The following is a 144,179-nucleotide window of genomic DNA, read 5'->3' as shown; positions in this document are numbered from 1 at the left end:
AATAGTATAGGAATTGGTGTAGAGTATGGGGAGATAATATCAACATTATTTTTCTGTGAATCTCTAACTAATTAGAAAGTAAATAGTTTATTCCAAATAAGCAAGTATAACCTTGCATGTACTGCTTTTTGGCCTGTTCTTACTTTTTACTTAATAGTTCATCACAGTATTTTTCCATGACAGTAAATATTCTCCTTCAATAATGCCTCTGTGAGGTGTATATTTTCATACACAACACACCACACATAGGCATTGTTGAAAGAGAGTACTGCGTATAGAGATGTATATGTAATACGTATGTTCATGCTACTCAAAGCTATTTACAGATTTGTAGAATCTCAAAATTCCAATGAAATGTTCTGCAGAAATAGAAAATCCATTCTAAAATTCATGGAAATTCATTGTGCTCCTTTGTTGAAAATCAGATGGTATAGTTGCATGGGTTGGTGTCAGTGTCTTCTATTGTATTCTGTTGGTCTTCATGTCTGTTTTTGTGCCAGTACCATGCTGCTTTTGTCACTATGGCATAGTTTTATCACCATGGTATAGTTTGAAGTCAGGTTTTGTGATGCCTCCAGCGTTGCTCTTTTGGCTCACCATTGCTTTGGCTCGTCAAGGTCTTTTGTGCTTCCATATGAACTTTAGGATTGACTTTTCTCTCTTAATGAAGAATGTTATTGTAATTTTGGTAGGAATTGCATTAAAAATATACATTACTTTCCATGTTATAGGCATTTTCAAAATATTGTTTCTACCAATCCATGAAATCTATGAGCATGGATGTCCTTCCATTTTCAAATGTCTTCATTGGTTTCTTTCTTCAGTGGTTTTTAATTTTAATTGTACAAGTCTTTCACCTCTTTCATTAAATTTTTTCAAGGTACTTTAGTTTTTTTGAAGCTATTGCAAATGATACTGTTTTCCTGATTTCCTTCTTGGACTGTTCATTGTTTGTTTATAGAAAGGTTATGATTTTTGTGTATTGATTTTCTGTGCTGCTACGTTGTTGAATGAGTTTATGAGATCTAAGGGTTTTTGGTGGAGTTTTTAGGGTCATTCAGGTATAAGATCAAATCATCTGCAAATAGGGACAATTTGACTTCTGCCTTTCCTATCTGAATTCCTATATTTGTTTCTTCTGTCTTATTGCTCTGGCTTGAAGTTCCAGTACATTACATAAATGTTAATTTAAAAAATTTTAAGGACTATCATTGAAGGTTTTACTTCTAAATCATTCACATGAAAGCCACAAATATACCAAAACTCAGGGAATATTAAGGCTGTGAGTGAAGCCCACTGTATTATGAATACCCAGGAAAAATCTCAAAACTATTAATTTTCTTTTTTGTTATAAATATCTTTTGTGTCCTGGAGCATACACCCTCAATGGTTAACTTATTTTATGTCAATTTATTTGTGTCTAAAACCATATTAATTGCATCTGCACATCATGTGTTTATGTTATGTATGTCTGATTGTGTGTCTGTGTGTATGAGTGTTTCATCTAGCCTCCTTCATCCTTTCTTCATCTTCCTTTCTCCTTCCCTAGTCAGTTGAATGTCAGGCACAGGCACATCACACACACAAATGGAATCTCTTCAGGGAGATAAACATTTTCCTATTAAAGCCTACTCATTGATTTAGTGGATCATATTCAAAGTAAAAACATTTTATCAAAAGTTTAAACACTGGAAATCCTTAATAAAGTAACCTAAAATAAAAGTTAAGCCCAATAGTCTGTAATTGATCTCTTTGTTTATATGTCTTGGATATATTATGTTTCTTCATTCTCTGTACCTCAAAAATACATGGGAAATTTAATTTTCTTTCTATATTATGAATGGTTAGTACTTAGTATTTTTTAACAAAGGAGAGTCTTGAATGAAATATGATGCTATAGTAAAGCATTTTATAGTAACGGGAACATTCCAAATGGAACTTCTAAAAATTTTAGTCTTCTATATTACCTCAGACTTTAAAATAGACTAGTGAAACTTAAGAAACTGTTAAGCAATAACTTGAAAATTCACAGGAGATAGATAAAATTAGATGATGAAAAAATATATATAAGTTGGTCTCAAATTCTGTACTGAACTGGAACTCTACTACCAGTAAAAGAACTTGAGCTCATCCAGTGTGTCAGTAACTTCTCTGTAAGTGTAGTTGAAGCAAGAAGGGGAAATATAGCATCAAGGAAGAACAAAATAACTTTTTATCAAGTATCTCTTCTAGTCTTTACTTTGCTAATCCAAAAATAATAATATTCTCTCCAATTTTATTAACTGTGTATATTAATTATTCTCTATTAAAGCTAGAGAAGAAAAAGAATTATATCATAGACCCCCCCCAGAAAAAGAATCTTGAAACACTTGATGTTTACAATTTTCATTTTGCAAGGGAACAAAGTCTACTAATATCAGGTCCCAGTCAGTGCAGGAATTCTTTCGAGTGTGTGTGTGGATCAAATAATCGCTAAATCTGAGGTTTCATAGCTCTAGTAACAGAAATATCTAATGTGGTTTTATTCATATATTAAAGTATATAACATGATGTTTCTGTATTCTTAGTGAAATGATTATTGTGACTGAACAAATTAACATAACCATCTCACATCATTACTATCTTTTTCTTTTTTGTTAAAGGTACCTAAAATTAACTCTTTTGTCAAGTATAGAGTATATTGTATACCAATAATTATTAGTAGCTATAGTCCTATTTTGTATTATGACTGTCCAATTCTTGTTCAGAAACTCAAAACTTGGCCAAGATCAGAAATATGTGAGAATGAGCTTATTCCAAATAGATTCCAGCCTCCATTCCTAGACCCATGGCTAGAAGAAGAAATGACCGTTCTCTGAAACATGGGGGGAATTATTTGTCTACAAAGGTGTTCTGAGCAGGACAAGCAAAAGACTAAACACTCATGGCAGAAATAAAACACATTTGGGCATGTGGAAAGCAATGATGAGGGATGTCCTGGGAGGCTCAAATGACTGCACTTAGTTCCAATGGTCAAGTTCAAGTTAACTGGGCAATGGATTGGGAGGATTAATAAACTGTACTGCAAATATGAGGGAAAACATAATGGGATTTGAGTGATGTGTTCTGAGCAGTGGGTGGAGCTCAGACATGCCCAATGTAAGGTGCACGTAATTTACGCTGAGGCTGGAATTGAAAATAGGCTATCCTGTACTCACTACTAGTAATACCTGATGTTGTTCTTTAAGTAATTAGCCTCAGATGTTTTGATTATTCACCTCTCTATTTAAAAATTTCATGGAAAAATCATTTATTATTTGCAAATGAAATATTTTCTTTTACTTGTATAGTATAGACTTTATAAAAATACACAAGTAGAAAATATGAGATAAATTAATAATGTTTTATGTCTAGGTAATCTTGATAGCTTTGTGTTATCAGCCTATATTTTGAGGCACAATTCATACTTAGATAAAAGTCACCATTAATACTAGAGGATATAAATCCGTATTTTATATAACCTTCTTGTTAATTTCCAATTTTTCTGCCCAAAGTGTTGCTGACTAGATTAGACTGCTAATCTAGTGGCTAATTTAGTGGCTTAAAAAGAGATGTCACATACATGCAATTTCTTATTATTTGGTGGTTGTCACATGGTATTATTTTCCTAAGTATGGTTGTTTTGCAGGAATTTATATCAACTGCTTATTTATTTAGTGATGCTATTTTAGTCAAAAGTTGATGATAGTATCAGTAAATTAATATTTCTCTATTTCATCTGCAATACAGTGAAATGAGGTGAAAGAAATCAAATATCTGCTAAAACATAATTTCCCATGTTTTGGTGTTCATTCTTGTCCTAGTGCATCTCATCTAGTCTATGTGATAGTTGACTGTCAGATAAATGGGCAAAGAAATCATGTTTCTGTCAATCTATATATCAAATATTAGTAATGATAAATAATGATGTTCTCTTATATATCAATAAATAAATATTAACATAATATTTTCACAACCAAATAGAATATGTTGGATGTGCATTCAAATATTACATACAGGAAAGGCATAATTAAACTTTTGTCTCAGGAAGATGTTTCCAGTTAGAGTATGGAGAATTTTGATTGACTATTCTATATGGAAAATAGTGAGAACTAGAGCTAAGTCAATAGCTGATAAGATTGAGAAGTTGAGTGGCATTCTCAAGATACTAAGGAGGTGATCCAACTGGATTTGGAGACATAAGATGGTGTGTGAAGAAACCAGAGACATCCAGATGGTTTCTAGTTGTGTTACTTGGACAATTGCATGGGGGTGCTGATGCTCACTGGGGTAAAACTTTAAAAGGGGGTGGTGGTGTGGCTTAAGTGCAGAGTGCTTGCATAGCAAGTGCAAGGGCCTGAGTTGAAATACCAATACTAAAAAAAGAGGAAAAAGTGAAAGAAAGTATACTGAATCTTAATAAAATTGTTAAATTACTTAATAAAATTAGGGCTTGGTCAATTTAAGGTAACAGTGAGGGGAAGAGATAAAGATGTTTATTTGTCTGTTGGTTACATGGTTATAACTAGGGTCAAAAGTCTATATTTGCCAAGTAAGTGTAGAAGTTATCTACACCCAGGTAGTGATAAGAACAGAAGGTCAAGATTAAAATACACAAGTGTTTTAGAATGATAAATCTCAGCCATTATGGAGTCACATTCTAGTATTAAAACTCTAGATCCCATTCTCATAAATAGCCACACATATATTTAATATGTCATTGCATGTTTCTTCTTAAGCACCTTTGATTTAGAATGAAACAGAATTGAAGACTTCATGCCAATGCCTAAGGAAGGCATAAAGCTTAAATAGAACCCTGATGGGCTGAAAGCTATGATGCTCTTTATTTTTTTCCTAGTACAATTATAATTTTATTATCACATCTTAATTGTACAAAATATATGGTTCCATTATATTTTCACACATGTGTAGGAAGTACTTCGATCATATTCACCTCCTGTTGGCCTTTCTTATCAAAAAAACATGAAAATTCACTGAAAAAGAAAATCAATATAAGAAAGGGGTGATTTGGAAATAAATGGAGAGGTGGCTGATTTAAGTGTGTCAAAAGTCAAATGCATATAGACATACACATATACAGACACACATTCTTTCACATGCATTTCTGCATGCATCTGTATATGTGTATACATGTGCACATTCAACTTTTGAAGTATGCACATTTATGTGAATGTGGGTGTGTTTGTGAAAGTTTTAGAGAAATCTAATAGTACAGCTTAGGAAAGGAATAATTGATGGCGTAAGATGGTCTCTATCGGGTCTAGGGATTTAAAGAAAATGAAGACAGTCTGGAGTAATTGCTGAGTGGAATGGGAAATAGGTCAGATAAGAAAAATGTAATAGGATTGCCAAGCAGTTGTGGTTACCTCTGAGTTTAGATGCCATAAATTTGCTCAGGTAGTAATCCTCAAGATCATCTGTCTTTTTTTTGTGATGCACAGTAACATGGATGCAGGTCTGAGGCAGAGGAGGCAAATAGTTGAATTAATCTGAAGCTTCTAAAGGTAAACAAAAGTATGCTAGAATTTCTGGGAAATATTTTTACCTGTGTAAGCCTGTAATGTCATGACTAGGAAAGTATGTTTTGCAAGAACACCCTTGTGAGTGTTGACTGGATTGAGAAGGCAGAAAAGCTTCGAGAAGGCTTGTAATAAATAATGAACAAATGGCACAGAGTTGGTAAGTAAAACAAGAAGAAAACGATTTATTACTGTGCTTGCAATAATAAAATTACTAAATTAGATTCAAATGTATCTTCAACATTTCAAAAAGTGATGGAAATCCAGATGTTTTTAGATGATATAAACGGACTTAGAAAGTAAATGTGTTGTCTTAACCAATCAGATTAATCAAATAGTTGATTCATAGTCAACATCAATTTGCACACTCTGGAGCCAACCTAACTCTGATTCTCAGCACTGGATCTCCCTGTATGATACTTGCTTTGATCTCCCTGTTTCCTTATCCTAAAATGTATATGCTATTGATGTGAGAATTAAATGCATTTACGTACGGAAAAGACTTAGAACCATAACTAGTACATGGTAAGTACTTTATAGACATTAGCTATTATTATTGTTAAATCTCAATTTTACCTTTATTACACAAATATGACTTAAATTGATGAATAAGAAAGAAATGGAAAATGTATTTTTAAAACAGCTAAAACACTATACATAGTTTTTCTGACATCAGTTTTCCTAAAACTTCAAAAAGTTGTAATTAACATATAAAATAAATAATAGACATATCTCTCAGCTCCTATATCTCAGAAACCATTAACTGTGCTTATAAATAAGTATTAAATAAATCAGGTCCTTCAAACATTATTCTGCATAGCACTCCCATCCTGCTACATTGTAACAATAAGTAAGCCACAAAACAAGCCATATCACTCCTTCACTGATCTGGGTTGTCCTCAGCATAAATCTCCTGACAAGTGGGCTCAAGTAATTGTCTTCTCAATGAAATGGAATTTCTTTTTTGATGAAATTAGAAACTAAATTCCATTCTTGGAATTCAAGCATATCAACCTAAACAATGATTATCCCTCTCGTTCTCAGATACTCGTTTTTTACTGAATTGACCCTTGGGTCATGTTAGTAACACTGAACTGGTGCAGTTGAAACATGAGTTCAAATTCTTTAGTCCTTTTCTTGATATTTTCTTTGTAATCTTGAACCATGTGCTAAGTATGGTCCTGAATGTTAGGCAAAAATGGGATGCTTGTGTGACTACTTGTATGCATACAAGTAATCTCTTGCTTTAAGATCATGGGAAATAGCACAGCTGGGAGGCTCACCAGCATGGAAGGGATACACATGGCCACGACATGAAAAGTCTTATGATTCAAATAAGGATTCAAATGGAGAATGCTCAGTTCAACTCAGACTGCATTATTTTGTCTCCCCAATCTACTAGTGTTCATCTTTACATTAATCTTTTTTCTTATGCTTTAGAGAATTGTAGCTCTATGGCATTTAAAAAATGTTTTTTAGTTGTAGAATAGGAGGAGAAATCAGATCCTGTATGGGGTGGGGGTTGATACCAGTGGGAGAGGGGAGGATGAGGCAAAGGGTGTGGGAGGGTAAATATGGTGCACATACTATGTACACATGTATGTAAATGGTGAAAAGATAACTGTTGAAACTATTCCAGGAATGAAGGGAGGCGGAATAAAGAAGAGACGTGGAGGGGGTGAATTCAAGTATGATATATTTGATACATTGTCAAAATTTTAATAAATGCCACAATGTATCCCCACCTAGCACAACAATAAAAAAAAAGAAGAAGAAAAAAATGGCACAATACCAATACATGTGATAGTCATTTAGGTGAACAAAAGGTTTCAATCAGACTGAAACACAGAGAATGTGGGAATGAGGATTGGAACATAAGTAGAAAAGAAACACAAAACTAATATTGAGCATTTTTGAATACCATAATTAACACTTTGATGATAATCATTTATATGATAATAAGTGTTGTCATCTATAATCAAAAAAATATTTTTGGGGCCTCAAGTGACAAAGGAAAACTTGACTGTCTAGCATTCTGTCCTTGTTTGTTTCATGACTAAAAGTTTAAAATAATATTTCTTCTCTATTTACAGGCTACACTCTTATTTGATCTTTGTTTTGCTATAAATTTGCTTTGCTTTATAAAAGAAGTTTGAAGACCCTCTGCCCTTTAGAATTCTAAACGCAACTGGTACGAGTGCACCACAACAGTTGTTTGTTTGCCCATTCACCTACATAACTTATCCCCAGGACACACGTGTGTGCTGGCACAGGGACAAAGCAGTAAGTTTTTAAGAGACCCCAGCCTCTGACCTGAGGTCACACTGCAATTAGCCAACGACCTGATTTCATTGCACACAACTCATAAAAATAAGGATAAAAGCAATGTGAGTTATCTTTTGAGAAATTACTTGGATAGATTGTTTTTGTAATGATGTACATTTTTAATGGAGCGCTGATTTATATATAATGAAAAACAAAAACGCTACATAAGTTAAAAGAATACAAACGTTATTTTTTCTACACAGAAATACTATCACCCTAGTGATTTTCCCATGAAGAACCTAATGTCAGCAGGAGAGTTCTTGGTTGTTTTTATGAGAAAACAGCATAAAATGTCTTCAGGAAGAAAGAGCAAATATCCTTCCAAGCATTCAGTCGTCAGTGCTTAAGAGAACAAATTGAGTAATGTATACAGTTCCTTATGTACATTTATATTTAATTATCACAAGACTCGTCAAGACTGACTTATTTTCTTCATTTTACAGATTAGAAAACTGGTATATTGAAATTGAAAAGATTTGCTATGATCCCATGACTAAGGAGAGATGCAAATAGAATTGAATGCTAGTTTTGCTTTTATTAAATCTTTGCTAAATTACAAAGGTGATAAGTGGAAATTAAGTATTGAGCCAGTGGAAAGGTATATAAAGTAAATAATAAATCCTTACAACAATTTTCATTTCTCATGTATATGCATATATGTGTACATATGTGTATGTGTATAAATTTATATATGCAAATATGCGTACAAATACTTTGATTGAATTAGATTAATGTCATTAATTTTTCTAAAAATTGATTATATTATTTCTCAGCATATACCATACACTGTTTCACATTTTACTTGTGAATTGTCACCAAAATAATAATATTACAAGTTACTTTCTTGTATATATGCTTAGGAATACTTTTTAAGAAGAGCTACCAAGAAATGGAAAATTTTTGTCAAAAGAATTTTGTTATTTTTGGTATGCATGAATTTACTCTAAAAATTTGTGTAAAAATACAATGAAATTGACAAGGCCTAACAATTCTACTTTCTACATATTTTCAACTAAAAATCAAATATTCATTACATTTCATTTTCTCTTATTCCACAGATGAAACAAGTCATTGTAAGATTTCATTGTTAGTTGTTCAGTCACCACCCTGCCAAGAAGAAGATGATGTCTGCAGTACACTGACTTCTGGCTTCATCCATGCTCTTTTTCCTCCTATGCCACTTGCTTATGGAAAAGGAGGGTGTTTTCTTCAGTATGTATTTTAGTTCCATTTATTACGTATTTCTCAAAAATATCTTCTCAATATATTCTTTTTATTTTATTCATTAGCAACTCAGAGTACTAGTATTTTTTAAAGAACCACGTTATTTGTTTTCTATATTGTTTTTCTATTTTGCACCTTGAAGAATTACACACTCTTAGCCTGGTGCTGGTGGCTCATGCCTCTAATTCTAACTACTTAGGAGGCTGAGTCTGGGAGGGTTTCAAGGCCAACTGGGGAAAATATTTTATGAGACCCCCATCTCCAAAATAAACAGAGCAAAATGGACTGAAGGAGTGGAGTGGCTCAAGCAGTAGAGTGCCTGTTTTGCAAGTATGAATCTTTAAGTTCACACCCCAGTCCAACCAAAAAAAAAAAAAAAAGTATTCCGTTAGAAGATAATGGGGCAATTATGTCTTAAGTTATATTCTGCTGTTAATTAACTTGCTTATAAGTTATAATTTATAATTCATATACTTTATGTTTACTGTTCTGTGAGGTACAGCTCAAATTTATCTTAAGACATGCAATCAATTATACTGGAATTTCTTTTTCCTTTCTGTACTTACATATCTCATATACAACTAGAAAAGAAAAGGTTAAAGTCTCCTAACACAAAGCAATAATCAATGTTCAAGGAGCTAGGAGTGCTTGTCACCCTGATTCCACCATTGTGTATTACACATATTGAACAATTATTTTGACATTTAATTGTCACACTGCACTATGTTCCCAGAATAAAGTACAGCTGCATGTCTATAAGAAAGGGAATAAAGTAGAAGATTAAACAGAAACTTCACACATACTCAAGTATGTTTGGGGATATTCTCTTTTGTTCCACTGATCTGTTTGTATAATTCTATGTCTGAAGTTAATGTTTTATTATTACAAGTGTAATTTCCTAATATTTAGTGAAGTGGTACCATGTGGCCATTCCTGAAGTCAGGTGCATCTCCTGCCATTAAAGGTGAAGTCCATTTTCTCTCCTGCTTATTTCCTCAGACTGTGTGAGCAGTTCAATGAGACAAGAGAGATTACACAAGCTTTAAGAAAGTTGGTACTTTCCACCTTTATTCTAGGAGCCACATGTGATCTGTGGTAGAGAATGGCTACATGGAGAGAAAACAAACAAAGACAGAGGCTCAGAGATTTCCATAACCAGTAGGTAAAATACCAGGTGTGTGAATGAAGCCATCTCAGAATTTCCAGCCCTGGAATTTAATGAAGAATTCCACAGGGTCCTTGGAGTCAAACAGTTCCTACAGAAAATCAGTATTTTTATCTTCTAGTATACTTTTATACAAAGGGTTTCTGCTTTTAGTTTAGTTTGTTTCAAGAGCCAAAAGACTAATTAATTTCATCATAAGAAACTATTCTATATTAATTAAATTAGTTAAATGGATATTTACTACTAAGACATGGTCTTTTCTATATTAATATGATTCTTTAATTTGAGAAGGCAATATGTTTGGAAAACTTATGAAAGTGAACTTTCTCTTATTTCTTTTGTTATTTTTAAAATGTGGAATGAAAAAGACAAGTGCTAATAAATGACATTAGTAACTTTGCCCCCATTTTGCATTAGCTTTTTATATTAATTCAAGAAGGGTGAAGAGGCAGACTAGGGGATTTTCCTGCTCTCAAATTTAAAGTCCTTTTTCAGTGGGGTGTTTTCTGTTTAGATTTTGTTATGGTTCTATGTTAATTTACTATTTGGAATTAGTTTCCCTTTGGTGAAACAATTAAAATTAATTTAGTTACAGTAAGTTAATGCACTGACTACTTTTAAAATCCCAGAAATCTCTCAAGCATTATTATTCACTAATACTAAAAAAGTACCCTGTTTTCTGAAAAATAATAATTTGTTATGTTTTCTAATCATGTAAATGCAGACTTAAACACATACTTTCTCCCTTAAACCACATATGGTTCTCCTACTCCATCTCCAGGTTATGTCATTATCTCGTCTGTGGGTATTTTATAAAAAAATGTTAAAGAGGATACTGGCTCTCAGAGGTGCCCCCAGGCCACAATGGCAGGAACTATGACATCCTGGCATCACCAGATAAAGTCTCCAAGTGAACTAAAATCACTCTTTCTTAAACATTAATAGCAATTCGAATAACGACCCACAATACTAGGCTAAATCTGCATGCAAAACCTAAATGAGATGACAGTCTGGTAAGATAAAAATGCAAAAAAATTTGAGTCACCAATCAAATGGGACAAAATGTCCAGAAGACAATAAAACAGTCAACTACCATACCAAGAGCCCAAAATACCCGAACATGCTTGGCAGAAGAAAACCCACCCATGGCAGATACCTGAATTATCTGGACAGATTTTAAAGCAGCTGTTGTCACTCAAGTCAATTCCAAATTCTCTTGAAAGAAGTGGAAAATAGAAAAACTCAGAAAAAACTAAAGTTATTAAAAAAAAAAAAAGAAGCAAAAGAAAGCAAAGGAACCGAAAATGACAATAACATAAATTAAAAACCCAGTGAATATACTTGTGAGTAGAATCGGGAGGTGTAAGGACAGACATGGACTCACCCAGGCCACACAACACAGGGAACACAGACTAAACCATGAACACAGAACAGAATTAACACCAATTTTACATAAACACATCCAGAAAAGTGGCAAGCACAACACAATAATTCTCATGAATTAAATGCAAAAGTGCTCAACAAATGTTAAGAAATGGAATAAGTTTGTATAAGAATTATGCATCATGAGTGAGTGGGATGCTTGAGCATTCAAGTTTTAATGTAACCTGCCATATGCACACACCAAAGAAGGAAAATATTTTTCAGAAGAAAAAAATGTTTGAAAAAAATCAGTCATTCCCGATTTTTTTAAAAAAGAATCTTAGAAAGATAGTCATAGGTGGAATTAATGTTGGTTAATAAACAGCATCTGTTAAAAGTAGCAACAGCAAAATTGACCTACAGTTAACATCATACTTAATGGAGAAAGATAGAGAACTTGAATCCTAAGGTTGGAGACAGGGCAAGGATGTCTGCTCCCCTTATTTACGTGATACAAAGAGTTCTTGTTGCATCTTCACAGTAAGAGAAAGGAAATAAAGATGTACATGTTACACAGGCAAAAATATAACCATATCAATTTGCATAACCAAGATTTCTTCCAAGAAATATACACAAAACAGCTTCCTTTATTTCAAACATTGCTTATTTATTACTACTTTTGTCCTTATTTCATAATTAAATCAAAAACTATATAACTTATATTACTTACTTTAATATGCTTTCCTCTATGACCACTCTTTGCCTTTTATTGAATTTATTATTGTTGAATAATATGCTATATTTAACTATTGAAATATATCTCATTGACAAAATCATTTGTCAACAAAAAATGTTGACATATCAGAGACATTCAGATTTATTCTTTGTTTTTAATTGGAAGAGCGAAAAGATAAGTCTCTCTCTCTCTTTCTCTGTTTCTCTCGCTCTCCTTTCCATGTGTGAGTATGCGCTTTAGTATTTGAAGGCATTTAAAGAAAAGTGTCTTAATTTGAACTTTAACACCCTAAGATGTACTCAGCTCCAGGGAGGCTTCCCAGTGCATCAGAAACACCATATCTGAAATTTTCAAAACTACAGCCAGTTTTCTGCATAGCTTTCTGAAAAATATTCTATAGATAAAACATATATAGATATCTTCTTTTTAGTATTAGAGACTATTTTTGTGAACTCTGTCATCAGTAAGTTTAGTGTCTTTGCCATGCTTATAGCAACTTTACTTACAAACATTAACTCAGTTAATACTTCCAAACATCATAATTGGTAAAAAGAACTAGTTTACGAAGAGTTTTAAACATTTGAATGTAAAAGAGGCCTTATGATTTGAAAGAAAATCAAGTTTCTCTAGAAACTGATATTTTAGCTAAATACCTACCTGTTCTTTTCTTATTATTTACTCCTATTATCATAATAAGCTGTTAGATAAAATGATTGAAATATTAAGCATACTAAAAAATAATCTTTAAAAATCAAAATGATCATTTTCTTCAAATGTAAAAAAATAAGCTTGTCTCTTACTTGAATATTTTGCTGTGGTACTTTTTTTAAATAATAATATAAATGTTGTTTTTAAACCATACACTTACATCACCCAAATTTACATCTTGTCCTTCGGTATTAACTTATTCCACATTTCCCATTTCCATTTCCTTTTATTTCTAAGGTCATTTTCAGAACAAATGCCAGATTTGGCAAGTAAAACAACTAGGCTGCCCAGTTAAATTTTCACAGCCAACCCTTGGTGTCCACAGGCATGTGTTCCCGGGGAAGCCAGACCAAGGACAACCTGCTCACTTTCAGTGCTGTACCTACTGCGGGATCACTTTTCCCGTATCGCCGATTTAAACAGATCTCAAATTTTCACTTTATCATTTCAATTTTTCTTTAACTTGCCTGGTGGGCACTGTTTGGTTTTTGGCAGGCAGATTTTCACAAAGGGCAGGGAAACAGGAGATTATACAGTGATTTAAACACAACTAGCAGTAATATAGAACTGGCTGAGAACTTCCCTGGATCCTGTGCAATGTGTGTGCAGGTTGTTTGTTTATTGACCACACCTGGTCAAAACTGCATACAGTAAATCTGCACATAAGGAGGGCATGCTAACTGAATTTCAGATAAAGAAGTATTTTGTAGTATATATTTATTACAAATACTGCATGGGGTAGTCTTAGAATTGCCAATTATTTATTGTTTGTCTAAAATTCAGATTTGATTGGGCATCTTATATTTTTTCTGGCAACTCTTACTTAGTTTTCTTCTAGAACATGCTCCCTGTGTCCCTTCACCTTGTGACATTTCTCTTTCTCCCCCACTCTGTCACTTGTGTTCTCTCCCAAGCTTTGTAATTCTAATCTCTTCAAAGTCCCATTATAATTTCACTGGCTGTAATATTTCAAGTACTATTGTATTTAGCACGTGAAAATCAAACACAATTAAATACTTTTGAAAAGGCATCCCATAAATTGCATACCTTGACTGTTTGGATATATTTTTTGAAATTTTAGTTATTAACTAGGAAATTATCCTCTTTAAGGAAGTTCACGGTACATAATGGGAGAAAAGATTGACCTTAAATTGAGGCTAACTTTAACCAAGCAAATAAAATTGATTCTTTCACAATCTTGAAGATACCTATGGTTTCTGGACCAATGGCTTGACTATTCAAGTTTATATTAGGACAGAAAGCAGTAAGTGGTTGGACTTAATCTTACATTTTACTGTTAAATCTAGACTTCATTCTGTGGATTATGAAAATTAATTAATCAGCCCATACTTTTTATGTCTAGTGGGCAATGTCAGGGAGCAGAATGCAATTCCCTTATTGCATATTGAGTATTTCAAGCTGAAGGGAAATGAGAAAACCACAGAACCACAGAAATGGAAAGGTCTCATTCTGCCACTCACTTTTCCATCTGAATAACATGCTCTAACCTGCGTCCCTGGGAAGTAGGTCAGAGACCCTTAGTTCAGTAGTGTCATGCTCCACACCTGGAGGAGAGAAGAACCTGAACCAAGGAGGCACATCTTCTGTTCTTCCCATATGCTTCTACATAACTCTCTATAAATGTACTTTTCCCTGGGTCTTTGAGTCTTCATTTCTGAAGGCTTCATGTCAAGTAAGACAGACTAAATGAATTTACTGTGCATCTGTGTTCACAAGGGAAAGCAGTCCCTAACTTGCTTTTTTGGTTATATCTTTACTCAGTTTTGGTATCAGGGTAACACTGGCTTCATAGAATGAGTTTTCCAGAGTTTATTTCCTTTCTACTTTGTGAAATAGTTTGAGGAACATTAGTGACAGTTCTTTGAAGGTCTGGTAGAATTCAGCAGTGAATCCATCTAGTCCTGGGCTTCTCTTTGTTGGAACATTTGTATTGCTGATTTAAATTCATTACTTGTTATAGATCTAGTCAGGTGGCTTATATCTTCTTGGCTTGTGCATTAAGAAATTTATCTTTTTGTTCTAGATTTTCTGGTGTATTAGAATATATGTTTTCAAAATATTCCCTAATGATCCTCTGGATTTCTCTATTTTAAACTACCTTCATTAAACTGACCAAAACTATATCAGTGAAAAATATCCAAAATTGTCTCTCTCATTGGCAAGAACAAAAGTTGGCTACATTTTACATCTCTTTTTTTTTTTTACAATTTACATAAAATTGCCAATCTACTCATAGACTGGATGACCATTAAGGGTGATGTGGATGAAAAACAAGTTTGAGTAACATAATAACAACCATAGCTCTTGCTGTAAGTATCAGTAAAGTAGTAGCTACCATCGATACCATAATTAGTAAACTGAAAATGAATTTATAAAAAATGATTTTGATAGGTCAGGCACAGTAGCTCATGCCTTTAATCCCAACTACTTGGGAATGGAAATTGATAGGATTGCATTTCAACAATCCTATCAATGTTGAAGTAAAACCCACTTCAACATTGCTAGGCATGGTGTTACAGGCCTGTAATTCCAGCTATGTGGTAGGCACAGTAGGAGGATCTGGGTCTGAGGTCTCCCTAGGGAAGAAAATTCAAGTCCCTACCTGAAAAATAACTAAAGAAAAATGGGTTAGGACATGGTTCAAGTGGTAGAGTACCTGTGTCCCAAGTACAAAGCCCTGAGTTCAAACTCTAGTATTGTAAAAAAAAAAAATCAATTTCCTTCTGTTTTAAAATATTTTAGCTCATATCATCAGGCACTTCTATTCTGGAAACAATTTTAATACAGCAAAAGATACCAGGAATCATGCATCTTCTTCTCACAGGAGAGAAAATAATAGTATCTTCTCCTCACTGCCACAAGTTCATGGTTGATAGTATGATCACAGAAGGCAGACCATTGAGAAAAGGATCAATATCCAGAATACATGAAGAGTTATAAAAGTTAAACAACAAAAGAATAAATAATCTGATTAATGAATGGACAAATGAATTAGAGAATAAATGGCCAGTAAATACATGAAGAAACTCTTGACATCCTTAGCCATAAAGGAAATGCAAATTAAAGCATCACTGAGAGTCCATCTCATCTCAGTCAGAATGACACCATCAAAGAAAGAAGCAACAGATGCTGGTGAGGGTTAGTGGGGAGACTCTTATACACTGTTGGCAGGAATGTGAATTAGTGTAACCACTAGAAAGATCATTATGAAGTCTTCCTAAAAAACTAAAAATAGAGCTATAATATGACCCTACCTTACCACTCCTCGGCAAGCAACCAAAGTATGCAAAGTAGGACTGCGTACAATAGAGACGCCTGCACACTCAGGTTTAGAGCAGCACCATTCGCTGTAGCCAAACATGGAATCAGACTAAGTGCCCTACAAATGATGAATGGACTGAGAATGAAACTCCATCATTTATTTGCAGGAAAAATGGATGGAAACAGAGACCATCATGTTAAACAAATAAGACAGACTTGAAAAAGACAAATATCTCACGTGGTCTCATATGTGGAATCCAGTCCTTAAAAGTGAGTGCAAGAAATGTAAAACTGGTTCTGTTTGGGAGGGACACCAGCAGGAAGCCAGGGGTGTGAAAGGAAAGGTCAAAGTGAGGTTCATGTTGCTGAAGTGCTTTATACACATGTGTGAACATAGAGCAATGCATTCTGCTGAAATTGTTTTAAAATGGGGAAGAGGTATGAGGAAGAGTAAGAAGAAGGGTGAATTTGATTGGGGTAATTGTATGCACATATGGAAATATCACAATGAGAACCAATTGTACAACTGATTTAGGCTAATAAAAATGATAATGAAATAAAATAAAAATCTGTAGATAAAAAATTAGGTGAATTTAAACATCTAATCTTTATTATATTTAATATCTCATAGTTTGCATAATATTAAATTAAGGATATTACGAATGATAAAAACTGTAATAGAACTGCCATTCTATGTACCATCACAATGAAAGTTTTAGGTACAACTTGACATACTAATTCTGATAAGTCAAATAATTATCTACATATTAATCTTGCAGTTTTTAGTGGTGTTGTTGAGGGAATCTCAAGCTGAGATATGGGACACTGAGGCAAGTTAGCAAGAAGCAACACTTTATTGTGCTGGGACAGACTCAGAGGACTCATGTCCAAAGGCTGAGCCCCAAGAACAAAGGGATCTCACCTTATATACCCTTGCAAGCAGGTCACAGAAGCAATAAGCAAGGTCTAATTCATATATGGTTACATTCAATTCTATAGGCTACTTTATCCTAGTGTTACATGATTTTTCCCCTCCCAGGGCTACGTGACCCTCTCCACATTCAGATTTCTCAGGTTGTATCTCTCTGCTATGCCATCCCTACCTCCCTGCTACTTTATCAGAACTCAGGCCTAGTCTGTTTTCTTCTGATCCTCCTCCCTTCTATATCACTCCCCCCTTTGATGCTCAGACCCACCTAAGGTCAAAGAGCATCATCTTCATCTAGGGGTTTGTATTTTTATAGCATCGTTCCATGCACGGCCATTTTCCTTTCTATAATAGCCTCCATAATGGTCCTAATAGACCGCAGCACCAGGGGAACCAGGCAGGGCAGTGTTAAGCATGCTCCCAGGATTAGGCCTATTGCCCCATCAGGGTTTTGAATCCGCCTAAGGCAGAAAACCATCTTCCAAACAGGTCATTGGGATCCCATCCTCTCCAAGTCTGGATGAGGATATGGGCAAACTTCCTCATTCTGTGATTTTTTTTATGAACTTTCCTTTATCGTCAATCTGTAAGCAGCAGTTGCTCAGGTTAAATTTTCCACAAACTCTTCTCTCAGAAGCAAGCAAATAGTCTAAAGCCAAATGGTTTTGATAGATGGCATTGCACATTTTAATGCTTTGTTTTGCCAGCAAATTGAGAGCTCTGGCCATTTCATTAGTTATAGAAAACCTGGCCAGTGGTGGCGCTGGGGTTCTGTGTGGTTTGGAGCTCTCCACCATTGAGTCTTTTGGGCAGTGTCATTGTAAAACTTCTGTCCTAAACAAGTTAAATCCCCTACCAAGGTGGAGAATTGGCCTTCTGGGTGGGAGATACAGTAATTCCTGATGATGGAAGTCTTTAGTTGCCAGATGCCTTTCCTGTGTTTGGGGAAGGCAGTCTCATTAAAAGGCTCCTGTGGGTCCAGCTCTCTTGCTTCCCAAGACCAATGGTTCTCATGTTGGTCCCCCCACAAACATAGTATGAAGTGACATTCAATGTCTGGGCTATAGATTCAGCTACTGAGAGAACAAGTTTTTAGCCTTGGTAGAGATAGAAAATTCACTCCTCATCTCCTCATAAAAGGAGTGAAAAACTTGTTATGAGGAACTCTCATGGTTAATGGTTACTACTTTGAGGTGCATCAGAGTCCCAGAGTCAAGGTCTTTTTCATCTATCCTTATACCAATAACATGTCCCCATGGCCAATCAGATGGCTTAAGTACAGTGAAATTTACAGGATTACAGGTATAAGGAGTACAGTTTTGGGTAGCTGTCCCCCTGTGAAGGAGGGCTGTGTGTTGTGCCCTTTTCCATTAAACACAACTCTAATAAGGGCAATAATAAGAACCTACATCATCACATGGCCAAGAGTTGTCTCCCTAGCACATATACTCATCATTTGATGTATAGTCTCTTTCCCAAGCTAGGCCCTCACAGCCACAGCCTATACCTCCACATCCACCTTGGTCTATGGCCACATATGCATCAAAGAGCACTGACACTGGTTTACCAGGGTTAAATACCTGGGTGCAGCTGACGAGATTCCTAGGATTGTAGACACTCCTGATCTCTAACCATTGCTCCCAAGGGCAGTAAGTGAGGTTGGAGCAGATATGCTGATTACCATGGGAGCACACTAGATAGGTGGGATGGTTGTGAGTGCATGACCCAATGACAGAGCCTGCCCAGGAATAGTGAGTATGTAATAGCAAAGTCCTGGTGACAACAGTTCCTGCCCGAGTAATATGCATACATAGGTCATAGGATGAGGGCTCTGGGACCACAAAGGGAGCCCAAATCAGTAACAATAAAGAGTAATTTTTTTATGCATCTTGCCCAAAAGAGATAGAAGAGAGCTAATAAAAGCCTTTTACCATATGTCCAATCAGCAGGGGCTGTTTCTGCCAAAACTGTGGCAAAGACCAGGGTGAAAACTACAGCAACAGATACAGATAAGGAATGATAATACATTACAGTGAAATAACTGGTACAGAAAACAGTCTGTTTGTCCCATTGGATAGTCGACTCTTCAAGTTTCTGCCAACTTCTGGGGAAGACTAGACCAGGGCTGTCATCCCACTGTTCATAGTCTCCTGTTGTTTCCTGAGAAGCAGAATCTGGCCGAGGGTAGGCGCTGATATTTTGGGGGTGATCTTACATGGTGAAGCCGGATCAGGAATGTGTTTCCACTCGAGAGAAGCTGGCGTGACTTAACTGTGGTGGTTCCAAGGAGCAATCTTTGCTACTTTAACTGCAGTGGGGATAGATAAGACAACAACAAAAGGACTCCTCCAATAGGGTTTTAATGGCTGGAAATTTCATTCTTTTACCCAATGTCTTTTTTCTTTTCTTAACTGAGTAGAATTACCATGGCAACAATATATTATCGTTATATATGCCCAAGAAAATGTGTTGTTTAAAAAAAGTTAAAACCACCATCTTTAAGTATGAAATGACATGTTTAGAGCCAGTAAAAATAGTCATTTTGTCTCTATTTAAGTAGAAGACCTTGTCTAAAAAATATGAGTTTGTGTCTGGAAGGGCTTTAATGCCAGATAACCACACATGTATAGGAAACATTTCTTCAATCCTCTCAGCCTTGGTTATTTTTGAGAGGTCTGGCACAAGTGACTCTATTTGAACTTTGACAGCATTACCCCCTTGTCTCCAAACTGTTTGTCTCTGAGCAGTCTCTTTTGAAGATCTGTCTCCCATCCAAGTACTAACCAGATCCAACCCTACTTGGCTTCTGAGACAAGATGGGATTGGGCACATTTAGGGTGTTATGGCCAAAGACTGAAGATCTTTCTTGATGGGTCATTTCCTTTCCTCATCATGAGGATTTGCTCTTTCCTGGATTTTGTTTGTTTGGTTTTGGTCCTACCTGGCAGGAGAGATGGGAATAGCAAGAAGATCAGGTGGGAGTCAGGTGGGAGTCACAACTAGACCCTTGTGGCCAAATTTAAGACTTATAAGGAATGGCCCTTAGGCAGTGGGCTTCTAGACAAGGACAGTACTAAACAAAATCTTACAAAAGCAGACAGCCAAAAAGCTAACCTGGTCTACACATAAGTACTTATTAGAGTCATTTTTTTGGACTTGATTGTAAATGCCCCAGAAGGATCAGAACTGTAATGACAAAAACTGAAAAGAGCCATGGTTAAAATTCTGATGGACAATTTAGCAACCAACCGAACAGTATATCAGTAGCATTAACTTTTTGTTAACATGTTTATCTAAATTTTGTATTTTAGAAGGCTTGATATACTTGAAAAACATAAATATATTTACTATACAGGAACCAACAACAGCATCACAGCTTTATAGAAGTTGTATATACATATTAGTTTAGTTGTTCTTGAAGTAAAACCTTAGATTTTCTCATCAGTTGGTAGTAGGGGGGAACAGTGTCAATGACCTCAAATAGTTCAGTCACAGACATGTATAGAGTACCTACTGCATTAGAATCACCCATGACAACAGTTGTTTAACCATAGGTCATCTAGAAAATTCTACATAAACCAATTCTTAAATGAACTTTTATTTAGTTATGGCTCAGTTACCTTAGTACTCAAAACCCTGACAAAAATCATTAGAAAACACAGGTAAATATTTACGGGGATTAAGTGTGGAATTGGGAAACCTAATGGCAAAAATCATGGCTCAGATGTTGATAAGGGATCACATCCCAGATTGGTGACATTAACAAATGGCTCATCACATAGAGCAGATCCCACCAATCTGTAGTCAATGGAGTCCCCATGAAATAACAGGCCCAATCTGGCCATTCCAGGCCAAAAATTCCCTCCACCCAACATGTGGAAGGAGTAGGACTAACATCTCCACTCTGTTGACTCTAATAAAAGCTAGAGGTCTTGACCTCCAGTGTAGTGCTCCTTTTTGAGTGGATTTTTATTTTCAGTCTTATCTGGAGGATGCACTTTGGCTTTGTTTTTGTTTTTTTTGTTTTTTTTTTTTTTTTACTTTGCTTTATATAAGTAAATCTGTCTCAACCCTCATACCAGGACAGCAGCACTCCCTGTGCTCAGTTGCCTCTTGTCTCTCTGTGTTTTAATAAACTCTTGTTGTCTTGATAAATTTGTGTATTAACCTGTAGCACCAAAAATTCCTGACAGTTATCTTGACAAAAAAAATTTAAGATAATTTTTTTTGTAAATGTTATCAAAAACAATACAATATTTTAAAGATAGCCTTGTTGTTATGAGCTTAGAGAATTAAGTTTTAGTTTAACATCAGTACATTAAATTTTGACCTTACAAAACCTTTAATGTAAATGGATTCTAGTCAACTTAATCATTTACATAGGCATTTATAAGCTCCATCTTTTTATGACAACTTACTCTTTGTGACAACTTATTTGGTATCTTCTGGGAGAGATTGTCTTTACCCTTTTTTTATTTAAAAGTATTTTTTAACCTTTTATTTTTTGAATGGTATATCCTTAAAACCATATATATACTATTTTAACATATATATATATATGTTACTTGTTGGAAATAACTCATAAACTCTTTTAACTTAGAATCTTATATTTGTATGAAAAAAGAAAGCAACTTTAAAATTTTTTATATAGAATCAATTGATGGAAAGCCCATTTGTTAATAGCCCCATGTATTATGAGAGAATTAAATCCCAGATTTTATTTATGACAGAATGAAACAGGCTAAGGTCATTTTTTTTAACTACCCAAATTTTAAGATTCCTGATATAGGCTGTGGCTCCTCTTTTTTTTCCTTTTTTTATTCTGCTCTGGTCTGACCCAGAGTGCTAACCCCTGAATGTCTGCATCCTAGTAAGACCTGATTGAAATAAGTTTGAAAACTTGTTTTCTTAAAAATAGCAATAGAACAGAGTAATAATTTTTTACATTGACTCTATAATAAGAACCATCCTCAAGATGTTTACATATTTATATGTAAGAAGCTTAAGCAGTTTATAACAGAGATCTTTAAAACAAACACCTCAGTTTTTTTGTTACCTTGAGTATCACATTAACCTTGTAACAGCAGTTTAAGAAACATTTTGAAGATGCTTACACACACACATGTACACAAAAGATTTTTAAATTAAGCGTGCCAGAAAAAACATCAACTTAAGCACACATAAGATGAGCTGGAATTCCAGGAGCAAATTAAATTTTGCCCAATGTTATAAACATATTGACATACAAAAAATTAGAGTGCACTCTCAAAAAAAAAAAACTTTTAAGTTATATCCAGAGGGCTATCTGATGGAATGGTGGATGATGCATCTGTTCTCTTGGGAGTCTCCCTCTTTGGAACTGAATTTTTTTTATCCATCCCTTAACCTCAACTGTGGCTATTTCCCAGGGAAAGCTCAACCTTCCTAATTCCCAGAGGCATCTCATACACTTTTGACAGCTCCCTTAACCTGAGAGACCAAGTTTTACCCCAGATAGGGTTACTGGGGGGGGTCCCTGGGAGGTGATCAGTCTCCCCTTCTGCCTCCTGAGGCAGGCCTGAATTTGAACCCTGGTTCTTACCAGTCTGATGAGCAGTCCTTCCCTCTCCTCATTGGTTCCTGTGCCTCACCAGGTTCCATTGTGCATTGAACCGTTCACCTCAGCTTGCCAGAAGGACAAGTCCCTCCTCTGGATCAAGCTGTCCATTGGCACCTTGTGGGATCTTCTCCTGGCAGTCCAGGGGCTGCACCCCGGTGACAAGGGATGTGACAAATCACTGTCTCCACAATCTCAGCAATGAGCCCCCAAGAAATGTTGCAGAATCTCAAGCTGTGATACAGCATACTGAGGCAGTTTAGCAGGATGCAATGTTTTATTGTGCCAACACAGATTCAGCAGACTCGTGTCCAAAGGCTGAGCCCCAAAAACAAAGGGGTCTCACCTTATGTACCCTTGCAAGCAGGTTACAGAAGTAATAAGCAAGGTCTATTTCATATATGGTAACATTCAATTCTATAGGCTACTTTACCTTGGTGTTACGTAACTTTCCCCCTCCCTAGTGCTGTACATTCAGATTCCTCAGGTTTTAACCCTCTGTTATGCCATCTCTACCTTCCTGCTACTTTATCAGGACTCAGGCCTAGTCTGTTTCTCTTCTGATCCACCTCCCTGCTACAATGTTAATTACAGTTAATATTTTTAAACCTGTGTTATGTGTTTTGGATATATTATGTCACTTGATCCTTTCTAAAATCCTTCTAATTGGGTAGTATTTCTATTTCCATGGGGGAAATCTGGAGATTAGAAAGGTCTCATGGTACACTTGGACTTCAAGCAGAGCTCTCAGCCATAATGAAATGCAGGAACATAGCTCTTCTGGAAGCTATCAGAACATGAAAGTGATATGGGAAGTCAATCAACATTCTATTAATTCATTAACTGTTATAGTCTTTTGTGTATTTTTTAATTCATTTTATAGCTATAGCTTTTCCACCATATAGTCTTTGGAAAGGGAATTTCTTAATCTGTGTAAATTTTCATCTTGGCTTGGTTCAGGTTAGGGCAGGTCAGGCTTTATATCTTGTAGATAAAATTCAGCTGAGGATAAGAGAACTCACAGAGCTTCTATGAAGACAAACATTTTCCCATCAATCCTTCTATTCTTATTTATGCTTTCTTTACTTGATCTAATCTCATCTGGCTAAGTCTACAACAAAACTGTAAGTTGATTAGTAATGGTATGTGTTTGCTTTGACTCAGTGGTCACAACAACAGAAGTCTTCAAATTATAAATGAGCAAATCAGTGTTGCTTGGCTTCTTGAATGCTTTGGTTTATTTGTTTTTATTATCTGACAATGTCTCCTCTGTCCACCTGAAGATGATTAAGTTGCTCAATTGCTCTGGGAAGAGCTGATTGGCTGCCTTGTAACACATGATCCGTGAGATGTTTCTGTGTCTCAGGCACTGCTAATCCAACGTTCAATTTGCTAGAAGCCACCAAATTGTATTTTGTGGATACATGAAAAATACAATTTCTGGGCCTTTGAATTTCAACATATTTTGCTATATGTATTTTATCACATCAAGTCTGTGTTCTTATAATACATAGCGTGCAGTAGAAAACTGGTAAGACAGTATTCCCTATATTTGGAAACTTTAACATTTCACTCACAGCACATGCTGCTATTTTTTTTTCAGAACTGAAAATAAGTTATGATCTTTACATTGCCTTAGTCTTTTTACTGATATAATGTAAGACATACAAATCTACTTTCACAGATAAGCTAATTGCTAAAATTTAAATGTTGCAAAGGTCTTTATGCAATTTGCACAGGAAGGAGATTTTTATGCATCCTGTTTAAAATTATTTTGTTGAATTAAGTTTCAAACACATACAGGGCTTTGGGTGGAAGGCCATAAACCTACGTTGACCTCATTATTTTACATTTTGTGCAGATTCAGTAAACTCAAAATGAAGTTATAATGTTTCTGAATATTTTCTAGCAGGCCAGTTGATTTTACACTACATGGAGTAAATTTAGATGAAAGTTCAAAGTGCTCCAGGAAAGCAACATGAAGAATAACAGACAAGACATTATTTCAAACACATCAAGAATTATGAGTTTAAGGGCAAACCACTGACCTCAACGTTAGAAAATAGTTCTGAAAGTCTTTCTAAAGTGACTTTTCTCTCTTTTTTTTTTTTTTCAGTTTTAGTTTCTCTCTACAGGAGGGTCAATTCACCCTGACACACATCACCACCCAGTGTGAAATCAGTGGCTATATGTGTGGCCCAGACAGGAGTAACCAGTGCAAATGCAACCCAGCACCTCTTCACCGCCATGCCCTGCTCTCTCCATGTTTCTGCTAGATTTGCATGGCAATGAGATTATGAACTATAATGCCTGTAAGTTTTGACATCAGATAAATTATTTGCTTTGTTACAAACTGGCCAAAAATCATTGATATCAAATTTGTTTCATTTACTACAAATTCTTCTTCATAGTTGAGTACAATGTCTAGCACTAAGAAAGAATTAAATATTTGTTGAGTAGATGGTGAATAAACTATTCTGATTATTTTTGTATTTGAAAGTGTCTAAAGGAGAAAAGATTTTTCTGTACAATGTACAAGTATATGATTAGCTGTAGTTGATGTATAACTCATGCTCATGCAATGTGCACATTTTGAAAAGCCACTACTTGCTCCATTACCTGTGTGTTTATAGTTGGAATAGGAAGGAGTGAATGGATAATATCATCTTCTCAGAAAGGTTACTGCATGTCTTCTCAACTTTAGGGTGATTGACTTTTAATTATCCATGTTAATGTAAGATATAGGAAAGATATATACTGCTAAATACAAATGACTCTTCAGAAAGCAAAACAGAAACAAAAACAAAACCCACAAAAGCATACAAACAAGCCAATGTTTAGAGAAACAATTATTGTACTTTCTGATTTACTAGCTTGATTCTACAGACTTTCCCTAAAACTCTCCAAAAAGGAAAATACTTTAAGCACTGGACCTAAGCCACTGGCAAGGAATCTGAATGAGATCATATTTCAACTAGCAAATAGACCATATAAGCAGAGATGTCGAGCAGCAGAGACTGCTAGTAATCAATCAAGTCCACCTCTTCTCTTCCTGGCCACCATCATTTTCCTCCACTTCTGTCCAGGTAAGTATCATGAAGGAAGTGGTGAGATACTGCTCTTGGGAAAAAGCTATTTTGTTTTTTTGCCAGTACTAGGGTTTGAATGCAGGGCCTTACACTTACTAGTGCTATACCACTTGAGCCACAACACACACACACACACACACACACACACACACACACACATCCCTTTTTTGCTTTAGTTTATTTTTCATGTAGGGTCACACTTTTACCTGGGATGGCCTAGGACCATGATCCTCCTACCTCTGCCTCCTGTGAAGCTGGGATTTTATATGTGAACAATCATATGCTCTACTGGAAAAAAAATTAAAGATTGTCAGAGTTGGCATGTCCTTTTGATTCTTTTTTCTTTTCAGTAATCTTTCCTGAAATTTGAATACAAAAACTGAGTATCTAGAAGTTACCTTAAAAGCATGAGGATGATAACCAAATCTAAGAATAACAGAGCCAAGAATTAAGTCAAGGTGACTATTATTTGGACCATCCAAGGCAGCCCAGCACTGCCACCTTTGGCTCTATTCATGTCTTTCTCCAGGTCTATGTAACAACTTTCTGAATTCAATATGTAGTTGATACATTTAGCTTAAATTTGTTACATCAAAATATGAGTCCTATGTTTTCCTTTGTATCTCACCTAAATAAACTTCTTCCAAATGCCATTTATCATGATACACTATTGGCTGCATTTTCCTTTCTCACATGCAGAGCACCAAGGTTAACTGTGTCCTGTCTTCTTCCTAGATTCATAGGTATTTGTATAGTTTATAAATACTTTTCCAATTCCTTCTTCAAAAATTTCTCCATTCCATTTCTCACTCTCCCTTCCAATTTCATCTTTGTTATGGATTTACATCTGATTTATTTACATCATTCTTTATTTCTTCCTTTCTTCTCCCCTCATTCTCTTCATTCATTTCATAATATATCTAATTGTATGAAATAATCAATTTTAAAAATGGTAATCAATTAAGAAACACAAGTTTCCTCAATTCCCTGTTCAAAAATCCCCTGTGACTTCTTGCTACCTAGATTATATTAGCAGTTTACAGTTCTTTTACCACTTTTTTATATTTCTGTTGCTAATTGATTTGTTTTAGAAGAAGGGAAAGAAAAAGTAAAAGGGCTGTACTTGGTGAATTTTCTTTCCAAACAGTGTGGAATAGAGTTCCTAGGACTGCTATCGTAAAGTAGTAGAAACTTACTGAAAACTGGAGCTGTCTGACAACAACAAAAACATATTATCTCATTGTTCTAGAAACTAGCAGTGAAATTGAGGTCTGAACAGGGCCCTCCTGTATGGGAGAGTCCTTCCTTACTTCTGGCTTCTGGTAGTTCTCTAAACCCTTGGCATCCCTGTTTTACAGATGCATCAATTCTATCTTTGTCTCTGTCATCACATGGCCATCTTCTCTCTGTCTGTCTTCACAAAGAATTGTCCTCTGGGCATCTTTGTGGGAATGTAATTCTTCTTATAAGAATACCAAGCATGTATATTATAGCTTACCATATAGTCTTCATCTCAAATTGATTACATCTGCAAAATTCTATTTATGATTAAGCTCACTTTCATAAGTACTAGGGTTTAACATTTCAAAATATTTTTGAGCAAACACAATTAAATTCATAATAAATAATACAATGCATCATATTTTTAATATATTTTATTTAGTAGTAATTTATAGCATTGTACTTTATTTATGATTTACAGAGTGAGTTTACATAAAAATTCATTAAAAGATTAGGAATTTCTTTGCATTGACCAAAATGGTCAAGGCATAGGATTATTCTTAAATTTTGACATTTTTCTACTAAATGAGAAAATACATTTGATTTAATGGTTTCAACAGTTTTCCATTCACCTGACAATGTCTTAATGGTAAATTAGTCCATGAAAATCAGGTTTTTTGTCTTTAAAGGACTATTAGAGTTGAAATAGTCACAAGTAGCTTGCTTTTGATGGATAAGAAAGAGTTTGGCCATCTTCTAGGCTGCCGAGTCCTACCTCAGTGATATAGAAAATGCTTTGAAACCCAGGGAAGTAGACCTATTCTCCTGTACACAATATAGCAATTAAGCCACAATTCAAGACACAAATTACTATGGCCTCTAGCATCAGCTACTTCTGGTTCAAGGACAAGAGCTCTTGGAATGTGACTGGTCCTGCAGTGCTTCCTTTTCTTAAGAGATTGCAATCCTTGACAAGCAAGTTTACTTTAACTTCTTAATGCCATGGGAAAAATACAATCAATACCACTGGAAATTTTGTGTAGGCAAGGGTTGATTGATGTGAAGTACTTGGTAATATTTCTGATTAGTTAAGAAAATATATTTAAAAACAAGGCATTTCCTGGCTGGTTACAGCAAGGGCATGTAACCTCAGAACCTATAACATAAAAGTATTTTAGGAGGTGTTGAACAGCCATTCCAAAAATAATATTAAGCCTATCATTTAGGTACCTTGTCTATCAGTTGAAAACCAGCATAATTTGGCATGATGTCCCAAGAAAAGATTAGGACATAGAAATAAGAAGTGAGAGAGAGAGAAAGAATAATTGAATTTGAGAGAGCATATAGGTCATTTTTGGCATCTAATTTGATCAGCAAAGGCTTAGTCATTTGAACTTTGACTTAAAATCAGAGATAAAGGCATTAGGGAAGAGATTGTAGTGTCCTAGTCTGAAAGGAGACCTGAACTAATATTAAGAAAATCAATATTAATAAAGTTCCAGAAAGCTAAAATTAGCATTCACCTTTAAGAAAGAAGACAATAGGGGCAATTAGCCTGATTAGTGGAGTCATAAATAGAAAGCCAATATTTAAAAGTAATCATGAGGTTAGGAGAGGGTTGTAGCTAAAGTAAGAAAAGCTAGTAGCCCTGGTGTGTTAGGAAAAAAGAATTAAGCTATAGATTTATGTAAAACCTTATTAATCTGGTTTTGAAGGAATATAACCATAGTCCAAAGCAGATCAAGCATCCTGCTATGGTCTGGGGATGTAGTTCTGTGGTTGGGTGCCTACCTGACAAGCATGAGGTCATAGACTTGATCCTCATCATTGAAAATAAAGTATCTGCCCACGTAAATGCCCTTGTGTTATCAAAATACATTTTGTTTTTTATTAGTTCTAAACTTGGATTCATGTCTTCAGTTTCTCTACTGGCCTACTCTACCTGCCCATTTCTAATGTACTCTCAAAGGGGATTTCGATCGTATAGTTTTATTGTGGTCATATAGCACCATGCCTATCCATTTAATTATTTCATGGTAGAGATATTATCTTTGCATCTCAGAGGATTTGTTTGTACAGTCTTTGTACACTGCTATCTTTTTGTATTTTCTTAGGTTCCAGGGTTCTATCATTAGGGATAAAAATTAATCATTTTTATAGAAAAGTTAAAAAAGAACAAAAGCACTTTAGAAATTTTATCCTTCACTGGGGTATTAGTTCATCTATTTTAAGGCTAGTCAAATGTTAGAAAAAAATTAAACTCCTGACACATATCATTCTTTTTTTTATTCACTGTGATGTGCATAGAATTAGTGTGTCCATAATGTATTTTTAAGTTCTCATCCTTGGTTACAGTCCCTATGAGTTTGACCTTATTTGGAAATGAGGTCTTTATAGATGCAAGCAAGATGAGGTCATACTGGATTAAGATTAGCTCTAAACTGATAAGAGGAACATTTGGATGCAGAAACTAACAGGACAGAATGCATTGTGAAGACAGAAGCACCAATTGCAATGGTGCATCTACAAACCAGGGAATATTAAAGATTATAAGTGACCACTAGACTCTAGAAAAGGCAAAGAGGATCCTGGTCCTGCCCACACCTTGATTTGGACTTTTATCTTCCAGAACTATAGGTCAATATGTCTGTTTTTTTGAGCTAGCAAATTTGTGGTACTGTGAGATAGCAGTCCTAAGAAATTAACACAGACAACCATCATCCCATTAGAGAAGAGTGTTGGTGAGTATGAGAAACCCTTGTAGGTCTCTCCATCAGAACTGAAAATGGCAAGCATTAGAAAAATTCTTAGACAATAAGTACTTTAAATGCAATCTAATACTTCCACTACAATCCATCTATACACATGTACAGTACATATGTAAGTGTCCATATGTCTATCTGTATCTATAGATATAGAATATTTCTTAAGCATAAGAGGACAAATGAATCACCAATTACAGTTATAAATGCAACTTTCTCAGCCAGACCCTATGATTTAATTCACACCTTACAGATAACAGGACAGAAAATTGCTACCTAACTATCCCAGGAAGTTTCTGCTCCTAGTAAGTGATCTGCAAACCACCAGAAATAACATACTTCTAGAGGGCCACAAACAAGGTCAGTTCATTTACAAATATGAGTAAAATTGATTGCCTGTATCATGAATGTAAAAATGACACGTTCAAACATGGATGACATTTATTATCTAGGGACTTACACATAATGGAAAGTTGGTGGGGAGGAAAATTGGAAACTTAAACTCAATCTCCAGATAAGTAAAGATTCCAAATCTTTTCTGTTGGCTGAGAAAGCTCACATTGTAGAATCACACATTTTTTTCCAGCTGGTTACTGCTGTCTATATCAAAGTAATAAGCCATCTCACAAATGCCTCTGAAAACACTTTAAATTTGCTTTATTTTCAGCCCACTCAAAAAATATATGATTTCCTTCTATGTTATTTTATATTTTTAAAAAAATAAATCTTGTTACATTTTCAAGTGGAGTTCTAGTAAGCCAGCCAATGTATCACCGATATGTAGTGTATATTTTGGAATTTGAAGCATGAAGTCAGCAATGGAGTGCTGTGCAGTTAAGGAAAATAAGTTATTTCAGATTAAGACTCTAATTAGATAAAAATCACTAAGAAAATAAGTAATTTGGTAATGTCAGCTAAACTTAAAAAGCTCATATTCATCTTTAAGTCAAAGGTTGTGTGTACTATGGCAAGCTAAGATAAAAAATTGAGTCAATTATTTGGCAATTCAAGTCTAAAATTGCTGCTATTTAGGAAGAGAATATTTTGTTAATGGGGTCATGTTTTATGTAAATAAACTATCAATGTTGACAATTAGCAAGCTTCTATTCACTGGAAACACAGCACTTTCTTAATGATTTTTGTGGGAATGTGCAAAAAGTCCTCCATGTTAAATAAAACACACACAGTTTTCATAAATAAATCAAAATAAAACTAAGTAGCTCATTACAGGCCTTTCTTTGTCCCCAATTAGATGAAAATGATATTTAAGACCAAATATCAGTGGAATGAGGTCAAATTCTGAATATCTGCCTTTTGCTGTATCTTTCCTTTTCAACCTGGAAATGATGTCTCATAACACTCTACACATTTCTTAAAGTAAGTTAGAAATCCTTTGTCTTTCCCACAGCTGCCTTTTAACAATGAGTCAAAAAATAATAAAACCGAGCTAAAGCAAATATTAGCATATTTTTCATAGTTTGTTCTTTTCACTGTTGGTCTTTTTCTTCCCTGTGCTTACTGCTACCTAACTTTGAGACAGGCTAATAGACATTCACTATGATACACTTGTTGAAATGGTTTGACAATAAAAACACCATAAAAAGATATTTCTATTTAATTTACTAACATAGAGCTACTAAACTGGCTAATACATCCCTAACATTATAAAACTGTTCTGCATTGTCTTTATAGTTTTATAGTATCAAAATCTCCATATTTATTCCATAACAAATTTTTCGGCTCTTCAGATTGATCATTGAGGTTTAGAGAGGTTAGATAATTGTCACTGCCAGCTACAAATGCAGGAGATGGGATTTAAATGCTAATATGTTTAACCAATATGCTTGTGCTTGTTCTTGCTACTTATCATTATTGAATTAAAAATATTTTAAACACTAAGCTGAATACCAACTACCAAAAACTACCTTGGGAGTGTGTGTGTGTATGTGTGCATGTGTGTGTGGTGTTCCCAGGGGAATAGCTAACCAATACTGAAGTTATAGTAGACTTAAGTTGCCAACTTCAGGTTGAGATTCATTTAGTTATGTACACATTTTAAGGCTGTGGTTCATAAACCCACTTACATGAGAATCACCTGGGAAGCTTAAAGAAAATGCCAGTTGTTAAAAGAATTTGTCTCTAAAACTACTGTTTAAAGACTTAAGACTTAATTTTACCTACTTTCTAATATTTAATGGTCAAAGACTTCATGACTTGTTCCCTCCCTACCACCTATTTATCTATTTCCATATTCATTAGGCAACCAAGAATATGGAATTCTTTTTATGGGAGGAGCAGGGAAGGTGGTTACTTAGCATCAGCATTTCTATTTGTTTTTTCTTGGCAGTGCTGGGGATTGAAGCTGCATCCCTCTGCATGCTAGGCAAGTGCTCCACCACGAATAAGGACTTTTCATTTTTTCTTTAACATGCTTAAACATTTCTTAATCATTCTTCTTTAGAGCTTCTACCCCACTACTCTTTTCCTCAAGCATTGTTCCCCCAATCTCTACTTGCATCACTCCTGTTTCTTCCTTTCATCCTCCTCTTCTTGTTTCATTTCTTTCCATTCCTCCCCTTTCCTTCCTCCTCACCCCTCATCATTTTTTCCTCACTTCTCACCCTTGTGTATTACTCCACCTTTCATCTCCCCATCAACTTCTCTTACTCTTTCCTTCCTAACTCTACACCTTTTTGCCTCTCCCCCAGCCTCTGTTCCCTTCCCTTCTGTTCCTGAATCTTCTCCAGCACATTCCAACTTTTTATAAGTGATGTAATGCCCAGCATTAATTTTTTTACTTTTGAATTGTCATATGTTAGTAATATGTGAGTATTTCATTATGATAATTCCACATACATGCATACAGTGTACCTTAAGCAAGTTCACCCTTTCCATTATATTTCCATTCCCTTCCTCCTTCTCCCTCCCCTTTCATAAAGCTTTTGCTGTTTTTCATTATGCTGTCTTCATATGTATATATGTGCCAGACAAAAAGAGTAACTTGTGGGCATTTCCCAAAAAGTTATCTGAAAAGATAAAGAAATTTTTTCATATATATTTTTGTACATACTAGAAGATATATTATTACAAGCAAGTTAATGATTTTGTATCTTATACTTACTTTATTGGATCTCACTGGTAGTAAATTCCAAACTGTCCTTTTTATTATCATGATAATAAAATAATGTTAACGCACTTAGAAAACCTATTAGCCTGAACACTGGAGAATTTACCAAGTATATATTGAATCTTCATATTTTTAGCCACCAGAAAGTAAACTTCAAAGTAGAGTCTGCCTAAGATCTGCAAGGAAAGGAAGGATCTAGATTGTCCTAGGTCATCCTGTGGCCTGCTTTCCCACAGATACTATCGGTACACTGCCAAACATCAGCGGTCCTTCCCACATCATTGCATGCCAGGTCAATTCCCTCTGCATTTCCTTCCCTAAAGGACCTGTGTAAACATCACTGCATTACTTCCCTTGCTCTGGCAATTTGGGAATGGTAGGGAATTTATGTCTACCTTCCCTAGGATGGAGATAGGAATTGTTCCACCAGTGATTGGTATGACTGGGGATATAAATACCCTCTCTCTTACCTCTCTGCCAGGTTGGGTTGCATGTTACACTGTGGTTATTTGAGTTGAAGCTTCAGGTGCCCACTTAGGGAAGTATAGGATTATTTGTAAAGTTATAGTATGCAACCACAAATTTCATTTTCCTGTATCACCCAGGTAGTTTTCTTCCTTCCTTCTTTCCTTCCTTCCTTCCTCCCTTCCTCCTTCCTCCCCCTCCCTCCCTCTCTTTCTCTCTGTCTCTGTTTCTAGACAGAAATGCCTTTTGCAGAAGTATCACAGGCTCCATGTGTGTCTGCATGCATTTAATTTTTAGTTGCAAATCTTCCCAACCCTATTCCTAACTGTTTGAAAGAAAAGATGATCACATCCATGTGATGGTTATTTGTTCCATTGCAGTACTAGACATGGAGACAACACAGAGAAGGCAAAATTACCTTTTAACAAATATCACAGCATTCTTTAAGGGCTTTCTTCATGTTTGTGCTGCCTGAAATCTGGTGTGATCTTAATTACTATAAAAGGGTTTTGATCATTCAAAGAATCAGAACATATGCATTAAATAAGCATAAAGGAAATTTTTAAAAAGCAGATGTGTAATGAGAAGCATTATACTGCTCTGTTAATTGCTTTAATAAGCTCACACACATGCACAGGCACTTTCCCAGAACATTGGCTTGCAGATTTAACAGTTTCCCAACAGAGAACAGATGGAAACAAATCCATTTTTGTGTAAGTTTATATATTTTCAAATTTTATTTGCCTGGTCTTCAAGTCCTTCACTTATTTCTCAGTCTTTGCCTTAATCATTGCACTGTTACTAAAATAGATTAAGCAAATGCCATTATATACCTAGTATGAAATCTGAAATGTGATTCTCTTCAAGAAATTAATTACTGAACTTTCTCTTCAAAGAGAACCAATCAAATCAGAATTCATCATCTACCTCTTTCTAACTCTTCTTTCTGACTTCTTTGTTCTGTTAAAGTTTCATTTGCTTAGTAAATCATTTGAGTTCAACTTCTTAGTCTGAATTAGCTTCAGAATTATCAACTGTTATTCCCTCTCATTTCATTCAGTCTGCACCTATATTTCTGGAATCCTGCTGCTTGCTCATTGTTCTGTTCAATATGGCTCCAGTTCATTGGATTTCATGTGATTTAGTCATTTCCAAAGCATTCAATTCACAGCCTTGCATTGTGTTCCTAAGTATGCTACGTCCTGTACAGCATGGCGAAGAAGAGGGTTTTATGCCCCTAGAGATTGCTCACCAAAACAGGAAAATTATGTGAAAGTGGCCAGCCATCTCGAGAGTGAAGGAGAGGAGGAAGATTGGGAAAATTGCATTTAACCTGAACTCCAAAGGTCACAGGAAGTTTCTCCTAACAGGTAAAGTAAAAATGCACATGGAGAAACACAGCAAAACCCAGCAAGACATACATGTTCCTCACTAATCAAAGCTTTTGGCTGAAGATAATATTATAACCATCTAAATAAATAAATCTAGCAGTCAGCCTTCTAACTATGTTTAATAATTTCAAACACTGAGATCTGCTAAAAGCATAGATTTTAAATATTCTCATCACAAAAATAAAATTGGTAACTATGTGTAGAGAAGGATTTGTCAACTAAATTGATTATGATATTATTTTATAATGTATGCATACCAATCATTGAATTATATGAATTAAATGTATTTAATTTTGTCTGTTGCACCTTAGTAAAACAGGGAGAATAAAAATAAATTTCATTTAAAATGAAATAAGTTGATAAATTGAGTCTTCCTTTTTCCCACTTAATAAATCCAGAAATGCACAGCTACCACTGCTGGTTCAGTATCTCAGTGATAGCATTGTATTCACTGTATTTTCATTTTCATTTTTGTTTTTTCTAATGACAGCAAGAGAACTAGACCACTACAACTTCTCCCATCTTGTGCTTATATTAGATAAGAAATGGTAGTACCAAGATTTCCCTTTATACCTTATTTGTATCATAGTGTTCTTGACACTTCAAGCTAAAATAAATGTTTAAAATGGAAATACTTAGCTTTTGTAAGCTCTGTGGTGAAGCATGAAAGGTGGAAAGAGATGAGAACACAGCCTGGGTAGGTCAAACAACAATATCGTTTGTGGCATATTTTGAAAACTATATCCTTTTCGGATGGCCAAAATCTGTCAAAGGGGACATAAAGGAAGGTGAGTGTGAAGAAGTAGGAAAGTGGAGGCCACACTTGGATTTTCAACTTTGCTTTGTTATGTGCCAAGTCTAAATATCCCTCTCTCCTACTGAACTCATGATGGAAGTAGGACACCCAAAAGTACCCTGTGCATCCTGAAACTTGCTGAGTTACCTGAGGAATTGGCAGGCAAAACAAAATATGGATGTCTATCAGGAGAAATAGAAGAAAAACATTTAAGGTGATGGATATATTTATTAGCTCGATTTAATCATTCTACACTCATCACCAAATAATTCAATTATATTTGATTACAAGTTGTCAAAAATATGAGATTCTAAATACAATACAAAAGCCAAGGAGTCCAGAAGTAGCCGTCAAGATAGGTGTAGGGAACAAGCAATCTCAGATGCAATAGTTCTTGCAAGAGTGACCTTATTTGAGAAAGTGAGCGAAGCCAGGGAATTATTTGCTCTTGCATTGAGCTGTGTTCTACAGCCTAAGCGAAAAGTGAGGGGCTCAGAGGGCTACACAAGGGGTACACTGGGGGAGCCACTGAAGACTTTGAAGCTAAATTATCAGGCTGATATTTTACAACTGTTAGGGTTGTAGGTGTGGCTCAAGTGGTAAATTCAAACCTCAGTACCACCAGAAAAAAATATTCTAATTACAACACAAATTGGTTTGGAAGAGAAGACTATCCAAGAGAAATAAAGCAGTTCAATAGTCATTACCATGGTCCACGCAATTAATTAAAGTCTAACCTTCAAAAATTATAGGTAGAGAATGTAAGGATACGTATTGAAAACTGTTGAAAATGGCGGTGGGGAAGTAAAAGGGTAAAAGAGAGCAATGGAAGGAGTTGGAGGGATCGAAGTAGACTCATAGCAGGGACACATTGAGAAATCCCTTGGGACATCCAATTCAATGTCAATAATGAAAGACAGAACTGTAAAATAGGTACAGTGTATGTGTGGTGGGGTACTGGTGGGAGGGGTGAGGGTGAACGAGGGAGATTAAGGTGAGGGTATATGGTGGATGGACTTCATATATTTATATGAAATATAAGAAACCTCTTGCAATTGCTTTAAGTGGAGCAAGGAAGGGAGAAGTTTGAAGAGGAGGGATTGTGGGGCAGTCTAACCAATGTACAATATAAGCCTATTTGGAATTGTCACAATGAATCCACCCTGTACAATGAATATATCCTAATTAAAATTTTTAAAAAGACCAAAAGAAAAAGATTATTACTTTGCTTGTTCTGTCTCAATACTTGTAGAATCATGGCATGGACAAATGATGGTATCATTAATTTATTTGTTCATTTATTCATATTTCAATACTGACTATGCAGTAATCTCTGTTGAAGTGCTAGGGAGTGAAAAAAATATATAAGGATTCCTCTCTGTTTCTATTAGTATGCTAGCATTCCAGTGACAGTTACTAAATCCTCATAAAGAAGCATACACTGTATTAGATTGAGATATTCTATAAAGAAAATTCAAGTTGAGTTAGGAAAAAAATTATGAGGAAAGCCCTATTTTAAATTAGGATATTTATGGAGAGTCTTACTGCATCAGAAACCTGAAAGAAGTGAGGGAGAGAGTCATTTGGATGTCTGGAGGAAGATGAGTCCCTGCAGAGAAAAGTAGGGCACAGCTCATGACAGAAAGCATGTGTGACATTTTCAGTTAACAATAATTGGCCAAATGTGGTATTTTTACACAATGGAATTTTACATAGCCATGAAGAAGAATAAAATCTTATTGTTCACAAGCAAATGGATGGAACTGAAGAACATCATCCTGAGCGAGGTTAGCCAGGCCCAGAAGACCAAAAATCGTGTGTTCTCCCTCATATGCAGACTTTAGATCAAGGGAAAGCACACAAGGGGATAGGAGTTTGATTACATGATAAGATGAGTGCACACAAGGGAGGTATGAGGGTAGGTAGGTAACCCCCCCAAAAAAAGATAGCATTTGATGTCTTCAATGCAAAGGAACTAATGCAGAAACTTTAAAGCACCAGAGGCTAATAGGAGAAGGGCACCAGGAACTAGAAAAATGGTTAGTTTGAGAAGAATCAATTTAGAAAGTACCACACATGTACATGGAAGCAAAACTAGGAATCTCCCTATATAGCTATCCTTACTTCAACTAGCAAAAACCTCTAGTCTTCCTTATTAATGTTTATACTCTCTTCAACAAAATTAGAGATAAGGGCAAAACAGTGTCTGTTTGGAAGCGAGGGGGTGGAGGGAAAGGGGAGTAATGACTTAATTATTGTATGCACATATGAATAAAGGCAATTTAAAAAAAATAATTGGCCAAAATGAGTGATGGAAAATTAGTGAATTATGATAGCAGAAAAGCGGTAATGGGAAAAATCATGGAGATGTTTACAGACCATAGTAAGGACATTGCCAGTCAGTTTTTTTTGTTGTTGTTGTTCATTTATTCACATGTGCATCCATTGTTTGGGTAATTTCTCCACCCTGCCCCCCTCCCGCACCCTGCTCCCCCACCTCTCAGTTTCAGGCATGTCCCGTTCTGCCCTTGTGACTGATTTTATTGAAGAAAAGACATAAGCATAATAAGAAAGACAAAGCGTTTTTGCTAGTTAAGGATAGCTATACAGAAAGATTCCTACTATTGCTCTCATGTACCCACTTGTTACAACACATGCTGATTCAACTCTAATTGATCTTTACATTGGTTTCTGATCCCCTGCTCCTGATAACCTCTGTCATTTTAAGGTTTCTGTATAAGTTCCTCTGGAATGGGGACATCAAACGCTTTCGTGTTTTGGGTTTTCTACCTATTCCTTTATCTCCCGTATGTGCTCTCCCCTTTTCTTGTGATCCAAGTTCATCAACATTGCTGCATTTGCCCTAGATCTAAAGTCTGCATATGAGGGAGAACATACGATTTTTGGTCTTCTGAGCCTGGCTGACCTCTCTCAGAATGATGTTCTCCAGTTCCATCCATTTACCTGCAAATGATAAGATTTCATTTGCTGAAATGAATGGCTGAGTAAAATTCCATTGTGTATAAATACTACATTTTCTTAATTCATTTGTCAGTAGTGGGGCATCTTGGCTGTTTCCATAACTTGGCTATTGTGAATAGTGCTGCAATAAACATGGGTGTGCAAGTGCCTCTAGAGTAACCTGTATCTCATTCCTTTGGGTATATCCCCAAGAGTGGGATTGCTGGATCATATGGCAGGTCTATGTTTAGATTTTTAAGGAGTCTCCAAGTTTTTTTCCAGAGTGGTTGTACAAGTTTGCATTCCCACCAGCAGTGGATTAGGGTTCCTTTCTTGCCACATCCTTGCCAGCACTTGTTGTTGGTGGTGTTTTGGATGCCAGTCAGTTTGAAAACTGTTTGGTAGGTAGCATTGAGCAGACAAGCTACATGATTAGATTTCAGATCTGTAAGTCCACTCTAGCTACTCTGTGGGAATGTGTCCTGCAGGGAGACAACAAAGTAGACAAGACCAGTGAGGAGACACTGCACCTAGAGGGACACTGGGACTCTGGACAGGGTTGAAATGCAGGTAAGAGCTTGGCTCTGGGCTAAATGTGGCATGAGAACTAAAGAACAGAGTTAAGGATGACTCCAATTTTATGCTGATCAACTAAAAGAGTAAAAATTTTATCAATTTACAGTGGAAGATGGTTAAAAAATGGTAGTAAAATTAAGAGTTCTGTTTGGGTTATATTTATTTTGAAATTACTATTAAATACACCAAATGTTTAACCTGAAACAGTATTTAATTTTTATTCCGTATGTTACCCTTTAGAAGTTTCTACTTATTATCTTCAATCTTATTGGGTAACTGAAACACCATTAAGATTATTTTAATAATCTAATGCTATTAACTATGTAACTTCTGGGTCAGATTTTGCTATGTTTGGCCCTTGAAAATTCATGTTGAAATTTCATTGCCAGTGTAACAGTATTAAGAAGTGGGACCTTTTTTTTTTTTCATTTTTCTTTTATTATTCATATGTGCATACAAGTCTTGGTTCATTTCTCCCCCCTGCCCCCACCCCCTCCCTTACCACCCACTCCGCCCCCTCCCTCTCCCCCCCCTCAATACCCAGCAGAAACTATTTTGCCCTTATTTCTAATTTTGTTGTAGAGAGAGTATAAGCAATAATAGGAAGGAACAAGGGTTTTTGCTGGTTGAGATAAAGATAGCTATACAGGGCATTGACTCACATTGATTTCCTGTGCGTGGGTGTTACCTTCTAGGTTAATTCTTTTTTATCTAACCTTTTCTCTAGTACCTGTTCCCCTTTTCCTATTGGCCTCAGTTGCTTTAAGGTATCTGCTTTAGTTTCTCTGCATTAAGGGCAACAAATGCTAGCTAGTTTTTTAGGTGTCTTACCTATCCTCACCCCTTCCTTGTGTGCTCTTGCTTTTATCATGTGCTCATAGTCCAATCCCCTTGTTGTGTTTGCCCTTGATCTAATGTCCACATATGAGGGAGAACATACGATTTTTGGTCTTTTGGGCCAGGCTAACCTCACTCAGAATGATGTTCTCCAATTCCATCCATTTACCAGTGAATGATAACATTTCGTTCTTCTTCATGGCTGCATAGAATTCCATTGTGTATAGATACCACATTTTCTTAATCCATTTGTCAGTGGTGGGGCATCTTGGCTGTTTCCATAACTTGGCTATTGTGAATAGTGCCACAATAAACATGGGTGTGCAGGTGCCTCTGGAGTAACCTGTGTCACTGTCTTTTGGGTATATCCCCAAGAGTGGTACTGCTGGATCAAATGGTAGATCCATGTCTACCTTTTTAAGTAGCCTCCAAATTTTTTTCCAGAGTGGTAGTACTAGTCTACATTCCCACCAACAGTGTAAGAGGGTTCCTTTTTCCCCCGCATCCTCGCCAACACCTGTTGTTGGTGGTGTTGCTGATGATGGCTATTCTAACAGGGGTGAGGTGGAATCTTAGCGTGGTTTTAATTTGCATTTCCTTTATTATGCATGAATTATTAATGTAAAACAGAGACATCAAGAAAAAGAAGATGGCTGAAAAGAACATAACCAAATGAATCAATTCCTTTAGTTTGTAGGTAGGAAAAGATTTGTCTATTCGAGAACAATAAAGAGTGGGCCTAGTGCAACGAACTGCTGTATCCTATGGGAGTGTCTTGATTTTTATAAGCTTATTGGCTGACAGAATTATGCTATTATGAGATATTCCTGAATTGTTTGGGGTAATATCTAGAGTTAAAATTTTGCCTTCACAGGACTACAGGAGGTGAGCAAGAGAAAGAAAATATTAGAGGATGAAAAATATTGAAACAACTCTTCTATATATGAATATAATACAATGCACTGCACAGTAAGCTTTTGAATATTAGGGGAACATGGTAATAGAGAACGAGTAAGTAATGGAGAGAAGGGGAATAATTTGATAAAAGCATGATGTATACTGATATGAAGTACCAAGACAAAACCCCCTTGGATTATCAATGTACACTTAATTTTTTAAAAATGAAGGGCAGGAGGGAAAAATAAATCTTTTCTGGTGTGGGTATCCGTGAAAGGGGGTAGACACAAGGAAAGGGGGAATGAGAGTAAATATGGTGGATGTGTTTCATATCCATATGTTAGAATGGAACATATCCATATGTTAGAATGGAAAATATGTTGAAATTGAGAGGGGGGAAGAGGGAGAATGATGGAGGGAATAAGCCCCACTAAGATATATTGTAAGCACATATGTAAATATCACAATGTATCTCCCTATACAACTATTATTTAAAAAATTTCCCTCACTAAAGTTATGCTTTTTTGTAGGAATCCAATAGTTATCTCCTCAATAAAGTTATGTTTATACATAAATAATTTTCAAAGTATCTTAGGTAAAACTGTGTGTTTTATTCACTTAATGCATTTTGAATTGAGTTATAAAAATATTTCACTACCTATGCAATACTTTCAGCTGATTTTTCTAGTGAGCTTCTGTGCTTCCTAGGAACTATAATTATTCATGTTTTGACAGTGAAACATTTATAGGCACCTGAATTGAGCAGAGGCCTTGTGGTTCTTGCCTGTAATTCCAGTTACCAGGGAGATGGAGATCAGGAGAATGGTAGTTCAAGGCAGCCCCAGGAAAAAGTTATCAAGACCCCATTTCAACTAATAAGCAGGGCAAGGTGTTCACTGATATAGTCACAGTCACACAGGAAACATAGGTAGAAGGACTGGGGTCTGAGGTTGACCCAAGCAAAATGTGAGATGAGATCCAAAAATAAACCAAAGCAAAAAGGGAGGGGCCATGGCTCAGGGGTAGAGTGCCTCCCTCGAAAGCATGAGGCCCTGAGTTCAAACCCCAGTGCCACCAAAAGAAGTTTAAGTGGTATTTAAAATCAGAGTCCAGATAATTGTCCAAGACACTGAGGTCATGCAAATCAAAGTGTGAACCACACATCCAGTTTTAAATTTCCTGGCAGTCACATCATAAAAAGTAAAACAGGAACAGGTGGAATTAATTTCAATACCTTTAATTTATCGCCTTTCCCAATATCTCCAAACTATTGTCATTTAAACATGAATTATGTAAGTCTACAGGTGTTAGTCCACTTCCTGTGGCTAACAGCACAGGGTCACCACAGACTAAACTGTAAGATGCAGGTGCTTGTTTGGCTCACAGTTCTGGTGCAAGGTCAAGGTCAAGGTCAAGGATCTGTGGTGACAGCCATGCTGGCAGCCCCAGAGCAGCACAGGACATCAGGCAGTGAGAAGCAGGGAGCGCGCGGAAGACCTAGCTAACTGGGTGTGAGATAGCCCACCTGCCCAGCCACCCATGAACTTAGTAATTGTTCATGAGGCACAGTCGCAACACCTTCTTCAAAGTTCCACTTGTCCCACCTTAAATGTCTCGTAACGGCGCTGAATTCAGAGAGGACAAACTGTGTTCAAACCATAACACAGAACTCGAGTTTACAACTGCAATCACATTTAAGACACTTTCATATAACAGGTCAGTTTTTCTAGGTTTTTATACGAAAATACAGAAGATGAAATTGTTACAGAAAAGTCGGAGAGACACCACATTTCCGTGCATCACTGGTTTCGTATCACAGGACTCTTTATGATGGCTTCTCAGTTTGCATCCTCAAACAGTACCATAAACCAATAAGGTCTATATTTGATGTGTGAAAAGATTTCTAACTTACTTTTTTTGAGAAAGTATACACATATAGTATCCAAATTAGATTATTCTTTGGTGGAAATAAAGTAACATTTTACCATCTAATGGAAAATTTTGTTTCAAAACACTATTAGGTTTCGGCTGTGATCAAAGCTAAAATAAATAAATGTATGTCTTCAGGCATTAAACCGTATCTTCAAACTGCAACTGCATACAAAATTAGACCAACCTTAGGGATTTCCTTTAATGAAAAAACTCCAATAGTAGGATAAAAATGGAAATGGATTTTACATATATTTCCCAAGGCCTATATTTGATAAGTCTTTACAAAGAATTTAGTAAGAAGAAATAAAATGGCAACATCAAAGCCCACACAGAAGCTAATTTCCTGCTAAAAGCATGGAAATTGGAATGATGGAACTAGAGTTCTTACGTGCTGCCTGCAGAAAACATTAACTATTCCATCTGATGGACACAATAAAATAATTCAAACCGCTTGCTTAAACTAGGCAAAGTTCTGATTTTAAATTTTCTCTTAAAAACTCCCCTAAAATTCTCTTTTCCACTGAATTTACCGGAACCATATAAGCATGCACTGTGTGCTAGAAATTTCAGGTGACATCTGTTCCTTGACGGCAGTCATGCCCCAGCCCCAGTGCAGGATTCACATGGCGCTGGCATTTACCTTCCACAAATACAACAGACTTTATCTTGGGGTTTTAGTATGTGTTATTCCTACTATCTATAAAATACTTCTTTCATTCAGTAGTTTGTCTGTATTTTATTCTTAGTTCCCAGCTTAAATATAGCTTCTCTAGAAAACCCTTCATTTATCATTCAAACTAAATTTGCTTCTCTATTATTACCATTTCAGTAGTCTATTCCCTGTCTTATACTTTATTTTAGCATGAATTAGTACGGCTTTTTTTGTGCATGTTATGGGATTCCATCCAATATTTCCACACATGCATACATTGTGCAGTGATCATATCTTTATTTTATTACTCACTTGTTTGTTCTTGCTGCTCTCCTTACCCAAACTATGTGCTTCTGTGAGGAAAACCTTTAAAATGCCTGTCTATTCACTAGTCATTTTACATAAGTGAGTAAAATCATGTTTGTCAAAAGTTAATACCTGTTAACCCTTGTCTGATGAGTGAATCACAGTATTATGATAATTTTGTTTGTTATATGTGCTGTTCATCTGCTTAATATTCACTTTCAAAAGATTTATAATCTTGCACTAGAATGTGTGCAGAGTATCTATTTAAAAGTCAAGTGAATCAAATAAGAAATATTTTAATTGCAATGAAGTCTAAGTACTAATATTAGTGTACCTTTACCAAAATAACCCAAGGAAATTTTCAGATATATCAAAATCAAGTTGCATGAGAATCAGAGCACCCATGAAATAAAAGCCTCGTTAAAAGCAAAAATACAATTACAAACTTAAAATATTATATTTTCAACTAGTAGTTTTAGACCAGGTGCAGTGACTCACTTCTGTAATCCCAACTACTTGAGATGTAGAAATTGTGAGGATCAAGATTTGAGGTCAGCCCAGGCAAAATGTCTGTGAGACCCCATCTCAACCAACAAGACAGGCGTAGTGGGACTCACTTGTGATCCCAACAATGGGAGAGGCCATAGATAGGAGGATCCTGGTCTGAGATCAATCCCCAGCAAAAGCACAAGACCCTCTGAATGAGGGTAAATGTGAAGGATGTATTTTGCATTCATATATGAAAACAGAAGAATAAAAGCTGTTGAAATTGTTCTAAGAAGTGGGGGAGAGAAGAGGAAGAATGACAGAGGGAGTAAATCTAAGATATATTGTAAGCACATATGTAAATATTACAATGTAGCCCTCTGTTCAACCATTATATGTTATAAAAAAAAAAAGGAGAGGGGAGAGGGTGTTTACAAAATCCTTTCCAAAAAATAAGTAAGGCCAGAAAGACCAAGAGGGCATGGCTGAAATGGTACAGCACCTGCCTAGCAAGCACAAGGACCTAGTTTAAACTCCAGGACCAACAAAAAAGAGATATAATTAAAAAAAAAACACATTTAGGAGAATGAGACAACTAAAGATACTAACAAGTAATGACAAAAGGTAGTGTATAAGATTTTTCAAAAATCTTCACACCAAAACTAAATTGTAAAAATGTGACATTCTTCTTAAGTAAGTCATGCCTATGGTTACATATGGTCACTAAATTACTTGATTGCATAAATTAATAATGTCATTTATGTGTAGAGGAAAATGATGATACCTCCTGATTGGTTTCCCTGCCTCTACTCTAAGCTCCCTTCAGTGAATTCTTTGCATAACAGTCAGTATCATCTTTTTCTAATTGTTCAGACCATGTCTTCATCTGTGATGCTTAATTTTATGTGTCAACTTGACTGAGAAGTGGGGTGCCTAGACATTTAGTTAAACATTATTCCCACTGTGTCTCTGTGGGCATTCTGTCACACCCATGGAGATTAACATGGGAAAGACTAGATGAGCGAAGCTGTTGCTCTCCCCAGTGTGGGTGCCTCCTCCATCTACTGCAGCAGAAAAAGAACAACAGGGAGAGTGAGGGAGAACTCACTCCCTCTACCTGACTACCTCAAACTGAGATGCTGGTCTTCTGCATTCAGGCTCTCCTGTTCCTCAGAGCTTTGCCGTAAATTGGGATCACCATCAGCTGTCTTGGATCTGTGAGTAGCAGGTGGTAGTTCTGTATACTGAGAGACACAGCTAGGACCCCATGCTGGGTGGAAGGCCCAGCATCTAGAACACATGCTGTATTCTTCTGTGCATAGTATGGGAACATTGCATGAGCTGGAACAGAGAAGATACCCAAGGGAGAACAAGGAGTAGTACATTTTATTATGTGCCTGTTCTCATCTATAATTTAAGCACATTGTTAGTAAAATTCTTCACTTTTAGCCCAACTTGTCTTTACAAACTATTAGTGTTAGTAGGAATTCTCTAGAGTAACAAAACACACTCTCTCTCTCTCTCTCTCTCTTCTGTGAGATGAAGAGAAAGAGGGAAATAAAGAGATAGATGGATAGCCAGATGGGTTTACAGAGAGTATTTTATTACAGGGAGAGAAAAGAAACCTCCAAATACAGTGCTGTTATATGTCATTAAACTTGCTCTCCACCGAGAATTCCTGCGGATTTCTGATTGAGTGTGAGGGAGATCAAATAAAATGAAAACGAAAAAGACCGTGTCTTAAGAATTACTTGTTGCAGAGAACTTAAGGTTATCTAAGCCTGGAAGTGAGGGGGCTGGAGGGGAGAAAGAGGGGGTGGTGGGCAGGGGGTAGAAATGTCCCAAACAACGTATGCACATATGAATAAATGAATAAATAAACCAAAAAATAAATAAATAAAAGGTCATCTGATAATTTAAAATGAAATAAATTAATATCTTTATTGCACAGAAAATAAGCCTAGAGGAATTAATTTTATTTTTATTGACCCAGGAATTGTTGGGAGGGCTAAAGAAACCAACTGTAGGTGCCAAAAATATACCATGGAGAAAAGACAGGCTCTTCAACAAATGCTGCTGGGAAAACTGGATATCTGCCTGCAGAAAACTGAAACTAGATCCATGCCTGTCACCCTGTACAAGTATCATCTCAAAGTGGTTGAGGACCTTAATGACAAACCTGAAACCTTGCAGTTAGTGCAGGAAAGGGCAGGGAATACCCTGGAAGCAACAAGCATAGGAAAGGACTTCCTCGGTAGAATTCAGATGGCTCAGCAACTAAGATAAAGAATGGACAAATGGGACTACATGAAATTACAAAGTTTTTGCACAACAAAAGAAATGGTCTCTAACATGAAGAGACCACCCACAGAGTAGGAGAAATTCTTCCATGGAAGAGCTCTCACCTTCTGCCTCTCTCTCAGTATCATTTTTTTCCAATCAGTGTCTTCCATGGTTTAACACACAAAATCATACCTAGAACACCATCTGTAAGGATTTCTGAAAAGCCACACTTAATTTTGTAGCTCCTAAAACTCGGAAGGCACGCAAAGGAATTTAAAGTGTGTGACAAGCTGTCCCACAGCATTCATTGTGACATGCCTTACACACATTTTCACTCATACCCTAACACACTCACACTCACACATGCTCAAAACACATATAAACACATTTCCACTTATTCTTACACACACATGCTCACAAACACTGTCCCACACTCACCCTGACACATTCACACAAACACTCACACAAACTTAGACACACAAACTCACTCTCACATCCATACACACACTCACATAAAAACTCACATTCATACACACGCTCACAACACACTTACATACAAATACACAGTCATACACCCTCATGCACACACACAGTCACACACACACACACACACACACACATGCTGGGAGATTTGGATACAAAGTAACAGCAGAGACCTCACCAAAGTAAAGTGAAGCTATTCTGCTGTGCTTAGTGCAGAGCTAAGCTTGAGCGGAAGCAGTAGCAGCATCTGTAGCAGCATCAAGACACACAGCAGTAGAACAGTACTCAAGAATCCACAGGAACTCAAGCAACAGCCACTCTGGGATGGGCCCCATCAGGTTTTGAGGCTGTTTGAGGTAATGCAAGTCTTGGCATGGGTTTGCTGACATGGCCATAGAGACAAAAGTGAGGTGTATTTACATGGTGTCCTCTGGCAGATAACTCCCCAATTAATGGGGGATTAAATAACTGGCTTTTCAGTAGATGTAAGATAACAAGTGGTGATTCCCATCATGAAATATATAAAAGGAAAGGACAAAATGAGTTTGTATGTCTGAGTTTGTGTGAGTGTCAGGTCACTCAAAAACACCAGTTTATTATCAGTGATTTGATTTCATAGACTCTCAATGTTTGAGATCATGCACCTCAAGTGTCAATTTCTTTCTTAATAAAGGAAAAGGTTTATGTACATCATGATTTATCAACAAAGATTACTGAGAATTTAGGGTTCTATCAAAATGTAGTAGATATTCCATAAGAAAGGCATAAGGGCAAACAAACATCAAGAACAAACATTTTCATTTCAAAGCAAGAATTATTGTGCATCAAGACTCACCTCCCCTACACTCTTGATTTTGTTTTAAATATTGAAAAATACTTAAATATTTGAATGTATAGTTACACTGTGTAGTTCTGTAAATAAATTACACTGCATAGATGCAGGAATTTGATGGTTTAGCCAGAGAAAAATTCTCAAGAGATTGCTTGTGCTAAAAGGTGAGTGGAAGAAATCATCTTCCAGAAAAATAACGTTTCAGGTTTTGCTAAATGCTTTGAAGATAAGGCATGGCTTAGAGAAACTTGTGTGTTAATTGGATATTTTTCATCCCGTGAACTTACTGTAAGAATCCATAGTGCTCAATAGAATATTTTTTATCTTTGAGTAACAGCAGTCCTGATTGTAAAAGAAATGCTCTGTAGAAAAACCTTTGGAAAAGTCATGTTGCAATAAGAAATGTTGAAGTGTTTCCACAGCTTCTTGAACATGAGGTGGAGGAAAATAGCAAAATATCTTAATTATTATTGAAAGTCGTCTGAAAGAAGTAGAGATCAAAAGTAAAGATTATTTCCTTCTTTTCAGTCCAGTTGAATAACTGAATGAGGGATCCTTCTTCTGGATCTTCTGTTTCCACTTGAGAATGTGACTTCATCAAAGAAAAAGAATTTTGAAGCACTCATTTCTTTGAAAAAGAGTGTTCTTCCACTAATAGGAAAGTAATAAGCACTTTTGCTCCATTTTCCCACCTCTTATATAGGTGTGGGAGCATTGTTTGTTTTGTTTAGCAAGCATCATAAACAAGGACAGAATCACATCCTTTCAGTGGAAAATTAAATCTGTGAGGTAAGCACAAATTTGACCTTAATTTAGAATTATTAGAGAAAAAGGAAGTACGTTTTCCACATCGCAGACAAATGTTTCATTTCATTTTTATTTTAAAAATCAGTTTCTAACTCATGCACAGGTGTATGAAAAACTGCATATGTTTATAAATAATTTTCTCACTAATGCTTTGGTGTTGGAGGTCAAAGCCAGGGCCTGAGCATGTTCTTGCTCACCACTGTGCATATGCTAGATTTGTTGCTGCTTGACCTCCCTCTGACCTCCAAAACATCACTTAGCATCAAAATACTGTTTTAAATGAAGCATGCAAGATTTGCCTTATTCTATGCTTAATCAAGTCGGCTTGGGCTTCATTTTAGTTGTTCTGACATTCAATGTAAAAATATATTGCAAGAAAAATTCATTTTAATTGACTTTAAATTTACTGAACCTTTCTTTTAAAAATTAAATCCCATTTGACTTAAGCCACTTATATAGTCAAAATGTATTATTTGCCTTAAACATTTTAAAATATATGGTAAGGTGGCTTTTCTTCTCTTTTCTTCTCTGCTTAATAAAACTCTGCTCTCTCTTACCCTCTTGTCAGTGATTTTTATTCTTCAAAACTGCAAGGCAATGAACCCAAGTTCAGATAGACAAGTCTATAACAGATTTGGTGCATTGCCTGGGAATTTGAGACATCAGAGTGGTCACCTTGCAATCATCTTGGATTCTAGGAAACTGATAACATTTTCATGACAAAGGACTGAAAGTACTCCCAACAATAGAGCCACCACTATTGTTGACAATAAGTTGTCCTCAATTGATGACAATTCTGGATCCTCTTCCAGAATAAGGACTGAGATAATGGCCAACCAGGCCATTCTAACGACTGTCCCAGTTCTTTTGACTATTTAAACCTGTAGCTCGTATCTGTAGCCTGAAGATGGCTGAAGATGGTTTGGGTGCTTCCTCCGCTTTTTCCACAGCCAGGCCTGGAATCTTTGACCCACTCTTGCACACTGTGGAAATCACTACAGAGGTTCCTCAAAAAACTAAAATTACTTTTCTAGTGCAATCCTACTCTACCTTTCCTGGGCATATATTGCAAAGAATGTAACATGAGCACCCATGTTTGTATCAGCACTATTCACAATAGCCAAGCTATGGAGTCAGCCCATGTGGCCATCGACCAATGTATATAGAAAGACTGTAATATTATTCCTCTATAAAGAAGAATGAATTGATGTCATTCACAGGAAAATAGATGGAACTAGAGATCTTCAGGTTAAGCAAAATAAATGAGACTCAATGAAAAAATAAAATTTATGGAAAGGAAAGAAATCAGCTAAAATTTTTAAAGATATTTTGAGTAGTGTTCTTGCTTTCTTTTCCTAAAAGATTCACTGAAATTTAATTCATTGTTTTAAATAGGACATATACCAGATAAATAGGACATACACAAGATACCAGGTGCCATAGTATCTTTTATAATTGTAACTGGACACTTAGGTCTAACTGGATAAGAAAAAATATATAAAATTTAAAAGTTAAAAGATTAACAGCAAAAACTAAGAATGAGGAAAAAAATTGTGATGTAATTTACTCATCATGATGAATTTCATGGAGTTCTTCCCTCTGGTAGGATAGTCAAATCACACAAATATAGAAGGCCAATAAATTAGCCCAAATAGGTTCATGGAAAAAACATTTTCTGCACAAAAGCACAGTGACAATGAACTGTTAGACTATAAAGTCTATAATTTAATAATTGAGTTAATGTATACAGGGGTTATGCACATATGTAGGGATGATATTTAAAGAGTTCTTCCAGGGTAGAAATGCCTAACATTTATTTGGAGCTCCAGCAATACTTCTAAAAAGTTGAAAATATTATTACAAATCATTTTCTTTCAAATTAACAAACTAGATAAAGTTTGTGAATACATGATCAATAACTGAGAAATATGTTGTAATTGTTACATACTGCATGCTATATATATTTTTTGCTATATAGAAAAGAAATCATTAGCCTATGCCATTTAAATGACAAAGGGAGAGATAACCTGGTGTCACAAAGATGAAACCTGCAGATTCTTCTATTAAAGATACTAAATAAGATAGGATTTCAAAGTGTGAAAACAGCACCAAGTTAAATGAAAGCACATGTGGTATTTTTGATCCATGAAATTCGGGGAAGAAATGCCAGTAGACATAGAAATCATGTTTAAAAGAAAAATATTTCCTAAGATTTCACAAGGATTAAAAACAAGAGCGAAATAGCCTAGACAGGAAAGGGAGTGGGTTGTCTGAAATGACAAAATTGTCTGCAGAGAAGTTGCAAGTTTTTCATTATCACCAAAATATGCAACTCAACATGAAAATCACACAACCCTCTGAATACACGATGAGAAGCAATTTCTCACTCTAAAGCTGTGCCTATGAAAAGATACCTATAAACCTTGAGTTCTAGGAACAGAGATGGAATGTTTCTTGTTGGTTCAGACTGTGCTTTATCTTGCAAAGACAGACTTTTTACAAAAGGCATTCACCATCAGCAATGGGATCTTGAAAGCTGGTAATCTGTAACTTTGTTTTGAGGAAACTGGTACTTGAAAGAGAATCCTCACATATGAACTAATACTAATTATGTACTATATAATTTTAGAAGCATTTCATATAGATTTTATTTCTGTTTCTGGTAACTAACCTCTTGGAGTCCTATAGCCTTAGAGCCTTTCCCTCAACAAGGAAAGATGTACAAATACTGTGTTACTAAGGGTTCTCCAGAGGAACGGAACCAATAGGTGATAACCAGCAGGTGATAGGAGGTATGGCTATGTGTTCGTGTATGTGTAAGACTATAAATATATGATGAGTACTTACTAGATTGACAGACACATTCTGAGTCTAGATAGTCCTATGATGGTCATTTGAATGCTGGAAAGAAACCAGCAGTTCCTAAGTCTGAGAACCTGGAAGCCTTAGAAGAAAAGGGACCAATGATGCAGCTCCAGGCTAAGAATGGAGGCCTAGAAGCCCCATGAAGAGTCACTGGTGGGAGCCTCCATTGAGAGACCGAAGATGCTGGAGTCTGAGCACTCAGCAAGACTCGAATTTTTCAAACTCTGGTTGACTTCCTCCTTCCACTTTATTCTATCTGAATCCCTCTCATCTTGGATGGTGCCACCCACATCCAGGGCAGATCTCCCCCTGCCCTAGTTGTTGTCCTTCATTCCTATTGTCTCAGGAAATACCCTCATAGACACAGCCAGAAGTCACCTTTACTCATCTCCTAAGTCTCTCAATCCAATCACATTGACAATCAACAGATACCATCACAAATCTACCCCTTGTTACTTTGACCCTAAACTCACCTCCTTAAACTGTACCTTATCTCCAATGAAGATGATAGCAAGGTCATAATTCCATATAACATAAGCATCCTGCACACAACTGAAAACACACTAATTCCTTCCTCAGAATAGAAGGCAAATTTTTTTCACTGATGTTTACACTTATCCTGATATCCTGTAACTAAAATACAATAATGTAGAATTAACAACACTTAAATACTGATATTAAATCAGCCCATGTTATTTTATATAATAAAGGAATGAGAGAGGAAAGAAAACAAAGATATCTGCTTAATCTATGTGCACAAATGTATTCTTAACAAAATAGGAAAAGTTATACTTATGACAGTTACAATTCTCAGTTCTCTAACTGGACACAATGGTCATAGTTGCTATTTACAACTACCTTATTCTACTCTCCTTTCTGAATTCCATTTGCTTTCAGCAGGCAAGAACCCAAGTGGATCTTTATTCTTTATCTGGAAGGGTGACTCACATCTTCATTTCTGAAGGGCTGGAGCCATTTTCAACCTGACTGAATTGTGTTGTAGTTTCCTGTTGACTTTAATGACGGAGCATAGTAATAGTAAGAGATTCCCTAAGGTATTTCCTGTATGCCAGTCATCCTCTTCTTTATCTCCATTGTGAAGTCCAGTTTCCCATTGGTAGTAGTTCCCTTATTTTTGTGTTAACTTGGAAGAATGAGGGTCCTAATGTGACCAGGAGGAAGCCTTATCTTCTAGTTCAATTGAATCATTGTTGTGCTTCCTGGTAAAATCACCCCCACACTAGAACTAAGACTTCTAGGCTAGCAGAGCATAGGGTCATGGGAATAGGGGATTGCTAGGGGTAATGGTGAGTTGTATTATTCTAATTCCTGGACCCTCAATACTGGCTGTGGAAGAGATAGTACCATACAACAGACACTAATGCAGAGCATATACAACCTTCTGGACAACCTTGTCCCAGCCCTGCAAGGTACTATAACTATGTCTTCAAAAGGTCATTCTATAGTTTTATCAAGCCAGCTGCTTCAGGATGGCAAGGAACATGGTAATACCAGTTAATTTCATGATTGTAAGCCTATGGCTGCACTGCTTTGGCTGTGAAGTGAGTCTTTTGACAGAAGCAATGATGGGTGAAGTACCATGAAAGTGAATAAATTGTTCATTAAGTCCATGGAAGGCAGTTTGGGCAGAAGGAGTAGGTCAAAGAAAGGCAAATTCATACTCAGAATAAGTGTCTGTCCAGTATGGACAAAGCATTTCCCCATTCCATGATAGCAGTGGTCTAAAGAATTCAACCTGTCACCAGGTCTTCTGCTGATCATTCTGGCAACTGGTGCCATATTGGGGACTCAGTGTTGGACTTTGTTTCTGGCAGATTAGGCACTAAGCAGTGACCATAGTCAGATCAGCCTTGGTTAATGGAAATCCATGTTTCTGAACACATGATGCTCACCTACCATGTTGCTGGACCACCATGGAAAAATTGTTCATAGGCTCATTGGATGGCTAAGGAAAGAGGCTGACTTGCTATCCACAGAATAAGCCGTGCTATTCACCTTGTCATTAAAGTCCTCACCTTTCAGCAAGCACTTATGTGAGACAGAAATATCTTTACATCTGATATTTTTATATCCCTCCCCCACTTGGAGATGCCTTTCCACATACTCCCCAAAATTTCTTTGACACCAATATTCTAATCAGACTCCTTCCAAGCATTGACTATCTAGCCAAACCACTGGCTACAACCCATGACTTAATATATAGTGACATGTGTGGCCATTTTTCCTCCAAAGCAAAATGCCCAGCCAGGTTCACTGCCCAAAGTTATGCCCACTATGAAGATTTTCCTTCACCACCATCCTTCAGGGATGTCCCAGAAAAGGGATGTAATGCTGCACTTGTTTATTTTCCAGTAGTATATGGATAATATGCAGAAATATCTATAAAGTAGGCCCTCTCCTTCTCTTTCTCTTTCAGATGATCATAGAGTGCACTCCATGAAGACACAGGCACCTGCTGGGGGACAGAAGGCGTCATAACAAGAGTAGAAGACAGGGGTATATGGGCCACTTCTTCATGTAATTTGTGACTTCAGTACCTGTTCAGAGCCCAAACACAAATACACCACTTCCATTGGTGATGGATTACAGCTGTGCATGTCCTACTTTATGGCTTGGTGGGTCAGACAAGCATTCAGTTAGCACTAAGGCCCAGCAGCAGGTGAAGAGCTGTCTTCTAAAGGCAGAGTGGTATCTTCAATGACAGCAGGACCTTGCTCCTGCTGCGATTCACCTAAGGGAGCCTTGTCAAGTGTGCCAAATGGCATTCCCTGTCTGCCACTGAGAGCTCAAGTGTCAAGTCAGTCAGCCAAAGCATATGACCCAAATGGCAAAGCAGTCTGTACAGCAGTCAGGACCTGTTGCAGAGCCTTCTCCTTTTCCAGAACCCACTCAAAACCAGTCATTTTTCTAGTCACTTTGTATATAAGCTGGAGTAACACACCCAAATGAGCAATGTGTTGCCTCCAAAATCCAAATAAGCCCAACAGGCATTGTGCTTCTTTTCCTATTGCAGAAGTGGCCAAGTGCAACATCTTATCCTTTACCCTAGAAGGGATATCTCAGCATGCCCCACCACTGGGTTCCTAGAAATTTTGCTGAGGTGGAACGTCCTTGGATTTTAATTGGATTTATTTCCCATTGTCTGACATTTAAATGCTTTACGAAAAAGTCCAAGTGGTTGCTACCACTTGCTCATTAGGTTCAATCAACACAATGTCGTCAATGTAATGGATTTTGTAGAAGGTCTTTTTTTTTTTTTTTCTATTTCACTTTCTATCATTTGGCCATGGTTACTGTTTTATTTTATTTTTTTAATTTTTATTTTATTCATATGTGCATACAATGTTTGGGTCATTTCTCCTCCCTTCCCCCCACCCCCTCCCTTACTTCCCCCTTACCCCCCTTACCCCTCGCTACCCAGCAGAAACTATTTTGCCCTTATCTCTAATTTTGTTGAAGAGAGAGTATAAGCAATACTAGGAAAGACCAAGGGTTTTTACTAGTTGAGATAAGGATAGCTATACAGGGAGTTGACTCGCATTGATTTCCTGTGCATGTGTGTTACTGTGGAAGGTCTTTATCTCATTCTGGGTCACACTCAAAATTGTGTTGTATAGAAAAATGCTATGTCTTTCTCATTATTGCTTATCTACTCTTCAACAAAATTGGAGAAAAGGGCAGAAGCGAAGAGGGTGGAGGGGAGAAATGGCACAAACAATGTATGCACATATGAATATACAAATAAAAAAATGGGAAAGCAAACCAAGATCATGAATTCATGATATTTTAACTTTTCCTTTCTTTCTTTCTTTCTGTTCTTTCTTTCTTTTTCTTTCTTCTTTTCCTTCCTTCATTCCCTCCTTCCTTTCTTTCCTTCCTTCTTTTCTCTTTCTTTCTTTCCCTCTATTTCTTTCTCTCTTTTTATTTTCAAATGCCTCATGCTTACTAGGCAAGTGTTCTACCACTTGAGCTATATATCCTTCGTTCTTTTGATTTTAGTTTGTTTTTAGATAATGTCTTGTGCTCTTGCTTGGGCTTGCTCCAGACTACAATCCTATGTGTCTGCCTCCTGAGTATCAGGGGTTACAGGTATATGTTGTGAAACTGTACCCCTAATAAGATCTAATTTTCAATTCTTTTTGGAAAAATAACTAGAACTGTGATTGCTAGAGATTTTCTATTTTTACTTTTTGAGGAACTTCCATTACTGTTTTCTGTAGTGGAAATGTACTGTGCATCATTTTATCTTCCCACCAATGGTACACATGAACTTTATATCTCCACATTCTTACAAATGCATTTTTAGTAAAATAAAATCCATCCTTGCAAGTGTGAGATGGTATATCATTTTGGTTTCTATTTGCATTTCTTTGATGATTAGTGATCTTTAGTACCTTTAAATATAACTATTGGACATTATCCATCTTGAAAAAGATTTCTGTTCAATTCTTTTGCCTATTTCTTATTGTTTTTGTTTTTTTCTAGCATTCTTCTTACTAACCCTTTAATAAATATATGGTTTTCAAGTACAGAAAAAAATTATGTTGTAAACCAGGGACTGGGAAAATAATCGTAGGATAAATTTACAGACTCACCATACCCACTGTGAGTTGGACCTGGGATAAAACTCTATTGATCTCTTGTCCTCCATAAATCTCTACTTTGACTGAAAGGCCAAAATGATGTTTTGGATCTCCCCAAAGCAAACTCAGTTAGAACCAGTGTCCAGTAAGACCTGAAAGTTCTGATTATATCCTTTTCCACAATGTTGTTACTGTGGCCAAAGATTATAAGTCCCTTTGCGGAAAGATAAGAGAAAGATTAAAACTTTTTGATAGGGTACCCAGGTCCTTAAAGGAGACCTGGGCTCTCCTTCATTCAAGGGGTTCTGAGTCTGTACCTGGCTCACATCTGGAAATTAGTTGAGTGATCCTGATTCTCTGCTGTCATATGCAGTAAGATTTTCCCAACATATACAAATCAAGTAAGAATTCAGAAGGTTTCCTATCTATTTCACTTCTAGGAGAACCACGATTAATTAACCAATACCATATATTTATAGCAGTCATACTATTTTGATCACAGCTTTTCCTCTGTTGTTCATGATGTTAAGTATTAATACTGCCTTTGGTGGTTGAGTGCCACAACTTGGTCCCTGTCACTGCAGGATCCAATTATACCCATTACATTTAAGTTTCCCAATAGAATGACTGTGTCTCCCACTGTAAGGGCTGTCTACAGAGAAGAGAAATAAAAGAGCTCTTCTACAATGCTCCTGCTCCCCTCATAAATCTGTTTTGGAAAGTACTGAAAAGGGGCATATCTTCTGGATCCACAGGTTTTTCATGGGAAATGCACTCCAACATTGCAGTCTCTGAACTTTTGAATCCCTTCATCAGCAGTAAACAAAAGGATATTAAGCATCCCTGTCTTATTCACAAGAGGCTATCATTTGATCCATACATCAGCTAATCTACCAAATAAACTATTAATACCATTATAACTCTGAACCCCAATGGGCACATATCAATAAATTCCACCCCATCCAAGATCCTTACACCATAATCCCATACCCTTAAACTCCTTTCCCATACATGTTCATCAGACCTCTATTATTAATTAGAAAACTTAAGTTTTTTTGGAGTGTAGCACACCTTCCTTTTCATGCATAATACCATGTATGTCACCTTTAGGAGCCTGCTGAGACTTGAGTCTGGACATAGGTGCAGAGACAAAATTCATTGGTGAGGCAAGGTCCCCAGGGTTACTGGCATTGTTTTGTTTGGGAGTTGCCACATGACAAAGAGGTCATTGCTATTTTCATAGGCAATGCAGGACTGTTCCTTCAGGCAGGTAAAGTGACTGACAGCACTGGTTGGGGTGGGGGGATGCTACTGAGGATGATGAGGCCAATTCCTCTGGAAAAATAAACCAATCAGAATTTAGGAGCTTAATAGTCCTAGCCTCATCAGGGTCCTCCCATAGGTATCCATCACAATTTATGAGATCACATTAATTTCCAATCACTCTCTCACTTTAACTGCAGACAATTCCAGCCTGAGTTAAACTTGCATTTTTATTCAGTCCATCACATGGTAAGGGTTTTGGGCACCTTCAGTCTCATAACTGCAAGACAGAAGATTCTCCTTCAGAGCACACTTAGAACCTTTTAAATTTTTTATGCACATCTGCACATGGGAAATGGAATCTCTGAGCTCATTACTTACCTTTACTTTGTCTAGAGATGACAGGTGCAACCAGCTAACATCATTATATTCTTTAGTTTTGTAAAAATGTTCTAAGTATCACATATAGAGTCCCTAAATTCCTTCCCTTTCTTGAGTGGTAAATTAGGAGTGTTAAATGCATTAACTTAGTGTACCTCTTTAAACAGTTCACACCATGGATTACCAGCATTCCTTATAATATATTCAGTAATTTTAGGTCAAATAAAAATAGAGAGTCAACTACAGAAATCACAGAACCAATTAAGGAAATTCACCCTTACAATTCTGTCTCTTGGGGGGAGAAATGGCCAAAACAATGTATGCACATATGAATAAATGAATAGACAAAAAAATAAAACAAAACAAAACAAAAAAACAATTCTGTCTCTTGAACTACTCCTGGTACCAAAATCTGTGTTGGTCATTCTTATCCAGAGGAACAGAAGCAATAGAATACAAAATAAAATATAAAACACAAAAATACTGATATACCATTAGGAGATACACACACATAATATATGTACATGTGTAAATACACATATATATTTATGTGTAGAGGTATATATGTATTTAAATGCAAAGATAATGACTATACAATGGGATTTATTAGAATGATTCTCCCACAATGGCCAATTGAATGTTGAAGAGAGAAGCCAGTAGATGCTCAGTCAGTCTGAGAAGCCAGAAACCAAAAGAAGATGGACCAATGGTGCAGCCCAAACAGAGGTCCTGGAGAGGCACTGATGGGAGGCTGCACTGAGATTGAAGAAGCTGAAGTCTAATACCCATGTATGATGCCAACAGCAGTAGTTGCAACTGCTCAGGAAGAATGGAGGTTTTCATGCTCAGGCTGCCTTCCTCCTTTCATTTTTGTTCCATCTGAGGCTCCAGACTGTTAGATGACACCACCCACATTCAGGGCAGGTCAGCACTCTGTTATCCTCCTTCTTACCATCATCTCTGGATATGCTTTCATAGCTACACCTAGAAATGCTATTTACTTCTTCTATGTGTCTGTCAATGCAAGCAAGTTGACAATCAAGATTAAATGTTATACACAGTTACCCATCATCTTTCCATTCTTAGGGCTCCAGCTTTGTAACTATAAAAATAAAACATTGCTACAATTTTAAGTTTAGATTGTAGACAAATGATAAACAAAGTTTTTCCTCAACCACATATTTAATGAAATCTCTAAAATTGAAATCAAACGCCCTTGTAATCTTGAGTGATTAGTTCATTCAGTTGATTTTAGAGATTATCATTCACTAAATGTTTGTCTCCCAAAAATGCTGATTATACAGACAGATAGGATTCAAGAAAAATAAGAGTGCAAGAGTAAGGTATTTTGAAGAAAAAGGATAAATGAAAAGGAAGAAGACAAGGAAAACATTTGCCTACATATAGTGAACTTTAACAAAGGACTCTTTTCACATGGGATTGCCAATAGTAACTATTTTTATTTTAGATTCAGGCCATCAACATCTGACCAAACTTGGTAATCCTGCAATCTTAAGAAATACTTTTAATAATTTTATGACTTGAATTATAAGAAAAAGCCAAATCATAGCTCATTATCATGTAATTTATGACTCTGATATTATAGATTGACTGTATATACATATATGTATGTATATACATATATGTATGTATATACATATATTTACATAAAACATATATGTATATATCCATGTACTGTAAGAATCTGTTAGGATTGGCCAAATATTGGTCATTTTTGCAGTATCTCATGCTCATGGGTCTATCAAGATTAACATATTATATAAATATATCTCATTCCCTCATTTAGTACCCTAGTTAGAATAATAAGAACATTCTATACATCTGTGGATCTTTATAGGAGAAAAGAGGAGTATATTGAAAACTTTCAAATAATTAATAATAGAGTGTCTTGTAAACATTTTTATTTAGATAGACATTGTTTATATAACATGTGCAACCACTTAGGTGAACAGTTCCATAGATTTTATGGTACTGGAAGAATTTTACCACCATAGTTATAATCCAATATCAGAAGTTTGCTTGATCACATCACCCCCTTCAGCAATTGCCCTTCATTCCTTTCTCCACCCAAATTTGAGGCAAGCATTTGTCTACTTATTGCCTCTAAAAAGTTTGTGGATTACAGCCATTTCACATAAGTGGAATCATGTAATAGTCTTAGTGACTTCTTTAACTTAGCAAAAGATTTTGTGAGGTTTATTTAATATGTTGAAAACATATCAGCACTACATTTGTTCTTATTGCTAATATTCCACATGTATTTTTCTCCATTTATTTGTTTTGATATATATTTGGGCTATCATTAATAATGCTAACTATCAGTATGACTTCAGGAAGAAACTGTATGCTGATAAATTTGCCCTATATTGCTGGCTATAGAGAAAAATGTTATTTTTCTGGATTATCAACCCCCTTTGAAACTGTTAAAAAAGTGTGAATGTTTCTTTGAAATGAAATACATGCCTTTTACTTGATGCAAATCATCTAGTTTCTCATTTGGAATGTTTGTGAGATACAAAGCTACTCTTCAAATACTTGCTCCCTTCTACCATGTGTTTTGTGATAAATTATGAAATCTAAGAGTTTAAATATTTTTAGGTTAGGTCTAATATATTTTGAATCTCAGATTTGGTTAATAGTGTCAAGGTAAGATTTTTAAGTGTTAAAAAGGTTAATCTCACACAAATATAAAACCACCATGAAATCAAATTGCATTTAACTCAAAAATGAGGCAGCAAAAAAAAAGTAACTGTGCTTCCAAGGGCATTTTTAGAAAAGGAGTACAGACATAAAAAAGTGTGTTAGAATTTACATCAGATACTATTTAAGGAAAAAAAGCAATACCCTTTGGGAATGTCCTTTCTATTCAACAAAAGCCTTCAGGTTAGCATATAACTTTATGGTATTTTCACTCTAATCAACGTGTAAATAATGAAGTGGAACCCTCTTTTCCTCAGCCGACACCTCAAATCTTCCTAGAGAATAATTCCAAGGACACTAATGAGCTCAATGCCTCCTGTGTATTAGGAAAGCTTGCTGACACTCCTTCCCCTTCACTTTCCTCTCACTTTTGAGTATCTATCCTTAGTCATGGAATATTGTTCTTTAGGAAGTAGGTAAATGCAACTAATGCTAAAAATCGTAATATTGGAGAGATCCAAGATGGCAACCTGGACACAGCTGCAGATTACGTGAGCTCCATGATCCAGGGACTTTGCTGAGAGGCTGGAGACACACTTGGCTGCGGTAAAGCACCAGAGAGAACTGAAACATCAGCACTCTGAGCCCCTAGCTCGTGGAAGGCATCTCCATGCCATAATACACTAAAAGAATAGCTGGCGCTGCAGGCCAACCCCCTCCCCATAGGCCCGCGGAGCTCCTGCTCCGCCCACAATGGGATCTCCGATCCTTTGGCCCACTCCTCAGCCCCACCAGGGATGTGATCTCCCAAACTCCCACCCCTCAGATCCACAGGATCTCTGCCAGATGAGCCCTTAAGGCCTGCCATACTGGCGATCCACAGACATTCACAATCTCTGCCGGGCAGGCCTGCACAGGTCTGCACAATCTCTGCTGGGCTGTGCATCTCAGGCCTGCCAAGCTGAAGCTCCAAAGGCATTCACAATCTCCACTGTGTCGCAGCCCTCAGGCCTGCACAGGCCTCCATGATCTCCTCTGAACTGTGCCCCTCAAGCCTGCACAGGCCTGCAAGATCTCCACTGGGACTGTGCTCCTAAAGCTTACCAAGCCAGTAATCCACAGACACTCATGATATCTACTCTGCCAGACCTGTGCCCTTCAGGCACACCAGGCCCACGCTCCAAAGGCCCCATGGTTCACCTCAATGAAAGGCCTCTGCAGGTAGGCCCGTGGGTCCCCAACCACCTGCCACCTGCCACAGAAGGGCTCCAAACCTGCCTAAGAGACACACATAGACAGGTCTGGATGCTAAAGGAGTAATATCAGAACAACTAAGACTGAAATTCTACTGTTCCAGAACTGGTAATTTTTTTTCTTTTTTTCCCTTCTTTAAGGGTTTTGCTGCATGCTTTGCTGTTTGATCACCCACCATCTCTCCCATTTTTTGTTTTTCCTTTCTTCTCTCTTCCTCTTATCTTTCCATTTCTTTCTTTTTTTTATCCTTCTCTCTTGGTTTTGTTAGTATTAATATTGTAACCCAGCTAATAGTAAATTACACATAGTCCATGGATAGAAATGGTACCTAGTGGAAATATGGGAAGAAGAAAAAGGGATGGAAACCATTCTACCCCCAAAAAGAAAGCAGTACAGGATTTAGAGCTAAATGAAGAAAATGGATACCCAGATCCAGACTCCAACAGAACAAAGAAAACTACACCAAAGAACCCAACAAAGCCCACAAGAAGATGCTGAAAGAAGAAATCCTACAACTAATTAATGAGAATTTCATAGAGATGTTATTAGAAATGTTACAGGAGGCACTCAAGAAATTCCAAGACAATAAAATTAAAGAATATAGGAAAACACAGAAACAAATAAATAGAATCATAGGAACCCTAAATAAATACCAAACTGAAACAGAGATCACCATAAACAGAGAGATAAATGAATTAAGGTAAAAAATTGCCAGTATTAAAGAGGAAGTAACCCACAATATGAAAACCTCAGAAAAAAGAATGAAACAGAAATACAAAATAAAAGACAATTCCAGCAAAATAGAACAAACAGAAGACAGAATCTCAGAACTTGAAGATGAAATGGCAATTAAAGGAAAAGCTGAAGAACTATTAGTCAAACAACTTAAGGCCTATGAAAGGAATATGCAATAACTCACCAACTCCATCAGAACAACAAACCCGAGAATCGTGGGCATTAAAGAAGGAAAAGAGGTGCAAACAAAAAGAATGTGTAATATATTCAACAAAATAACAATAGAAAATTTCCCAAATCTAGAGAAAACTATGTCCATTCAAGAACATGAAGCCTCCAGAACACCAAACAGACCTGACCAAAATAGAACTACCCCACAACATATCATCATTAAAACAACAAGTACAGAGACTTCAGAAAGAATATTGAAGGCTGTAAGAGAGAAAAAACAAATAACATACAAAGGTAAACCCATCAAAATCACAGCAGACTTCTCAACAGAAACATTAAAAGCAAGAAGAGCATGGAGTGAGGTCTTTCAAGAACTGAATGAAAATAACTTCAATCCTAGTATACTCTACCCCGCAAAACTATCATTCAAAATAATGGAACAATAAAAGTCTTCCATGATTAGCAGAAACTAAAACGATATAGGATCACCAAGCCACCACTACAAAAGATTCTCTGAATTCTGCACACAGAAAAAGAAAGCAAATGAAACCATGAAAGGACAGGGAATACCAAACCACAGGAGAAGAAACGGCAAGAAAGTAAACAGTAACATTGATTCAGTGGCACACAATCAAACTCTTAAACAAAGACAACTACATGACAGGGATCACCACGTACTTATCAATATTAACACTGAATGTTAATGGACAAAATTCCCCCATCAAAAGACACTGATTGTCAAACTGAATTAAAAAGGAAGATCCAACAATCTGCTGCCTAAAGGAGACCCACCTCATTGTCAGAAATAAGCACTGCCTTACAGTGAAAGGCTGGAAGAAGATTTACCAAGCCAGTGGTCCCCGAAAACAGGCAGGTGAAGCAATACATATCTTGGACAAAGTAGACTTCAAACCTACATTGATCAAATGAGATAAAGAAAGACATTCCATACTAATAAAAGGGAAATAAATCAAAAGGAAATAACAATTATCAACCTATATGCACCCAAAGTCAATGCACCCAATTTCATCAATCATACTCTGAAGGACCTAAAAACATATATAAAATCTGACACAGTGGTAGTGGGAGACTTTAATACTCCCCTATCACCAACAGACAGGTCACTCAAACAAAAAATCAATAAAGAAATCCTAGAACTAAAATCACACAATAGATCAAATGGACCTAGCTGATGTCTACAGAATATTTCATCCAACTTCTGCACAATATATGTTCTTCTCAGCAGCCCATGGAACCTTCTACAAAATTGATCATATCTTAGGGCACAAAGCAAGCCTCAGCAAATATAAGAAAACAGAAATAATCCCATGCATTATACCTGACCACAATGCATTAAAACTAGAAATCAACAACAAAAACAGCAGTAAAAACATGCAAAGAATTGGAAGCTGAACAACACATTGCTTAATGATGAATGGGTCATTGATGAAATAAAAGAAGAAATTAAAAGTTTCCTGGAAGTTAATGAAAATGAAAACACTACCTATCAGAACCTATGGGACGCAGCACAGGCAGTCCTAAGAGGAAAGTTCATAGCCATGAGTGCATATATTAAAAGGTCAGAAAGATCTCACTCCTATTCAACATAGTACTGGAATTTCTAGCCAAAGTGATGAGGCAAGAAGAAGAAATAAAAGGAATACAAATAGGTAAAGAAACTGTCAAAATATCCTTATTTGCAAATGATATGATCCTATACCTTAAACACCCAAAAAACTCTACCCAAAAATTCTTAGACACCATAAACAGATACAGTAAGGTGGCAGGATACAAAATCAACCTACAAAAATCATTAGCTTTTCTATACACCACCAACAAACAAACTGAGAAAGAATATATGGAAACAATTCCATTCACAATAGCCTCAAAAAAAAATTAAATACCTAGGAATAAACTTAACAAAGGATGTGAATGACCTCTATAAGGAGAATTACAGACTCCTGAAGAAAGAGATGGAGGCAGACTACAGAAGATGGAAAGATCTCCCATGCTCATGGATCAGTAGAATCAACATAGTAAAAATGGCTATACTACCAAAAGCAATCTACATGCTTAATGCAATTCCCATCAAAATCCCAAAGACTTTCATCACAGAGATTGAAAAATCTACCCTAACGTTCATTTGGAAGCACAAGAGACTGCAAATTGCCAAGGCAATACTCAGCAAAAAGAACAATGCTGGAGGTATCACAATACCTGACTTCAAACTATATTGCAAAGCAATAGCAATAAAAACAGCATGGTACTGGCACAAAAACAGACATGAAGACCAGTGGAACAGAACAGAGGACCCAGATATGAATCCACACAATTATACTCACCTCATTTTTGACAAAGGGGCCAAAGTATATGATGGAGAAAAGACAGCCTCTTCAACAAATGGTGTTGGGAGAAATGGTTACCTGTCTGCAAGAAACTGCATCGAGATCCATGTCTATCACCTTGTACTATTATCAACTGAAAATGGATCAGGGACCTAAATATCAGACCTGAAACTCTAAAGTTAGTAAAGGAAGGAGCAGGAAACACTCTGGAACTAATAGGTATAGGCAAGGACTTCCTCAATAGAACCCCAGCAGCCCAGCAACTAAGAGAAAGGATGGACAAATGGGACTTCATAAAATTAAAAAGCTTCTGTATAACAAAAGAAATGATCTTTACACTGAAGAGTCCATCCACAGAGTGGGAGAAAATATTTGCCAGCTATTCATCAGGCAATGGATTTATAACCAGAATATGCAGGGAAGTTAAGAAGCTAAACACTCCTTAAATCAATGAACCAATTAAAAAATGGGCAACTGAACCAAACAGAACTTTCTCAAAAGAAGAAATTCAAATGGCAAAAAAACACATGAAAAAAATGCTCACCCTCTCTAGTCATAAAGGAAATGCAAATCAAAACCACACTAAGATTCCACCTCACCCCTGTTAGAATAGCTATCATCAAAAACACCACCAACAACAGGTGTTGGTGAGGATGTGGGGAAAAAGGAGCCCTAATCCACTGCTGGAGGGAATGCAAAGTGGTGCAACCACTCTGGAAAGAAATTTGGAGACTTCTTAAAAATCTAAACGTAGACCTGCCCTATGATGCAGCAATCCCACTTCTGGGGATATACCCAAAGAAATAAAACACAGATTACTCCAGAGGCACCTGCACACCCATGTTTATTGTGGTGCTATTCACAATAGCCAAATTATGGCACAACCAAGATGCCCACTACTGATGAATGGATCAAGAAAATGTTGTACTTGTACACGATGGAATTTTACTCAGCCATGAAAAAGAATGAAATCATTTGCAGGTAAATGCATGGAACTGGAGAATATCATCCTAAGCGAGGTTAGCCAGGCTCTGAAGACCAAAAATCGTATGTTCTCCCTCATATGCAGACTTTAGATCTAAGGCAAATGCAGCAATGTGGTTGGACTTGGATCACATGATGAGGGGAGAGCACATATGGGAGATAGAAGAATAGGTAGAAAACCCAAAATGTGAAAGGATTTGATGTCCCCACTCCAGAGGAATATAGAAACCTTAAAGCGACAGAGGTTAGCATGAGAAGGGGATCAGGAACCAGTGTAAAGATCAGTTAGAGTTGAATCAACATGGGTCGTAACACATAGGTACACAAAAGCAATATTAGGAATCTCTCTGTATAGCTATCCTTAACTCAACTAGCAAAAACACTTTGTCTTCCTTATTATGCTTGTGTCTTTTCTTCAACAAAATTAGTGATAAAGGTAGAACAGGACCTGCCTGGAGCTAAGATGGGGGAGGGGGTGGGAAAGGGGGCAGGGATGAGAAATGACCCAAAAACAATGTATGCACATTTGAATAAATGAATGAATAAATAAATAAATAATAAAATAAAAATTGTATTATTATGTTTTTTACTAAAAATTTCTCATTTTTTCATATTACCTGAGCTATGGTCAGTTTAATAATTTTAAATTAAATAAATTTTTATACTAATTCTGATGCTAAAATCTGTAATGTGTTGTGTACTAATATTCATAAATTCAAAATTGAATTTCAATTTTTATGTGCTTTGATGCTCACTGAAAAAACTAGAGCTGGTGGAGTGGCTCAAGTGATAGAGCACCTGCCTAGCAAGTGTGAGGCTCTGAGTTCAAACCCCAATACCACCAAAAAAAAAAAAAAAAAAAAGACCTTAGCCTGCACTGGTGGCTCACACATGTAATCCTAACTACTCAGATCAGGAGAATTGCCTTTCAAAGCCAGACTCTATCACGAGAAAACCATCACAAAAAAGTGCTGGTGAAGTGGCTCAAGGTATAGACTCTGAGTTCAAGTTCCAGCACTGCAAAAAAAGAAAAAATAATAACACCGTATTTTTTCAGGGAAGCATACTACATTAGTCAGCAACTTGGGGAGAAGATTGTTTTGGCTCATGTTTTGGGAGGTTTCAGTCCATAGTTCATGGCTCTGTTGCTTCTTGGCAAGTGGTGGGGCAGAACTTCATGGCAGACAGACAGCAGAGAGAAAGAAGTCCTATGTTCTGGACTTTCTCCTTTTCCCCTTTCAGTTTCTTCTGAGTCCCCAACCTAGGGATGATGCTCTGCACTTTCAGACGGGATCTTATCCCTCCGGAGGTACCCTCCCAGATACATTCTGCTTCAGTACTCTTTAGGAGCTTCTTAACACAGTCAAGTTGACAGTTGACAGCCAAGATTAGCCTTCACATACACCTATTTTATTTGCTAAACTTCAGAACTTTTTCTATTTTATAATTCTATGTGTGGAAAGTTTTGCTTTTAGCATTCACATTCATTTAATTTAAACAAATCTTTGTTTAATTTATAGCTTATACATATACAGAGAGAGGGAGGGACAGAGAGAATTATTATGACTAAATTGTACTATGGCATAAGGCTACCTTATGCCATTATCTATCTATTTATCCATCTATCTATATTATCTATCACCTATCTATCTATTATCATCTATCTATATATCGCTGTGAACACACCCGATCTCGTCTATTATCTATCCATCTATCTATCTATCTATCAGCTATTTGTAATATTTTTTTAGCCCTCTCTATTGTCTAGGACCTTTTTAAAGGTCCACATCCTAATGTATAATTAGTTCAATTATAATTCAGAATAAGAACCATAAAGCCAGGCATGGTGCCACAAAACTGTAATAGCAGCTACTCAGCAGGCAGATACAGGAGTATTTTGGCTCAAGCCAACCTAGGCAAAAAGTTAGCAAGACCCTATCTAAGAAAAGCAAACTAAAAAAAGTACAAAGACTGGAGATGTGGCTCAAATGGTAGAGGGCTTGCCTAGCAAGCATGAAGCCCTGAGTTCAATACCCACTATAGTAAAAGAAAAGTAAGAACCTGTCAAAAGAAAATATCTGAATTTTTATTAATTCAATTGGCTGAGTAGATACATCTGTGCTTTTCTGGTTTATTCTGAAGGATGATATGAAAAATTGGGCAGAATTGAGGTGTACTCCTAAAGAAATATAATTGCAGAAAACACATTGACTTAATTAGAAGTTTATGAGTCACATGAAAATCACATGGGAGTGAGCAACAGGCACCACCAATACAGAAGCACAATTCTCCTCTTAGGCTAGCAGAATACCTACCCTGATTCATTCCCCACCAATTCCCAAATTAACAAAATTGGGATCGGTAGCAGTATTATCCATTGATTTAGATAGCTTTCTTTTTATAAATGGACAAAAAAAATCCCAACAAATTTAGAAGAGGAAACAAAATCACTTAATCTCTTTAAACCTCTCAGCTATTCTGACAGTTATGGGTCTTCAATGATTTGTCCACATCTTCTCTAAATAAACCTCAGTGAAAAAGAACTGGAAAGGAATGGCTGGCTAAGAGCAAAACATGTAGCCGATTCTTGAAGCAGCCAGACAAGCAGACACAGCCCAATTTGTCCCCAAGGAAATAGGACATTATTTTTATAGGGGCTGCTGAAGGAAGATTAAGATAGACAGGAGGAGCTTATGCTTAAACTTATATTATTTCCTGCAAAGTCACATGTTTAACATGAGGCACACTGTGTCAGAGAATTAAATAGAAGTAATAATTTTATTATTTAATTTTTTCAGCTTTTACAGTGTTTTTAGGGGCTTATAATTTTCTCAAATTATTTTTTCCCAAAAGTAACACATTCATATTAAAAACTTTAAGGAAAGTATAAAAGGTTATATTTCTTTCCCTTTGGTGCTTCCATTTTGTTGCTTCTGAAGGATTTATAGCAGAGGTGCCTGCTACTGTTGGATTAAACCAGGATAGCTGTGATGTTCAGTCACAGAGAATGGGTTCTGGTTTCCATTCACTGACACTCCTTTGCCAGTCCAAATCCATGAAAGTTTATCTGTCTCTGTTGGAATTATCTGAATTCTACCTTTGAGGCAAGGGATATAGCATGAAAATGATAAGGCCACAGCTTAGTACTAAAAGATGCCAATTTTCTCATGGCTGAGTGAGATTCAACAATGATAGTGATTGTGGAAAGAGCAGAGCAGATGAAAACAACCAGCCGATGGCTGCGTTGAGACCACTCTGACAGGCTAGCTCCAGTTGAAGGTGCCAAATGGTCTTCAACAATTTTTAATGGCCTCAAAATTAGAAGTGGCATGTTTTAGCTGTCAATCTAATCAGTGATTGAAGTCCGATGGAAATAACTGGAATTCTTTGTTCCTTCCTTAGATAACTGTGATAAGTTCCCATAATGAATGGGAAGTAAGTAACGATCACCTCTAATCAGAAATCACCTGCAATTTAGAACAAATATTTATCATCGCATCTGGAGAATTGGAAATCAATGCTGGAAACAGAGGAGGCAATGAGTGAATACCTGAGCTACCTCATGGTAGGGTTGCACAGGTGGAGTAAAACTGAATAATTTTTCAATAATGTAAATCATGTTTAGTCAGCAGTGGGCAGCATGAGTGTAGGGTTGTGTCAGGAAGGAAATGATAAAGGCAAGGATTGATGTTAGAGCACAGCCAATTTGGTGCCCTGCTGAAATCTTTGGAATTCTTTCTGGGAAGTTAGTGGAATTTTGCAGAGAGGAAACGGCATTCTCTGATTGTCTGTCTTTGAAGGAGGAGTAAAACACAAGAGTAATCCAACAAAATGGAGCACTGATATTTATCAGCAGCACTACAAACTGCTAAAGTGGTCCAGCTTACTGATCTCAGTGACACTGACAGTAAGGAAAAAAAAAACAAAGTTATGTTTCAATGTCATCTGAAGAAAGTAGATGAAGAAAAATAAAAGGTTCTAGAAGGTTGAATCTGAAGAATGATTCTAGACTGTACCACTTCACAATGTCCCAGAGACCAAGCATTTCCCTGAGAGCACTTAGTTTGGGCCTGGGTATCTCTAAGGGTCTATGGATTTTCACCTTTTGGATACAGTACATCCTATGAAGACCAGTCTGATTAGACTTCATACCCATACACAAATACCAGGCGTGATTGTAGATTTTACCAACCAACAAACTTAACAACTAGTAAAAGTATAGAATTTAAAGACAGTGCTTCTTGACCGTCACACTCGATTGCTAAACATTTATGCAAGCTGGGAATTAAGGAGGCCACCTGGCAATTTTACAAGGTGAAAAAATCCTTTACTCAGTGATGACAGTTTTGCTTCTACTTCTCTATTGCAAAATTTCACTAATTATTAGCTGCTGTGAGTTTACAACATTGAGAAAATGTCTGAATTTGGCTTATTAAATGCTCATGCTAGGGCTTTCAAAACCACCCCTGAGGCATTCATAATTCCAAACACATTATCATACTAGAGTGAACAATTAATTAATTCATGCATTATCTAGGAAACTTAAAATTGTAAATAATTACAGCTAGAACACTATACAAAAAGAAACACATTCATAAGCGAAGTGGACAACAACCTGGAAAGAAAGTAACTTAAGGATTTAAATTATATTAACATTTAGGAAAACCTGAAAAAGATGCTGAGTACGATACATAGTAATTCTTCAAAATTTGTTAAAATTTTCATTGCGAGCAAATAAAGTAAAACTTATGCAATGTTTCACATATAATTGAGCATTGAACTATTGCAACTGTCTTCATAATTTTGTTTTTAGTAGATAGTTTTCAATGTTTAATATTGTGTGAGCCCAGTTCCCAAGAGTAAGAGAAAAAGGCATTTTCACATTACAGTAAGCCCAGTGTGTATAGGCAACAGACCTCACTCCAGTATGCTTGAAGACATGATCTTATGGGAAAAAAGCAACTAGAGGAGAAACATAGAATATGAGTAACAATTGTGGTCAAAGATGTGACTCACACCTATAATCCTAGTTACTTGAGTGGCAGAGATTAGGAGGATTGTGATTTAAAGCCTATCTGGGCAAATAGTTCATGAGACCCTATTTTGAAATTACTCAACACAAAAAGGACTGGTAGAATGGTTCAGGTGGTAGAGAGTCTGCCTCACAAGTGTGTAGGCCTGGAATTCAAACCCCAGTTCTGCAAAAAACAAACAAAAAAGAAAGATGATGTTGATTAACTATGAGTAATTCAATAATTATTCAAAATTAAATATATGTTTGAAAATTATTTTTGAAGTTAATTCACCACTTTCTGAAATATGTGTATTTAGTGCATTGATCTCTTTCCTACCTCTGCTCACGTATTTGCCAAAGTTCTCTTTTCTATTCTTTTTTATGCATGTGTACATATATATATATAATCGTATGTAGATATATTCATATTTGTATTCTTTGGATCTATGTTACTTCTATATACAAACAAGGTCATTATTCTTACATTTTCTTAATAATTGTGTTTGTTTCAGTTGTTATACACAGTGGCACATTTTAGGTCAAATATACCTTATCAGGATATTCTAGTTTTATTCCAGTTTCCTTTGAGGTAAGATTTGTATCTCCTATGGATCGTCACCTCTATCTCTTTGTTCAACACTTTTGTTTGTTATGTTTTTTGTTAAAAAAACAGAACACTCATAGCATTCAGCTCAATTTGTTCTAACTATTGTAACAATCTCCATCTTTCTACACGTTTTATCCATCTGTAATGGCTGTACTTATTACACTTACTTTCTGTGTTACTTAATTTCTAACTCCCACACATTCTCTTTACACTTCTCCACTGTGGTGCCTCTGCTGTGTTGTGGAAGATTCCAGCAACATCACTTCACCTTCCTTCGGGTAGTCTTGAAACACAGATTTTATTTTCATTACTTTCTGAAGACTTTAAAAATATAATTAGATATTGAAAGTAACCTAAAAATGTACATGACTTTAGCATGCTTACTCCCCAAATCTCCTATCCTGACATTCATTTTATTTAAGTACCATAGTCTTAATCTTTGCTCTTGTTATACAAATTCAAAAATACTGATCTTTGTATTAACAATTTGTCCTTATTATCATATTTAACCAATTACCTTTCTCAACTTTGGTTCTTATCTTCCATACCTTTCTCTGAATTTACTTTCTTCTTTTAAAAGATTCTGTTTTAAAATATTGTCTTAGCTTTAAGCTCTTTAATTTTTTTAGTCTAAAACTAGTTGTGTTAAGTTACTTAACATCAGACTTTAAGTTGGTGATGATTCACCCTCACTCCTTCATAGACGCCATGCTTAGTGTTTCAAAGTCTGTTTCTATTCTATTATGAAATGCATCACTTATTCTCTGCTGTTCATCAGTTTCACTCTGCTGTGACAAATGTAAAATCAAAGTTCTATTTTACTCGTAGAAATTACATTGAATCATATATCTCAGTAATTTTCATAAATACCAGAACTGTCTTGGCTATTCCTCTTCAAATATTGATTTTTGTCTTTGTCTTCATCTGAATCTTCTATATATCTTAGAAGAATTCTGAGTCAGTTGGCTACCCAGCAAAGTATTTGGTGAAGAGGTTGGGTTTATTGTGCTTGTTTCCTTACTTCAACACCTTCCTACAATGCTTTATCCCAAGTAATAAGTGAACATCCATGCTTCTCAGCCTCTTTTCATAATTGTAAGGGAGGAGGAAGTCCAGTTTTTCCAGTCCCAGGATATAAACATTGAGACTAGCTGAGGAAACAGTGTTACTCAGAGCAATCTGAGGGTTCTTCCTTTGCCAGCCAATCTTTCTGTCACTTGTCACTTCCATCTTCCAATGCTCAGAGTCCATCAAGCCCGGGACCATTGTCTCCAAAATAACTCGGCATGTCTGTGAACTCATTTCTGACCTACAAAAATGTTTACAGGGTTTTTGGAAACATTTATGTATATTATAGATGTGTGTATTTGCTATCGACAAATTCTTGAACTTGCTTAAAATGCATTGATCTTTTCCCCAGTAGTTTGTATTTATAATGATACAATTAATGGTAAATATATTACTTATGGTCCCTATCACTATCCTTCTATAATTAACTGAAGCTCATTAAATCTTGAAAAACTGAGAAATACGTGTTTTGTCATTTTCTTAAACCATTTGTATCATTATGTATGCAAAACAACTAAGAAATGGAAAAAGTAAAAAAGTGATCAATTTGTAAGACTTACTGTAAAAATTCTAGTGAAACATTTTCAATTTCAGAAAAGCCAGGCACAGACAGTTATGTGCTAAAAACATAACAATGGTAGGGTCAGAATTAACCTGGTCATCTGGCTTCAGAGGAAGATTTTGATAGTTTTTTTCTTTTACTTTAAAAAGTGATCATTAGACACTATGTACTTTTATGGTTATAGAATAAGCTGTTTTCCTTTTCTTTCTTATTTTCTACAAATGGCCTTTCTTCATTATCAATTGCTTACTTATACAGTTGGTTTATAGAATTATGAAGTTTTATGCCTTTGTATCTAGTGAAGTATTTTAAATGATATATACAAATATACAAAAATGCATAAAATTTAAATACTGATAACACATTACAAAATAATGCATACACATGAGAAAGTCAAACATGTATCTATGATAGTTTTCCTGACACTTAACTCACTGTAGTGTAAACATATTCTAAATAGCAACAGAAATTATAAGAGTACAGATTGTTTGAACTTGAGGACTTTTTTTATTTTTAGAAATTGATTTCAATTTGAAACAATGCACAAATGATATCATTTGTTAAAGTTTAACTTTTTAAACATATACCACTTCCAATGATTATCGGGTGTCTCATAATTTACAGAATATTTAATGTTGCTTTTACTTTTTTTCAACTTTGGATTCAAGTTAGTATTTTTTTAACTCAAAGAATTAAAAACATAAGTGAGAAGTTTGTCACCATCACCATCACCAAAATTCACACACACAAACAAATGAGGAACAAATCAATTTATCCATGAGAACCCAATACATTTGACTAACTGCAAGTAGCTTTATTTATCTTCTATAACAAAGAAAAAATTAATAAGAAGTCCTCGGGATTTCACCAGGCAACCCAAGTGTCACATTTTCATTCTTTCTTCTCCTTATTGTCTATGAGGATGGTATTCATAACCTCATTTCACTTTCAAAGGATTGCCTTCCTCTGATCATTTTAGGCCACTCTTTTCATAATAGTCAAATAATTACTCCATTTATGGAGTAGGCTTTTGGAGTCAATCTATGTGGCAGCAATCTCATGTGAAAATGGGAAATTTTATTCATAAACATGCTAAGAGACTCAATTCACTTAATGAGGCATTATTTCTTCAAGTTCATTATTTCTAGTTCCCATGGATAAGTCTAGTCATAGACTTAAAGAGCATAATCTAGCAAAATAAAAGACCCAAAAAGCCAAAATTTATCTAGTACATAATCATCCTGAGCCTAACACTTCCCACTTGTGAAATATAGCTAATATTAAACAAATTACATGCTCTAAATAAAGGTAAAAATAGCAAATGGGAAAATGTATCTTAAAGTCTTTTTGTATACATACAGAATATATAAGATGATCTCAATGATCATATGATCATGGTCACAAACCTACTAAACATATTGAAAAATCACAATAGAGGAACAAAAGCCCTGAGATGTGCAAAGGTGGGTGTGCTGCATGCACTCGGTGCAGTGCCCTCCTCGTTAGTCCTACACCAGGTCCAAGGCAATTCTGTAAAAGAGAAAATTCTTCCTCTAGAAGGCCTGCAGCACAGCAGCAGATGAATCAGTGAAGCTGGGAAAGATTTGCAACACCATACTCCCCCTAAAGCTACTGGCATTTTCGAAAGAATACTATGTTGATCACAAATTGATGCCTAAATGGTAGAATTTAAAGCAATGTAGCAAATGTAATGTGAAAAAAAGAAACACAGAGAAAGGAAAGAGATAAAATGGGTCAGTGTGTATGAGCATTTAAGAGATTACACAGTGTACTGTTTAACAGTTTCTTTCCTTTTTCAACATTGAGCACTGCTATTCTTTGAAACTTCTATGGGTTTTTGTTGCTTTGCTTTGTTTTTTGGTGGGGCTGGGATTTGAACTCAGGGCTTTGTGTTTGCAAAGCACTTTATCACTTGAGTCATACCTCTAGTTCATTTTGCTCTGGTTGTTTTGGAGATGGAGTCTCACAAACTATTTTCCTGGGCTGACCTTAGATGGAGATCCTCTGGATCTCAGCCTCTTAAGTAGCTAGGATCACAAGCATGATCCACTGGCACCCAGATGCTAAGTTCTGTTTTGTATTTAGTTTCATGGCCATTTTTCTATTACTGACAGAGAAAGTGGGGATTAGGAGTAAGTCAAGAGCATCTTTTTGCATATGTATTAAAACTGCTTCAGACATTAAGTGATTATTTACATTAAGAAAAATATTGACAATATTACATATGAAAATCATAACAAAATTCATTAAATCATAACAGCTCTAAACTGAATATTTGCCTCCTTCTATTATGGGGGTAGTTCACAAAACACATCAGCATTTCCCCTCTAGAGAAATTTAAGAAACGAAAGATATGCTTTCATCTGAAATACTATTTCTAGAGTGAACCGCTATAATCCTAGAATACTTTGAAGGTGTACACATCTAGAACACTTGTATATCTAATGGACTGAGTATAATGAAGGAGTGTGTCAAAAGCAAACACTTCTTAAAATATCTCAGGAGGGTTTTTACACATTTCTGCCTACCTAATTCCTACACTTTGGATTTTATTGATCAGTAAAATATGGATCAATATGAGATTTATAATCTATACTGATTCATCTGGATATTGGAGGTCAAAAATCCAACCACTTAGTTATGAATTTTATTTTAAAAACATAAGCAATTTTTCAACAAGAATGTTAAAATCTTGCATAATAAAAATCATGAGACTAACATAATGGATTTGGGTGTACAAAAAACTTACTTACATTAATCTTCATTCTATATTACTATTTGATAGAGTCAACCTCATTATTAACATCAAATATCTTTTTTGCATAATTGAAAAAAGGTTTTGAAATATGCATTATTCTTTTCTATCCAGAGAGAAGTGCTATTCCTGAACATTTGCGTGGCATTAGCTATGGTTCTTGTTACCCTAAGCAAAAAGGAAAGTTGAGACATATCCAAAAAATTGCAAGTGGTTTTCTAATATTTTCTGTTTTCATGTCTATAAAATACATATATGATACATGTAACTTCATATGATTTATTATTAGTCTATTACAAATAATTTTGAACACTTAGTGGATAATTTTACTCTAGAGATTTGCAATATGGATATATTAACACTAATAATCTAAAATATAATCATATATGTTTTGTATAAAAATAAGCCAAAAATATTTGATGCTAACTCCAACTAATTTTACTTTTAGACTATCTATATACCATCTCCTTTAATAATTTAGGTCAGCTTCTAGAGGCATCAAAGAATTTCAAGAGATATTTATTTCATAGAAAAAAAATCCCGTTAATTTAAGGAAAGAAAATCCAGTCATTTTTAGTCAGTTTCTTAATGGTAACACAGTTTTAAATGACTCCTAGCAAAAGAAGAGACCACCATAATGTGGTTAAAGTTAAAGATACAAAATATCTCTAGCAAAAGAGCAAACATGCCATTGGAAACAGAACAAGAGGATTCACTGGAAAGGAAAATGTAGTGACAAGAAAGTTGGTAAAGTCAAATGAGAGATGAGTGGTATTTGAATTATACTGACATTGTAGGTTACAAGCTATAATTTTTTTCAGGCTGCTGTAACAAATTACCACAAACTTGGTGACTTTTACAAACAGAAAATTTTTCTACAGGTATGTACATGAAAAGCTGGGGTCAAGATGTCAGCCAGGCCATCTCCCTCTGGCAGCTCCTGGGGGGACTCTTATCCTATGTTGTCGGTGTCTGGGAGACCCTTTCAGGGTCCTTGATCTGTGTTGTCAGTTTCTGGATGCTCCTTGATCTGTAGCATCAGAACTGTGACCTCTGCCCCATCTCAGGCCTTGCTTCCTGTGTCCTTTGTATGACCCTCTCTGTTTTTCATAAAGGCACTCTTCTTGAAATTAGCACCCTCAAAAATCAAGCAAGATTTCATCTCATCCTTAGCTTTAACTGCTTCTGCCATGACCCTATTTCTAAAATATGGTCACCTGTGGAGTTCTGGTGGGCATGAATATGGGATGAGGGGAAACACTATTCAATTCACTATAGAGAATAAAAAATATTTTTTAAAACCAGTGAAAAATCATGACGAAAAAAGCGTGGAACACAGAATAATCATAAATGTAACATAAGTCTCAGTGACACCAAAGACAAAATATCACTCATAATGAGATCCTGAAACACGTATACCAATGATTATTAGGAAAGAATGATTACTAATATTTGTAAATATTGAAAAAAATATATGTACATATATATAAATAAATATATATATAAATTACCTAGCTGTCATGATTAATGATATTTGTAAATACCTTCTTAAATATACATGTATTTAAATATAATATAGATAGATCCTTATCCCCATGACCTCAACAAAATATGAGCAAATATATGAAAAATATGAAATTCTTAAAAAAGAAAATAAGAAATCACAACATAGTTTCAATATAAATGACTTTCAAATAATTAAACAGAAGAGTTCATGGAAGTAAGAAAGTTGAACCCCAAATATACCCTGTAAGGGATATCAGTGAAAAGCAAGCCATCCTCATGAAAATCCCACGAAATGTGGGATTGAGAGAAACAGAAACTATGGACTGTGGAGTGAGCAAGGAATGAAGACAGGAAAAGAGTAATGAGTGAGGTTGACAAACTGGGAAATAGAATTAGAAGCACAATATTTAGAAGTTATTTACCAGAAGAAACACAAAGTATGAAGGAAAGGTTGTGCAGGAGACTCCCATTGTAAGGAAACATGGCAGACAAAGGAATACCAAGGAACAGATGGAATGTGGAGTGGATGGACCTGCTATGCTAGACCAAATGGACCATGGGACTAAAAGCCAAGCTTGCAGAAATGTTCAAGAGCATGCAAACTTCAAACTATGATCCCAGGAAGAGATAATCACTATTATCCACACAAAGGGAGCTAGCCAATCAAAAGTGGCCTAACCTGGGGTATAAAACTTATTCTCAAGCCTATCTCAGTGTGGTATGCTCCTTCACGTAGTCACCTGTCATCATCTCCCCTTTTAATGGCACCGTGATAAATCTTTACTTTCTCCTACTCTCTGTCTCAGTAAACACTTCTATCAACCTGCAGCTCCCCAAATCTATAAGGGTGACTCAACAACAAAAAAGGAGTGACCAGGCTATAGTGATGTTTCTCATTTTAAGCCCATTAGTATTGCTTATCTTTTAAGTGAAGATTGCAAATCCTATGGGTAGAGACTTTTCTACAAGTTACCAAATAAATATACATAGCAATTAATAGTGCACTTGGAGAGTGGCATAGCGCTAATGTAGCCTATTTGTACTACATTGAAATTCATGACAATTGACAAAGATAAGTGATGTTGATATCAATATAGTCTCCATTTTGTAAATGAGAAAATAAGTTTAGAATAATTACCATAGACCACACACTTGAAGTGGCATGTGAAGTGGATTTTTCTGGTCCCACATTTTCTAAATTGTTAGACTAATATTGTGAAGTTGAAACCTTTACATGGGTTACTGAGCACAGTGATTCTGGTCAGTTTATATGGCCAAACGCCCCTCTACCAGTGGCTTATGGCACTGTGCTTAAAGAAAATGAGTGTTCCAAACCTAAGTGGGAAATTCCTAGTAAACAGGCAATAAGGATGAAGGCTTTTAATCCCTACCTGGTTATGTAGACAGTTTACATGTATCTTCTTCATTGAAGGCAAAATTATATAATAAGGATAATATAAAGTTATTTTTAATTAACTTTAAAAATGTTGATGCCTCAGCACTGTTATTAATGGTACTTCCATCTACTCTCAGTAATGACCCAATGTAAATTAGAAGCCATATTATCCTCCCCTACAATTTATGGGAGCCAAATTATGGCATTAAATATTGAAGAGTTTTTAATTCTAGAAGCAAGGCACTTGTTTTTTTTCTTTGAGAAAAGATCTTGATTTATACCTCACAAGCTGACCTAGAACTTGCTGTGTAATGCAGGCTGGCCTCAAACTCACCATCCTCCTGCCTCAGCCTCCTCAGCTCTGGGAGTACAGGCGTGCACCACCACACCTGGCTCAAGGCACTTGTTCTTACTAATCACCCATATCATTTGGAACTTCTACCTTTTCTTAGGTAATCCTGACTCTTTAATTAAAATGTTTGATACAAAATGGAACACGGAATGGTCAGTCAACTCTTTCCTTCTTTTTGGCAGAGGGCTTAAATCTCAGTTTCAAACCAGATATCTTCTTATCCTCACTCCCAACTTATGGTCTAATTACATTTCAAACAGGGGACACATCAGTGACCCTTACCTTTAAATAGTTAAGTACACTCTTGGGTTTCCCAGCAATTTACACCCCAAACTTCACCACAGACTTGTAAATCCCAAAACTGCATGAGATTCTACCCCCTTCCCTTCCTGTGAGATTAGTGGGTCCTGTGGGGAAAGGGACACTTGTAAGTTCTAAGATTTACAAGTGTACTGCATTTTCTAAGGTGGTAATTGCAAGGAAACTCCAGAGTACCATTAAACATTTAAATGTGGTAAGCATCAGCCCCTTTGTCCTCAGGGGCAGCACTTGCTAAGAAATGGAAGAGCAACGCCTCATGCCCTTCACCAAAGTGTGGAAACAATTTTGAAGGCATCTGTCCTCAGTCACAAAAAGACTGCTTGCATTTGAGTTTTATGTGATAACATTAACATGATTGACATAGCCTACATGAGTTTAATTATTGAACATTTGATGCAAATCTATGCTATCAAGAGTACAGTTATTAAAAATATACTTTCTACCTGATTCTCTCATTATTAATTCCAGTCATATCATTATTAATAAATATAATACCCAGATCTTAAATGGAGTTTATAAATTATCTTGCCTTAGACACTATATTTTTAGGGTAAAAGCAAGGGGGACCATAGAAAACCATTTGCCCAAAAAGTTACATGCTCAGTAGCATTAAATAGAGTTCATGACTAAGGCTTTGCTAAATTATTTTGACTTCTAGAGCAGAGTCTGCACATTGTAAGAGAACGCTGAAAAGGCTGAGACAAGAAATATGGTTCCCCTAACCCAAAGATATTCACATAAAGACAGAATTGTAGGTGTGACTGTCCTTGTGCCCATTTTGTGCTGTGAAGTAAGGCCCCAGGATTTTCTTTAAAAATCATAGTTATACCAGCCAAATTTATCACCTAAGCCTCCCAGGTGCAAGCACATACACACATAGAAAATAAACAGTTGGAGCTTAAATGTTTCTTATATTTGGTCAATGTTGTTGCCTTTGGCTCTTACATCTCCATTTTTTCTTCACATACTATGAATAAGAAGGAGGTGACAGATTGTACCACTTCCAATGATGAAATCCTACAAACACAATTTCTCCAATTTGGATTACGAAGTACAATGACTTGATTCAAATGGGCATTCCCTGACTAGTCTATATTTTATGCTGAATTACCAAGGCAGAGGATGAAATTTGCTAGAGCATTGCAGTTTCAAATCCAGCAGCACTAAAGGGAAAAGGAAAAAAAGAAAAAGAAAAAGAAAAAAAAAACAGATGCAATTCTTGTTGCCAAAAAACCCACGAAAGCACTAACACGTTCTTTTCTCTTCTTTGTTTCTTTGTATCTTATATTACACCAGGCTGTCTTCTGTTACCTTTGTTACCTCCAGGTAAAATGTTGCTGTGTTTGTATTAAACTCTGCACTTTCTGTACCACATGGTCCCATTCTTTGCCCAAATTCCCAAACTCTTACTGTTTCTATTCAAAGATTACAATATTTCAGTTTTTCCTCCCTATTTCTTCCTTTTAGTTTAGTTTTTAAAAAATTAAATTTTTTGTTACTTTTACATTATTTTCAAAAGCTGTCTTTTTGTTATGCTGATTAAGGGTCTTTAGGAGCTGTTTTAAAAAGTGTATTTTAGCCTTCTGCATTTCAGTCATTTATTTATGGAAGATCACGTCATGTTTCTACCTTACCTATTTCTTGCCACATTCGTTTCTTCACATTTTTAACCAAATGTTTGAGAACATGAAATTTAGAGTTCACTTGGTTCAAATACATTACCACTCACCAATTCTATAATTTAATGACTCTAAGGCTCATTTTCTTAATCTAGTAGGTAAGACAGTAACACTTGGTGGTACCATTGCAAAGATTGAGTCTACAATGTTTGAAATGTTTAATCACAACAATTTACAGTAAAGATTCAACAAATGAATATTATTATTGCAGTAATATAGAAGACAGAAAAAGAAGAGAGAATTTTTTTATTTCTGTAACACAACGGTGAAAGTTGAAAATTTTAATGCTTAGGAGAAGACAAGATCATGAAAGAGCATACATCTAATATGAACCTCAAATATCATTTTTGGAACGCTTCTCCAGTGGGTACTTAGAACATAATTTTCAAGAGATAGAGCTGAGGTAAGAACCTGTCATGAAAGTTTTGATTTAATCATGAATTCCCTTCCTTAATTTGTTATATGTGGTCTGACCACTTACCTTTTTGATTTTCAATATTATTCTGTGCTAATTATGTTCTCACTGCAAGGCAGGCCAGCCTCTGCCCTGTAGCACCTCACCACCCCCCACATGTATATGCTTTACTCCCCTGGGGTCTGTCCCCTTGGGAGTCTGACTTCCACCTGCAGAACCTCCAGGTACCAAGTGCTCATCCAGCCTTTGCCCTACACTCACTGTGTGACACCAGGTGTATTCCCTCACCTCTCTGAGCCTCATTTTTCTCCTGCACAAAGAGATGATAGTAATACCTACCTTGAAGGACTGTGAGATTATTAAATAAAAGCATGCAAAAAACTCCTAATATGACACTTAGCACAGTGCTTAGTAGTCAGTACCTAGGATTGGGACTGTCAACAAATTTTTCATTTTTCAAGTCTGGCTGCTTCCACCTCCTCCATTCCCTGGCTGCTCATCCAACGTGTCAACCTCTTCCACTGTTCACTCTGATAGTCATTGCAACTGCTTCATCCATCTGCTACCTCACTCTCTTGCTTTGTGCACTGATTCCTCTCTATGAGCTATCCTTGTCTCCCCCAAAGCACAGAAAGCTTTCCAAGAGCAGGAAGGACATTCTCTCCTGCTGCCTCTCCTGTGGTTCAGGATGAGACAAACAGTAAATGCACCAGTGGGCAGGAAGAATTAGCAGTTCACTGAGATCTGGGATTCTATTTTTTTTGTGGCAAAGGCTCTAAGGAGCCAGCAAAGGTTCTGGAAGAGCGGGAGATTATAGAGTGGTGGTTTGGGTGAACACTGAGCCACAGTGCACAACATTCTCAGTCTGTTACATCCTTTCTTCTTTCTCTATGAGGCCTGTGGCAAAGTGATGAATGTTGCCTTATTACTCACATTAAGAGCAAGCATTCATTCATTTGGTGCAGGGCCTTCACTTTCTTCCTCTAATAAAGAATGGGAGCAATGAGACTTGTCGAAATGTTCCAGGAATGGGGGGAGGGGAGATAGCAGAGAATGATGGAGGGGTGACTTTAACTATGATATATTGTAAAAATTTCTGTAAATGTCTCAGTATATCCCTAGTACAACAATAATACGATAATAAAAACATTTTTTAAAGAATCAGAGCACCCAGATATTAAGAGCTAAATAATTTACATTTGGGTTAAACAGAAAAAAAGAAATGAACCAGTAGGCCCTCGTGGCAATACTACTTTCCGACAGATTAATAGGGTGAATAAATTGTTGTGACAAAAACATGTGGTATACATGCTCACTCCCTGATATGCAAGCCTTTGCTCAGGGCAATTAAACTCCAATTCCTGAGCAGTGTGCCCCCAAGCTCCTGTTCACGAGCTCTGCCTTCATGAATAAACCAGTCCTCAAAGGACACAAGTCACTTAGGGCGAGGGTCACCAAGAAACAGTCAGATGGACCATGAGCAGTCTCCCCTCTTTCTGCATGCTCTACTAACAGGAATTGAAAAAGAGAGGAGAGGCCAGAGAAGATCTTTTCATCTTCATCCTACTTGATTGCTCAAGAAAGACTGGGGGCATGGCTTAAATGGTACGGCATCTCCCACCAAGCGTGAAGCCCTGAGTTCAAACAACTGTACACAGGGTGGGGGGGAGGGGAGAGAAGTTTATCACCCAGGAAAAGTCAGCCATAGTAGATTATCTAAGGTCTAGCCAGTGAGTGCATGCCACAGAGAAGAGACTGTAAGCTTGACCAATCACTGACCTTTCTGTGCCTTAAGGTTCCCTATCTGTGCAGTGAAGGGTTTGGTTTTGATAAATCTAAACTCTTGTCATTTTGTGGTTGACACCTTCCAGGCACCGCAGGGTAGGAGCATCAAGAATTAGAGCTCAGCGGTGAAAAATTGAAGCCTCTGAGCATGCTCAGTCCCCAGGTGAGCCAAACCAGTAAACATGCTCAACCCTCAGGTGAGCAATAACAGTGTAAAAATTACAAAGCCTACAAAGATGTGACGATTGTGTTTGACCTAACATATTACATAATCTTATTTGATGGGAGTAAGTTTGAAAAGTTTTCATTTTCCAAAACGAATTCTATTGAGCTAAAATGGCATATTTATTTTCTACACAATAAATATTAGCATAGTACATTCTGTGTAAATAGAGGCAACTAAAATGAATGTTCTAACCAAACTTGAAAGAGTATTTATTGTCCTTTATAAACCATGTTAGGCAATAAGTGGTTCCCATTGCCCACAATAAAAGTGTGCTTTTGATGACTGCCAAAAAGTTAGTGTGAATGACCTCTAGTGGTTTCTTCTTCTGGGTTTCCTACTTATTTTCCAGAGAAATGTACATGAAACTGTACAGTAGGCCCGCTGAGTTTTGGGTTGTTGACGAGCAGCTCACCACTCCCTAAACCCATAGAAAAATTCCTAGACTACATATTTTATACTAGTCAGCATCTAAAGGATGGACTTTTGCCTCTAGGTGTCTTATAATCTTTCAAACCGATGGACTCTTGCTTAGATCAGCACTCCATAGCCCTTCCCCTTTTGAAATAGAAACAGCTTATTCATTCACACTGGTAACAACAGCTGCTTTTTCCTATCCAATTTTTACTGTCATAAGAAAATACAAATATTTCTGAAATGTGCGAATTCATATGTAAGGATTTATAAAGTCATTTTAAGTCATTTACATTAATACAAATCATAAATCATAAAATTTAATTTAAAGTGACAAATAGCAAATAACTATTTTCTCTTTTTCTATATACTAGAAGAAAAGAGATTCTTAAAAATTCAGAGATACATAGAGGTTTCAAGGTTTTGCATTTGAACAGAAATAGATTGAACAGTACCATTATTCTCTAAAATTCATCGTGATATGACATGCACTCCTCTAAAAGTCTCGTATGTTTAATTAATCTTTCAAAGTGTTTTAACTACCCAATGTGTCCAATTGTGGACTTTCACAGATGCAGAATCTGTGGCAAAAAGAATTTACACAATTTTCTCAGAATTGCACAATGGAAGGTAATAGACCTGTGATTTAAATGCATATTCTAGCTCCAGGATCTCAATAATAATAATTAAAATTAAGATGAATATTGTTCTTTTAATATAAATTAAAGAGAAACAACTTAACATAAAGTCTTAAGGAATTAGCTGAGGTTAAAGTTAAATTTTTAACTGAGATTTGAAGCAATATGCTTCCTCAGAATTGCTAAATTGGACAGATCTACGGGTCTATAAAACTGCAAATGAGTTTAGTTAGAAAACACAAATACCATTTTTCTACCACTAAAATGTATAAAGTCACTAGAAAAGCATTATTTGTGAGTAGGACAGGCCACATTCAGGAAGAAAACAGCTCAACTTATGTGTGTAGAAACAGAGGAGAACAGTGACGGAAAGAGAAAGATTGTAGGAGCCTAAGGAAGAAAGTTGAGGCAAATTAAGCTGCTGTAAGGATGGTGTACTGATCGTTTCTGTTTTATAATTCTGTGTTACAATTCAGGTCATTTGTATGTTTGAGGCTTGGGAAGAATTACTCCCAAGTAGTCTTAAGTTCATCTTAACCATGAACAAACAGTTCACTGGGAAAAGTAGTACGCATGTCTGACATAAAACATTTAAATGCTGGAAAAATGTTAATATTTGCTCCTAAAGAATAGACGAAGCTGCCCTAGAGTGAAAAATATTTGAAAATTTATAAGTACAATTTCAGGTACAAAGTTAGACAGAAGAATTCTTATTGAACTTTATACTCACTTAAATGGTAAGTGATAAAATGTTGATTTTCTTCCTATGCCTGTATGCTTCAACTCTCAATGTAAGAACTTAATCTGAGTTGTTTTTTTATTTAACTCCCAGAAAATCTGATATAAATGAAGCACTGGTTGATGATGGACAGGAGAAAAAAAAGAATACCCAGTTATGGGCTAATTCCCAACATTTCTCATAATAAGTACATTTTCTCTTTTGCCTTCATTCCATGGAAGGTGGCCTTTTAACATCCTTCAGTGTTCAGTACACTTGCTATCTGTGAGTTAGGAGTACCTTCTCATAAATGGATTTCTCCACAGGAAGGCAATTGTAAGGTTATCATTTGTTTGTTTTTGTCCTGAGAAAACATAAAAGGCATCTAGCATGTAAAACAGCAGAAAAGAATTACACCTTATATTTCACAAATAAGTATCTTGTTTCACATATTATCATGATATATTTTGCAGGTTTACATTTTTGTCCCCCCAGGACATCAGGATTTCACACTGCATTTTCTAGGGGAAAGAAGGTTCGTACATTGGCTACAAAAGGAAGAAATTGCCCTGAAAATCTTGAAGCTGTGCTATTTGGAGGTTAATATGTCGGTTTACAGATGGGGAATGACAGAAGGCCTGGGAACACGTTGTATGCAAAGGATACTCAATAAAATATAAGGATGACTTCCTCTGTCTCTGCAGCAGCTGGGAAAACACTGGGATATCAGTTCTCTTTCACTCTTTTCCTCTCCTCCCCCATGAAACCCTGCCCAAATGGCACCAAGGTCAACAAAGTAAAAATAGGTGCTACTTATACAAAATTTCATTTATGTGACATACTTGTTTATCACATTCACATCACTCATACAGCTCCAGCATAAAAAAAGCATATCATAATTTTCAGAATATTGGTCATTTATAGCAAAGGGAGTTAAACACTTCAAATCAGACAGATGAAAGAGTAGGGGGAGTTTTGTTTTAAAAAAGGGCTTAGAAACACCGAGGCAAATTTGTTCCTATACAATATTCTTCAAGTTAGTCTAGGGCTATGATAAAGCTGTATCTTTTTGATTCTTGGTCTATCCTCCAAATAGTTGTTCCAAACAGTGACCCATTGTTTTGTTTAAAAAAAAAAAATCAGAGATTATCCTTTTGTTGGATATTTGAATTTTCTAAGTATCCATTTAATTATTGCCCTGTGGCTCCTTACATGGGCAGCCTGCATATGTTGTTAGAATAAAATCTCCCTAAAGGCTGAGCTCCTTAAATTATACTAAGACCACCTACATCAGAAATTTTGTGTTTTTGTTACAAATGCAGATATTTCCGTCAGAACCTTTGAGGGTGTAGTGAAAAAATCTGCATTTTAATAGTTATTCAAAATAAGTTTCACACACTTTGGAATATTGTTCCAAGAAAAGTCAAAAGATATGTCCTGGCTCCTGAAATGTGACAGGCCAAGTACCCTGTGCAAGTATTAGATATACCAAGGCATACTTAATGCCATATCTTTGCTTTGGTATTATCCAGTGTGGTTATATACCTAAGAATGGCCTGACTCTGTGTCCCAAATATAAATAGAGTTAAATCAGAAAACTCTGTTTAATGTCAATCTAGGAACAAATTCAGATTGAGTTTCATATCATAGAAATATCCAGATTTTGAAATAAGTTCATATTTTAAATAAGCTTTACTCTTCTATTTTTTTGTTTCACATAAGAACAAACTCAGTTCATGGCTATTACTCTTAGTTGCAAAAGTAAACATTTGTAAAATTTCTGGTCTCTTCCGTTTGAATCCATTTGTAGCCATAAAATTATATGGAGCTCCTACTCCTAATAATCAATCATCACAAATCTCCTCAAAATTGACCAAGTCAGATTCAGAATGTCTATCAAGCTTTCAGTAAGTCTAATTCAGTTTTACTGTTTGTAATCAGATGTCTGGATAGATGGGTGTGCCTCATTTACACTAGTTTTATTTTTCCTAAGGCAGGAGGATTCTGTCTAGGGAAGGTTGGTACCAGTGGGAGGGGAAGGATATGGGGAAAGAATGGAGGAGGGTGAATATGGTGCAAATACTGTCCACACATGTTTGTAAATGGAAAAATGAGACCTGTTGAAACCATTCCAGGAATTGGGGGGAGGTGAGATAAAGGAGAATGATGGTTGGGGTGAATTCAAGTATGAAATATTTGATACATTGTAGGAGCTTGTGTAAATATCACAGGTACCCCCAGCACAACAATAAAAAAATATAAAATGTAGAAAAAACTGTATTTTAGAAGTACTTCTAAGGTCATACAAGCCAAACCTTAGACTATAAGTTAGGAGAGTTTTTCTCTGTTTCCCAAGTATGAAATTTAAATTTTCTCGTCTTCAATTTCACATCCTTTTCTAATAATGACAGCATGATTAATTGGCACCACACTCAGGCCTATTTTTGAAAATGCCACATTCTGAGTGATAAGCTTTTATTCTCCAAATCCACTGAATTGCAGAATTAGAATTAAGGTTGTTTCTATAGTAGATGGAGGTATTCTCTTTCTTATAGAGAAACCTATAAAATAATAATTCCTATTAAAATTTTAATGAATTTCATTTTAAAAAACATATACAATGAATGTATAAATGATAGACAAATTAATTAAACTTGTTAAGATAATTTTAAAATCTTCCCATCTTCCCTTCTGCCTTATCTATTTGTAGTGTTACTGAGTTCTTACAGTAATATTCATGATAATAATCTGATCAGGAAGATCATAGAATATCACAAAGCAGAATATAGACTTCCTGGCCCTACAAGTTGAGCAGCTCTCAAATTTTTCGATAAGGGAAAGGGACACATGCAAATTCCACACTGAAAACACAGGTCAAAATCACCAACAGGCCAGACACATTGAAAAAGTGTATGACACAACTGCAGTATTTCTTTTGTGTAGTTCTAAGTACATAAGAAAAAAGGAGACAATCTCTTGGCTGGGAACAAGAATGCTTTAGAGGGTCACTGATTTAAAGCACTTAAGAACCAGGGTTTCACAGAGTCAGAGTGATTAAGGGCCTGGCTCCAGTTCTACCTCATTAACTATGGCTATTGGCAGCACCAGGAGCATGAGGTTGGGAGATGGCTGGGGTTGGCTTCACCTCCAAAACGTCCCTCATTACAGCTGGGAATGCAGGCTCTACAAAATTCTTTTGCTGACCACCAGAAACAAATCTGCCCATATAGGCCATCCACTCCACTACATAAAGAATATTCCTGTCACTTTTCCGCTGTCTTAAGTCAGGATGTTCTTTTTTGTTTTTAATGTATTTTTCTTTCTATTTTTAGCAATAGAAATTACACTTTACTCTGTTCATTTTTCCTGTTTCACATATATACTTTTAGTCCATTAAAATTGGTTAACTTAAGTGTAATCTAAATTATTTTAGCCATGTCCTTTGCTGGTCATTTTAGTAAATTAATTTACATTGATAACCTTAAAAAGTGAACATATAATATCCTCCTCCTGTCCTTTTCATTATTATAGTCGACATCCCTCAGGAGCCAGTTATATATGCTACATCTTCAAGATGTAGTTACAGGGAAACTGTTAAATTCAGTGTTCTACTCCAAACCACCAGATTTTCAATAGGACCAGTAAATCCAGTCCCATGACAGTTTCCAGGAGTGGTGAATCTTTCCTTACACTTTTTTTCCATATTAAAAATATCAAATGACCTAAGAGAACACCAGACAAATACCACTTGGGAGTAGCCTTACCTTATAATTTACACAAATATTGCTGTCACATTTCTATATTGTGGTTTAGCTAAAACACAGAAAAAGCAATATTTATACATACTTCTATGGGGTAAAATATTTAGCACCTTTTTATGAGAAGTGTTTCACTGAACTTGAAAATCATCGACATTTTCCTATAATGCAAGATGATGAGTGTATCAATGGCTCTTCTCAGGAAGACTTGAAATACACAAAGCCTTAGACCCATACATTTGCTTCAGAAGAATAATCACATGGAATAGTATAAAGTTTGTGACAGTTCATTCAGTCATTTGTTTGCCAACACTGAACACCTGACTTGTAGCAGGCACTGTACAAGCTTCTAAGAGTGAAAGTAAATATGCACTTTTCCTTAAGAAGTGTATGGTTTATTGAGAGAGACAGACACATAGTAATTATAGCCTCTGCAGTAAGGATTATGATGCAGACATTAGAAAGTTTTATGAAGTGCAAAAGACAAAGCCACACATTTTGCCTGAAGAAACAAAGTCCTGAGTAGGTTTTTAAAGAATGAAAGAAGTCTTATTAATAACAGACAGTGGTGGTAGGTGTGGAAAAGGCAGTAAAGAGCACGGTAGAAAGTCTTGGGTGTAAGAGACAGGACTTCTGAATGAGTCTAGCATGGCTGATGCAAAGAGAAAGAAGCTTACAGAGATGGGTTGGAAAGGAAAAGGTGGATAGAGCGTTCCTGTGACTGGGCAGAGATTACTAACGTACCAGAGACCACAGACCATAAAAGGAGATATGAAAGAGGCAAGAAAACATTCTGTTGCCATCGCCTTAGGATCTGGCTTCCATGCCTAAGCCTCAGACTTAAGAAAACTTTTCTTTTTGCAAAAAGATTACTACTTTTGGGGCTTGAGTATTCATGGAATCGGATCCTAAGATATCTGAAAATTTAGTGGGAAAAAAGCAGAAATCAAATATTTTTTTCATAGCTATGAGAAGGTTTTTGCTTGATTTATTGAAAGAGAAATTTTGCCCCTACCCTTAGAGCAAAATCTTCCTTGTGGTAAAATCAATTAATCGGGACATTAGTTCTAGAAATTAAAAATAAAAAGCACAACTTAAAATGCATTTGTTTGATCGAAGAAGAATTTTACTGGAAAATGTAAGGGGCACTCTTATTATGTAGAAGAGAGCAATTATCCTCTGAGATATTTTTCTAAGTATAAAAAAACTATATGAGACTATGAGTCTCATCTCCAAACTTCTTTGCATTTGTACAATTCAAATTAATTTAAGACTTTCAGCTCCCACTCCATGGAGATGTCAGAACCACACTTCTGTGTTCTTGGTGAGCTCTCTTACCACATGTCATACTTCCTTTCTGGGGATAACTATCAGTGCAAAATTCTCAAGTCCATGTCTGGGATAGAGAGAAGTGGGCTTACACATGAGAAGAGGTGTCTCTAGTCTTGAGTCATTGCAAGTTTGTAGAGATGCCCATCATTGTAATCCACAGAACACCTTCAAGTAGGGTGAATCTTCATGGAGGTCTGAAATCATCCCTCTGTAGTCCTTTTAGTCCCTCTTATGGGCACATCATAAAAACATTTCTTTCTAGGACGTTCCTATCTCCTTGTGAGTGCTTTGTCACATGTCACATTCTATGACATACACACATTCTGTCTAGCTGCCCCATAAAACCATTGACTTCTAAGATTTTACTGCCTCATTGGTGAATTGATTGTCACATTTTATCACGCAAGCAACTTTCCTCTAGCTGTGCCATAAAACCGTTTCCCTCTAGGGTCTTGATACCTTATTGGTGAGCTGATTAGAGCCATACCTTGGTTTTTGTGGTTCCTAAGCTATTTCTGTCTTATGTACTTCCTTTCCTATTTATTTCTGTTGCTCCCTAACAACTCTACATTTAAACATTCTTTGCTTGATTTTTGTTTCTTTGCTTTTTCTTCTCAGGAGCATCTATAATGATTTACTTTATTTATTTTAGAATTTACACCTTATTTATATACTCCCCCATGGGCAAAGAAGTAGACTGTGTGTTCTGTATTTAAATGGGATGAGAGACATGAAGATATCCGCTGGAAGAGTAGGACATGAATTAAAATCTTGCATTACTTTGATAACTCATTTCCTAATAGAGTCCATGCTTTCTTCAAGCAAATATGAATGCCTTTTCTCCCACCACCAGCTCTGAACCAAATGGGATTTTCAGGAAATCATATCCTATGTGCACAGTACCACTGAGGTTAGAACATTGAGACTGTTCGTAGAGTGAATTGTACAACCTGTTCCCCAGAGATGGGGAGGGGCACAACAGGACTCCATAGTGTTTCTTCTCTCCGTTTGCTCATAGCACTCTATGATAAAGGTCATATTACCCTTTTCTATACTGGATCAAGAAACTGAGGCATGGAGAGATACCACAATTTTTCAAGTTTAGCATAAGAAGTAAAGGAGCTCTCTCTGCAGACCCATGCTCTTAATCACAGTGCTGTGCACATATCACAGTCCATTCCTCTCTGGGCAACCAGAGAAAGAATAGCAGGCTAGGTAGAATTTCCTGACTCCTGATGAGACACTCTTAGTGCTAAGCCTGCTCTGTTAAGATTGAATTGGCAGGAAGCATGAGTTTAATCCCCAGGGAGGGTTTTGGGTTAAGTTTCTGTGCTCTTCAGCATCAGCGTCTGTCACTCCAACTGTGTGTCCTACAGATAGGGAGCTGGCCTCCTGAACAAGTTAGTCATCGTTAGGAAGCAGACCAGAAGCTGCTATTATGCACTCAGTTATTATTCCCAGGGGAGAGGAGCATGCTTTTTAAATTATTTATTTATTTAACTAAAATTATCCTCAGCTGTCTGTTGGAAGAAAAAGATGGACTCCAACTGAGTCCAGACATGTACAAAACCCAGGAGGTCCTTGAATGAAACAAAAAGAGGCCCATGTTTCCTCTCCTAAATGATTTATAATTATTGTGTTTTTAAAAAATAGTCACCCTTGTGAAGACAGGCAGTGTTCTGCCTCACCAACCTGTACAGTCTCTTCTTCTCTCAGGAGGTAAATCTGTGAACAGCATGGTGAGAAAACCTGCCCACTGTCAGAGCACTGCTGTCCCTTTGTGTAGGTACTTGAGATACAAAAGAGTAACGATCTAATTTACAAAATGTTTTCATTGTGTGGATTGGCACTTCCAATCATGCCAGGTGAAATGAACTGAGTTAGTTCTACTGAAATTGTATTTTGTGATCCAAGAAAAAAGTAGTACTAATAAAAATTCAGACTAAAAGCAGGGCGTTTAAAGTCAGCATTGGTACATTTGTCTCAAATGTACTATAGAGAATCAGAAAATTTAATCTTGTCTGCGAACTCCAACACCCCAACATTCTGCCCTCACTTTCCTCTGCAATTTCCATGCCTGAGGTCAGAAATTATTCTTCCGTGTTTTCCCAAACTCAGTCTCACCATAGATTTCTCATATCATTGAAGTCAGTAATGACTACTGAGAATACTCTAGCTCCGCTAGAGCTTTAATTACATTTTCTGTAAATCAAGAAGCTCCAATTCTAGGAGTTTTAATTCAGAAATATTCTTATTCAAAGGACTCAATAATTCCAGATGTGTTTCTGTGCATTATAAAGTATGACTCAAAACAAACTACGGATACAGAATAAATATTTGCTTTCTCTCATTCAATTGTTCTGATTCCAAATTGCATCCTATTTTTATGGTAGAAAGCATAACCTCCATTATTCCTAGGTATCGGGTTGGTTTTATGCCCCTACAGCAAGCCACCAGGGAGGTGTTCCACGTCCTTAATCAGAATGGGATAAAGGCTTCACTGGAGATCATCTCTGTGCTGAATCCTTCATATTTCAACTACTTTGAATTAAATGTTTAGCCCACAATTGGAAGAAGACAATGCTTTGCCCAGCTCACATACTAGAAGATCTTTCCCTGCTGTAATGTCTCTGCCTCCCTGTAACATGCTTTTCCACACTGCCAAGATGCTGGATGAAGCTCTGATCTCCAGCAAAGCGACAAACATTTCTTTATTGTTTCTCCAAAGCCTAGGGGTGTTCTGCCCCCCCCCAACACACAGAGAACAGCCACACTCTCTACTTTTGCAACTGCTGACTTTCTCCAATGTCACCCACACATCTTCTTCTGATTTTTCCTTTTGGAGATTATTTTTTTTTTGACTGGGGTTTGAACTCACATTTAGTAGGCAGGTGCTCTACCATGTGAGCCGCTCCGCCAGCCCTGTTTTGCATTGGATATTTTTGAGATAGGGTCTCACAAACTATTTGCCTGGGTTGGTTTTGAACTGTGATAATCCTGATCTCTGTCTCCTAGAGTAGCTAGGATTACAGGCATGAGCCACTGGTGCCCAGCTTTGCAGAACTTTTCAACTCATCAATGGGCTTGAATTTAAAATAACAAGAATCCCATTATTCCACAAACCTAACAAGCAGAAAGTAAATCAAAACCTGGAGTCTTGTTAAACAGCAGGAAAGTAAAACAAACAAAAAAACCCAGAAAATCACAAGACAATCTAAATCACAAATTCTAGCCAGACTTGTTTTACAGCAGCCTGTGGATGAGTGATGAGTGGATCTTTTTATTCTTGAACAATTATTCTTTATTTTATTTTGGATACAATTTGGGCTTGAACTCAAGACTGCTAGGCAGGCACTCTACCACTTGAGCCACACCCTCAGCCCCTTTGCATTAGGTATTTTTCCAACACAGCCTCATGTTTATGACTGGCCCAGCATGGACCCGTATCTTCCTATTTATGCTTCCCTCAGAGCTAGAATTGTGGGAGCACATGACCATACTCAGCTTTTATTGCATGAGATAGGGTCTCACTAACTATCTGGGCTGACCTCAAACTGTGATCCTCCACATCTCTACCTCCCAAAGAGCTAGGATCACAGGCATGAGCCACTATGTCTGGCCACCTTAAACATTTATTGAACAGATACTAAGAATTTGAGGAGACCTAGGACACAAGCAGTGTCATTGCAACATGAAGCTATCAAAGCATCTAACCAAGCTGAAGAAAGAAGATACCTGTACATTTCCAGGAGAGAGCAGACTTTATCACCCCATTCAGTGGATGATACATGGGCCCAGAGAGGCTGAAACCTGGTTGGCTTTGCCAAGAAAAGACATTATCATGGAGAGCTTATGTGCTCAGAGAGAAGACCAAGCCAGACTTTCTCCTGGTTCTAAACATGCTAAACAAGAACAGAAGGAGAATGAAGGAGGCAAACCTGGAGCAGTGGTTATGTTCTTAAATGCTGGGTGGAAGGTTGAAGTCTTAAGATAAGTGATTTTGACTCAATGGGTTATAATATTAGACAAATGGACCTTTCTAGAAACAGAGAATCTAATGTGGAAGAGGGTTTGTGTTTCAGAAACAATGAAAAAAATACCTATGAAATGTTGAACACCTGGCCTTGGACAGTAGTAATGAAAACAAATCAAGCAAATCTAATTTCCAGTGCTAACTCTGCACAAAAACTAACTGAAGGTGACTGCTAAAACTTTCACTATCAGAACTAGATTATGTAGTTGATAGAATTAACTAGAATAGGAACTATAAAAAGATGTCATGAAGGTCCAGGTGTGGCAGTTCACACCTGTAGTCCCAACTACTTGTTAAGTATAGATTAGGAAGATCATAGATTGAGACCAACCCAGGGGGAAAAAATTACTGAAACTCCATTTCAACAAACAAGTTGAGCAAGGTGGTACCTATCTGTAATCTCAGCTATGCAGGAGGCATAGGTAGAAAGATCACAGCACTAGCAAAAAAGCAGGAGACCTTATCTGAAAACTACCTAAAGTAAAAAATGGCTGAGGATGAGACTCAAGCAGTACAGCACCTACCTAGCAAGCATGAGACCCTGAATTCAACCCCAGTACCACCACAAATCAAAACAAAACAAACAGAACATGTCAGAAGAAGAGTCACATTTTTCAGGGAAAGAAAGAAATTCCATGTGGGAAGTATGAAATTGTTTCTATGGAGGTATAAATAGGCACTTAAGAGCTGGAATAAGCTCTATAATAAAGAGGTTAGCTAAAGAAAATTAGGTGAGAATAAGATAGAAAATGCCACCAGTGAACACAGGGTTTATTAAACTACCAAGTACAGGATGTCACTAACAGAAAAGATTAAACTATAACAATGACAAAGAGAATCTAAAATGGAGCTGTTTGTACACATAACCAAACAGCAGATTCAGGAAATCTGAGAAATACTGTTCTGAGAGACAGAGGCAAAGCAGAGAGTCAGAATGGAAACTAGAACTTGACCCCTTTTAGAAATGTCCTTAGAAGTTGGAGGACTTGCTCTGTATTACATCCAAAGAGTAAGAGAGCAGTCCAGAAGCAAGAAACTTCCTGATGGATTTTGGTGGTAAGTCTCTGACATTCATTAGATTGTCAAATGCTCCGAGGAGGTAAAGACTCAGACAAAGAATTTTTTAAAAAATTCTTTTATTCACATGTGCATACATTGTTTGGGTCATTTCTCCCCACTGCCCCCTCCCCTCTCCCCCCTCCCTCCCTCAGTTCCAGGCAGGTCCTGTTTTGCCTTTATCACTAGTTTTGTTGAAGAAAAGACACAAGCCTAATAAGGAAGACAAAGCATTTTTGCTAGTTGAGTTGAGGATAGCTATTTCTAGCATTGCTTTCGTGTACACGTGTTATGACCCATGTTGATCCATCTCTAACTGATCTTTACCCTGATTACTGATCCTCTGCTCATGATAACCTCTGTTGCTTTAAGGTTTCTGTATTAGTTCCTCTGGAGTGGGGACATCAAACACTTTCATGTTTTGGGTTTTCTGCCTATTTCTATATCACCCAAAAGTGCTCTCCCCTTATTATGTGATCCATGTCCAACCACATTGCTACATTTGCCCTAGATCTAAAGTCCGCATATGAGGGAGAACATACTATTTTTGGTCTTCTGAGCTTGGCTGACCTCACTTAGAATGATGTTCTCCAGTTCCATGCATTTACCTGCAAATCATTTCATTCTCTTTCATGGCTGAGTAAAATTCCATCGTGTACAAGTACAACATTTTCTTGATCCATTCATCAGTAGTGGGCATCTTGGTTGTACCATAACTTGGCTATTGTGAATAGCACCACAATAAACATGGGTGTGCAGGTGCCTCTGGAGTAATCTGTGTTCTATTTCTTTGGGTATATCCCCAGAAGTGGGGTTGCTGCATCATAGGGCAGGTCTACGTTTAGATTTTTAAGAAGTCTCCAATTTTTTTTCCAGAGTGGTTGCACCACCTTGCATTCCTACCAGCAGTGGATTAGGGCTCCTTTTTTCCCACATCCTCACCAACGCCTGTTGTTGGTGGTGTTTTTGATGATGGCTATTCTAACAGGGGTGAAGTGGAATCTTAGTGTGGTTTTGATTTGCATTTCCTTTATGACTAGAGAGGGTGAGCATTTTTTCATGTGTTTTTTGACCATTTGAATTTCTTCTTTTGAGAAAGTTCTATTAAGTTCAGTTGCCCATTTTTTAATTGGTTCATTGATTTTAGGAGAGTTTAATTTCTTAAGTTCCCTGTATATTCTGGTTATCAGTCTCTTGTTTGATGTATAGCTGGCAAAGCCACTCTGTGGGTGGTCTTTTCAATTTAGAGACCATTTCTTTTGTTATACAGAAGCTTTTTAATATTATGAAGTCCCATTTGTCCATCCTTTCTCTTAGTTGCTGGGCTGCTGGGGTTCTATTGAGGAAGTCCTTGCCTATACCTATCAGTTCCAGAGTGTTTCCTGCTCCTTCCTTTAGTAACTTCAGAGTTTCAGTCTGATATTTAGGTCCTTGATCCATTTTTTTTTCTTTTATTATTCATATGTGCATACAAGGCTTGGGTCATTTCTCCCCCCTGCTCCCATCCCCTTACTTACCACCCACTCCGCCCCCTCCCTCTCCCCCCCACCCCCTCAATACCCAGCAGAAACTATTTTGCCCTTATCTCTAATTTTGTTGAAGAGAGAGTATAAGCAATAATAGGAAGGAACAAGGGTTTTTGCTGGTTGAGATAAGGATAGCTATACAGGGAGTTGACTCACATTAATTTCCTGTGCTTGGGTGTCACCTTCTAGGTTAATTCTTTTTGATCTAACCTTTTCTCTAGTTCCTGGTCCTTTTCCTATTGGCCTCAGTTGCTTTTAAGGTATCTGCTTTAGTTTCTCTGTGTTAAGGGCAACAAATGCTAGCTAATTTTTTAGGTGTCTTCCCTATCCTCACCCCTCCCTGTATGCTCTCGCTTTTATCATGTGCTCAAAGTCCAATCCCATTGTTGTGTTTGCCCTTGATCTAATGTCCACATATGAGGGAGAACATACGATTTTTGGTCTTTTGGGCCAGGCTAACCTCACTCAGAATAATGTTCTCCAATTCCATCCATTTACCAGCGAATGATAATATTTCGTTCTTCTTCATGGCTGCATAAAATTCCATTGTGTATAGATACCACATTTTCTTAATCCATTCGTCAGTGGTGGGGCATCTTGGCTGTTTCCATAACTTGGCTATTGTGAATAGTACTGCAATAAACATGGGTGTGCAGGTGCCTCTGGAGTAACTTGTGTCATAGTCTTTTGGGTATATCCCCAAGAGTGGTATTGCTGGATCAAATGGTAGATCCTTGATCCATTTTTAATTGATACTAGTACAGGGTGATTGACATGGATCTAGTTTCAGTTTCTCGCAGATGGATAACCACTTTTCCCAGCAACATTTGCTGAAGAGGCTGACTTTTCTCCATCGTATGTTTTTGGCACCTTTGTCAAAAATGAGGTGGGTATAGTTGTGTGGATTCATATCTGGATCTTCTATTCTTTTCCACTGGTCTTCATGTCTGTTTTTATGCCAGTACCATGCTGTTTTTATTGCTATTGCTTTGTAATATAGTTTGAAGTCGGGTATTGTGAAACCTCTAGCATTGCTTTTTTTGCTGAGTATTGCCTTTTTTTTTTTCAGAATACAGTTGCCTTTTTTTTTTTCATTTTTCTTTTATTATTCATATGTGCATACAAGTATTGGTTCATTTCTCCCCACTGCCCCCACCCCCTCCCTTACCACCCACTCGACCCCCGCCCTCTCCCCCCCCCAATACCCAGCAGAAACTATTTTGCCCTTATTTCTAATTTTGTTGTAGAGAGAGTATAAGCAATAATAGAAAGGAACAAGGGTTTTTGCTGGTTGAGATAAGGATAGCTATACAGGTCATTGACTCACATTTATTTCCTGTGCGTGGGTGTTACCTTCTAGGTTAATTCTTTTTGATCTAACCTTTTCTCTAGTACCTGTTCCCCTTTTCCTATTGGCCTCAGTTGCTTTAAGGTATCTGCTTTAGTTTCTCTGTGTTAAGGGCAACAAATGCTAGCTAGTTTTTTAGGTGTCTTACCTATCCTCATCCCTCCCTTGTGTGCTCTCGCTTTTATCATGTGCTCATAGTCCAATCCCCTTGTTGTGTTTGCCCTTGATCTAATGTCCACATATGAGGGAGAACATACGATTTTTGGTTTTTTGAGCCAGGCTAACCTCACTCAGAATGATGTTCTCCAATTCCATCCATTTACCAGCGAATGATAACATTTCGTTCTTCTTCATGGCTGCATAAAATTCCATTGTGTATAGGTACCACATTTTCTTAATCCATTCGTCAGTGGTGGGGCATCTTGGCTGTTTCCATAACTTGGCTATTGTGAATAGTGCCACAATAAACATGGATGTGCAGGTGCCTCTGGAGTAACAGTCTTTTGGGTATATCCCCAAGAGTGGTATTGCTGAATCAAATGGTAGATCGATGTCCAGCTTTTTAAGTAGCCTCCAAATTTTTTTTCCAGAGTGGTTGTACTAGTCTACATTCCCACCAACAGTGTAAGAGGGTTCCTTTTTCCCCGCATCCTCGCCAACACCTGTTGTTGGTGGTGTTGCTGATGATGGCTATTCTAACAGGGGTGAGGTGGAATCTTAGTGTGGTTTTAATTTGCATTTCCTTTATTGCTAGAGATGGTGAGCATTTTTTCATGTGTTTTCTGGCCATTTGAATTTCTTCTTTTGAGAAAGTTCTGTTTAGTTCACGTGCCCATTTCTTTATTGGTTCATTAGTTTTGGGAGAATTTAGTTTTTTAAGTTCCCTGTATATTCTGGTTATCAGTCCTTTGTCTGATGTATAGTTGGCAAATATTTTCTCCCACTCTGTGGGTGTTCTCTTCAGTTTAGAGACCATTTCTTTTGATGAACAGAAGCTTTTTAGTTTTATGAGGTCCCATTTATCTATGCTATCTCTTAGTTGCTGTGCTGCTGGGGTTTCATTGAGAAAGTTCTTGCCTATACCTACTAACTCCAGAGTATTTCCTACTCTTTCTTGTATCAACTTAAGAGTTTGGGGTCTGATATTAAGATCCTTGATCCACTTTGAGTTAATCTTGTTGTAGGGTGATATACATGGATCTAGTTTCAGTTTTTTGCAGACTGCTAACCAGTTTTCCCAGTAGTTTTTGTTGAAGAGGCTGCTATTTCTCCATCGTATATTTTTAGCTCCTTTGTCAAAGATAAGTTGCTCTTGGCTCTTCGCTGTCTCTTGTGTTTCCAAATGAACTTTAGAGTAGATTTTTCTATCTCTGTGATGAAAATCATTGGGATTTTGATGGAATTGCATTAAACATGTAGGTTGGTTTTGGTAGTATAGCCATTTTTACTATGTTGATTCTACATTTTTAAGAAGCCTGGCATGGAGTGGGGTGATTTGGGCACACACCAATCTTGTTCTTGGAGAATCTAGAAAAAACAAAAGGTAGTATTGTTTTTGCAAATAGAAACTGCAAATTTTCCCTATCCATGTAGAACATTGAAAGAATAAAGCTTGAGTTAGACAGGTGCCTCAGTGATAGAGTGTTTGAGTAGCATGTATAAGACACTGGGTTAGATCTTAGAGCTCAGTGAGTGGGGCTGGGGAGGGAGTGTGAGAGAGAGAGAGATTCAGAAACAGAGAGAGAAGGAAGAAAAGAAGGAAGGAAGGAAGGAAGGAAGGAAGGAAGGAAGGAAGGAATAGGGCAAATGTAGAATAAAAAGATAATTATAGGCAAATAATATTTAAAAAAGTATTATTATTATAGAAGGCCTTATGAACAACCCAAAGAAGACTCTATAAATTCCAGGAATAATATCAGCTGTATAACAGCTGACTTACTCACTAATGTTGACACAATTTTAGTTGGTATGTCATATTTGGAAGAAAAATTACTTGTCATTTCTAGACCTCTGTAAAATGGAAGTGTTTGTCTTCATTTTGGAAACTCTGAAATGAAGGGTCCTATTGTGTTCTCATTTTATCATTAATACCCAGGAAAATATCACCAGTTTCTTTGTGTGTTAAAGCTGCCGACATGTCCATTTTATATGGTTTGCTTGCATCAGTGTCCACGTGCACTGTTAGCAGACTTCCACTAGGTCAGCTTAAAATAATTGACTCCATTTATACTCTACAGCCTACTGGCAAGCAAACTGCGTGCACACTGGGAGAGCTCAGTTTTCTGTGGGACTTCTCCCAGTGTCTGTAGTTACTGGCAATCCTTCCCTGTCGCTGCATCTCGGAACTTCACACCCCATAGAGAGGCTCCTGTCTCTTGGTTCTGCATGGGCAGAATGAACTTTGTTTGGAAAGAGCTTGAAAATCTGGCTATCCTTTTATTGATATTTTTCATGTCTTTTTCTGCTTTGTTCATTTCAATCATCAGCTGTCATTATTGAGGTCTTCCCTCTCTTCATAGATGATTCAATATGTGATCTACTCTAGAAACTCTATGTGAAGCTTACATTACACTGAGACACCAGTGATAATTCTGTTAACAATTACTTTAAATCAGAACATAAAATATGCTCTTCTAGCAGGTTGGAAATTAGGCAAAAACTAAATAAGGACAAAAATGATGAAGCATTAGTTCAATAATTCAACATTTTAATCATTACAAGCTCTTAAACTAATTAGACCCTATACAAAATTTTAGAGCTCAATTTACATTATTTAATGAAAAAGATGCTAATGTTTAATGAGTAACATATTTTCATTGCCTTGCCAGAGGAAAATGTAGTAGGTGCATGGCAAAGTGAGTAGCTCACAGTATTTTTATAGAATGCCTGTAACTCACACTCAGGAGCCTGTTTTGAAAGGATAACCTAATAAAAATGGAGAAAGAACAAGTAAGTACTAATGTATATCAATACCAAACATAACTCAGTGACCCTGTTTGGGAGTCAAAATCTATTATACTGCAGAAAGACAGATGGGTTTTCTATTTTCCAATTATAGTCTAAGTTTCTACAGAGGTCAATAAATATAAACGGTCTGGGCCTTTCATAATATTCCTCAGTTGACATACACGTTTTAAATGCCACAAAGAATATCGCAGTATATGAAATCAGTAGCCAAAATAAAAATTTATGAGAATGAGAAGCAATAGTCTCCCTCAAGAAATAACTTTATGCATGGAATTCCATCTCTACATCAAAGTATTTCTGAAGGGTTCTCATTAAATCATGAGCTTCCATAATTTATGTCCACTTTCTCAAAACCTTTTCTTTGGTATATTTTTTCAAAAGTAATCATTGATTTCATACCATTATTTGGAAAGTTGGCCTTGGGTCTTTGTGCCTTTAAGTCTTTTGCAGGTTAGGATTTTAAACAGAATACGGTAAAATTTCTCAAAAATTCATTATGACTAAAATCATTTTTCAGTTTTTAGTTTTATAGTTTGATAAAATATTACCCACTGGTACTGAAATTGTATGAGAAGTTCAAACAATATTTTTGAGTGTTTTGCCTACCTGACACAACGTAACCTTCAAATATTTTAGAGTTTATTTCTACAAACAAGGCCATTATCCAAATTGCTACAATATGCCACCAAAACCACATTCCCATTTACATGTTTTTACTATTCAATGTCCAGATCCCACAGAAATTTCTTTAATTGCCTCACTAGTGATTTTATAACAAAATATCTAGTTCACTATCACATATTGCATTTAGTTGTCATGAAAGTTTAGATTTCTCCAGTCAGTCTAAAATGTTTCCTTAGTCTTTCCTTTGATGACCTTGACACTTTCAAGGACATAAGCTGATTGTTGTATACAATGTATTCTAGTTTCTGTTTGGTTAGACTTGGGTGATGTCATCCCAGAAGTGCCACACCACTTTTCACTTTTCATCTTATCAAGTGCCACCTAGTTTCCCTCTGCTCCTTTATTGATCAAATGTTTACTTTGATTGTTTTACTAAAACAATAACAGCCATGCTTTCCCACTGTTAATTTAAGATATGCCTCTTTATAGTTAAAACAACCTGTGAGAAAGTAGTTTGTGAAAAAATAAATATCTTAGTCTTCATTAGACATTCAATCTCATTACTTAAAGTTTTGCTGCCTCATCATTTACTATTTTATTCAGTGGACTAAATTCATTATTGTTCTATCTGTTTTGATATCAAATTATTCCTTATTTTGATCAATGGGACCCTATACAAGGTGACTGAATGTGCTTCCCACCCCCCCATTCTTAGAGCCTTTTGACACCGAAAATAATCCAGACTTTTTAGCACTTTCTCTGCTAAAATCTCACTTAAATCCATGCTCTTTTTCACTACATTATTTGTAATTGATTCATAAATGTAACAAAAATGTCTTCTATTGAGAAGCCAAACCTCCAGAGCAGATTCGTACCTTTGAATAATTCATTTTCATTCCATAAACCACAGTATGCAAATTGAACAAAGTACCACCCCTGTCTTACTGGAATTAAAAGTGGAAAAAAAAAAAAAACAAGAATAGTAAGTCTTATTTAGTTTATATTGCTGTCAAAATATACTTCTCAAAAACTGGCAAGCCAAACCTGAAGTATTTCCCATATGTTAATCTCTGAAGGAATGTGTTTACTGAATGATGAGTAAATCCACAAGAAGTGAAGCCTGAGGGAGCCTGCAATTGCGAGGACTGGGACCAATGTGACATGGGATCAGCGGCCAGACCTGCCAGGAACAGAAGTGGCCATTATATACTTGTCAGACTTTATGGGACAGGTTAGACATAAACAGCGTAAGCAGCAGCCAAATCCAGTCTTTCTAGTCTTCTCTTTTCTCTGCAGTAGTGGTTAAAACTTGCCCCAATGACCACTGGGATTTGTAACACCCTTTGCCAGCAACAGAGGCCAGACAGTCATTAAATTGGATATAAACAAGACAGGAATTAAGAACAGGGAATGGTCTGTCCCGGCCTCCTGTGAAGCCATCTGGAGAAAACCCAGATTTCCCAGATGCAATCTTGCACCTCGGAGTTCAACTCAGCCACTGTGCCCTAAAATAAAAGGAGGGAACTCCAGTTTGTGTGGGATGACTATGTGTGGTGCAAAGAAAAAAGGATTCCCACCATGAACTTGAATAGGACATATACAAGTCCTTTGAACTCTCCCAGGCTTAGGCCCACTGGACGTTTATCTTGTGCAGTTTTCTCATTCTCATTTCACTTGTGTATCTGTATATCCATCCCTAATGTTGACTCTTACGTTACTTTTAAAAATCCACATATCCTTAATAAATAACTAGATGAATTTTATTTTTGTGCAAGAAAGCTAAAGAATCTACCTAAAAGATGACAATAGTTTCTGTTCCCTCAAAGTTGCTCCATCTGTATTTAGTGGAAACTGAATTCCTTCAGGATTTATCTCCTCAGGGAAATCCTGTGATCTCATCTTTGCAGAATCCACCTAGCACCAGAGAGTTGCTTCAGATAATGGTGACTGAAAACAGATTTCAAATCCAGTCACATAGAAGACTTCGATGCTGTGTCAGTAGTGTAGGAGAGTTATTAAAGTAGTAAACTTGTGACTCAGAGACCATCACTTGTATGGTCCTCATCCACAGCTCTAAGGCATGAGCAATTTTATATTGATCATATTATATATTATATTAATTTATTAATATATAATAATTTATATAATAATATATTAATTTATGTTAATTATAACTATATATCTCAAATGCCTTCAAATTGTTTAAATTAAAGCTCCAAAAAGAATATAGAAGTTTAAAGAAATCTACAATTTTCTCCTAACTGAATATATTTCTATGGAGGGCATATAATTGGTAATACTCATTATTTGTTCCTTCAAATAATGTCAGTTGAACGTTGACTTTGTATGAGGTGCTAAACTAAAATTTGTGGGAAAGAAACTCACAGAATCAGCCCATAAAGAGTTTATATTTATATTCTAGAAGGAAAGAGAGGCAGAACCGTAAAAATGTAAAGAGTGGGAAGCTAAATTTATTACACACAGCACTGAGTACCCAGCACACACAGGTTTGCAGGAAAGTAGAATAAATGTTCAGTTTATTAAAAGGCAGTAAGTTAGTGGAATATGCATTGAACTTCTGAATGTGCTTTGATGGTATTTATATTGTTGTTAAGGTATCTTTTTGGGTAGTACTGCCTAAATTTACTAGAGGTCTTTGGGGACATGGGATAATGGGTATAAAAACAGGAGACATTTGAAAAACTAACATCATTGAAACAGAAAAGAACAGTTATTATTCATATTTCAATGCTGCATTGTGTTTTGAAAGCCTAATGACCCTTCTTAATCAAGCTGTGGGAAGTCATAAAAAGCCACCCAAATTTAACTGTTATTTCAAAGTTAAGGAGGATGTTTTTTTGTCTTCATTAGGTAGCTAGATGCCTCTAGGGCTGCATGAAATCTAAGTTTGGTCTAGCGCATTCGTTTTTCTTGCTAGTTTCTGTTGTGTTCTAAAACTGAAGTTGAAAATAGGACATCCTAGCATCGGCCTTTAAAAATCTCATGCAGCCTAATTTTACAAATATTTGATTAACAATTTCATAAATATGTCAGATCAGGATTTCATTCAAACACAACATGAAATTTCAGTGTCATATAACTTATTTTAGAAGTTAGTTCTAATATATGTCACATAAATAGTAGTAATTCCTCCTCTGACATTAAGAGCAAGTTAAGTTAAAAGCAAATCCAATAAAAGTGGAAACTTCTTCACTGTACATAATTAAAATTTTTTAAAAACAACAAATTACTTATAAGTGCTTCAGTTGTTCACAAAAAATATCAAGTCCTTTGGGAACTTCACCTGAGAAAAGTACATGCATCTCACTGAATATTTTCATAGCAATAGCATAATCTTAGCTAATTATTTATTCAAAAATTATAAAACCAACCATGACTCACACTTGTAATCCTAACTACTTGGCAGACTAAAACCAGGAGGATCATAGTTCCAGCCAGCCAAGGAAAAGAGTTTGTGAGCCCTCATCTGAAAGGGAAAAAGCTGGATGTCATCCCAGCAAAAACGGGGAACACTGCAGTCCAGGCTGATTTGGGCAAAAGTGAGATTCTAGGTCCAAAATAACCAAAGTAAAAAAGGGCTGAAGTCATGTCTCAAGCAAGAGTGCCTTTTTAGCAAGGGCAAAGTACTGAGTTCAAATCCCAGTCTCATTAAAAAGAGAAAAAAACAGTTAAGATTAGTCTCTAAAATGTGTGAAGAAATAGATTAAGTCTGTGCGCCCAGAAAACATGAAATCCACTGGAGGTAAAAACAGAAATGTAAGTTAACACACAGCAAAGACAGTGTCATCACATGAGAAAGAATGTAAGGAATCAAGCCAGTGCAGTGGACCATGGTTCTGCTGCAGATTGTGAGGTGACTTCTCAAAAGGAAGCAACATTTTCTGTCTTTTAAGAAAAATAGAAATTTCAGGTAAAGAAGAAATTGGGTTTCCAAAGCAGAGTAACTGCTTGGAAAATGTCTTGCAGTCATAGCAAAGTCACTGTGCTCAGCGAATGACATTGGTTCTATAGCCGGGCCCCAAAAATGGCAAAATCAGGTCCTGAAGAAATTAGGAAGGTGGACTGCAGAGTAGGGAGGACACCACTCAACTCAGGGGAACAAAATGCCAAGGGTGAAGCTAGGAAAGCAACACTTTTGGTTATGTGAAGAATGAAATGTGAGTGATGAAAAGTGAAGAACAAAGTGGCCCTGTAAGAGGTGTTTGAAGTAAGCATTGCAAGAGATGATATGGATCTGCACTAAAGCAAGTGGAAATAAGAATGCAAGGAGAGACCAGAAATTGCCTAGTGTTTGAGGAGAGCACTCCCTTAGACCCTACCTACTGGCTTCAAAGGCGTGAAATGTAGTTAGGGTGCAACAAGAAGACTAGGTAGAAAGAAAACCTCAGTTTTTGAAACAGGACAAGTAAGATAGAAGTTTATTCCCAAACCCACAACTTGACTTCTTGCACACTTCATTCTTTTTTGACCTGACTGATTACTTTGTCTGGAATAAAAGAGAATTGGAAAGATAACAAAATTTAAAGAAAGGAAGGGAAATGTTAAAATGTATATAGCCTTATAAAAGTAATTCTATTAAGAAACAGATACAGGGGAAAAAAAGTAATTCTATTTGTAAGAATTTTTTCTAAAGATGTCACATGTAGACAATAAAAGGTTAAAAAACAAAGCAAAACAAAAAAACTTGCTCGTTTTGTTAGTAGTACCAATCAGTGAGAAACAAACTAAAGGTCCATCAAAGAAGACTGCTTAGGTAACTTTTGCTGAGGCCAAATAATGAAGTATTTTTCAAATAATAACAGAATTTAATGCTTTTTTATCTGTTGACAGTAAAAACAACTAAGTCAAAGTAAAAAATGAACAGTAAATACCAGTGTTTATAGCATGTTTCTGTTTCAATCAAAAGCCAAATGTTAGATTCTTTAACATTGTCATAGGAAGCTACCATAAACTTGTTGCCCAGAACAAAATAAATTAATTCTCACAGCTGTAGAGGAGCAGAGTCCTGATTCAAGGAGTTGACAGAGGCTATGCCTCCTTCCAAGGCTCTAGGAAACAACCTTTCCCCATCCTTTTTACCTTTTGGTGTGGCCCACCTCTTTGGCTTGTGATCACAACATTCAAGGCTCTTCCTCCACCTTCAGAATTCCTTCTCTTCTATGTCTGTTTTTTTTCTCTTTTTTATCTGTGTGTTCCTGATAAAGATACTTAACACTGGAATTAGTGTTCAACCATCATGATCTAATTATCTCAAAATCACTGAAGTAATTACAGCTGCAAAAAATCTTTTTTTTCCAAATCAGTTTACACTCACAGGTTTAGTGCATATCTGTATCTGTATCTATACCTATATATACCACTCTATCTCTCCACATATATATACATACACATAGCATATATGCACATATGTATACAGACATATATATAATTATTAAAGATGATTTATTAGATTGGTTTACACATTTGGAGACTGGATAGTACCACAGTTGTCATCTGCATGCTAGAAAATCAAAGAACCCAGTTGTTGCTCAGTCCAGGAAGAAGGAAGCCTCAGAACAAGGAGGCCCATGATGAAGACCCAGTCCAAGGTTGAAGGCCTGGAAGCTTCCTGGAGTCACTGGTGTGTGTCCACAAGGACTCTTACAGGAGCACTGAGAAAGCTGGAGTGCGATGTCCATGGGCAAAGGCAACAGCAGTAGACACAACCCACTCAGGAAAAGTCAAGCTTTCACACCCTGGCAGACTTCCTCCTCCTGCTTTTGTTCTATCTTTACATCTACCGTAGTGGAGAGTGCCGCCCACATTCAGAGCAGGTCTTCCCCATTCAGTTGTAGTCTCACATGCCAGTCATCCTTGGAAAGAGCCTCATAGACACTCCTAGAAGTGTGTATTATAGTCTCCCTGTTGTCTCTCAAGTCAATCAAGTTGACCATAAAGACTAACCCCCACAGATGTGGAGATATCATTTTGAGGGCCACAATTCAACCCACTATACACAGATTCAACAAGGACAGTACCTGAAAGGGTATGCGAGAAATTCCAGAGGTTTTGTTTGTTTGTTTTCTGCTACAAAAAGGAGAAACTCTTATTTTTTACATGGCAAAGAGAATTATTTTCTTTGTGTACATCCATTTATTGTTTGAATTTTCTTCTCATGATGACATTTTATACTTTCAATTAAATAAAATATAGTTTAAAACTTAAAATGATTACAAAAATCATTTGGCTTGAAATTAAACCACTTAATAGAATAGCTGGACATTTTACCATTGAAAACCATATAGCTCAAATAAAATAGAGGAAAATGGCCAAGAATGTAATTATATCCTAAGAGAAGGGTAAGATAGAATGCTGGCTTTTATTCAATAACTATGTCTTTATCATTAGAAAAGAAAGAAAAAACTAATTTCAGAGGACCATACTATTCAAGTCCATTTCATTCTTAGCTCCTGGAACATGAGAAGTCTAAACATACAGATAACCCAACAAAAATATCAATGTCTCTGCATCACACCCCTGATTTACTGTACATCACTGCTTTGACCTTTCACAGGCTGGAGTATCTTTACTGTGGAAATTCATGAATTTCTGCTGGGCAGAAGGTAGTGCTTCTAGTGTGCTCTAAGAGCGTGAAAGCGACCTGCAGAATGGCTTTAATTTGGAAGAAATGGGGAGTCCTTGACTACATAGGACGTTCAGGAGCTCCAAGTAATAATGTGATATTCTCAGGGCTAGAAACATTTTTAAAAGTAATAAGATGACAAATTTCATCATAAGCCATATAATGATGTGGTTACATTTTCCTAAAACATGCCTTAAAATGTGCTGTTTCTTGCATATTTGTGTACTTTCCCTATGCATAATTAGTGGAAATAAAATAGATTTAATGAATATATTGATGTGTCCTAAGAAAAGCAAAGAGTTCTCCTCTCAGCCAATTTTTCGTTTTAAGTTTAAATTTTGATAATTTTCAAGCTCTAGTCTTAAGCTATCACTAAGGGATTAGAGCTATGCAGGGAATGTCTCTCCTCTGAGAAAATGCACAGGTAACTCTGAGCTATTTTTAATGATCAACATTAATAACCACAGAGGCATGGGTCACATGCTGACTTGTGAGCCACAGGATACAGTGCTCTGGACAGCCTGAACCCTGCAACCATGCTATTTTGGTAACTACAAGAGAAGTGGATCCATAGAATTTGCAACTCATCAGTGCAGAAGGCAAAAAAAAAAAAAAAAAATCCTCAGCAGACTAAACTAAAAATAAAATCACTTTAGTTACACTAAATAAAATCATGGAGGGTCCCTCACCAGGACCAACATAATAGACTCTTAACAAGTTCTTTTCTTCAGTTTTCTTTTCTTCACTTAAACAAAATGAATGTAGAAATGGAACACCTATGAAATATAAAAGTAACTGCAAAAATGAGAAATGCCAAAATAAAGGAAGAATCAGTGGTTGTGTTTTATTTTACCCTAGAGGATTAAATTAACAGCTTTCATTTTCATAGAAAACTGTTCCATTTTTCCTAGTCTTGAGAACATCGAAGAATAAAAATGGACTTGGAAAGAAGAGAATAAAATGAGCAGACTATGCTACAATACTGAAGTGTTCATTGTAAGCACTTTATGCAGGTATCATCTTGTTCCTTAAAAGTCTTCTGCCCACCCTTCCCTCTGTTATCAGAGTTGCTGACATCCCCATTCAGTGGCCACCAGCTATGCTCTGTGCATTTGTAATCATTCCATACCTTGGAAGTCATGCTCAGTATTTAAACTCAAGGAGTAAGTGTTGTTGCAAGTTGCTCTCCTTTTCCAGTGAGAATCCTTTGGGTCAGTCTGGCTTCTAGCTTCTAAATGAATGGGAACACCTGTGCACTTGTTTGTCACTCACAGTGACAAAGAGAGATGATATTGGACCACGATTCTTTCTCTTTCCCTCACTTCCTGTACCCCATAAGTCTGTTTTCTTTCCACATTAACTCAAGAACAGAACAGAAAGGTACTAAGCATGTCACCGAAACTACTTCTAATGTGACCTAATGTTTGATCCCATGTTATTTGGAAATCTGAGTTCTAAAAAGTAACATATGCCTTTGAAGTAACACTGATTTGATATCCAAACCTACTTTAAAAAGACCTTATAATCATTTTGCATTGTTAGGATGTTGACTAAATTTTTGGAAATTCTAAAATTTTTATGAATCCTATGGTTGTCGTTTATTATAACACACACACGCGAATTTTAAAATACAGGTTATTGAGGAACCAGGTTAAGTGCTATGCTCATGACTTTTTTTCATGCAAAACTTTTAATTTCAGGAAAAATGAATGTCTTTTTCCATGTGTAAGCAGTAATAATTACTTGTGAAGAACAAATACTGTGATTGAATGTGTTGTTTTCTTTACGGGCATTGTATTATTACTGCTATAAGGTTCTCCGTACATCCTTCGTGTGGGCTCCACTGAGACACCAGTGTTAGCTGGTTGTGAATTTACTACCATGCATGTTAAAATTTTCTGAAACTGTAAGCCTTTCATTGGAAGATGGGATAGCAGTGAGAAGGGAAACAGTCTTCTGCCTAGGTAGGCTGTGCCAAAGCCAACTGAGAAGTGGATTGTTTTCAACCTTTTCGCACTCCTCTGAAGTCCAGAGCATCACTGTGGTATCAACCTCCCATACTGTGAAGATCATTCCCTCAAAAATTCACACAACTGTGGTGAGAGGCCCAAAGTTTGAAAACTACCAACTAAACTAGAAAAAAACAGTTAAATCGGCTATTGAACAATTAGTAAACAAATCATTCAGATACATACTTATTTCTGTACCCACATTTTCTTGTTGTATAGAGTAATCTTTATTCTGAGTGCTCTGTTTAGTACATGAGTGTGAATATTTTTTTAAAATATCTAGGAATGAATTTTCTTTGTTAGAATTATAAACATTTTGAATTATTTTCTCAATAATGTGTGTCTTACTCTCATTATGGAGTTATTTTATTTGTTTAAATCTGGTCTTTATCATGGACTAAATTTCTGGAGTTTAAAAACTGTATATAGTTTGTGTTTCATCCTTAGCACAGAGATTGGTACATTGTAGACATGCAGTGAAATTTCTAGAGGAAGGATGTTCATTGGGTCAAAAGGAAATCTTGAAATTCATTTTAACTCTACTTATATCACAAAATAGTAACAGTATGAATAAAGCCTGCCAATTTTACTTTGCCAGGAGAATTGAAACTTAACATCATTCTGCTGCTTTCATACAGACCTCACCAGGACATAGCTTTTAAATAGAAACAGTGTTGAGATAACACCCAAAGATCTTAAATTACTGGTAATAAATAAAATATAAGTAAAAGATCTTAAAAATATATATTAGGCCAATAATCTGATATGATAGAAAGTACATTCTCCAGAAGTACTTATTATGGGATTATTAAAATATATTATCTTCCTCCAGTTTAAGCTGTTCCTTTTATAGAAATGTACTTGTTTGGTAGAATTCACCTGTCAATATTTTAAAGTAGTTGAAGGTTATTCCTTACTGATAAGTATCAGATTATATGACAGTTACCATAAACCTTACCAGTAAGTGTGTTACCTTGAATGGGGGGTGGGGGGGAAGACAACCAGAAGCCTGCTTCCAAGACAAGGAAAAACTGTTCCTATCATCAGAGGACAGTAACAAGCAACTCACAGTTACAGTTGTATAAACAGGCTCAGGATGAATGGTTTACACATTGTTTTCCTTTCCCTGGCTCCTCTGACAGGTCAAATGACCCCTTAGACCACCTACTCTCAGTCCTGCCACACACAAGATCCCCCTCCCCCACTTCAAAATCTGATTTTTATCATTTAAGTATAGAGCAAAATAAAGGAGGGGAAACAAAAGAAAGAAGAAAAACAACAACGCTTTCACACATGGTATTCAGCAAGGAGCTTACTATACATTGAACTCAGGCAATGTTCCACGCTTAATTCTGAAATCAGTAGTAGGAAACTAAAGAAAGAAGCACCAATACCAATTACACTGCTCTCTCAGTTTTTGCACCCAATAAAATACTACAGTAGCAGTTCATATCTGTGACTTGAAATTTCTCAACAATTCGGCATTGAATCGTGAGCAGTTAAAGATAATTCTGTGCTTTCAGCCACACTATTCTCATTCTTAGTGACGTTTTCTGAAAAGATACCTGAATCTCTGAGATGAAAATGGTTGTGTATATAATTACATCTTTGTTTCCTACATTCATTCTCTTCCACTAAAATCCATCTTCCCTAATTTTCTACAAAAGGAAGACACCTTTAGTTTTAATTTGTACGTTTAACACCGAAATTTAAACACAAAAGTAGAGCGATTTTAATTAAAGAACATGTGTTTGAAAGTATAAAAACATACATTTGTACACTCTAATTGATCTGATAATTGGGAAAGATTATATTTCATTTTTCTTTGAACTTCTTTCAGGTTGCTGTATAGTGTATGAGTATATGTGAAAGTGGTTTGCTTAGAGCCTGGTGTCTATCTCTCTTTTATAGCCATCAGGTAATCTTAAGCAAGCTTATATATTAATGTTTCCGAAATGAATTTTCTTCATATAGCTAGAGAATTAGCTGCAGTTTAGTTTATTTTGCACACATTGTGAGTACATTAAAGGAATATAGAAATAAAGGTGATAAGGTATGCAAGTTCATGGGAAGAAGCGGTCAAAAGAAAAATATTGTTGCAAAAGAGAAATATCTCCACACCTGCTTCTTACACCGGTTACAATTTGATAGTTCATTTTCTTCAAGACATTTTAATCTGGCATCTTTCTTGGTTGTATGTTACAAAAGAAAAAATAAATAAACCAGACTCTATCCACTGCAAAAATCAAGTGATTTGCACTACTTGTCTTCCGTTTGTTACTTTTCCAAACGGTAAACAACTTTTGTTTCTACCACAGAGAAAATGTGGCGTTTAAAGAATCCTGGTTAAGAAGTGTTTTACAAAAGATCAAGTAACAAATACAATGAAAAAAAAAAAAGTGTGTTACAAGAGAAACAGTCCAAGCCACCAGTCTGGGGATGTCACAGTTTAGACAAGTATTCCCTCAAGGACATAACTAAGCAGAAAAATGGATGCTATACAAAGAAAAATGAAGTCAGTGGAAGTGGAATTGAGAGAGTAAAGCAAAGCAAGTTGAGAAAGAAACAAGAGACACTGAGATAAGTACATGTAACATTGAAAACCCAAAGTAGAAAACTTAATAACAATACAAATGTTTGAAATTAATTCTTTTCATAGCACTCAATATTTCATTTCATGGAAGAAAAACAAGTATTTAAAGGACTGGATTATTTATAATCCGAAATCATCAGTTTTACTCCATTTTAATGGAAATCCAGAAACCAGTTTAATGAAAAACAGGGTCAGAATTGTTCTTTGAGAATTCTATGCATAATTGTCCTAAATATACATATATGAAAATTTATTTCATAGTTAATTCTTCAAGTTAGCTACATGACAATATGGAGACAAATGAGTATAATTAAATTACCTTAAAATAATGTGTTATAAATCATGCTTATCCAAAAGGAAAAAAAAATTGGGGGGGCAGAATTTGCTCAATGTAAGTTTAAACTAAATCAAATAATCTGCCTATGCTGCATTTGATTAAATAATCTTATCACTTTTCCATTTTTAACATAATACATATCCCCCCAGAATTAGAATACATCAGAAAGATTTAAAGCTTTTTAAATCACACCCAAAATTCATTAAAATACGGTCTATTTTTTCTGGTCTATTTTCTCTTCACGGTTTATCATTGTTCTTGTTTTTGGCTTTGTTGTTCTAATATTATTTGTTTTAAATACTTATAAGAGTATGTAACTATTACTATAAAATTATTGCAAATATTTTTCATACTAGAATTAATGAGCATATAAAGCACTTTTTGTGACAATATAATCTTGTGACTAAAGCAAGTTACATTTATTATCTTGTAATTAAACACACTGTAGTTTTGTTTTATTTCCTTAAGATTTTTAGTTCAGTATGATACCCTGTAGTACAAATAAACTGCAAGGACATATTGGACATATAGTAAAATAATTTTATGTGGTACACATACATGTGAATATATTAGCATAGTGGTCAGTAGCTAATAGGTCTGTAAATATATTTTATATTAGATATATGGAAAATAGACTCATGTTAAGAGAATGTTTAGAAATATCCATGTAGATAAAATCATTATTATTACCTGATTTCATTGTCTATGTAGGCTGGTGAACGACAAGGGACAATTTGTTTTTTAATCATTTTTACACTTACTTAAATGTGTATACATTATTTAGCCACCTTTCTCCCTCCTGCCCCCCATCTCCCCACCCCCCAGCCTCCCCATTTCTGGGCAGAACCTGTTCTGTCCTCTTGTTCGCAGATTTTTTTGAAGAGAAAACATAAGAGATAAAAAAAAGAAGACACAGCATTTTTGCTACTTTGATGTAAAGATAGCTATAGAGAGAGATTCCTAGCATTGCTTCCATGCACATGTGTATTGCAACCCACGTTGGTTCATTTCTACCAGACCTCTTCACTACTTCCTGGTTGTCTTCCCATAGTGGCCTCTACCAGTTTAAGATTACTATATTAGCTCTTCTACAGTGGGCACATCAACAGCATTCAAGTTTTAAGTCTCCTTTCCTTTCCCTATTCCTTCCGTGTATGTTCTCCCCTTAGTGGGTGACCCATGTTCAATAAATATTACTGCATTTGCTTTAAGTCTGTAATCTGCATATGATGGAGAACATGCTATTTTTGGCCTTCTAAGCCTTTCTAACTTCGCTTAAGATGATGTTTTCCAGTTCTATCCATTTACTTGCGAATGACAAGTTTTCATTCTTCTTTGTAGCTGAGTAAAATTTCATTGCGTATAAATACCACATTTTCTTTATCCATTCATTGGTAGTGTGGTATTTGGCTGTTTGTAGCTTAGCTATTTTAAATAATGCTGCAATAAACATGGGTGTGCAGGTGCCTTTGTAAGAACCTGAGTCGCATTCCTTAGGGAATATCTCTAGGAGTGGTATTGCTGGATCATGTGGCAGTTCTAGGTTTAGTTTTTTAAGAAGCCTACACATTGTTTTCCAAAGTGATTGTGCTAGCTTATATTCCCACAAGCACTGTACGAGGGTTCCTTTTTCCCAGCATCTTCACCAACATTTGTTGTTGGTGGTGTTTTTGATGATAGCAATTCTAACAGGGGTGAGGTGGAATCTTAGTGTGGTTTTGATTTGCATTTGATGGCCAGGGATGGTGAGCATTTTTTCATGTGTTTTTTAGCCATTTGGACTTCTTCTTTTGAAAAGCTCTGTTTAGTTCAGTTGCCCACCTCTTAATTGGATCACTAATTTTGGAGGAGTTTAGTTTTTTGAGCTCCCTGTATATTCTCATTATCAGTCCTTTGTCTAATGTATAGATAACAAATATTTTCTCCCACTCTGTGGGTTGTCTCTTCAATTTAGAGGCCATTTCATTTTTTGTGCAAAAGCTTTTTAATTTCATGTAATCCCACTTGTCCATCCTTTCTCTTAGTCGCTGGGTTGCTGGAATTCTACTGAGGAAATCCATCCTATAACTGTCGCTTCCAGAATATTCTGTGCTCTTCCATGTACTAACTGCAAGGATTCAGGTCTGATTTTTAAAGTCCTTAATCCACTTTGAGTTGATACTAGTATAGAGTGACAGGTAGGAATCTAGTTTCAGTTTTCTGCAGGCATATAACCACTTTTCCCAGCAACATTTGTTGAAGAGGCTGTCTATTCTTTATCGTATGTTTTGGCAACTTTGTCAAAAATAAGGTGAGTGTAGTTGTGTTGATTCATATCTGGGTCCTCCATTCTGTTCCAATGGTCTTTATATCTGTTTTTGTGTCAGTACCATGCTATTTTTATTGCCATGACTCTGTAGTATAGTTTGAAGTCGGGTATTGTGATACCTCCAGCATTCTTTTTTGCTCAGTATTGCCTTGGCTATTCGTGGTCTTTTGTGTTTCCAAATGAAATTTTGGGTAGATTTTTCAATCTCTGTGATGAAAGTCATTGGGATTTTGATGGGAATTATGTTGAACATGTAGATTGATTTTGGTAGCATAGCCATTTTTACCATGTTGATTCTGCCAATCCATGAGTATGGGAGATCTTTCCATTTTCTGTAGTCTTCTTTGATCTCTTTCTTCAGTGGTTTATAGTTCTCCTTGTAGAAGTCATTTACATCCTAGATATTTGATTTTTTTTTAGGCTATTGTAAATGAAGTTTTTTCCTATATTCTTTCTCAATTTGTACATTGTTTGTGTATAGAAAAGCTACTGATTTTTTAAGTTGATTTTGTATCCTGCTACATTGCTGAAGCTATTTATGGTGTCCAGAAGTTTTTAAGTAGAGTTTTTTGGGTCTTTGAGGTAAAGGATCATGTCATCTGAAAATAGGGATATTTGACTATTTCTTTATCTATTTGTATTCTTTTTTTTCCCCTTTTTCTTGCCTTATTATTCTGGCTATGAATTCCAGGAATATGTTGAATAAGAGTGGACAGGTGGACACCCTTATCTCATTCCTGAGTTTAGGGGAAGTGGTTTCAGTTTTTCCCCATTAAGTATGATGTTGGCTATAGGTTTGTCATATATGGCCTTCATAATGTTGAAGTACATTCCTTTTATTCCTAGTTTTCTTAGAACTTTAATCATGAAATGGTGTTGAATCTTATCAAAGACTTTTTCTGCATCTGTTGAGATGATCAAGTGGCTTTTGTCTTTGCTTCTATTAATATTCTGTAAAACCTTTATTGATTTGCATATTGAACCACCACTGCATCCCTGGGATAAAGCCAACTTGGTCATGGTGAATGATCTTTCTGATATGTTGTTGGATTTGGTTTGCCATTATTTTACTGAGGATTTTTGCACAATGTCCATTAAGGAGATTGACCTGTAGTTCTCCTTTTTAGATGTGTCCTTGTCCAGTTTTGGGAGGAGTGTAATACTTGCTTCATAGAATGAGTTAGAAGGTCTTAGAAGGTCTGGTAGAATTCATCTGAGAATCCATCAAGTTCTAGACTTTTCTTTACTTGGAGACCCTATTGCTCCTTCAGTTTCATTATGTGTTACAGATCTGTTTAGGTGGTTAATGTCCTCTTCGTTCACTTTTGGATGGTCATAAATATCTAGAAATTTGTCCATTTCTTCAAGATTTTCCAATTTATTGGAATATAGGTTCTCAAAGTAGTCTCTGATACATCCCTGAATTTCCTTGGTGTTTGTTATCTCCTCTTTTTCATTTCTGATTTTACTAATTTGGGTTTTTTGTCTCCTCATTTTAGTCAGATTTGCCAAGGGCTTGTCAATCTTGTTTATTTTTTCAATGAACCAGCTTTTTGTTCCATTGATTGAATGTTTCTTTTGGTCTCTATTTCATTAATTTTGGCCCTTACTTTTTCTCTCCTTCTCCTTTTGGGTTTTCCTTGTTTTTCATGTTGTAGGAGTTTGAGAAGTAGCATTAGGTCATTTATTTAAGATCTTTTTGTCTTTTTAATATGTGCACTCATGACTATAATCTTTCCTCTTAGGACTGCCTTTGCTGTGTTCCATAGGTTCTGGTAGGTCCTATTTTAATTTTCATTAACTTCCAGGAACCTTTTAATTTCCTCTCTTATTTCTTCTATGACTCACTGATCATTGCACATGTGTTATTCAGCCTCCAATTATTTACATATTTTCTGCTGTTATTTTTTTTGTTGAGTTCTAGTTTTAATCTATTGTGGTCAGATAGAATGCAGAGGGTTATTTCTATTGTATTATATTTGCTGAGGCTTCTTTGTGCCCTGCCCTAAGATATGATCTATTTTGGAGAAAGTTCCGTAGACTACTGAGAAGAATGTACATTGTGCTATTGCTGGATGAAATATTCAGTAAACATTGGTTAGGTCCATTTGATTTACAGTGTCATTTAGTTCTAGGATTTATTTGTTGATTTTGTATTGCATGACCTATCTAGTGGTGATAGAGGGATATTAAAATCTCCCACTACCACTGTGTTGGAGTCTATATGTGTTTTTTACATTCATTAGTATATGTTTGATTAAATTAGGTGCACTGATATTGGTTGCCTATAGGTTGATAACTGTTACTTCCTTTTGATGTATTGCCCATTTTATTAGTATAAACTGTCCTTCTTTATCTCATTTGACTGATGTAAGTTTGAAGTCTACTTTGTCTGATATAAGTATTGCTACTCTTGCCTGTTTTGGGGGGACATTGGCTTAGTAAATCTTCTTCCAGTCTTTCACGCTAAGCCGGTATTTATTTCTGTCAATAAGATGGGTTTCTTGTAAGCAACAGATTGTCAGATCTTCCTTTTTAACCCAGTTTGCCAAATGGTGTCATTTCATGGGGGAGCTGAGTCCAGTGACATTTAGTATTAATATTGACAGGTATGTGGTGATTCCTGCCCTTTAGTTGTTTTTTTGTTTAATTGTGTGCAGCTGAACCAACGCTCTGATTACTTGTCTTTTCTTCTCCATGCTCTCATAGTTTTCTTTGCTTTCATCTTCTGTGTGCACAATTCCTTGTAGAATCTTCTATAGTGGTGGGTTGGTGGTCATGTATTGTTTTAGTTTTCATTTAATGTGGAAGAGTTTATTGTTCCATCAACTTTGAATGATACTTTTGCTAGGTAGAGTATACTAGGGCTAAAGTTATTTTCATGCAGTGCCCAAAATACCTCACTCCATGCCCTTCTTGCTTTTAAGGTTTCCATTGAGAAATCTGCTGTTATTTTGATGGGTTTACCTTTATATGTTATTTGTTTTTCTCTGTTACAGCACTCAATATTTTTGTCTATTCTCTGTGCTTGTTGGTATGGGAAGGTTCTATTTTGGTCAAGTCTGTTTGGTGTCCTGAAGGCTTCCTCTATCTGAATGGGCAAAACTTTGTTGAGACTTGAGAAATTTTCTGTTATTAGTTTATTGAATATATTATGTATCTCTTTGGCTTGCACCTCTTCTCCTTCTTCAATGCCCATGATTTTACAGTTTGGTCTTTTGATGGAGTCACTGAGTTCTTGCAAATTCCTTTCACAGCTCTTGAGTTGTTTGACTAAGTTTTCTTCTATTTTTTCTTTAATTTCTATTTTATCTTTGAGCTCTGAGATTCCCTCTTCCACTTGGTCTAGTCTGCTGGAGTGGCCTTCTACTGTGTTTTTGTTTGATTTAAGGGACTTTTTATTTCCAGGATTTCTGTTTGATTCTTTTTTCTGAGGTTTTCCATGTCTTTGTTCAACTTCTCTTTTATGTCTTGTGTTGTCATCTTTAATTCTTATATCTCCCTTTTTTATAGTGTCCTTTATTTCACCTTGGTGTTTGTTGAAGTCCTCTCTAAGTTCCTTCATTTGTTTCTTTGTCTTCTCATGTTCTTTATTTTTGTTGTCTTGAAATTCCTTGACTACATCTTCTACATTCTGGTTAATCATGTCAAGTATCTTCTCCGTGAATTTCTCAGTGATAGCTTCCAAAATTTCTTCTTTGAGTGTTTTTATATGGGTGTCACTGGGCTCCTTAGTGACATTTATCATTGTTTTGTTGAGGGCAGAAACTGGGTATTCATTTTCTTCATTTCCCAATGAAAACTGTTTTGAATTTTTTTTTTTTTGGAGAGTGGTTTCCCTCCTTCTTCCCATAGCTCCACTTGGTGCTGTGCAACTATGCTCCTGATAGGCTAGTTCATGGTTTTAATTGCCTGTTTTCTTTCCATTGATTTCATTTTTGTGTTGTGGCTCACTTGGTTGTTAGCTGAGTTGATGTGCTTTTTCTGTCCCTGGCCTGGAGGTATAATTTAGCAATAACAAATTCACAGGTTCGATGCCAGTCCAGTTGTTTACATATTATGTAGAAAACCCCTTGATGATAATATCTATAAACAGTGGTAGTTGGAGAGGTGGGGAGGTTATTAGGTTAGTTACAGATTTGGAGGAATTGGTAAAGGTGGCACTGAAAAGGGGGGTGGGAAAAGGGATTGGTGGATGGGGAAAGTGGGATGGTGGCTGCTGGGTTTTGTGGCCCTTGTGTGTGTGTGTGTGTATTTCTGTTGTTGTTGTGGAAGGTGCTGGTGCAGGGGGCATGGGTTTTGTACAGTAGGTATGGTAGGCTAGTCAGAGGGTGGTGAGTATGCAGGAGGAAAAGGTAGTATGGTGACAGGTTGGGGGAGGATGGGGGAAATGAAGATGGGGGAAAGAGTGGATGAGAAAGGTCAGAAGGAGTAGTTGGGAGGGAGAACAATGGATTGTAGCACAGGAAAAGAGGTAAGAATAGTGATAAGAAAATAGTGATGGTGAAATTAATAATACTGGAGAAGAAAAAGAAAACAAACAAAATAAAAAATACCAGGTTCAGGAACTACAAAAAGTTCAGTCTTTTGATGAAAGTTCTGGAGTTATTCCTTAGGTGTCCTATCCTGGTATTGGCATACAAGTTCAACCTCTGATGTGGTCTCACCAGGTGACTAGCTTGTGAGTAGTATTTGATGTTTCTGTCCACAAGGTTAGTTGGAATTTTGAGGTGAGGTAAGACTGCCAGTTCCTGCAGATGGTCAAAGCTGTTGTTTTCATCAAGTGGCAGCTGTGTTGCCCTTCAGCTGCAGCTTTGTTTGGTCAGCTACTCCCCCAGGAAGGTGGAGCAATTCAGTTTTGAATGCTGCCCTCTGTCCCAGAGATCAGCTCTGGGATCTACCACCTACCCTGCTTTGAGATTGGCTTGTCACCCCACCCCCACTCTTAGCCTTTGTGCCTCTCCTGACCTCTGGGTGCTAGTGGCTCCTCTGGGAGGTTGACTTGTCACCACTCACCCCTTTCAGCCTTTGCTACTTTTCCTGTATTTCACTGAGAGTTCAGCGCTGAGGGTTCAGCTCCTTACCCCACCCTCTGCAGACAACTTTAAAGTACTGACAAAATGAAAGTTTGTGCAAAGTTTTAAACACAGCACTGACATGGTCTAACTTATACTGACCAGAAAATAGGAAGAAAACAGATTTATTTTATTTCTAACAGCCATAATCCAGGTGATGAATAATGAAATGCTTAACCAGGCTCAAAGCAGCACATGGTTGAGACATGGTCATTTTAAGAAACAAATACTGATAATGGAGACAATCACTTTTGTTGGTGGGTTGGACCTAGGGGTGAGACATGAAGAATGACACTAAAGCTTGAGGCAATTGGAAGAAGAGATGGCCGGCCACTGAGATGAAGACTGCACGAGAAGTGTGAGAAAAAGAGGTATCCAAGGAGGGATGGGATTGGGATGGTGTACTGGCAAGATAAAGTCAGGTGTTCTCTTAAAAACATGAACCTTTAGTTAAGCACCTAAGGGAAGACTTGAAGGAAGTATTTGGAGATGTACCTGAGATTCAGGAAAGGTTCATATTTATGGAAATATAAGTATGACCATCACAGAGCTGTAAGTGACTTTTAGACTCTGAGATCACCCAAGGGCTGGGAACAGACAGCAAAAAGTTCTGGCTTATGTTCTGTGCACTTAGAGATTCTGTCAAGAAAAAGAAAAATAGGAGGAGTTCTTGGTTATCATGGAGAAAATCCAAGGCTGTATAATGCCCTCCAAGCCAAGTCAATAGAATAGAATTCATATTTTCTTTAAATAATAAATCTGGTGTGATGGTACATTCCTGTAATGCCAGTACTCAGGAGACTGAGATTGAGGCAGGAGGATCTTGAGTGTGAGTTCACCCCGCGCTATGAAGCAAGACTCTGTCTGAACAAAAAAGGAAGAAAAGAAAAGAAACCACTATTGTTATTCTTGTAAGAGAGATGAGAGGATCATACAAGGAATTCTTGGTAGGGATATTACTGAAGGGGAAATGGTGAAATGGGGAAGGAATTTCAGGTTGTAAAAGCATGAAAGTGATTAAGTAGAGGGAAGAATGATGTGTGGGGAGGAAGTGAAGAATGAAGGAACACTGTTGGAATAGCAGAGCACATGCCTCAGCTGCACAGGAATGGGGTTGTTGCTAGTGAGGTCCATGGAGGCATTGCTGTACTAATGGGCAAGAAAAGCAGAGAATATGGGTTCAGATGCTGGTAGGGAGCAGATATGTAGGGAACAATAATCTGTGGATTCACTTCTGGTTCATTTTATTTTCTCACTGAAGTCATTAAGCAGCAAGATCATTAGCTGAAAGTGAGAAAGATTTGTTTGAGGTTGATGCTTGTGGCCACAATTTCAAGTTAACTCTTGGTTGAAAGACTTGACCTAGCTACTTTCTGTCATTCATACTGCTTATTTTTTCACAAGTTAAGTTACATCAACCCATTTGTTTTTGTTTATTTGTTTGGTTTGCTTTGTTAGACAGGGTCTTGCCCTATAGCCTAGGCTGTCCTCCCACTTCAATATCCAAGTAATAGAATTACAGGTGTATGCCACCATCCCATCCCCCAACTTTTATTTTCAATATAAAGTTTTAAGAAGGATCTCCTTTGAGTCTCTGTTACTTGATACTCCAAGATAATTTGCTGTGCTTATAACTCAATTGCATATTTTTTGAGGTTTATCATGCAAAGAGCACTTAGTTCCTTCAAATTTTTCAAAGGTAGAAGCTGTAAAAATCAGTCAAACATATCCAGAAGAATGTCACAATTATCAAGATCCTATCTGTGAATTTACTTCCTAATTCAACTTTTGTGTGTGTGTATGGGAGAGGAACATGTCTAAGTATATGACATTCATATGAAGCTAAAAGTTTTTCTTGGTATAAGATTTTAAGGCAGATAGCTATCTGTATAATTTTACAATGGCAAATCCTCCAGAACTCACTGAATTCCACTTAGACTGTGAGTATACTAACCTCTGTAGTAGGGGTATGACTCAGTATTTCTTTGGTAGAAAGCAAGCCCCAGGTGGTCTTTTTCCTTGCTCTGGTAAGAGCCTGACTGCTGTACACTGATCTCAGAGCCTGTGGAGTGACATAGTGACTAAGCTCAGAGGCCTGAGGACCACAGATCATACTTATCCATTTGAACATTTGCTCTTCACTTTCAGAAAATTTAAATTTAAGAGTTATAATTTTTCTACCTTAGTTGAAAATACTGAGGTAGTTTGAGCAAAATATGATCACAACTTATATTTTGTGCCAAGTGTTAATATTTGTTTTATGCAAGGGAGTTTTCTTAGTCAATGTTTAAACAGCACATATGGTTCTTTTCTGTGAAGAATATTTAATATATGTTTTTAGGTATTTGAAACTAACAACAAAAGTGATATATCACTTGTGTATTTCCATATGTTCAGAAAGAAAACAAGGCACAAATAGTTTTATTTTCTTAAATTTTGTACAGCTGTTTTAAACTCTGTATTTCATTTAATTTTGACATTATTTGTTTTACCATTTCTGATTCATTAATGATAAAATTATTAAAACTTAAAAATAAATAATAAAATTAATTTTTCTTTACTTCATTTCTTTGCTCAAAAAAGTAATGACAATATAATTTTTAAGTTGCCCAGATAAGCTAAGTCAGCCACTACTTTTTTAAAACTTTAGTTATTAAATATACAAAGTACACGTGCTCCTTATGAATAGTTAATATATCTATATATACAGATAATATCTCTATTATATAATCTCTGTTTCTGTATCTGTAATATATGTATTTAATATATTATATGTCTATAATAATATAATATTATTGTAAAACTAAATATTTCAGGTGATCAAAGTAAAATTTAATAAAATCCAAATTAGACCATAAGGTTTTCTACAATTTTTTACATTTTGTGTTTAATATTAAGTTTTTAAACATTAATATTTTTATCTCTATATACAACAGGAATTTTGAGAGTGAATTACTTAGAATTATAAATTTTAATACAGTTTAATTTAATCAAATTTCATAGCAATGGAAAGAAAGAGCTCAACCAAGAAAGACATTGTATAGAGATTAAATATATGTCTAAATCAGATTAATTATATTAAACATTATTAAAAGCAGAATTTTAAACTTATGAAAACACAATTTTTTATGATGGGTGATATCCTCAAAGAAAAAATATGTAATATTTCATAAAAAATGTGAAAGAATTTTGACCTTGCCACTGTCCTCTGGAAAAGAGTTTTCTAGGAAAACTGGCTCCTTTTTTTGAGTGGTAACAAGAATTTCATGATTTTCTTGTTCTAATACATATTTCTTCACAACAAATGATACTTCTGTTTATTAAGGCATGTACTATTTCAGGAACTTAAATGGAAGAGGGTAAATGTGGAAGGGAAATATGTAAATAAATTTCAACTTGTCCACTTTGGGAAAAAGTAATGATAGCAGAAAGGAGTTTAGAAGAAATATGCTTCCAATCCTCATAACAGAGTACGACATGCTCTCAGGATGACTGTATGCCTCATTTCATGTTTAAAGTGTCCAAGCTGAGACAAATGCTGGAGTCCATGGGAACTGCGTGAAACAGATGAAGAGAGTGAAAACGGAGCGTGAAAGAAAGAAGAAAGCAAGGGAGGGAGGGAAGGAAGGAGAGAGGGAGAAGGAGAAGAAGAAGGAAGGCCTATTCATGATTTACAATGATGAGTGTAGATTGCTGACTGATTTGATTGACATTTAAATATATAACAATGATTATATTGATAATTTCAATCTAAAATATTTTATAATTTTATTTAAAAATCTTCATTTCATTCTTTTTTATTAGACTGGCTAGCCTTTTTTAATTGGCAAAGTCTGTTTGCTTTGCTTGGTATCAATTTTTTTTTAATTTAGCTTTTTAAAATTAGGTCAAATCAATGACCTAATGATACATCTTAAACTCCTAGAAAAACAAGAACAAGCAAATCCCAAAACAAATAGAAGGAGAGAAATATAAAAATAAGAGCTGAAATCAACGAAATAGAAACCAAAAAAACCATACAAAGAATTAATGAAACAAAAAGTTGGTTCTTTGAAAAAATAAACAAGATCGATAGACCCCTGGCAAACCTGACTAAAATGAGGAGAGAAAAAACCCAAATTAGTAGAATCAGGAATGCAAAAGGGGAGATAACAACAAACACCATGGAAGTCCAGGAAATCATCAGAGACTACTTTGAGAACCTATATTCAAATAAATTTGAAAATCTAAAAGAAATGGACAGATTTCTAGATACATATGATCATCCAAAACTGAACCAAGAGGAAATTAATCACCTGAATAGACCTATAACACAAAATGAAATTGAAGCAGCAATCAAGAGTCTCCCCAAAAAGAAAAGTCCAGGACCTGATGGATTCTCTGCTGAATTCTATCAGACCTTTAAAGAAGAACTGATAGCAACCCTCCTTAAACTGTTCCATGAAATAGAAAGGGAAGGAAAACTGCCAAACACATTTTATGAAGCCAGTATTACACTTATCCCAAAACCAGGCAAAGACACCTCCAAAAAGGAGAACTATAGGCCAATCTCCTTAATGAACATTGATGCAAAAATCCTCAACAAAATAATGGCAAACCGAATTCAGCAACACATCAAAAAGATTATTCACCACGACCAGGTAGGCTTCATCCCAGGGATGCAGGGGTGGTTCAACATACGAAAATCAATAAACGTAATAAACCACATTAACAGAAGCAAAGACAAAAACCACTTGATCATCTCAATAGATGCAGAAAAAGCCTTTGATAAGATCCAACATCATTTCATGATAAAAGCTCTAAGAAAACTAGGAATAGAAGGAAAGTTCCTCAACATTATAAAAGCTATATATGACAAACCTACAGCCAGCATTATACTTAATGGAGAAAAATTAAAACCATTCCCTCTAAAATCAGGGACCAGACAAGGATGCCCACTATCTCCACTCCTATTCAACATAGTACTGGAATTCCTAGCCAGAGCAATTAGGCAAGAAGAAGGAATAAAAGGAATACAAATAGGTAAAGAAACTGTCAAAATATCCCTATTTGCAGATGACATGATCCTATACCTTAAAGACCCAAAAAACTCTACTCAGAAGCTTCTAGACATCATCAATAGCTATAGCAAGGTAGCAGGATATAAAATCAACATAGAAAAATCATTAGCATTTCTATACACTAACAATGAGCAAACGGAAAAAGAATGTATGAAAACAATTCCATTTACAATAGCCTCAAACAAAATCAAATACCTAGGTGTAAACCTAACAAAAGATGTGAAAGACCTCTACAAGGAAAACTATACACTTCTGAAGAAAGAGATTGAGGAAGACTATAGAAAGTGGAGAGATCTCCCATGCTCATGGATTGGTAGAATCAACACAGTAAAAATGTCGATACTCCCCAAAGTAATCTACATGTTTAATGCAATTCCCATCAAAATTCCAATGACATTCATTAAAGAGATTGAAAAATCTACTGTGAAATTTATATGGAAACACAAGAGGCCACGACTAGCCAAGGCAATACTCAGTCAAAAGAACAATGCAGGAGGTATCACAATACCTGACTTCAAACTATATTACAAAGCAATAACAATAAAAACAGCATGGTACTGGCACAAAAACAGACGTGAAGACCAGTGGAACAGAATAGAGGATCCAGATATGAAGCCACACAACTATGAGCAACTTATCTTTGACAAAGGAGCTAAAAATATATGATGAAGAAATAGCAGCCTCTTCAACAAAAACTGCTGGGAAAACTGGTTAGCAGTCTGCAAAAAACTGAAACTAGATCCATGTATATCACCCTATACCAAGATTAACTCAAAATGGATCAAGGATCTTAATATCAGACCCCAAACTCTTAAGTTGATACAAGAAAGAGTAGGAAATACTCTGGAGTTAGTAGGTATAGGCAAGAACTTTCTCAATGAAACCCCAGCAGCACAGCAAGTAAGAGATAGCATAGATAAATGGGACCTCATAAAACTAAAAAGGTTCTGTTCATCAAAAGAAATGGTCTCTAAACTGAAGAGAACACCCACAGAGTGGGAGAAAATATTTGCCAATTATACATCAGACAAAGGACTGATAACCAGAATATACAGGGAACTTAAAAAACTAAATTCTCCCAAAACTAATGAACCAATAAAGAAATGGGCATGTGAACTAAACAGAACTTTCTCAAAAGAAGAAATTCAAATGGCCAGAAAACACATGAAAAAATGCTCACCATCTCTAGCAATAAAGGAAATGCAAATTAAAACCACACTAAGATTCCACCTCACCCCTGTTAGAATAGCCATCATCAGCAACACCACCAACAACAGGTGTTGGTGAGGATGCGGGGAAAAAGGAACCCTCTTACACTGTTGGTGGGAATGTAGACTAGTACAACCACTCTGGAAAAAAAATTTGGAGGCTACTTAAAAAGCTGGACATCGATCTACCATTTGATCCAGCAATACCACTCTTGGGGATATACCCAAAAGACTGTTACTCCAGAGGCACCTGCACATCCATGTTTATTGCGGCACTATTCACAATAGCCAAGTTATGGAAACAGCCAAGATGCCCCAGCACTGACGAATGGATTAAGAAAATGTGGTATCTATACACAATGGAATTTTATGCAGCCATGAAGAAGAACGAAATGTTATCATTCGCTGGTAAATGGATGGAATTGGAGAACATCATTCTGAGTGAGGTTAGCCTGGCTCAAAAGACCAAAAATCGTATGTTCTCCCTCATATGTGGACATTAGATCAAGGGCAAACACAACAAGGGGATTGGACTATGAGCACATGATAAAAGCGAGAGCACACAAGGGAGGGGTGAGGATAGGTAAGACACCTAAAAAACTAGCTAGCATTTGTTGCCCTTAATGCAGAGAAACTAAAGCAGATACCTTAAAGCAACTGAGGCCAATAGGAAAAGGGGACCAGGAACTAGAGAAAAGGTTAGATCAAAAAGAATTAACCTAGAAGGTAACACCCACGCACAGGAAATCAATGTGAGTCAATGCCCTGTATAGCTATCCTTATCTCAACCAGCAAAACCCCTTGTTCCTTCCTATTATTGCTTATACTCTCTCTACAACAAAATTAGAGATAAGGGCAAAATAGTTTCTGCTGGGTATTGAGGGGGGGAGCGGGAGGGGGTGGAGTGGGTGGTAAGGGAGGGGGTGGGGGCAGGGGGTGAAATGAACCAAGCCTTGTATGCACATATGAATAATAAAAGAAAAATGAAAAAAAATAAAATAAAATAAAAATCTTCATTTCATTCTTTTTTATTAGACTGGCTAGCCTTTTTTAATTGGCAAAGTTTGTTTGCTTTGCTTGGTATCAATTTTTTTTTAATTTAGCTTTTTAAAATTTTTTTTAGGATAAAGGCATTTCATTTTAATATTTACATACATGCATATAATCTATTTTGATCCAATTTACTTCTTCTATATTCCTCTTTCTTAACCCCCTGCCCTTCTCTCTCCTCTTTGTAGCAGTTTTTAGTGGGTTTCATTATGGTATTTTCGTACTTATATAACGTACTTTGTTTATATTCACTTCCCTTCACCCATTCATTTCTCCCCTCCCCTCCTGCTGGTCTCCTACCAAAAAACAGTCCCCCTTTAATCTTTTTATTTACAAAAGCAACTTACGGACCATGGTTCTTTTTGATTGATGTAACACATACATTGAAAGGTGGTTTTCATGGAATGTGTGAATGTGCTATTCCTTGTTCAATGAAGAACAATGCACTGATGTATAGAAAGCCATAGAGACAAGGTTTTGAATGAAGTCAAGTAAACTTGTTTGAGCACTGAATTATTAAACAGTTGATATTCTATCATAAATCAACATTTAAATAAAAGATATATCTATATATACTAAAAACCACATTTGAGAAATGTGTCACTGCCTCTTAGCACCTGTATTTCCATGACATGACCCTCTCCTTACCTTCAGACAGCTACCTCCTTCCAAGTAATTAAAATTGTGAGGATAGGAGGGCAAAAGGAAAAAAAAACATTATTCAGATTAAAATATTACAAGCAAACTAGAAATTTCTGAGGAAGAAATTAGTTTTTTTGAAGAACTGTACCTTCTATTTTAACCAGTCAAGATTTAAGTTCTTTGATGCAGATGTTAGAGGGAAGTCGCACACTGACAGGAAGAAGTAGATACTCCACACCATGGACTTAGGGAGAATGCCAGGCAGGACAGTTCTCAGCTATATGTCCCATTTTCTCCTCTCTGGGCGTGGCCTTCAGGGTAGATATGTCAGTTAGTTTGATAAAGTAGCTGAGGGCAGGACACACAGGAGACCATGGGGTGGAACTTTATCCCTGTGGGAATGGAGTGAAAGGTCCCCAAGTAAATAGCACTTGGAATGATCCCCAAGCTTTCCTTGGTTCCCACATGGCAGGAACCTACTACACCAGGGTGGAGTGACTGGGCCAAGTATCCAGATGGCAGATGTACCAGAGATTTTGCAATATAGCAAGGACTGACTCAGCAAAGAGCTGCTGACTGAGCTGAAAACTTACATGGCGTGTTCATCAACCCCAGATGTCAGCCTCACATGCCAGCAGAACACACCAAGAAAGGACTAGGCCAAGAAAACTCTGCAGCAGGCAGAGAACAACCCTCTGCAGAGGTCTGCAAGCCAGTGAACCTCTGATCCAGGTACCCAAAGACTCTTCCTTTCTCCTTGTGTGTTCACAAGAGGCCCCCAATTGGCCCAATCCCCATATGACCTAAGACCACCTTTGAGAATATCAACTTGTGAAGAGACTCTGGCATTTATCTTCCAAAGACTGAGCATTTCTGTAAAGAGCAGTTAAACTGGGTGGATTTGATTAAGTTTCAAACCAAACTGGACTAAATGTAGCTTTTTATTTCCAACACATCATGAGGGAAGCCAGGATCATTACAGACAAAAGAAAGAAATTATTTTTTCTTGCTCTTCTGATTTGAATAACAGTTGTATCTCTGTGACACAAATACCAAGTGAGCACAAAAATGTTTTAATATTGAAAAGGTTAGAGCTGAGTGAGGTACAGTAGGGGGAACTAGAGAGCAATAATGGCAAATCCCCTTTGTATTCTAAACGCCACAGAAGCATTTGGTGTGCATTTTATTGTATGTTTCAATAATCCATTCTCCATTTACAACTGAGGCTGAGAAGGTTAAGTATTATAGCTAAACTCCAAGTTTAAAATATTAACCTCAGTATTCTTTCTTATAAACTCTTCTTCTGGGAGACTCTATCACATATCAAATTATTTATTTATTTTGAATTTTGATTGCAAATATTCTCTTTTTATGTAGGTTGTTATATTTGCATAATTAAAGATGTAGGATTTAGTTTTTTATGAAATCCCTTTCCATAATAAAGATCATGCTTAGACTCAAGTATCTTTGCTTGATAACTTGATTCAAAAGAAGTAGGTAAATATGAATAGGAAAAACTAAGATTATAATCCTGGAGAAAAGAGGTCTGTAATCATTTTACACCAAAGGATTATGAAACTAACTTTCATGAAATTAAGTAAATAAAAAGCAAAAAGCACATCTTACCCAAGGAGTTGGAACATAATGATACTGGGAGTTAGAAGGATGAACTGAATTTATCCAGAACATCCTCAATTCTCTGAGATATTAGGAAAATAAAAAGAGTACCTCAAATTTCCAATAATGTAAGTATAATACGCACACTGCATGATAGAAATTAAAGTATTATCTATTAAATTTTATTTTTCCAAACAGAAGATTTAAAACCTCATTGAAAAACTTTTGAAATAAGATTCAGCCACTAAATTCTACCTCCTCGCTGAAAGGTTTACTTAAATGGCACCTGTCAACGCATCCCAAAGTTGTCTATTATTTGGGGGGCTCCTATCTTCAGTATAATCATTTACTATAAAATTAATTTCTTTGTAATCTAAAGTGTGGGGGGGCACGCACATACCCAAGCCTTCAAGGCAGTAGGCACTTAATAGGATGTTTATTATAAGAGGAAGAGTAGTGTAACTGTTATACTAGGTTTAGGAACAAACATATGTGCAACTCCTTGCTAAATATTTAAATTTGTGGAAGTAGGATGGATTACCCAGTCAAATTTTAAAGGGGATACAAGCATTTGGAGTGATATGGGTAGAGGTCAGTGGTCTTCTGGGAAAAGTGAATGACTTCAGTTAATAAAAGAGACTCTAATATAGATTTTCAGCTAGTTTTAAATGTATCCAGTCTATAAACTAGGATACTTTTGTTAATTGCTTTTAAATTTAAAAGTTACAAATGGGAGTATGTAAAAGACACAAAGAAAAAAGACAAATGATTTATAATAGGAATGATCCAGATGTGAATGAAAGAAAATTTGAAGTCAATTAATATCAGCAGAAAAAAAACAATTTAGAGCTTCACCAATTCAAAACATCCAAGCAGAGTCTAATTCTAGGTATGGTTTGACTAATAGTTCAGCAATATGCCTTGTACTGGGTTTTCTCATTCTGGGTCTTGGCTCTCTTTTCCATTTATTGGATCTGGCCTTTGTCATTATTACTGCAAGATAGTTTAAATGTTCCCACAATTGACTCAATCTCTGTGGATCTGGTGAATTCCACCCCAACCAACTGATTGAAAATAGGAACAGCAGTAATCCAAAGAAAATTTTTGGAATTGTAACGAAAGGGAAATTGGTGCTGAGTGACTTACTAAAAATAAACAAATATATACATTTATAAATGCATAAATAAATAGATGAGGAAGGCAAATGCTTCTTTTTTATCTTTTGTGTGTGTGTGTGTGTGTGTGTGTGTGGTACTGAGGTTTGAATGCAGGATCTACACCTTGAACCACTTCACCAACCCTTTTTTGTGTTTGGTATTTTCAAGATAGGGTCTAGAGAACTTATTTGCCCAGACTAGCTCCAAAACATGATCCTCCTTATCTCTGCCTCCTGAGTAGCTAGGATTACAGGTGTGTGCCATTGGCGCCAGCAAATGCCTCATTTAAGAATCAAAGTGATTAAAAGGTAAGGCTCTTATTCAAACTGGGATTAAATCCTAAACCTTTTCTCAAACTAAGAAAATTTTTAAATCTTCTTCTGACTTGAATAATAACGATACTAATATTGAGGATTTGGTGACATAATCCCTGTTAAGAAGTAACATAGCATCAATTCAGCCCTTGCTTCCAGTGATAATTGAAGTTCAACTAATGAATTGTAATTCTTTCACCATTTTTCTTCTCTCAGAAACTTCCACAGCAACTTCGTTTTTAAGTCTCCATCTTTTCCTTGTACCACAACCTTGTCCTGCTTTGCTTATAAACATTGCAGTATCTACTTTACAGAGGTTGTGTCTGTTCAGCCTGGTTCAGGCAACAGTAAAAAGCAATCCCCAAAATCAATAATGATCAATATTTATTTCCACTCATGTCAGATGCTCCCTTGGCTGTGCCTGGTGGTTCTCCATACTTCTCAATCTAGGACTCACTAGGCTTGCAGCTAAAGAAAAAACAGAAAGAAGAAATCATGAAGTGTCTTTTACAGCTTCTTTTCAGAAGCAGTGTCCACACTTCTGCTCATATGTCATTAGCTGAAGCAAATCATGTGATTAACTCTGATATCAACAGAATAGGAACATATAACCTTCCTATAGAGAAGAAAGTATTTTGACAGAGTAAATAATATAGTCTAACACTATCTTTGGAGAGGCCCAAAAAAACAAGCTTTTTTTTTTCCTTTCTCTTTTTTGAGGGGCAATTACAACACATTAGAATCGTTAGATTTTTCAGTCTAAGTTTTACTTACAATAGTTTCTTTACTAAGAAACAGGTGATCGCTCTATGGGTGGTAATTGCTATTAGAATCACCTTGATTTTATTTGTTTACTTATTTTTTTAAAGTGGGATCCTATGGTTATCCTGTGGTTGACCATTGTTAGTGGTCCTCAAAGTACTGATCATGATGTCTAGAGCTCCCCCAAAACTTTTTTTAGGTTTGACAATATCAAAACTGTTTTCATAAATCATGGCTAAGAGTCATGATTTACCTGTTACTGCATGAGTATTTGCACTGATGGCATAAAAGCAATTGTAGGTAAAATTCTGGTTTATTACAGACAAGGCAGTGGGACTCAAATGTGTCACAGTTTTCAACTGTTTATTCTTCACTGCCCCTGGGTATGTTTTTAAATCCAGTTTCACTTTAACATATCAGTATGAAGCAGTAAACATCAAAAATTTTGTTATACTTTTACTTGCTGACATGTCTATTTCATATTCCTTTTGATGAAATAGGAAATGCACATAGTTCTTCTGCACACTGCAGTGACAGCTTTCCTGAGCTGCAGCATTTGGACAGTTGTGAGCTGAACCAGTTCCTTTATTGAGTATGACACCATCTTTATTTGAAAGACTGACTGACAGAAAGAGTGACAGAAAATGACTGACAGGAAAAGAGTGGCATTTGTCAGACATGTTCTCTAGAATGAATGGAGTGTACCTGTAATTTTAAAGAAAATGATTGATGACATTTATTTCCAGTGACAGAGCCAAGATTTTAAGTAAAAAATCAGTCTGTAAGAATAGTATTTTCTTCCATAAGCTTGACAGTTTCACAATGTTTCAAGACCTGTATGATGAGTTTAGCAGTGATATAAATGAATGTAATTTTCAGTCACTGTATAGTAAACTGTGTCAAGATTTAAGATAACTCTTCAATCTATCAAGCCAGTGTTTTCTATATGATCAATGCATGGTATTAGTGTCATACACAGATAATAGATCCACTTAAAAGCTAGAGTAATGGAGTTTTAATGTAACAGTAAGGACTAAGAGATGAAATGTTTTCTGGTTCTACATTAAAAACTACCTTCAAGAACTTGTTGAGTTTTATCTAATATATACTAACAATATCTATAATTATCTGAGTCATTACAATGCTCCTCTTTTTATAATTGGGCATCTCTCCCTCCATCCCTCACTCCCTCTTCCCTTCTTTCCTCTCCTTTCCTTTTCCTTTTCTTCCTTTCCCTTTCCCTCTTTCCTTTCTTTCTTTCATCCTTCCCTTCCTCCCTCCCCTCCTATCTTTTCATGGTGAATTATTTAGCCAAGAAACTCAAAGCTGGGCTGATGATGGAGAAATTTCAGAAAATACTTATGTACCATGGTTTCCATCCTGAATTAAAGTGCAAATTCTAAAATCAAAATGTACATATGTGTTGATGAGTTCCCATAATATTTTTTCATTGTGGTGTTGTGTGTTTGCTATGTTTATTTTTCTACTTAATTTTTATTAGTTCATGTTTTAGATGACAAGCAACAGAAATTTAAACATCAATAATTTAAAGAGAGCACATAGCTCATAAATTCAGAAATATCATAATTACTAAGCCCCAGGAAAGCTGAAGCAAGGCCCATGAGGACCTGTGTTTGATTGTTGGTTCTCTGAGGTATGCCATTAACCTAATTTTACCCCAGGTATGTGCAGAACTGAGTTTCAATTTCAATGTACTGAAAAAGAAATTGATTGGTTAGCTTTGGTCATAGACACACAAGTGGAAGTGGTGGAGGGTAATGGTGCACAGACATGGCCACTGGGCTAGAAGCATTGCATCCAGGCAGGAGGTGGTGGTGGTAAGGAAGATGAACTCTTCAGTGAGATCCTCTGATTCCAAATCCCATGCCTCTTCATTTATTCAACTCAGACTGTGAAAAAGTTATTTAATATTGTGTGCTTTTGCAAAAGAGGGCCAACATAAGTTGGCATTTGTAGATCATTTATTAAAGTACTATTTATATTAATTAATGAAAGGCTGTTTTAAGTACTTTTTATAATTTTTAAAGAAATAATAATTGAGGAGTAAGCAGCTATACTAGTATGTATCTACTACATATTGATCCATATGTCACTATTAAGAGATTTAAAAATTATTTTACTTTATATTAAATTATTTTTCATAGTTCATAGAGTTTGAACTCAGGGCCTTGTACTGGCTAGGCAGGTGCTCTACAACTTGAGCCACTCAATCAACCATACATTTTAAAGTAATGTTAAGTGATGAAAGAAATTTCTATAATGAAATGGAGTAATCACTAAAGAACAGAATTGCGTATCTGATAAGCAAATTGGAGGCCCAAAGATTATTTGAAGACTATTATTATTTGGCAACAATAATGAGAGCTTGGAGAAAAAAACTAGAATTGGAAAAAGAACAATAAGATGATGACACATAGGGACTACATGGTCTGTTCCTTCACTTTGTGACTGAGCAGGTTGATGCAGGTGGTATGGGTAACTAGCTTAAGAGCCCAAAATTGGTATTAGAATTAGGACTACAAAGCAGTGTTTGACTATCAGCCAAAAAGCTAAAAAAAAAAAAAAAAAAAGCTAATGTGTTTCCCATACACCACTGTACCTTACAAGAAAGGACTCCTGGTACCAGACTTCTGACTGTATTCATGCATTCCTAAATACTTAGCATTTCAATGCTGATTCCTTAGCACACAGATTCTGTCTGCCAAACACTGTCTCAGTCTCAACAGGGTAGCCATCTTTGGACCCAAGAGTTTCTGTAAATATTAATATAAGAAGGTGTTACTGGCTGGGTGTAGTATTGTATATCTGTAATTCCAGCTAACTTCTGAGCCTTGGGCAAGAAAATTGCTGAACCCAGGAGTTCAGGGCCAGAACAAAGTAAAAATGCTACTACTAAAGATTAAAATCATTGGTTCATTAAATTAGTTCATTTGAAATAAAGATGAAAATCCCTTGTAGTTTTCAATACCTAACAGATTATTTATTCATGCGGTAAGTATTCAGTAAGGACTTGTTAGATTGAATTGAACAGAGAGAATTGAGTTGAGTTGAATTGAATGAAATAAGCTACCCACCCTAGTAATCATAGTTACTCTTCAAGGCCACTAGGAGGAGATGCAATTCAGAACATTGAATTTTGCTGGCAAATCACAAATCACCCTGTGTCTTATTTAGCATTGAAATTTGAGCCAATGTTGTAGTTGACATTCCAGAAAATGAGAATAGGCCATTATCAAAAAATTAGGTTAGGTTTAAAAAAAAATCATTGCGTTCTTTATTTTGAATAAAAACACTCTGTGCTGAGGCACAACTTCAGGGAGAGAAATGGTCTGGGAAAGACCTTGAGAATGTCCCTGCCATCCAAGAAAGAACTGCCTTTCTTGTGACGGTACCCTTTGGGGGTGGGAAAAGCTCATTTTTGTCTAAATTTCCTATAAACAGAGCAACAAGCAAAACCCTGCCTGCTTATTAATCTTAAAATGATATATACAACACAGATGGTGGTAATGAAAGATGCAGATGAATGCTTCTCTATTATTGAGACGTTTTAAACTATGTAATTGCTCTATTTCATCTCATCTCCTGTCATTTCAATAATATATCTAAGACAAACAAAGAAATGTCTATAATAAATTACTCTAAGAATATACTTAGTTTTCTCAAGCATAAATCTGGTGAGAATGGAGTGTTAATGAATCTGACTCTGCCTACTCCATCTTACATGGAACCATCAGATCAACAAAACCAGCTGTTTTTAAGTTCCATTAGGAGTCAGTATTAAAATGAATGTAAATATTAAGTCTGAGCCTAATTCTATTTTATAAATATTGTCGTTAAATTTTTTAAATCCATTGCTTGATTTTCTTTTCATTTCAACTTCTTCAACTTGATTGTAAAATATTTTCCTTCTCATTTTGTACATCAGATAATATGCTTCTTCCTGGAATGGCATTTTTGAACTACCTTCACAATTCCACCATCACCTCTAACCTTTGTGGCCCCAAGGTATCTCAAAATGCTATAGAGTGTCTTCCTACAAACTTACTGTAACCATGCTGTGAAACAATCCCATGTGGAGTTCTACTTCATTGGGCACTTCAGAATTTGGAATGCTGGATAACATCTGGGGAAAAGGTGATTTATACTCATACCAGGTCAGATTTCAAAAGCAGAAATGGTGGCTTGTCACAAACAACAGCTGATACACGATTTGGTTCATTTTAGAACATAATAATGACACTTTCCACTAGTATAAATTATATATATTTATTCATGAAGAATTTTCACTATTAGAATTTCTGGTACATGTGTGCTTGTTTAGAACCTGCTATTTGCCAGACCCAAACTTCAGATGAACAGGGTGAATAAATATATCTCCTTAAATACAAATATATATAATACAGTTAAATACTACATAATTTATAAAGATAGGTAGTGTATTAAATATAGTATTTAAATGTACATATCATATATGGCAGATTTATTGTTAGTAAATACATATCTTGTGCTCATGAATTTCCCATAGGGACTAGAAGACAGCACAATCATAGTGGAAACATTCTTTAAGGGACAGGAATTGTTTGGAAGTCATGGTGTCTGCTGCCTGCACAGGGGCGGGGCATGTTTTTCTAACCAGCCAATCTCTTTTCTAATGTCACTGGAGATGATGCTTAACATGGATGCCTTTACCCAGAGTGATTGTGATTTTTCGGCCATTCCATTGTTTCTGGTTAATGTCTATTTTAACTCAGCACACTTTAAAATCAGCAGTTACTGAAAAGGAAATCTGTATTGCTCATGACAGTTGCACTATTCTTCTCTAAAACAACAGTCTTTATTAAAAATAATGTCATATATGGCCATTTTTTGAGTTTTATTTTATTACCAGTAAAAGAACAAAACATCAGACAAGACTATTGTCTGATCCATCTGGTGCTATATTTTCTCTACACAAGCCTGTACACCACACACAATATTTCAACTGCAAATGTTGTTTAGCTTTAAAACAATTGCCTATCAAAGCATCCAGGTCCCATTGATAATGGAGCAAAGCCTTTCCTGCAATTGTGAGCCAGGAAATGCTGGCCCCTTGGCAAGACTCTTATGTCCTGTTGCTTGTAATCTCCCTCCCTCCTTGCTGGAATGTGTTATTTTTAAGCAGCTAGACTAACAGGAAAAGAAAGTTGTTACTTTTTTTCATGTGACCCAAGCAGGCGAAAAGACAAGAAATTCTGTTGTAGAAATTGGGGCTGATCAAACCTTACAACCACTTACAGGTACCATGCCGAAGCTGGGAGGGGAATCCCAAGTCCCACACATTTTGGAACCAGCAGTAAGTTCCCTATTCCATGGCCCAATACATTTTGCAGGCTTCTGCTGACTGAAAAATCAACACACAAACCTTAGTAAAGGTGCATAGAACTTCATTGTTCTAAACTTACATGGATTCAAGAATGTGTTTCATTTTGCAGAGCTGTCCTGAAAATAAATCACTTTAAAGAAAACCACAGAAATACCAACACATTTTATTTCATGATGATTACAAATATTGAACCAATATTCAATTGAATATTTTATTAGCCACCATAAACAGATTAAGTAAGTTGACAAAGGAACCGGCTCTCACACTCATCTACATAGGAAATACTATTACACATGTAATCTGTCACATCCCCATCTATAAAAATGAAAGTACTTCCTTATTTAGTTCTTTTTTGTCTCTTAAGAGGGTTTAATGGAATAAATGAGATTTAAGAAAAAAATGACTTGAGCATGTTGAGTATGAAGGCACTTGTCTCCACATTTCTGGAATAAGTTGTGTCCCTACCTCCCGCCTTTTGCTCTTGCTGTCCTTCCCCTCTAGGCCACTAACCCCTAGGCTTTGCCCCTCTTTCCCTTCATCAGGACTTTGCTCAAATGTAATTTTTGGTGTGGTGACTCTAAAATGGCAACTCCACCCTAACTATTTCCATTGCTTTCCCTCCTTTATATTTTCACAGTTCTTAATATCCATGATATACCTTATACATTTGTTCATTTGTTGTATATTTACTTATTAAAAATATCTCCTCACAAATAACGTAGGACCATGTAAGCTGACAGCGTCTTGTTCAGTGACATCCTGAGTACGGGAAAGCAGGGCCACAGCAGGAGACTGACACAGCAAGTGTAGAAAGGCTGAACACGTTGGTTTCTAGGTACTACCTTGTTAAATTATCACGTATGAAGAATAATAACTGGAGCCAATGTACACCATATCTAACTATTTCAAATAAATTGATACTATGTTTTGTGTTCTAACTAGTATAAAAGTTATCACCTGGACATTGCAGGCCTCTGGTGTCTATTCCAGGTTTATATATCCATTTGTGCATGAATATACTCCAAGCTGAGTGCTATTTAGTGTGTGCATAACATCTCTCCCTCCATCCAGCCCTTGGTGTTTTCATACTATCTTCAAAAGTGAAATAAAGAATGTACACAGTGCAGAAATTATAACAAAGTATCAAATAGGTACCACTGAATTAAAATTGTATCCCTAGTTAAATTTTAAGCTCTCAGTCGGCTTTACAGGTTAAGGGGAAGAGAGATCTTGCAATTTTACATGGAGTGTTTTTCTTATTTCAACTCACAAAGTTAGTAGGACAGTAGTTGGCTCTGGTCACTCTGTCCGTCTTTGTATCAAAGTGTGAGAGCAGTGTAAAGTACAATGCACATGGAAGATAGTGAGTTTATTGTTACTCTCCTCTCCTCACCAGTTTCTTTGTTTTCCATCGAGAGCTTAGACAGGTTAGAAGAGGTTTACTCAAATCAGCCATATAGTAGGAAGAAAACTTGAAATAATGAAATAGCTTTTTCCATGTTTTTCAGGAACCTCTTCATCTGGATCTTCTGTGAACAGAGCCAAATTTCTAGGACCCAGCACTGTCTTGTAACATGTGTAGGTCTCCAGCCCCCTTAGGTTTGCACTTTAGAGGTGAATACTGCACAGTGTGGAGATGTAGTCTTGACCAGAGTGAAAGCACAGCCAGGTGGCATAGTGCACGCCTTTAATGCTAGCTGCTCAGGAGGTGTAAATGGGAAGATCATGAGCTAGAAGCTAGTCTGAGCAAATTAGCAAGACTCTATCTCAAAACCAAAACACAAAAAGGCACAAAGGGCTTTGGGTGTGGCTCAAATAGCATAGTGCCTGCCTAGCATGCACCAGACCTTGGGTTCAATCCCCAGTATCACAAAAACAATTAAAACAAAACAAAAAAGAAAGCAGAGTGAACCACATTCTCATGACTATCTCAGGTCCCTGCATAAAAAACCAGAGTGATAGAAACATGACAAAGATAGGTGCACCAATTCCAAACACTGAGTATTGAGCTCTCTTCCCTAGGCCCTTTCCCAGACTTGCTGTCTACAAAACCATGGTTTTGCTCATTCACCACCTCTGTTCTGTACTTTCAGTAAACTTTGGGATCATACGTCTAACTAACCACTTATTCCTCCACTTGAATATATCATTAACACCACAAACTCAACAAGTCTCAAACCAAGATCTTAATCTTCTTCCCCCAAAATTGGTGTCCTCCACCGTACCCTAGCTCAGTACTAAATACTACCTATAGCTGTGTTAGTGCACTGTCGTGGGTTATCTTGAACTCCTCTCTCCTTAGCCCATGCATAGTCAATCCCCAAGTTCTGTCATTAATGCTTTGTTTTATTACCCAAATACACCAAATTACTTCTTTTCTCATAGCGAAAATCATTTCTCACAGAAATGATTGCCTGAAAAAAAAAACAATGCCTTTTTATTTCTTAGATTCATTTTGTATAATATTTTAAAAACATTTTTTTATAAAAATAAGTCATAACATTGAGTCATGCCATAAATCCTTTCTTTCTTTCCCATTTTCCATGGAAACGTGGTCCAGAATGCTTAATGTGTTCTCCAGTGCTCTCCACACTGTGTCTCCTTCGATTTCAGCTCAACACTGCCCAGCCCCACTGCCCTCCCTCAAGTGCAGGCAAATACCACACCATCGCCTGAAACACTCCTCTCCCATCACCTAGGCTACCACTGTGCGTTCTTCAGGTGTCAGACTGCACACCATTTCCCTAGAGCACTCATACCTGCTTCTCCACCACATTCTTTATCTTGGTGGCTTTTAAAAGTTTTTGCTTGATTCTTACCTTTCTACTCTATTGCAAGTTTTATGAAGGCAAAGAATCATGCCAAGATAGTCACCTCCATTTCCCAAAATGCCTGATAAATAGGAAAGACTCATTAGGTTGACAAGAAACCAAACAAAACAATTATTATTATTAAGGCCGAAGTTCAAATCCCAGTACTAAAAAAAAAAAAAAAAAAATTAGAACTTTCAGCACATCAGTCTAGTACATCTGAACTAAGAAAAGAAGAAAAGGATAAGAAAATAAGGAATCAAACAAGTAAATTGAGGAAGGTAATAAAGCCAAATATACCATGGATATTTGTGAAATATCCAAATTATAACATAGAACCCGAGGAACCTTGAACCCGAGGAACCTCTAAGAGAATAAATATTCTACTGGAAAGAACATTAGATTTAGTAATTAAAAAAAAAAAACCACTTAAACCAGCACAGAAACAATTATGAGTAAAGTTGAAGTGCTAACCTAGGAGAGTTGTGGGAGGAGGAATGGAAATGTCACACGCCACAGGAAGGAATCATCCCTTGGGTCCACATGTGGGTAGTGTAGCTCAGAGCTGCTGAGCAGAAGAATGAGCTTAACAGAGCAATGCTGTGACAGCAGGACAGGTGTGGCCAGGCAGACTCAGCATTAAAAATCACACAGTGGCAGAGATGGTAATGGAACATCTGCCTTCTTTCCTTGTGCACAAGAATACCAATACTGATTTTTACCTTTAAGTCTGATCCCTGACACTTCTATCCATATTGCTGATGGGAAAGGAGGTGAATCTATTGGAAAAAAAAAAAACACGAATGTAAATTTAGAAAGCTCAGCATGCAGATAATTGAAAGCAGAGAAGGAAGTCATTTCTAGGTAGTACTCTAATTCACATGGTTTAATTTTCAACTGATAAGCTACATTACAGTCTTGACCCTGAAACATTAGACTTCCCTGGCAAAGTGCTTTGGAGGACAATGTTGTGTTTGAACAACTCTCGTAGGGAGCGATGTGATTAGCTCAATTCAGTGAAAATACCTGAGTGCTAATTAGTTTTAATTATCTTTTATCATTAATTTTTTAAATTATTTTTATCATTAAATTTGAATTTTCTTAATTTGGTTTCCTCCTGTAAAACCCTCTGATAACATTTCACTCTATACATGGAGAGTCCTGCCAGAACCAGTCCATCTGGGCTCCTACCTCCCTGACCTATTTTCCACTTCTGCTTCTCTGCACTGGCCTCTGAGTTGTTTCTAGAGCACACTAAATGCATTTCACCCATGAGGACCTTTATGTATCCACATCCCCTCCAGCACAAAGGATAACATGCCCTGCTGCATGCACTATACCTGGAAGATGGACATTTCTTCAAATGATGTTTTCTAGTGCATAAAAGAAAAACTCACAGAGCTATAAAGGAAGCTAATGTGATATTGAAAGAAAACTAGCAAAAATATTTTAAGCAAAATTTGTTTTATGGTAGCACATATGCTTCTTTATTCATTCATTCAAATAACAATACATAGCAACACATCTAATAATACCTGGAATGTCAAAGTACTGGTGAGGTCGAGATGTCTCAACTGTATGATATAAGATAAAATATGTGTAAACTCTTTGGGTAATTAAATCACAGGTACTGTTAGGACTAGTATGGATTAATAATAAATTTCAAAATTGAAGGCAATACTAAATTTTACTTAAAAATTATCAAAAGTAACATTTTAATATTTTTCCAATTTAAGCTCATTAGCAACCTGAATTGTAGGGAAGAGTCCAGACTAAAAATTCCAACTTGATGAAACATTCCTTATCCAAACACCTGCATTATTCCTGCTCAACATCCCTGTCTCTCTATAGTCAAGTGCCTTCCTATGAAAATGTTCTCCTGAACACCCAAGTCAAGTAGCACAATTGTATAAATGTGTTATTTTATCACATTTATTTCCTGTGGCACTTACTGATCTATGATATATTTGCTTGTTTATTTTCTGCATCCTTACTAGTAATTAAGCTGTGTGACAGTAGTGTTTTTCTTTCTCTTTCAATCACTGCCATGTGCCTAGCACATTAAGCAATGACTGACACAGATTAAGCCTTCAACTGACACTTGTTGAATCATTGGATGGATTGATGATCTTTCAGCATGGCTTACAAAGTTCTAAAGATCCCATTTCTGAGGACTCTGCTGGTCTCATCCTGCTCCATGTCCCTCCTGATCTACTCTGTCCCATTTGCTCTTGTCTTCCTTCTATTTTCAGAAGGAACCAAGGACCATTCTACTCCAGATCCTAATCTAGGCTTCTCAAACTTTGTGGAGTGGTCCCCCATCATCCCTCTTCATCTCCACTTGTCCCTGTGAACTATTCACCATGAAGCCCATCCCCAGCCCTCAACCCCCAGGCCCTACTCAACAGTTTGTACAAGGCAGGTCTCCATGACATTTATCCTTACAGTCCACTGTATTTCTCTCATTACACTCTTCACTAATATAACTAAATGATTATTTGTATAATCTTTCCTTTAGTGTCTGTTTTTCAAGGCAGACTATAGCTTCCTGGAAGCAAGTCGCTGATGCATAGAACTCCCCAAACAGTTTTTAAGTAAAATGAATAAAGCAAGCAAGTCTCAGAGACTGCTCTCTACAGATTCTACTAAGTGGAAAACTTAGAACACAGTAATGAAGTCAGTTGGCCCAGCTTGAGCAATCTCTGCCTGCACCTGTTGTCATTTGAATTAAATTCTAATGAGATGGCAGAGATCACTCATAAATATTTATGAAGACCAGAGTTTGGCACAAGCTGGTTCGGGGCTGAAAATCCTAAGTGATGTTATTTTGTGCTCAGTAGCTTTCCAGTATCACAGCCATCAGTTCCATCCTAAAGTGTTGCCAAAAAATTCATCCCCATAAGGGGTGTTTTTTCCCCTCTAGCTTGATTGAAAAGGCATAATTTAAGAGACTCAACATTTTAATATAATTTAATCATTTTATCCTAAAACTGCTGGTTTCCAGCAAACAAAATACTATGCAAGAGATATGGTATATAGAAGT

The sequence above is a fragment of the Castor canadensis genome, chromosome 9 (assembly GCF_047511655.1).
Source record: "Castor canadensis chromosome 9, mCasCan1.hap1v2, whole genome shotgun sequence".
Classification (NCBI taxonomy): Eukaryota; Metazoa; Chordata; class Mammalia; order Rodentia; family Castoridae; genus Castor; species Castor canadensis.
Note: the sequence above shows the minus strand (reverse complement) of the source record.